This window comes from Copadichromis virginalis, linkage group LG3 (genome assembly GCF_057382275.1).
Source record: "Copadichromis virginalis isolate Kocher_CV1m ecotype Utaka linkage group LG3, C_Virginalis_male_GT1.1, whole genome shotgun sequence".
In the NCBI taxonomy this organism is placed as follows: Eukaryota; Metazoa; Chordata; class Actinopteri; order Cichliformes; family Cichlidae; genus Copadichromis; species Copadichromis virginalis.
This window is the reverse complement of record NC_140620.1, coordinates 43,652,142-43,793,456: the sequence shown is the minus strand read 5'-3', so window position 1 is coordinate 43,793,456 and position 141,315 is coordinate 43,652,142. Positions and strand designations below refer to the sequence as shown.

At 42.3% G+C, this 141,315-nt stretch overlaps 12 protein-coding genes, 1 long non-coding RNA gene and 1 pseudogene across 17 annotated transcripts; 8 read left to right on the top strand and 6 right to left on the bottom strand.

The window, feature by feature from the left end:
- Window positions 1-1,049: 1,049 nt before the first annotated feature.
- On the bottom strand, window positions 1,050-6,889 carry LOC146714907 (cornifelin homolog B-like). The gene is made up of 4 exons (XM_085451251.1): window positions 6,753-6,889; window positions 4,559-4,672; window positions 4,221-4,366; window positions 1,050-1,625 (listed from the first exon to the last, which is right to left on the bottom strand). The coding sequence occupies exons 2-4, from the start codon at window positions 4,668-4,670 to the stop codon at window positions 1,485-1,487; spliced, it is 399 nt and encodes a 132-aa protein (XP_085307377.1). The 5' UTR covers window positions 4,671-4,672; window positions 6,753-6,889; the 3' UTR covers window positions 1,050-1,484.
- Window positions 6,890-8,228: 1,339 nt separating this feature from the next.
- LOC146714906 (cornifelin homolog B-like) lies at window positions 8,229-12,435 on the bottom strand. Its single transcript, XM_085451254.1, has 4 exons — window positions 12,352-12,435; window positions 11,415-11,522; window positions 10,764-10,909; window positions 8,229-9,219 (listed from the first exon to the last, which is right to left on the bottom strand). The coding sequence occupies exons 2-4, from the start codon at window positions 11,518-11,520 to the stop codon at window positions 9,082-9,084; spliced, it is 390 nt and encodes a 129-aa protein (XP_085307380.1). The 5' UTR covers window positions 11,521-11,522; window positions 12,352-12,435; the 3' UTR covers window positions 8,229-9,081.
- A 967-nt stretch (window positions 12,436-13,402) lies between these two features.
- Window positions 13,403-18,141, top strand: LOC146714905 (placenta-specific gene 8 protein-like). The gene is made up of 4 exons (XM_085452766.1): window positions 13,403-13,466; window positions 14,826-14,885; window positions 15,005-15,150; window positions 17,652-18,141. Exons 2-4 carry the CDS (start codon window positions 14,828-14,830, stop codon window positions 17,790-17,792), a joined length of 345 nt encoding a protein of 114 aa, XP_085308892.1. The 5' UTR covers window positions 13,403-13,466; window positions 14,826-14,827; the 3' UTR covers window positions 17,793-18,141.
- A 954-nt stretch (window positions 18,142-19,095) lies between these two features.
- Window positions 19,096-23,055, bottom strand: LOC146714904 (cornifelin homolog B-like). 2 transcript variants are annotated; one of them, XM_085451252.1, is made up of 4 exons: window positions 22,483-23,055; window positions 20,313-20,455; window positions 20,009-20,154; window positions 19,096-19,788 (listed from the first exon to the last, which is right to left on the bottom strand). In XM_085451252.1, exons 2-4 carry the CDS (start codon window positions 20,422-20,424, stop codon window positions 19,648-19,650), a joined length of 399 nt encoding a protein of 132 aa, XP_085307378.1. In that variant the 5' UTR covers window positions 20,425-20,455; window positions 22,483-23,055; the 3' UTR covers window positions 19,096-19,647. The 2 variants fall into 2 exon arrangements, with proteins under 2 accessions (XP_085307378.1, XP_085307379.1); XM_085451253.1 differs by having other exon boundaries at window positions 20,313-20,426.
- A 20,265-nt stretch (window positions 23,056-43,320) lies between these two features.
- On the top strand, window positions 43,321-51,241 carry LOC146714903 (uncharacterized). Of its 2 annotated transcripts, XR_014918884.1 has the most exons (4): window positions 43,323-43,554; window positions 43,629-44,168; window positions 44,632-44,778; window positions 50,818-51,241. It is a non-coding gene; the product is annotated as an uncharacterized LOC146714903 (long non-coding RNA). The 2 variants fall into 2 exon arrangements; XR_014918883.1 differs by having other exon boundaries at window positions 43,321-44,168.
- A 2,677-nt stretch (window positions 51,242-53,918) lies between these two features.
- LOC146714902 (uncharacterized) lies at window positions 53,919-54,944 on the top strand (annotated as a pseudogene).
- Window positions 54,945-63,644: 8,700 nt separating this feature from the next.
- On the top strand, window positions 63,645-67,306 carry LOC146714901 (olfactory receptor 51E1). Its single transcript, XM_085451246.1, has 2 exons — window positions 63,645-64,690; window positions 66,746-67,306. The coding sequence occupies exons 1-2, from the start codon at window positions 63,762-63,764 to the stop codon at window positions 66,888-66,890; spliced, it is 1,074 nt and encodes a 357-aa protein (XP_085307372.1). The 5' UTR covers window positions 63,645-63,761; the 3' UTR covers window positions 66,891-67,306.
- A 1,938-nt stretch (window positions 67,307-69,244) lies between these two features.
- acadvl (acyl-CoA dehydrogenase very long chain) lies at window positions 69,245-95,765 on the bottom strand. 2 transcript variants are annotated; one of them, XM_085451244.1, is made up of 21 exons: window positions 95,666-95,765; window positions 95,334-95,421; window positions 95,175-95,244; window positions 92,708-92,782; window positions 85,168-85,240; window positions 84,974-85,038; window positions 84,737-84,871; window positions 84,510-84,654; window positions 84,132-84,261; window positions 83,253-83,378; window positions 82,935-83,133; window positions 78,224-78,328; window positions 77,831-77,917; window positions 77,502-77,564; window positions 73,629-73,730; window positions 73,190-73,287; window positions 71,850-71,922; window positions 71,555-71,627; window positions 71,310-71,382; window positions 71,005-71,080; window positions 69,245-70,233 (listed from the first exon to the last, which is right to left on the bottom strand). In XM_085451244.1, exons 2-21 carry the CDS (start codon window positions 95,405-95,407, stop codon window positions 70,096-70,098), a joined length of 1,980 nt encoding a protein of 659 aa, XP_085307370.1. In that variant the 5' UTR covers window positions 95,408-95,421; window positions 95,666-95,765; the 3' UTR covers window positions 69,245-70,095. The 2 variants fall into 2 exon arrangements, with proteins under 2 accessions (XP_085307370.1, XP_085307371.1); XM_085451245.1 differs by lacking the exon at window positions 95,666-95,765 and adding an exon at window positions 95,549-95,645.
- Window positions 85,340-87,905, top strand: LOC146714900 (uncharacterized). Its single transcript, XM_085451247.1, has 4 exons — window positions 85,340-85,846; window positions 85,988-86,239; window positions 86,808-86,897; window positions 87,071-87,905. Exons 1-4 carry the CDS (start codon window positions 85,717-85,719, stop codon window positions 87,328-87,330), a joined length of 732 nt encoding a protein of 243 aa, XP_085307373.1. The 5' UTR covers window positions 85,340-85,716; the 3' UTR covers window positions 87,331-87,905.
- LOC146714899 (uncharacterized) lies at window positions 88,902-91,214 on the top strand. The gene is made up of 2 exons (XM_085451249.1): window positions 88,902-89,355; window positions 90,241-91,214. Exons 1-2 carry the CDS (start codon window positions 89,096-89,098, stop codon window positions 90,509-90,511), a joined length of 531 nt encoding a protein of 176 aa, XP_085307375.1. The 5' UTR covers window positions 88,902-89,095; the 3' UTR covers window positions 90,512-91,214.
- A 1,691-nt stretch (window positions 95,766-97,456) lies between the features above and the next one.
- On the bottom strand, window positions 97,457-120,651 carry dvl2 (dishevelled segment polarity protein 2). Its single transcript, XM_085451243.1, has 15 exons — window positions 120,082-120,651; window positions 114,706-114,775; window positions 111,357-111,511; window positions 106,411-106,520; window positions 106,057-106,186; window positions 105,806-105,896; window positions 105,646-105,715; window positions 105,394-105,533; window positions 104,835-104,911; window positions 104,025-104,092; window positions 103,805-103,939; window positions 103,233-103,364; window positions 101,097-101,273; window positions 100,467-100,691; window positions 97,457-99,098 (listed from the first exon to the last, which is right to left on the bottom strand). The coding sequence occupies exons 1-15, from the start codon at window positions 120,240-120,242 to the stop codon at window positions 98,536-98,538; spliced, it is 2,304 nt and encodes a 767-aa protein (XP_085307369.1). The 5' UTR covers window positions 120,243-120,651; the 3' UTR covers window positions 97,457-98,535.
- Window positions 120,652-121,675: 1,024 nt separating this feature from the next.
- Window positions 121,676-133,489, bottom strand: LOC146714895 (E3 ubiquitin-protein ligase RNF182). The gene is made up of 2 exons (XM_085451239.1): window positions 133,135-133,489; window positions 121,676-123,438 (listed from the first exon to the last, which is right to left on the bottom strand). Exon 2 carries the CDS (start codon window positions 123,359-123,361, stop codon window positions 122,714-122,716), a length of 648 nt encoding a protein of 215 aa, XP_085307365.1. The 5' UTR covers window positions 123,362-123,438; window positions 133,135-133,489; the 3' UTR covers window positions 121,676-122,713.
- Window positions 127,671-128,912, top strand: LOC146714896 (RING finger protein 227). Of its 2 annotated transcripts, none has more exons than XM_085451242.1 (2): window positions 127,671-128,173; window positions 128,585-128,912. In XM_085451242.1, exons 1-2 carry the CDS (start codon window positions 127,723-127,725, stop codon window positions 128,641-128,643), a joined length of 510 nt encoding a protein of 169 aa, XP_085307368.1. In that variant the 5' UTR covers window positions 127,671-127,722; the 3' UTR covers window positions 128,644-128,912. The 2 variants fall into 2 exon arrangements, with proteins under 2 accessions (XP_085307368.1, XP_085307367.1); XM_085451241.1 differs by having other exon boundaries at window positions 128,582-128,912.
- LOC146714894 (uncharacterized) lies at window positions 131,473-133,860 on the top strand. The gene has a single exon (XM_085451238.1). It carries the CDS (start codon window positions 131,535-131,537, stop codon window positions 133,701-133,703), a length of 2,169 nt encoding a protein of 722 aa, XP_085307364.1. The 5' UTR covers window positions 131,473-131,534; the 3' UTR covers window positions 133,704-133,860.
- Window positions 133,861-141,315: the final 7,455 nt, after the last annotated feature.

Below are 141,315 nucleotides of genomic sequence, written 5' to 3'. Positions count from 1 at the left end.
CTCACAAATTGTCTTCATAAATACACATTCGTTAACCGTTTATTAATAGGATCTTTGAGCTCAACGGTAATTAATTAGTAGTGGAAATAATTTCTGGTAGCATCACAGAAATGTAGCAGTGACAATAATACTGTATGTTGTAATCGCACTGGGCAATTAGTGATACAAAAAACCTGTTTTATCCTGTGAATAAAAGTATATGTTTTTGTCAATGTACCATAATAACAGAAGCGAAACACAATATTGTGTCAGGACAATTCACTATTTATGCACAATAAATAAAGGAGCATAGCGCGACAATTTCTGTTCAGCGCCAGACTTGCTTGTAACCTATATCACTAATTATGTTATGAAAATGACGTATTAACTACTAAAAAACACTGACCTTCGTGTAAATGCTTGGAGCAGACTAACCTGTGAGCTGGAGGGTTCTGGGACGTTATATTTGGTCTTTGAATGGCTGCAATCCAGGCCATCCGTTGCCTCTTTGTTACTTCGGAAACATGGCTTGAACAATTTCTTTTCAACAACGTAATCCGATAACAACCGATCTCTTTACCCGTCGGCTTCCCGTGGCTGTCATGCGACTGGCTATTGCAGTTAATAATACAACAGCTTCTTGACATTTTTGTGTTTCTTTTTATCGCTGTGTGACTGATTTCAATTGAAAGCCTGCGTGCGCTAGTACCTCTTGCCACGAGTTCCCAGAATCCTTTGCGGTTTTACCCCTGAGTGACGTCACATTTTCAATCTCTATACCTATATGAAACATCATATGTTAATGAACCTATGCATATTCATATAACCACAATAAAAGGAGTGCTATGGGGAACCTGGCTGAGAGTCTGACGGAGGTCAAGTGGGTGGAACGACACTTGGCTCCAGGCAGGTCTTAGACCCCCTCATGCAGGAGTAACACAAAGAACTTCGCCTACTTGTGTCTTGCTTTCTGCTGTGTAGTAAATTGTCTTGAACGTTCCAGCGAATAGGTTTATGCTACAAACTTATCACGTCTCCACAGTTGAAAAAAGTACAACAGTGCCTTGTGTAGTAGGTGAATGTGAATACTTTTTATTTTAGCACAGGTGAAACTCAACTTGGACAAAGTTATTATAAGTGTGAGTATGTTAAATGATACAGATTTTATCGACCTGGGTAAAATCTTTCCTGATGATATATGCAGTATGCTGACAAAACTCAAAACATCTGATTTAAACATATAATCTAAAGCTATAAAAACTTGCTTAGATTATATGAAACAACTATCTATTGCAGAGCAGTGAACCAAACGAGCATCAGCACTGAGCTATGAAATGCTATAAAAAAGAATGCAGATCACATGCCAGGCTACATTTTCAGATTTCACTTCATGCTGCAGAAACAGAAGTAATATTTTCATATGTGTTTCATCGCTGTAAAACATATACATTTTTTTAAATTATCTTTGTCAGTTTCACTCAACCCACATCAAAAATGGTTGCATCTTATCCACGGATGACCTGGGTTGTGACCACCGTCGAGGCAGCAGGGTATTGGTTTTCCCTGATCTTCAGCTCACGATGCATCTGGCACCAGACACAGTGATAACACCAAAATATTTTGCAGCAGTCATCACAGCACGAGCCCTGCAGGACAGGAAAATTGAAGAGGAAGACGAGAACTTTGTGATATATTTTGAATTTCTAACAATATCCTGTTTAGTCAGCTGACGTCTGAATGTCATGCTTAGGAATGAGAATTGAGAAATGGTGTTCAGTCATTTCAGCATACAAATCAGAGTAACATACAGCATATAGTTCAGTATACAGATGAAATTAAATGATGTTTATTTTCCATCTCTCCATTTTCTTATCCAGGGCTAAGTTGTGGGGGAGCAGCCTAACAAGAGAAGCCCAGACCTCCCTCCCCCCAGCCACTTCTTCAAGCTTGTCTGGGGGAACGCCAAGGCGTTCCCAAGCCAGCCGAAAGATATTATCTCCCCAGCATGTCCTGAGTCTGCCCTCGGTCCTCCTCCCTGTGGGATGTACCCGGAACACCTCACCCAGGAGACGCCCAGGAGGCACCCTTGTGCGATGCCTGAACCACCTCAAATGCTCCTTTCAGTGTGGAGGAGCAGCAATTCTACTTTGAGCTCTTCCCAGATGACCGAACTCCTCAACCTATCTCAAAAGGAGAGGCCAGTCACCCTCCAAAGAAAATTCTTTTGCTCACTACCCACAGCTCGAAAATAACAGGCAGGTTTACAGCATGAATTTGGACATTACTTTTATTTTTATTGCATAAAAAGACGAGAGCATGATGGTAAAGTGGCATCCAGGACAGAAATAACTGTATTATGCTGCTAATACAACTTCAGCTCTTTGCAAGCACCTGCACAGACAGCATGCTAACGCTAAGCTAGCCAAGAACCCAGAGTGATGCTGAAGCTGAATGAATGCTGAGCCCAGTCCAGCACCGTGGTCAAGTGAGTTGTCTTTTGTGAGCTGTGGTGAAGCAAGCTGCTGCTGAACTTCATCAGGTAACAAACAGATGAGCGGTCGGGCTGCACCCCAAGTTTCTATTTAGATTGGCTTTTAATTAGATTCATGCTGTATGTTTGATTTTTGATGTATTTTATGTATTTCTGTCTTTATATTACTGTGAAGCACTTTGTGGTTTTTATCCTGTGAAGAGTGCTAGATAAATAAATTGAATTGAAATTGAATTCTATCTGGGGGGGGGGTTCTTTGTTGTTTTTTTGCTATATCACAACAACAGTTGCCTCAAGGCACTTGTAATGTAAAGACCCTACAACAATACAATCCTGTTCGTGTTTCTAATGTGGAATCACCATGGTGATCGCTTTAAAGTCTCTTTGTGCTGATTTTCATTTTTGATTTGTGTTGTCGGCTTTGTGTTCATACTTAAATACTAAGAGTAAGATCAGGGAATAAGTGAAGGAAGAAGGAATGAGGACATTTTACATCGAATAGAAATCCTAAACTATGAGGAGGAAACGTATTAGACTTAGTAGGAAAATCTTATAAAATAGGATTTAATTCATCTTATAAGTGAATTAAATTAAAGATCTGATGGAGGAGTGAATACTGTCATAATCCAAATAATACAATGTAAGCAAAGGGTTTTTTGATATCAAGGATAGCTCCTCTGATAGAAATTGCAGGGACTGTTTGAGGTCCTGAGGACTGAGACTTAGGTGGAGTGCAGGAATTATCCAGAGGAGAGCTTGTTTGATGTTGTTGTTTTAATGGCAGCTTTTTAATGAGGTGATTTTTTTCATTGGTTGTTCTCATTGTTGAGCTGCACTGAAGCAATATTGCATTGCACTCCATCTTTAAGACAATGTAGTTCAAACCTGGCAGACATCCACCAAAAAGTGGTGGATGTCAGTATGTCTTTGGCAAAAAAAAAAAAAAAATGCTATTCCTCAAATCACCACTCGAGAATGACTCTAAAAGTGAATCAGTCACTGCAGACCTTCGTGCCTTTGGCTCATCTCATCTCATCTCATCTCATCATTGCTCATTTGCAATAGGAGTGGGTTTTTTGTTTGCTGTCTCATTTTATGACTTGTTAATGTCAGGGGTGTGCCGGGCTCGTTCTGCCATTTTGCACCATTTGTACTTTCTGGAGAATTCAATAAACAGTACAATAATATGACAAACGATGAGGCTTGTTATACTTTCTAACAGCCCACCCAATAAGTCTGTGCAGTAGTTAGGGTGAGTGAAGGTGTAGTATTTTGTTCATGTGTTACTTCAGTTGCACTAATTTACAAATATAACCATGTGTGCTTTGCGCCAATTAAAAGCTGCACTCAGCACTCCCTATTTTCATTTATGTGGTTACTTGTGGTTTGATGTTTCATCCACTTATGTTAACTTTATTTTTATTGATTTTGACGTTAATGCAACTACAGTCATCCTGAGTATCAATAAAATATTCATCAAACCTCATCAGCAAGTGTTGACTAATACTGAAGACATTTCTTCTGTATTTTTTTAAGCTTTGTACATACATAGTATTGCTTGAAGTTTGCATTTTTCTCTCTCTTAAAGTTTAGGGATGGGGGCATTGTTCATTGTTCAGGGGGCAGTTCAGTTAGCTTAATGTAAGCTAACTACTAAGCTAACTGCTAATTACTACTAAGCTTAATACAATACAACGGTAGCATAATTTAAGCTAAATACAATAACCTTATCCTCCACTCTCACACTTACAGGGATGTTGTAGCGCTCTCTGACAGAATTGCGAAGTAAGCAGGACACCACACAGCAAAAGTCCAGGAGTGGCATTGCGCAGCACCATCCATGTTTACTGGCTGTGTCACACTGCATGCAGGGGAAACACCAATATCCGAAGCAACCTTGAAGAAAAATGTGCAGAGATGCCATATCTGTATGAATTTACCCCAGTTTTTAATAAATTCTACAAACTCTTGCGTAACCTCTGCATTATCCTGACTTCAGATACTCTGCAAAACGACTGCAAACAAAGTCTGAGGAGGTGGTTGATGCAGAAATCACTGCTGTTTGTAGGGTTTGCTGGGTTCACTTACAGGAGTTCATATCAGAGCAGCAGTCACAGATGTCAGTGCTCCATTGCCCAGACTGCTGACTCATTGCAGTGGTGGTGACTACCACCTGGGTGGTTGAATGCTGGAAGGCCATTCCTGGAGCAAACGAAGTAGAAAATTAGACACAGATTGAAGAGAGTTTTTGTTGTCATTGTTGTTGCTTTTTCTTATGCCTTATTTCATTGTATTTATTCTTCTATGGTTTTCTCTTGTTCATTCACTAACTTAAGAGTTTTGGTCAGCTGTTGCTTTTAAATGAGATGTAGAGATGAAACCGACGTTAACGGGCTATAGTGGTTATAAACATGTAACATGCACAGCAGGGTGTTTTCTAGTGCATGTAAACCCCTAACAGGATCTTTGGCACTTGTCTGCCAATGGATCAATATAATTATACAGGCTATGGCTGGCTTGTAGGGCTGCCACACAGCCACACACTAAAAGCACTGAAAGCAGCCCGTGTTTCACTACCAACACTGGAGTCAAATCTCGTAATGTATCCGACCCCTCCCATACTTTCCCTGTGCACTCGGGCACCTTGCAGAACAGAGTTTAGTGTGGTTGATATAGATGGACCAAAAAGAGCAAAAAGAAATTAATCGACATTTTAGCTGTCGGGACTGCTGCTGCAGCTGCACTGCAGCAACAACAACTAGTATTAAGTCCTCACAGTCCAGATGCTGAGACTGCTAGCACCAGCTGTGGAGAAGTGCAGGAGAAAGGACAGCAGTCGTCACTCTGTTTCCCATTCCCTTGTTAGCCTGTGTTTGTATATATTATCAGTCTTCCCTTGCTCTTTGTTATGTTCTCCCTCGTGCTGTGTTTTCTTCTTTCTCTGCTCTCCAGTAAGATTCCTTTTCATGAGATTATTTTTCCCTAACCTGCATTATGTTTACAAGCCTTTTCCAATCTTACTGATCAAAGGTCTTCAACTGCACACACAGTGATTTTAATGGTACTGTCCAGAAAATACTACGTCTAGATGAGCAGATTCAACTCTCTAGGGCTATTATGCAGAGCTTTGTTGCAATAGATGCTCAGGCAGTTGCTTTATATATGACAGGTGTGTAGTTTTCTGCCTGTATTTTATATTGAACCTTTTTGTGCTTTTCAAATGTCATAGTTTCCTTGTGTTTGTAAAATCCACTGATAGATCCTGTTGAGCTGTCCATGTTTGGGACAGCTCAACTGTCACATGTTTCCAATACCATCTTGTTCACGTTAGCACCCTTTGCTACAAGACTGATAAACTGCATATGAATTTATCAAGTTGATAACCAGCTTTGTGTGCTCACATAGCCTGACTGGAGATGTTGTGAGAAGTGAAGCTGTACATGAAAGATATTTCAGTTGCCCTTGCTTCATGGCACACAGCCTTCGCAAGATAAGATAAGTTACCGTGGAGGTAATAATTTCCATTTCCACGTGTTTTACCAAAAGTTGCACTGTAGTTGTATCATAATAACTTAAAACAGGGACTTTAGAGATTAATGGAGGTGCCTGGGGGATAACAAATTTATCTACACCAGTTCTGCAATGTAAGATGCACACTACACTGTACAGAGATCCATAAACTACAATTTGCTGTAATACACACACAGTGAAGTGACTCTTTTAAATTAACTGGTTGAGGTCAAACCCAACACACTTGTCCCAATCAGGATATCAGTCAACCACCTCCCTGAGCTCCACCTTCACCCCTATACTGAAACATAACACACCAAAAATAGAATAAAGAAATGTTGAACTTGTGTGAACACAAGACAATACATGGAAATTCCATGTACCTGATACCAGGCCGATTACACCCTTGGTCATGGGGCATATTATAAACTTACTTCAGATATCTTAGAAATAATATCTTAATTAATATACTAAAAAATTCCTAGCTAACATTAATCTACTTATAGTCTATTGCCAACTAGTCTAACAGTCCTATAAGATTCATTAATTTATGAGTATAAACTGCAAAACTATGCTTATAATAATTAGATGTCCAGTTTTTTGTGCTATTTTTCTTGAGGCAGTATGAAGTGCGTGTAAACCCGTGTGCTGCAAGTATTCCTCTGACTGGCTCACAACACCACACTGGGAAAATGATAGCAAACTGTACTATTAGGTCGCAAAGACTGCTAACTGCTTTAAGATGTTTGCCAGTATAGAAAGTTGTCCTTACCTTTTCTCTGCTTCTCTGAGTTATGAGTAAAATGAGAGCAAGTCCAACCTATGACTGTAAATTGTGACGGGAGTGGTCAAGTGTGGGTTGAAGGCTCTGCTCACTTTCAATTTTCAAAGAAACCACCTCTCTGACAGAGAAAGACGAACAGTTACACACGCTTTCATTCCAGGATAGATAAGAATAGATGAAACACTCAAGGCCAAAAAAGTTCAGTTCCAATAAAACGAGAGTTAAGCGTGAGAGTTACTGACCGTGTCGAGTTTTATGCAGTTTATAGTGCATCATTTATTATTACTTTATGAAAATCACCTTGCTGTGAACTTTTTGACTTGTGCTCTAGTGGTGCCTGTCTGTATTTCTGACTTCATAACATCACACTACAAAGAAAAGATCAGGCAAAAGTGCTATGGACTGTAACAGAGGGTTTATGGTCATGCACCTCTATAAAAGCAGTAGCGGAGCATTCAGATGTCTGTTAACAAAACAATTCACCCCAAGGACAGACTGTGCAATGCTCAGAGAAACACAAGAGATAAAAGTTGCAAAGTTCCATGTAAACAAACCACAAGCAAAATGTCCTTTCGACATGAAGCTTTGCTGTAGATTAAAGAATTAAAATGTTTTAAAACAGCTCAGCCAGAAAGTTCAGCAACATTTTGATTTACTCAAATCCCTCAGTCGTCATTGGTCTCTTCGGGCCCATGGCTTGTTTGGTCGGTAAACACTGCAAACCAAGCTGAGTAAGCTGTGTGGTGTCAAGTGCTGAAGTAAAATCCCCTCATTCAAATTTATTTTACTAACACGTTAAATGTAAATGAATGACTGCAGTAGAGCAGAATTTAGGGATGTCTCAATGAAACCAGGTCTGAATACAACAGCTGGATATAGTTTGATTTAGATCATCTAAGTGGGTGCCAAATATTTCTTCTTTGGTCTTGATCCTGAAGACAATGGATTCATCAGAACCAGAATATAAAAGACATTTGAGCCCTTTTAGGAGCGTTTAGGAGTTATTGTTATGCTTAAAATATTAATGAAGGGTCTGTGTAATGTCTGTACGACGGCCTGTCGGCTCAGTAGATCGAAAAGCATAATACGATTAGCTATGAAAGGTGGTCACGGTGTGTACTAGCATTGTTAATTGATGAGCGGTTTCCAACACAGAGGTGAGAGGAGTAAGGAGTTTGTGTAAGTGGGTGTCTCACGTTGCTTATAAACTCTTCCCTCATTTCACTGCCAATGAAGTTCCTTCAAAATTATTGGCTGGTGTAAAAAGTTGAATTTAATGGTATCTGGTCAAATGAAATTTATTTGATTGCTATACATTCAGCTATAACTAAGCACAGTTTCCATAAGTTTAAGCATGTGAATGAATAAACCTTTAATTTGGCATTTTTCAGTTGCATTTGTGTCATCATGTTTACAGAGGGTGAAAAATCTGTTCTTGTAAAAGTGTAAAGGGACAGACTCACGTTTGCCAAAAGACTTTTTATTTATTTTAAAGAGTACAAGAGAGCCATTAAATGAATACTAATATTTGGGTGCTGGGTGTTTAAATAAGATGTTTCTTTTTCTTATACACCAAATCCTGTCTTAGTATAAGAAAAAGGGTCAGTTTAAACACTAACTCTCAGTTCAACATATGCGCATAAAGGTTTACATACTACAAGGATTTATAGATTGTTTCCACTGTCTCCATAATTAAAAGTAAAATAACAGGTTTAATGCAGCCTGGACAGTGAACATAACAAGAGTTGCATAAATGTGGAGGCTGTGCTAACATCTGTACTGATGCAGAGGGCAGTGTTGGGCTGTATGTTTTTTAAATGTGAACCATTATAAATGAAGGATATAACTCACATCTATTAAACTATTAAACACAGGAAAAGGTTCCCCTTGTTTTGGTCACAGTAGTGGTTTTCAGGTCATCGAGGTGAGGTTATACAGGTCCCTGGGTGTGTTTCGGAGATTCCCAGGATGAGATGTAAAGTGATAAATGTGGTGATGTCTGGTGAGATTAGGTCAAACTCGTCACTTCAAAATAAGCTTCTCACAAAAATACAGTGAGCTAGCACTGTTATTTGGATCCCTGCATAACCATTCTTATTACTTGTTACATGAAATTAGCTCTGCAAACAATGAATGACAGTGAGCTAGGCTAATAACACACTACAGGTTAATTTACATTAAAGGTTAGTTTACAGCTCTCAAAATTCAACTGAGGTCAAAATGCTTTGAGATGACTGTTACATGCAGATAAAACAGAAGTGGATTGAAACATGTGGCTTTGAATGGGACACATGCCTTTGATCCAGAGCAAAACTGTTTACAGCATGGCTTGTGTGGTGATCACAGTCGAGGTGGCGGGCTGCTGGCTTTCTCTGATCTTCAGCTCGCGATGCATCTGGCACCAGACGCACGAGTAACACCAACATACCTTGCAGCAGTCATCGATGTACGAGCCCTACAGGATGGAGGAGAGGAAGCAGCAAGAGTTATCGGGATTGAATTTGTAGCTGTCGTGATTGTACCTGTTTAAATGTCCCTGTTCACGCTGCTTTGTACTGAACTGAACTGAAACTAACACGACTAGAAAGAGAAACAGGGAGGAGCGATTTTTTTCAAATCTTTATGCAACTCAAAACAACCTCTCTATTTCCTCAAAACTTTATCTGTCTGTAGCCAGTTTCCTTGCTGTTAACTGTCAGGATGTCAGTGAAGGACCACACACAAGCAGGATTTAGAGAGGTTTCCTTTCCTTCAGTGAGACAGAGGAAAATAACAGATGGAGTCTGATTTGCAGTAATTTCAATGAGCTCTGCATTGGTCTTTTTCTACCTGCTCAAAGATCCTCTATATTCACTTACTGTCAACTGTTAAATATTGGCAAACAGGGCTAATAAAAGCAGTGAGAGTAACATGAACAGTAAAAAATACTGAGTGGCAAAACATCTATGAGAGTTAGAGATTAGAATAGCTTTCCATTTCCTCTTCCTCTAATTTGGTCAGCAGGCACTTCTCTATGCTTCTCTCTCTCTCTCTGTGTTTATGAATAAAAATTAGTTTATGCCAGATGCCCTTCCTGATGCAACTCTAATGGGACTTTTGTCTCCTTCCAGGATTGAGCTAGTGCTTGTTAGCTGAATGTGTTACCCACAACCAGAGATGGGCAGTAACGCGTTACGCGTTACTTGTAAAGATTAAAACTGATAAAACAAGTTTAAAAAAGGACTTTTCCATTTGATTACATTTTGTATGATGGATTATGCAGAAAAAGTAGAATTGGGCTGAAAGATCTATCGCTTTATCACCTATTCAGGTTGTAAATCGTGTTTTTAAAAAGTAACTAAGTAACTAAGTAATTAATTACTTTTGAAAATAAGTAATCAGTAAAGTAATGGGATTACTTTTTTTTCAAGTAACTTGACCAACACTGCCCACAACTATAGTTTGTTAATGTTAGCTTTTATCTCTACTCTACCCTATCATCAACATACTGTCATTTCGGACTCCAAATAGCCAACATGGTGAGGAACCTAAAGTTAAAGCTTTCCTCAAACCAATGAGTGACATCATAGTGATGTCACAGTGGCCACAGCCACAGGGTGAGTCATTAACCCTGGTTCCAGAAACAGAAAACATAAATCAACAGGAAGTCATGTGACTGTGAAGCCAGTCTATAGTTAATCATTTGCTTTTTATCCAGTGTGATGTTTGTTGAATAGTCGGTTGAGTAAGTTGAGAAATAACACGTATTAAAGATCTAATAATCACATCAAAAATGAGAGAGCTGGATGGAGGGCAGCCGACAGATGAGACACCAAAAGACGATGAAAGGTGAGGAAGAGGTGATATGGCACAATAAAAGAAAAAGTTATGAGAATTCAGCCATTAGGTACTGCACAATGTTTGACATTTTATATTAATTTCACTATAAAACATATGCCCTCAAATGTTTCAAAATCCTAGCAACACGCCCGCTGCCCTTCATCTCTAACCCAGCCTTACAGGGATGTTGTGGCGCTCTCTGATGGACTGACGGAGTAAGCAGGAAACCTCCCCGCAAACATCCAGGAGTGGCATTGCCCAGCACCATCCATGTTTACTGGCTGTCTGACACTGCATGCAGGGGAAACACCAGAAGCCGCAGCAACCTTGAAACAAAACAGAAAAAGAGAAAATGGGGAAAAAAAGAAGGGAATAGGGAATAATCTTGCCAGTATGTAATCCTCATTTCACTAGGTTTCAGGTAGTTTTCTGGGTTTTTAAACACTTCCCCTTCTGCTCATTGTCACTTCTGTCTTCTTGTTTCCTGAGCGTGTGCCTCTGTTCTTCTTCTTATGATCTGGTGATGTTTGGTTTGGTCATTTCATTGCAAGGGTCATTCGTTACCCTGGAATATTCAGCTGCCGTTGGTTCAAATAATAACTTGCCAGTGGATTTCTGGGAGGAAGCCAGAGTAACAACAGGAAACCAGGCAGGAGAACATGCAACAGTGCTAAGCACTCCAACAGAGTGCTGCATTTAAGTTCCTGTGCCAATTAGAGAATCTCAGATTTCTGGAGAAGAGCATAATATAATCAAAAGCTCCATAATGCAACTGATTGGACAATCTGAGGAGATGGTTGATGCAGAAATGACTGCTGAGTGTTCACTTACAGCTGTTCATATCAACACAGCATTCACAGAGGTCGGTGCTCCACTGCCCAGGGTTCTGATTGGTGGTGATTGTCACCACCTGGTTGGTCTGCTGGTGGCCAGCCATGCCTGGAGGAGACAGCGTGAAGTGTGACAGAAGTTATTGCTGCTACGCATGGAGAAATCCAAGGGTAGAATTTGAGAAAGGTAACAGGCTGGTTTGTTACATATATAACAGGATGTTTCCTGATTCATTTAAATCACTACAAATAGCTGGAGTGAGATGTGCAAAGAATTTGCGTGCAGTGCACTCTTCTGTCCTCTGGACCCCATGCCACCAACCATCCTCAAATCATGCCTGTGCACTTTGTGTACCATCATGGTGGACATCATCTGAAACCAGCGGCGCCCTGTACTATGAAGTACAGTTCGGCATATCCAGAGTATCTTTCTGTTATCTGCATTCCTTTACCCTGAAACAGGCGATTAGGATCAGGTGAGCTTTGTCGCACAAAGCTGGTTATCAACTTGCTATCCAACTGACGCAAGTGAGAAACTTTACACCATCCCAGGCTCCCAACAGAGGTCCATGGGATTTTTCAGGAAAGGTGACACCATTTTCTGGAGAATTCATTGGTCGGTAGGCAGTGATGTCATACCTGCTCATCTCTATATTACAATGACAAATTGAGCTTCAACACCTGACAGGTTAAAAGCATTATGTGTACACTAGCTTCTGACCCAGCTTGGACAGGAATCCCCAAAAACCAAACATCAATAATTAGTGTCAAGCAAGACAAATTACTAGATTTGACAGAATAGATAGACTATATGGCAAACTATGGTTAAACCAGGCTGGAAAAAAAAACATTGAATGTCTTGTCCCCCCACAAGCTTTACATGTTAATCACTACACAGAAATACTAAGCTGTTCATCAATATGAAAAGTTAGTCTTACCGTTTCTCTGATTCTCTGAGCGTTGAAAAAAAATTAGATGAAGTTGAGAAATCCCAGCACTAAACTGGAAATGAGAGAGGGGGGTGTGGACACACTAGCTTCTAGGGGTGGGGCCAGAAGCAGGACGTGGAGATGGGGGGGTGAGGGTACTAGCTCCTGCCATGAAATATGATTATCCTCCTATTGTCCCCTGACTGAAGCCATTGGACTGTCCATTCATTTTCTTCCACTTATCTATTTTGCAGCCATGACTGGAGTGTATCTCAGCTGCTATAGCACCAGAGGCAGGGTACAGCCCATGGACAGGCTAACACAGAGAGCCCTGTGATAGACTGTGATACAGTACACAGAGAACCCCCTCCACAGTCATGAGGAAAGATGTAAACTGCACTCAGAAAGGCCCCAAAGGGCCAGAGTAATTGAAACCAGGAACTTCTTGCTTTGAGTTAATGGTACTAGCCACACAGCACTGTGCATGAGTACTATTAGTCTCACGGTCCCTAACGCCATTAGATGAGCGCATAGACAGGAGCAGCATGGATCTGAGTACATTTCCTCAAGCACTTTACTTTGTTGTAATGTACTATTTAAGTTTGTCCATGTTATGTTGCTTTCTACTTTTACTGCGCTGTATTCTGGATGCAATTACTGTACTACTGCACCATGCTATTTCTTTTAAAGCTTTAGTTTGCTAATGTGCTGATAGATGGTTCAGTGGCTGTTCACGACCATTTAATGACCAAAATAGTGTCAGTCAAATATTTTGTTTGTTTTTTTAAAACAACAACAACAGTCACTGGGTTTTTCCTTCCTCTGTAAGAGACGGTCTGACCAAGTATCTAGTCACTGTGGTGTTTTTTGCCTGGGGACATTTACCCGGGGACAAATTTATCTTTTTCATCCATATTTCAAATACTTTTGCTACAATGTTTCTGTGTTACCACATGCAAACTAGTTATTTTACATTTACACTAGCTGAATGACTGTGTATCGTGAATTCTGTGTTTCCCTGTGTGAACAGGTGGGGTGTGTCTATGTGTGTGTGTATTAGTTAAATGTTGGGTTTTCTACCCTTCATCTCATTTTTCTTCAAAGTTCACCAAACCAGAAACCAGGTAAGAAAGACTTTCTATAAAAATGAACAGCTTGAAACATTCAACAATGTTTCTGAAGCTTACTGCACTGTTGTATCGTTTTTCTCAGTCATTTTCAAGTGAGCTGATGAACCAGTGTACTCAAGTGATGCTGAGTAAAACAAGGGGGATTTTTAAAGGTTTTCATATCTTCACAGAATTAGAAAGAAAATTCTGGAGTCTACTTATCATAATTACTCATGGGTCAGTAAAAGAGAGGATGAACATTAAGTAACAAATGTTGTTATAACCATCCTTCAATTTTATCGCAAGATATTTAAAAGAATGAGACTGATGACAGGTTGTACTGAAAGATATGCAAACAAGTTCAAATAGCTTCTGAAGTCACTCCAATCCAATATCTGATAAAGAAACCCTAAAATGAAGATGTAAAACTGACCTCTTCAGTCTATAAAGTTTCTCTTTGAAAATAATGATTTATCTTCTTCTCCTGTCCTCTCTTTGTTACACCTTTATTTTTCTGTGTGCCACATTAGTGGGTTTTATTTATACAGCAGCTGTTCACTTAGCTCACAGACACATTTTGTGACACACTACACAGAGACCTTTTGAGAGTCGGGTGATATTAAAGTAGAGTGAGTTTCCAGTTTAAGAAGGTTCATGCTGCGTCCTATTGTGTGGCTGTCTAGCCAGACGCTGAAGTACTGAAACTAGTACTGAAAACTTCAACTATACAGCTGCACCATGGACACGTCACAGGAATGACAAGAAAAGGTGTGAGCAGGCTGTGGAATATTTTCTTATTACTGAACATGTATCTCCACGATGTCACTGAAAGCAGGGCTGCAGCACATGGTTCGGTCTAGCAACGTGCATTAACCTGCCTGTTAGATATAAGAGTGCAGCTGAACAGCAGATACTGCACCTGCAGTTATAGTACAACAACACATTTTTCAGGTTATTGCAAAACTTTGTTTTTAATCATTTCATTTGCTTGTTTTTTTTAAGTTATTCAAAAAGGGTTTGAAGACACAGCCACACAACATCCATTAAAGCACACAGACTATTACCAGACAATTACATTAAAAGATATATATGAACAATAATGTTTGCCATGTACATGTGTGTACGTACATCTGTGTGTAAATTCCTTGCCACTTGTTGGCAAACTTTTTTGTCTGTATTGCACGCAGATCATTTCTACATCTGCTTCCAGGTTTTTGTAGTGATTTACGTGGACCAGTTCCAGCTGTAACACAAGCAGCATGTTGAGAGCAATAGTTTTAACCAGTCTGTACCTTTCTCATATTCTAGAAGTGATAATCTTTATGACGGCATTAACCCTTCACTCTGTGTCTGTTTCTGCCTTGTTTCTTCCAGGGATGAGTGCAATGAATTGGAGCACCGGCATCTGTGACTGTTGCTCTGATATGAGCTCCTGTAAGTTAATCATTCAAATCCTACAAACAGCAGTTTCTCTGACTGTTTTTGCAATAAGGTAGCAGAGTGCAATGTAATAACTAGTAATGAAACACAAATGTCTCTGTGTATTTTTCTAGGTTGCTACGGATATTGGTGTTTCCCCTGCATGCAGTGTCAGACAGCCAGTAAAAATGGATGGTGTTGCGCAATGCCACTCCTGGACATTTGCTGTGTGGTGTCCTGCTTACTCCGTCAGTCCATCAGAAAGCGCTACAACATTGTTGTAAGTCTGGGTTAGGGATGGAGGGGCGTATGTTAAACAGTGTGTAACAGATTGATGACCCCACTGGGACGTCTAGCCTTAGTTTGTGAACCATTTTAAAGTTTTCACTATTGTTTGTTTTGCTTTGTGGATCCAGAAATGCCTGTTTTTGGGGTGGAGAAACAGTTCGATGTTAAAACTTCACATTAGCAAAACTGCATCCCTTAATGCAGCCGTCCCCAACCCTCGGACCATGGACCAGTACCGGTCCGTGAGTCGTTTGGTACCGAGCCGCGAGAGTTGATGCTCAGGTGTGAAATTTATGGTTTTCATGGTTTTTATCATTTTTATCGTTAACTCTGTTTCCCTGAGTCTTTTCCCGTGTGTTATAAATAAATGTTCTTTTTTGGTACCGGTGCTGGTTTTATTTTGTTGTATTTATCTGTGACACCTTAAAGGCCGTAAAAATATTGTCGGACATAAACTGGTCCATTGCGCAACAAAGGTTGGAGACCGCTGCCTTAATTTATAGGGATTTCTGTAGGGTTTAATTAGTAAAATGTGCACATTTGCATATTCAAGTTACTGAATCAAGAGACGATGAAGGATGATGAATGTAGGGTAGTAGGGTATTATACTTTATATTTGTATTCTTTCATGTCCTCTTTAAGTACTCAACCATCCAAAGCAACAGACACAGGTGAAAACAAGAGTGCAGCCAGGGTGGGGTGGGTGGAGATGAGTGTTGACAGAAGGATTTCTGCAAGAGTGAAAATGAAGATTTACAAGATGATGGTTAGGCCTGCTGTGGTGGATGGGTTGCAAAACTACTGACAGAAAAACAGAAGGCCGAGCTGAAGATAAGTTAGGTTAAGTCACCTTATCATTCAGTGGCATCAGTAAACTGAGTGGGATGGCATTTTTTAGGGACTAGCTTGCATCCAAATTAGAAAAAGAGGAAATGGAAAGTTATCCAAATTTGAACTCTCTTATTTGTCTGCATACGGAAGAAATCTGCACCTGTGGCTGCTTGTTTTAAAAAACTCTCAGATATTTGGTTATCCAGGTGGGGACAATGCAAAGCAAACATGGCCTACCTTTTACTTGATGGTGTACACTGTTGCTGTTGAGGGGTGGCTGCTGCTTCTGCTGCTGATAACAAGTGTTATCAGATAAAAATAAAATGCAAAGATTGGTGACAGCAATGGAATCATAAGACAACAGATGAAAATAAACTAGGCTTTGTCTGTGAATCACTCTTTGCCTCTCTCCCTCCTTCCATCTCCTCATCTGAGCTATCGAGCTCCACTCGCTGTCCATCTGAGAACAAGGCACAATTTGCTATTGCTTTAAACTATTATTTAATTATCCAAACTGAATAACTTTTGCACCTAATCCGTAATAAAGTAATAATAGAAAAATGTTATTGAACCAAATCATTGCAGCTGTGTTTGTACCAGCAATGCAACAACTGGTACGTGTGTTATTGTTACCTACTCTTTTTAATCCAGCTGGTGAAGGATCCACTGCCTTTAGCAGCCTCACACAGCTCCTTTTGACACTGTTTTCTCCTCATATCCTTACAGGGCATGTCTGGACAATGTTATAACATGAATAATAATTTTTAAAAAATCTATACACATAAAACATGCACACGTAGACACACACACATACAGTGACATTTTATACCTTCTCCAGTCCAATATGGCCACAAGTTTTCTTCCAGAATCCTTCTCCTATTATTTATTCCTAGTGCTCTGATATTAAAGTAATAAAAATAAAATAATGTATTTATGATGATTCAGTGATTGTTTAACTGTCCACTCTGTGCAGGCAGAAAGCTTATTAAATGTTTAAACTGTAGAGATACAATAATTTTGCTGCTGTAAATTCAGCATTTTGTCATATTTGAAATATAAATCTAATATCATCTGTTTCTTAATGTATTTTTGAAAATACAGTGGGGGGGTTTCATAATATTGTAATTATAATAATCCATAATTATGTGGATATGTATATTAGTTAGTTTTTATTGAAATATAAGCCCTGTAGAAATGCTCATTTATTTCAATTCATCAGTTGCCACAGAAGAACAACTGACCACTACATAATAAACTAATATGCTATAGACTATAGTGTGAGCTGTACACCTAGTTTCCTTTGCATCAATCTGCGTCTGCATCTCCCAATTAAGTTGTGTTTCTCCTACAACTCCACAACGCTCAGGAGGCAAAAGCAATCCACGTTTTCTTTGTGAGTTGATTCCCGGCTCATAACCAGCGCGTTCTACCTTCAAGGGCAATCATTGGTTAAATGGTAGTGATGTGACTGATGCAAGCCAGATCCTTTTATTTAGCAAAATTGTGATTAATAGTTAAATATTATTGTTGAGGGGCCCAGGCAGGACTCCACACCGCACATGCCTGCATGACAGCTTCATTAAATTAAATTACAGTAACTCCTTCTGCTTCATTGCTTCATCCTCTCCCTCACTCTCTTCTTCCTTTTTCTCCATCCTGCAGGGCTCGTTCGTTGATGATGCCAGCAATGTGATTTTCTGTCACCCATGCGCCTGGTGCCAGATGTATCGTGAGCTGAACATCAGGGAAAACCAGCAGCCTGCTAACTCATCAGTGGTCACCACTCAGGTGGTCCGTGGATAAGATACAACCACTTTTGATGTTCAGGACCTGTTGTGGTTTTGGGGTTTGTTTAGTTTTTTGCACGTAAGAAGGGATTAGTTCAGTTTGCCAAAGAGAATCAAGTAGCATAGCGTCCTATCTGCTTTCATTTTCAGAGCCCTGCACAGCTCATTACTACAGTGTAGTCATTAGCTCCGACCATCAAGTGTGGTTCCATGTTCCATGTTAGTTTTCTTTCATACAGTTTTAAACACTTGAGCTTTAAAATTAGATTTTTTTTAAAGGTTTCATTGACATATCAGGTGGTGGTTGTTATCTCAGGGAAGGTTTTAATCTGACTAATAAAATCTCTGTGCTTAATAAAACTTGATTGCTCTTGGTGTAATTTTTCTTGAGTTTAACCTGTGTTCATATAAAATCTCTTCAATTAAATGAAGGATCGGTTTCTGCTGAAACTTCAGCTTGGACTACATGAAACTGAAAAACTTAAGAATGAATGTGTTAACCAAGGCACGAATACTAAAATGAATAAAATAAACACACTATTAAGTAATTAATTAAATATCAGTTCATTTCATTGAAAACATCTGATACGTTATTAATTTATTTAGTTCCCATTTTAATTAATTAATTTGATTGATGTGGTTTATTCATTTTGACACTTGTAGGCCTCCATACTCAGAAAGCTGTTGTGAAATGCTCAACATAAATCTATTAAAAATGAAGAATTGCAGCTGGCTAGTTCTACAAAGCCTTTGATTTGATGGAGAAACACAAATAAAAACTGGTTTAATGAAACAGCTCGTACAAAGATTGTCAGCCTGTTGATATGACTATAAACACTTTAACCCATAAAATACTGCAGGAAATATTTATCTATCTATCACCTCATGGGGAGATATATTAACCATTCATTTTACCCGAAGCTACTGAATGTTAGAAACAAAATAATGGCGAAAGAAAGAAGGTGAGGCTGTGCTAACATCAACGTTACTGTAGAGGGCACTGTTGGGCTGCCCAAAGAAGGTCTTCAGTTATTTGTTTATCTTTTAATGCCACTAGTATATATGTTTTTATGTTGTTATACTTCTAAATGAAAAGGGTTGAGACAAACATATCTGATGCAGCATATTTAAACAGGCGATCCAGAAACAGATGCTGGATACAAACATCCACACATACATCAAGAAACTACAGTAACAGCAGACAATATGCTGAACAAGAACACACCAAGAACCATAAGAAAGAGAAGGAAGGCAATACGTGGGTGACTGTAAAAATTATTGCAGCACAGACAGAGTCTGTTTAATTATAAATGAGCTAAACGTTGCTAAGGCGACCATGATCTAAAACTACTGTGTGGTTTTGGCCACAGACAAACAGTTTTGATGCAGGTCATTTTGGCTTTTGTATTTAGGGTTTGAGAAAAGGGTGAAAGGTTTGAAGACATGTTTTCATACATTTGTGTAAAAAAGGTGAAAGAATGCATTAGACAGGTGTCTATGAATGCTTTATTTTAGCATAGCTTAAACCCAGTTGGGGAACGATTGGAAGAAAGTGATGATATTATACGCTATGTCATGATATATCCTCAATTTTAATGCACTAACAAAGCATTTATGAAAAGTTCAAACATCTTTGTAATAAAAATGTTCTAAAAGTAAAGCAACTAATGTGGCTGTCACGTATCACCTACACCATGCTAGCACTCGCAATGACCTCTGCAATGCTATGAAAAAGCAGATACAAAGGGGCTACATTTCTTTGCTTTCATTTCAAGCTGTACAAACAACTAAATGTTTTTTAATTGCAATATTATGACAAATAAGTTTAATTAAGAAAAAGTGACATGCACTTGACACACGAGGTTGATATTCTATCCATGGATGACCTGCGTGGTGACCACCGTCAAGATGGCAGGTGCCTGCCTGGCCCTGATTTTCAGCTCACGATGCATCTGGCACCAAGCACACTCGTAACACCAAAATATTTGACAGCAGTCGGCACAGGATGAACCCTGCAAATGAGGAGAGAAGAAGGAGAGAGGATCACGCAGCAGGAGTTAATGTAGTCTCTCTGAAGCTGTCGTGGTTGCAACAGTTTAAAATGTTGTTGTATACAACATTAAAAACAGGGCTGCGATATTATCTCACTTTGGGCTTGTTAAGTTTAACTTTAATTCTTATTTCCAATAAAAATAGGTTTCACTTTCAATTTTACTGGTCATCCAGCCTTACAGGGATGTTGTAGCGCTCCCTGATGGACTTGCGGAATAAGTAGGACACCACACAGCAACCGTCCAGGAGAGGCAAGACGCAGCACCATCCATGTCTACTGACTGTCTCACACTGCATGCAGGGGAAACACCAAAGACCATAGCAACCTTGAGGGAAGAAAAACTCACAGAGATGTAAGATATCCTTGAGTTTGTAACAGTTTTCATTAACGTCTCCTTTCATGACCTGCATCTTGTGTTTTCAAAATAGCACAGAGTTGATGCAGAAATCACTGCTGTTTGTAAAATTTGCTGGCTTCACTTACAGGTGTGCATATCAGAGCAGCAATTACAGAGGTTGGTGCTCCATCGTCCGGAGTTTTTATTAGTGGTGGCGACCGTCACTACCTGGATGGGTTGCTGGTAGACAGCAGCCATGGCTGGAAGATAGAAATGCCAAAGCTAGAATCTGAAAAAGTCAATAGACTGGTGTAAAACATTACTGTCTACAGCGCTGTTTCTGTAACGTGCACAGCACGGTGTTTCCTGGTGCAAGCAACCCTCTACAAGGATCTTTGCACGCTTTAGACGGCCATTGACTATCTAAAGTCTAGAACCTATGGATATCACCAAATACTGTTCAGAGTCCAGACCTCAACATAAGATCCACTATTTTGGAGTAATTTCTCCATCACACCTGTTTCCACTGATTTTCAGTGCAATTCTTGTGTAACTTGAAAGATCTCAGTCTTTTCTGTCTGTTTTGTTTCCTTAAGAACAGCTTCTTAACAGCCTCACTTCCACTCAGACCATTTCTGATGAGGCTTCAGTGAACCGTAGATGGATCAACTGAAGGGCCAGAGGTATCTCTGCATACTTGGGTTTGGATCTGACATGTTTTATTAGGCTGTGTAGACATAACACTGGTTCATCCTTTGGGTTAGGTGTATTTTTTATGCTTAAATGATTCATAGGTCAGTGTCAAGTGGCTTACAAACAAAAAGCATTCCTTTGAAAATGGTCAGGTACAAGAGATAGACTAAAGATGAGTGGAAAAGCAGACAAAGAGGACTTTACTCATATTTCCTCCATAATAAAACATCCTTTGTCTATGTAGTAACTCCAAAACACTATGTGATGCAGAACTTGGCCTTTTTAGTCTTAATGGGCTCACTGTGCCTGCTCAGCTTTCCTCTCAGAGTCCAAAGACACAGATTTGAGGTTCACTGTTGATTTTAAATTGACGGTATACAGCCAATAGCACACCTGCAGGTGTGCTTGCAAAGCAGACAAAGCTCCGTGTGATCGTGTTTGAAAGGTGAAGGTGGCCTTCGGTCCAGTTCCTTTGTTATACAGCACATTGTTCACAGTTTGAGAGTTTAGCTAACTTTGAGTTAATATTAGCATCGGCCCAAACATCAGCAAGAACAGGAGTAGCTTTGTATTTGTATCGAGCCTTAAATTTGACATGTTATTATTTTCTGACTTCCTAATTTAAATTACTTAATTAACCACAAAAAACACAAACTTTCACTAGCTCGTGGAATAACTAAGATGCTGGCATGTAAAGGTAATTTCAGTGTTATTGCTCTTTGGTCAAGAAGCTGTTTGAATTTTAAAGCTTTTTTGTTTGCATGTCTTTCATTACATACTTCTGCTTTTAAATATCCTAATACAAAATTTAGGGATTTGCATAAAATTGAAGTCATTAAAATACATTAGTTATATCCTAAATGCTTATAACCTTCCTGTGGTCACAGTAAAGATTGTTTCTTTTAATGTCTACTTTGTTCCTGTTTCGCTGAGGGAATAAAATGCTGTTGTTGCACATGTAAGCTCACAGCATCTTTATGTTTTGAGTTTCATTAACAGAAGTTCTACATGTCACCAGCTGAGAAAAATGACACCAAACAGCATCACAAATTCAGAAAGAATGCTGACTGCTTCAAGATGTTTTTCTTACCTGTTCTCTGGTTCTTTGAGCTTTGATAAAAATCAGAGGAAGTGCTACTTAAAACTAAAACTTGTGAGGGGAGGGGTGTTGTGAGGGAACAAGGCTCTGCACTCTTTCAGTCCTGCAAAGGGTCACACACTTTTTAATTTAACGACAGAGAAGATACAAAGTCACAGAATAAACAAGGAGAAATGTCACGGTTCTGGGTCATTTTGACCCAGCATTTTGAGTTTCTTATGTTTTGGTTTATTTTTGAATGATGGATTGTTTTCTGTTTCTCTGGTGCTTTATTGATTATTATGATAAATCTATGTTTCAGTTATTCTGGTATATGTATTATGATTGATGTTCTGGTTGTATTTTGTTATTATTGCAGGTTTAGTTCAGTGTCTAGTCTGTCTCTCCCTTTCTAGTCTGTGTCTTAGTAAAGTGTGTCTTGTTTCCTGTTTTACTTTGAAGGTTCATGTTCATGTGTGATGTCAGCGTGTTCAGTTTTACTTCTCCCCCTGTCTCGTTAGCCCTATTCCAGCTGTGTTCCCCACCTGTTTGTAATCTCCCCGTGTTCTTCTGTGTGTGTTTAAGTTGTGTCTTCTTATGTTGTAGTCGCTGGTCCGTCTGTGTATCCACCGTGCTTCATCCGTGTGTTCTCCCTGCTGTCCGTCATCTGCCTCTGCTCACCCGCCCTCATATTCGTGTTCTTGTTCATGTTTAGTTGTTCTCAGTTTAGATTATCTTCAGTCCCGTTTGCTGTTTTCTACTTGTATTTTATTTTTACAATAAACCTCCTTCGCACCTCCATGAGTGCCTGCAATTGGATCTTCTGTGATTTTTCTCCACACAGCTCATCCCACTCGCCGTAACAGGAAAGAAGTCAACTTCCTGAAGGGCAAGGCTTAAAATGGACCTCATCAAGTTTCATGCACATTACATGCACATTATTATTATTATTACATGCACATTATTATTATTATTACATGCACATTATTACATTACTCTTTCTCTTATGAAAATCTGACTGGTGCTCTGAGCGGTGTGCTAAGACGAGGTGTACATTCCTGTGAAAACCTAAGTGCACCCTTGCTGCTTCAACAGGAACCATGAGGGTGAGCAGCAGCCAGGTGTTATTAATCAGATGCACTCTGTAACTGACCTGTCGAAAAACTGACCTGTCGAAAAAAGCAAAAGTACAAAAACAGCTGCAGATTTTAAATCCTGCAGTGTTTGCTGTCTTCATCCTTCCAGAAGTCATCATGAAGCTGTAACAAATGACTGGTCTTCATTTTAGTCTAGACCATTTTTTTTTATTATGCTTAATTTTGTCAGAGATCACTATCTCACCCAAGACCCACTTAATATTTTTAGCTGCCCACCCAAACACAGCAGGCAACAAGCGAACCTGGCGTATGAGAAAATTGTCAGAGGTGACTGTTGTCTACTCGCCCTCGCTTGCTGTGCACTCTGAACTGGCTTACATCAGTTTCATTAAGTGTGAACAGTTCTGAGTTGTGTTTAGGAAATAATAATAATAATAATGGATTGGATTTATACAGCGCTTTTCAAGGCACCCAAAGCGCTTTACAATGCCACTATTTATTCACACGCACTGGTGGAGGAAAGCTACGGTTGTAGCCACAGCTGCCCTGGGACAGACTGACAGAAGCGAGGCTGCCATCGGTCCTTCTGGCCAACACCAGCAGGAGGTAGGGTAAAGTGTCTTGCCCAAGGACACAATGACCAGGACAGAGAGCCCAGGGATTGAACCGGCAACCTTCCGGTTACAGATACGCTTCCCAACCTCCTGAGCCACAGTCGCCCCGAAATGGAATCAGTTCTTTTTTTAAGGTCAACAAGTACCATTGTTGCTTAGCCAACTTTGGTACGCATTTTCCCCAAGTCTTAGCATGTTTGTTTTCCCCAAGACTTAGTATGTTTTTCTTTCCTCAAGTCTCAGCATGTTTTTGTGAGGACTACCACGAAAAGTTTAATGTTATTAAAATATTTTCTCATACATCTCCGGATAGAAGCAGTGGTGAAAAGTGACTTATTATCGGGGCGACCATGGTTCAGGAGGTTGGGAGGCATATCTGTAACCGGAAGTGTCGAGAAAAACCTGTTATTTTACTGTCACTTTGTTATCATTTACATGCACTGTCATTATTTTATCATTATTTCATTAGTCTGCATCACTGATCATCAGTTTATCATCAGTATTATCATTGATCACTTAGTAGATCTGCTATTCCAGAATAAAACACATTCTAGATATAATACTATACTCTGTCATGCAAATAGCACCAGAGGAGCTGGAGGTCCAGGCGCTCCACAGCGAGTCAGATAAGGACAGTGGACTTTTGTTGGCCTGAACCCACAAGTGCACAACATATCACACACTTGTTTGTCTCTAAAGTAGCAGCTGATGTCTATATAAGGAGAACTTTTTGAGTGTAGGGAACTGTGATCATTTCCAGTAAGATCTAACTGTGATGTCATCAGGGTTATATAAGGATGGGGAGCGGTCTGCTCGAAGAAGTCCGGCTCTTCCCACACTGTACTGTGTGTTATAATAAAAATAATCTGTGTTGACCCACTACTACCAGTCGTATGTCTCTTCCTCAAAATCCGAACCGCGACAGAAGGTTGTCAGTTTGATCCCTAGCTCTCTCTGTCCTGGTCGTTGTGTCCTTGGGCAAGACACTTTACCCTACCGCCTACTGGTGTTGGCCAGAAGCGCGATATTGGCAGCCTCGCTTCTCTCACTCTGCCCCAGGGCAGCTGTGGCTACAACTGTGGTTTGCCTGCACCACTGTGTGAATGTGAGAGTGAATGAATAGCAGAACTGTAAAGCACTTTGGGTGCCTAGAAAAGCGCTATATAAATGCAATCCATTATTATCTGTAGTATCGTGTAACAGGAAGCTTAGAATATTTCCGAGTACCTTTGCATCACGCTCTAAACTAGAGAATGGTGTTATTCACACCTTTATTATATCACATCTGGATTACTAGATTTTTGACTTTCTTTTTTGATTTCCTTAAAACATCTGTGGGTTGTTCTGATCGACGCTGCAAGGCTGCTGACTAATTCTCCTGGGAATTCAACTGTCATTGTTCCAGCTGCTACTTGCTCTTACTTTTTCAGTTCACATCACACTCTGTCAAACACAGAGGTATCTGTATGAATCCACACCTTCTTTGGCTTGAAAACCTTTTTTTTCTTCAAAACCTGTGTGACCCAAAGACAACAGAGAGTTACTATGAAAAAACACTGGAAATGACAAGATGTAAGATGTGTTAGTGAGTTTAATATGAAGCGAATGGAAAGCATATGTAAACTCCCTCAACACATCATCTTTTAGGCTGATATTATAAACATATTTGTGAAAGATGGCTTTATTTAAACACCCAACAAACATTATCATTCACTCAGTATCTCTTTTGGCAGTAACAAGACTAACATAAAGTTTTAATGGCAATATGTTCAGCATTTTAATTCAATAAGTCTTTGGATAAGATGAGTTTGTGCATTTCCTGTGTCATGTTTCCACGTGTCAGAACTTTAAGAGCTCTTCTGCTGAGTGCATCACTTTATTGAAACGGGATGGGAGGAGAGCATTGATTAGTTAATTCATTCTGATAGGTTCTCTCTGTCATGTTGGCCAAGTAGAGTTTCTGCATAAAAAGAGTTGCAATCTCTTAATGCCTAACTGTTTTGTTTGGTGTGATGAAGGGCAGGATTTACTGAAAGGAGACTTTCCACTCGTTAAAACATGCCCACCTCATTTCTCCAGTTCTGCAGAAATTACTTTGTGAGCCTCTCACTACCCACACCTACGGAAGCGTAGAGCTGCCACCCAGGCAAAAGAAAAATACAAGTGTATCACGGTATAACGTGAAAGGTTTATTGTTCTAACAAGATACTTTTCCTGTTTGTACAATATACTTTTCACGTTTGAACAACATAATATCACGTTATTACAATATACATAATTATCACGTTCGTACAATATAGGATCACGTTCGTACAATATAAATATTATATTGTATATAATATAGGATCACGTTCGTACAATATAAATATTATATTGTATATAATATAGGATCACGTTCGTACAATATATTGTACGAACGTGATAATTATGTATATTGTAATAACGTGATATTATGTTGTTCAAACGTGAAAAGTATATTGTACAAACATGATAGTATATTGTACAAACAGGAAAAGTATCTTGTTAGAACAATAAACCTTTCACGTTATAACGTGATACACTTGTATTTTTCTTTTGCCTGGGTGGCAGCTCTACGCTTCCGTACACACCAGACAGTAAAACTGCCTGCACAGTCTCATCAACCACTACACATTTATAACCTTCTGAGATCCAGAAAAAACAAGGCTTTTATGTTTAGATGGTTTTTTTTAGATAATTTAAGGACTGTGGATGAAAGAAACGTGTAACATCATTTTGTTAATAGTTATTTATTTTTTGAATTTGGCCAAAATGAAAACTTCAAAAAATACAAACTTCTTATAGATTATGTTTTTGATCGAAAACGAAGGGGAAAGGTCAGAGGAGGACATCCCAGGTTTCGAGAAGCTGTAAGCTGGGATAAAATGACAGGAGGTGAAGTTCCTTATAAGTGTTCATGATAAGTGTTGTGTGAGCTACCTGTCTGGTCATCTACGCGGGCCTGGTCTCTGCATGCTGATGCAGCCTTGTTACACTTTTTTTTTTAACTCATTGAACTGTCTGTAACTAGGATCTAGTATACGTGGTTGCCTGTTATACTCAAATGTTTGGGCTGCTTTAACAGATTCAACTCAATTCAGTTTTATTTATATAGCGCCAAATCATATCCACAGTTGCCTCGAGACACTTAGCAGGGAGGAAGGATTCAGGGTCACCTGATTCAGCCCTAACTATGAGCTTTATCAAAAGGAAAAGTTTTAAGCATAATCTTAAAAGTAGAGAGTGTCTGTCTCCTGAATCCAAACTGGGAGCTGGCTCCACAGAAGAGAGACCTGACAGCTGAAGGCTCTAGCTGGTTTAATTGATTGTTTCAGTATCAGTGCTCACAGTGCTCCTCCCCTTTTGTGAGTGTGGACGCTTCATCTCTTTGCTCTTAAATGCTTTGCTTCTTTTATTGATTTTTATTGATTTTTATGCTGATTTTTTCCCTTTTTTCCGTATGAGCTTACCTGCGATAGCTTCTGGACACTTATAGATCATTAGGACTAAAGTGTTCTTAACAGAAACAGCAACATTTTTATAGTTACCTTATCCTCAGCGCTCTGTGTGTCTGTGGCCTAGGCACAGCTGAAGCCTGATTACAGCGTCTGGGCACCGAACAGCCTCAATAGCCTGGAAAGGTGCTAACCGCTAGGCTAACTAGCAACAAGATGCCTTCCCTCTCCACAGATGACTACCACAGCCTCCTGCAGAAGATTGTAGTACTGGAGACAAAAATTCATCGCTTAGAAGTAAACGTGGAGGTAAATGGACTGTGTGGAAATGAAACAACCTTGCCTTTGATTCAAAACAATGGCGATGAGCAAGCTAGTACACTGCTAAGGAGCACAGATAACATGACCAAGAAAGTAGACTCTGTGCATTATTATAAATCCTCAAGTGATAATCCCCCCTTGGACTGTCTTGGTGCAAAACCAAGACATAAATCATGTCTCCTGGAAGGGGGAGGACGTATCACGGGCAGAGCACAGCGAGCTGAAATCTCTGAAACCGACTGGCCTTCACTTCCTACGAGACAGAGAAGCTCTTCTACCCCTGTATACGAGAGGAAACAGGACTGGACAACCGTGAATAGGAAGGTTAACAACAAACCTCCAAAACAACTGAATGTGAAACTGCAGAACAGATTCGCTCCACTATCAAAGGACCCTGGATCTATATCGGACAACCATCCATCTAAAAGCAGCGAAGTAAGGTCTGAAAATCTGTTGAAAAGTAAAAGACCACTGGGAAAGCTAAAGGCTCTGCCTGAAACTCTGATTGTGGGTGACTCTGCCGTAAAGGATGTACAAAGGATGTGCGGTAAGAACACTAAAGTCCTCTGCTTTCCTAAGGATATGGTCAACAACCTGACCTTCAAATGGCAGATGAATATCCAACTGTGACAAACATTGTTCTGCATACAGGGTCAAACGATGTGTCCAAACAACAGTCTGAGGTTCTGAAACGGGACTTTACTGGATTACTAAATACTGTAAACTCTCTGAATGCAGCTGTATTCATCAGTGGACCTGTACCGCCCGTCAGAGGAGGAGACGAGAGATTCAGCAGGTTGTTTGCACTGAATAAATGCCTTATATCAGCATGTGCTGACCACTCAGTGCATTTTATCAACAACTTTAATATTTTTTGGGAACGCAGGCATCTGTTTAAAGCAAATGGATTTAATTTTAACAAGTCAGGGGTGAAACTGTTCACCTCCAACTTGTTTTATTCCATACGTCATCCATCTGTGCTTGGTGCCAAGGCTGAGATAAACGAGGAGTTATTTAATAAAGAGGAACAAACAGTACTCCAAGAACAGACAAAGCCCAGCAGAAACCTTGAGGAGGAGCTCCATCTGCCCCCACCCGGGAAGAGCCTCAGAAAGGAGAGACATCTGAGGCAAGAAGAGGCAAGAAGAGGGGTCCCTATTTGCCTCCAACTCTCTCAACAACACCAACGACCAGGACCAGGACCAGGGACCACGATCTTCCCCAGTCCCCCAAACCCCTGACAGGCCATCACCCCCATCACCCTCCTCCCCCTCCCTTTCTCCCTCCTCCCCACACCTGAAATTCACTGAGGAGATGATGGAGCGGGTCAATGCTGGGCTCAGATCTACCCCCCGGCCCAATCCCTTTTTGTCCCCCATAAACCCCCCACCAGAGCGGCCAAAGGTTCGCCATCGAGCCCCACCCTCAACAGAGCAATCGAAGTCACATTGCGCAGCCTCGCCCCCCTTAGTTCCTCCTTACCACCTTCATGCTCTGTCTCCGCAGTCTGATGTGTGATGTGTGGAGGGTCCGGGCTGCGAGGATTATGGCAGTGGTGACTTTTCCCAGGAGAAGCTGGGACCCTGTTTACTAGAAATGAATGAAATTCCTGTACTTTTAGGTGACAGAAGGAGACATGTGGCCTGGTCAAAACACAGAGAGCTGCACTCTAAACGATCTTTAAACATAGTAAACATACCTTGTGTGCCACAGACTGCTCCCAAACACGAGGGGACAAATAATACCTCTAAAACACTTAAGTTGGCTTTATTAAACGTTAGATCTTTAGCTGGGAAAACATTTTTAATTAATGATTTAATCACTGAGCACAGCCTTGATTTTATGTTTTTAACTGAAACTTGGTTGGACCAAAGTAACAGTGGAGCTGTTCTCATCGAGACGACCCCTCCTAACTACAGTTTTATCAGTGAGGCCAGGGTGAGCAGGAGAGGAGGAGGGGTTGCTGTCTTATTTAATGAATCATTTCAATGTAAGCAGCTATCTCCTGGAAGTTTTCAGTCTTTTGAATATGTGGCTTTACAGCTGAAGGCCCCATCCAAAGTTGTGTTTCTTAATGTTTACAGGCCTCCCAAACACTGCACAGACTTTTTTTAATGATCTCAGTGAACTGCTGTCTGTGATCTGTGTTGATTTCGACTGTGTAATTATTGTTGGGGATTTTAACATCCATGTGGACAACCCTCAGGGCAAAGGGACTAAAGACCTGAGTAACACTCTGGGCAATTTTGAGCTGACTCAGCATGTAACAGAGGCCACACATAATAGAGGACACACTCTTGACCTACTGATTTCCAAGGGCCTGAGCATTTCAAAGGTTACTGTGTCTGATGTGGGCTTATCTGATCATTACTGTGTTTTCTTTGAAAGTAAAATCTCAGCCCACATAAATATATCCACAACAGTGATCACAAAACGGTGTATAACTGAACACAGTAGTGCAATTTTTAACCAGGTCTTCCCATTAACACCTGACCTGTCCAGAGGGTCAGTCAATGAGCTCGTCAATAGCTTCAATGCTAACATGTTAAATGTAATGGACACTATTGCTCCCATTAAGGTGAAGGTTATCTCTTGAAGGAAAAAGTCTCCATGGAGAAACTCCACACTGGTGAAAAATGAAAAAAGAGAGTGTAGGAAAGCTGAGCGCAGATGGAGAAAAACAAACCTCCAGGTTCATTATGACATCTATAAAGAGAAACTTCACAATTATAATTTACAACTGAGGAATGCAAGGAGGTCCTATTTCTCTGACATCATCACTAAAAACAGCCATAATGCTCGGGTCTTATTTTCTACAGTTGACAGGCTAACAAACCCTCCTGTGTCAGTGGCAGCTGAACTTCATTCGACCATGGCCTGCAATGCCTTGCCAAATTCTTCACAGAAAAAATCCCAAAAATTAGACAAGCAATTGGTACATCAACAGCAGATCCAGAATATGTACTGTGTCCACCAAAAAACTGTTTAAACACCATGAAACAGTTTCACCCGATTAACAGCAAAGACCTGGAGGACATCTTAGGTCAACTGAACTCCTCCTCTTGCTGTTTAGATGTCCTGCCAACAAGTTTTTTCAAAAAGGTCTCAAAGACTTTGGAGTCAGACCTGTTACAGATCGTCAACTTTTCCTTAATGTCAGGTGTGTTTCCAAAACCACTAAAAACTGCTGTAATCAAACCTATACTGAAAAAGGACAATCTTGACAAGACACAAATAAACAACTACAGGCCGATCTCAAATCTCCCATTTTTAAGTAAGATCATTGAAAAAGCAGTTTCTCAACAGCTCAGTTACTTCTTAACACAGAATAACTGCTATGATGCCTTCCAGTCAGGTTTTAGACAGAACCACAGCAGTGAAACCGCTCTGACCAAAGTGTTTAATGAAATATGTCTGAATACAGACAGTGGAAAAATGTCAGTCTTAGTTTTACTGGATCTCAGTGCAGCATTTGATACAGTTGACCACAACATATTACTCAAACGACTGGAGAACTGGACAGGTCTTTCAGGAACTGTACTAAACTGGTTCAAAACATACTTAGAAAACAGGAAATACTTTGTATCAATAGGTAACTTCACATCCGAGCAGACAAGTATCACATGTGGAGTTCCCCAAGGTTCCATCTTGGGACCCCTTCTGTTTAACATTTACATGCTCCCACTGGCACAGATTATAAAGAACAACAAAATAAACTACCACAGCTATGCAGATGACACACAAATATATATCACAATGTCACCAGGAGACCGAGGCCCTGTACAGGCTCTTGGTAAATGCATTGAGGAAATTAATGACTGCCTGTGCTACAATTTTCTCCAGCTAAACAAAAACAAAACTGAGGTAATAGTCTTTGGCGCCAAAGAAAAACGATTACAGGTCACCAGAGAACTTCAATCTATACACCTAAAAACCAAAAACCAGGCGAGAAATTTGGGTGTAGTGATGGATGCAGACCTAAACTTAGAAAAACACATTAAGACAATAACAAAGTCAGCTTACTATCACCTCAAGAATATTTCAAGGATAAGGCAAGGCAAGGCAAGGCAAGTTTATTTGTATAGCACAATTCAACAACAAGGTGATTCAAAGTGCTTTACAGAGACATTAGAAACAAGAACAAATAAAAAGCATGATTTAAAATTGAATAAAACAAGCAAATAAACTAACTAACTAATTAACAAACAAACAAACAAACAAACAAACAACAGTATATAAAATCAAAACAGATAAAATCAGAACAATAGATAAAATCAGTAGTTAAATGTAAGTTTTGAAATTTAAGCTTAAACGTGTGGATTTGGTGCTTTATTCAAATGCAGCTGAGAACAGGTGAGTCTTCAACCTGGATTTAAATAAACTGAGTGTTTCAGCTGATCTGAGGCTTTCTGGGAGTTTGTTCCAGATATAAGGAGCATAAAAGCTGAATGCAGCTTCTCCGTGTCTGGTTCTGACTCTGGGAACTGATAAAAGACCGGATCCAGATGACCTGAGGGATCTGGATGGTTCATACTGGGTCAGGAGGTCATTGATGTATTTTGGTCCTAAACCATTCAGAGCTTTATAGGCCAGCATCAGAACTTTAAAGTCTATCCTCTGACGGACAGGCAGCCAGTGTAAGGACCTCAGAGCTGGACTGATGTGGTCCACTTTTTTGGTCTTAGTGAGGACTCGAGCAGCAGAGTTCTGAATGAGCTGTAGTTGTCTGACTGATTTTTTAGGTAGACCTGTAAAGATGCTGTTACAGTAATCAAGCCTACTAAAGATGAATGCATGGACTAGTTTTTCCAGGTCCTGTTGAGACATCAGATCTTTTATCCTTGATATATTCTTGAGGTGATAGTAAGCTGACTTTGTTATTGTCTTAATGTGTTTTTCTAAGTTTAGGTCTGCATAAAAGATCTGATGTCTCAACAGGACCTGGAAAAACTAGTCCATGCATTCATCTTTAGTAGGCTTGATTACTGTAACAGCATCTTTACAGGTCTACCTAAAAAATCAGTCAGACAACTACAGCTCATTCAGAACTCTGCTGCTCGAGTCCTCACTAAGACCAAAAAATGGACCACATCAGTCCAGCTCTGAGGTCCTTACACTGGCTGCCTGTCCGTCAGAGGATAGACTTTAAAGTTCTGATGCTGGCCTATAAAGCTCTGAATGGTTTAGGACCAAAATACATCAGTGACCTCCTGACCCAGTATGAACCATCCAGATCCCTCAGGTCATCTGGATCCGGTCTTTTATCAGTTCCCAGAGTCAGAACCAGACACGGAGAAGCTGCATTCAGCTTTTATGCTCCTTATATCTGGAACAAACTCCCAGAAAGCCTCAGATCAGCTGAAACACTCAGTTTATTTAAATCCAGGTTGAAGACTCACCTATTCTCAGCTGCATTTGAATAAAGCACCAAATCCACACTTTTAAGCTTAAATTTCAAAACTTACATTTAACTACTGATTTTATCTATTGTTCTGATTTTATCTGTTTTGATTTTATATACTGTTTTGTTTGTTTGTTAATTAGTTTGTTTGTTTGCTTGTTTTAATCTATTTTAAATCATGCTTTTTATTTGTTTTTGTTTCTAATGTCTCTGTAAAGCACTTTGAATCACCTTGTTGTTGAATTGTGCTATACAAATAAACTTGCCTTGCCTATCCATTTAACATCAAATTTAACTGTTAAACTAAAAGGGCTGTGACACTGCTGAGCTAGAGGTGTGTTTGTGTATGTGTCCCCTCCCCTCCCTTAGTTGGAGTTAAATTCTGGGTTTCAGCCCTTTTTTTTCCCATTTTCTCTTCAAAGCTCAGAGAACCAGAGAAGAGGTAAGAGAAACTTTTTATACTGATGAGCTAAATACAGCAATCTATGTGAATCGATTTTACTATTTCAGTATAACCTGTAGTAATGAAACAGTTTATGCATGAGATGCTGGAACTAAAGGAAATGTTAAAGCCTTCCAGACCCACATGCACAAAAAAAGACAAAATTAGGAAGAAAAAAATATAAATCATGTAATTCGTTGCATATTGAATTGTTTTGTACTGCACACAAATTATTTGTACATGTCACTCCAGGTATTTGTAATGATTTGCATGAAATAGAAAACATCTTGTTACACGTGTAATAATGGCTCTCATAATGGCCACACTGTAGACAATAATGCTTTAAACCAGTCTGTTATCTCTATTGTATTCTAGCGCCAGTTTGTAACTGCTATAAAGTTTCACTCTGTGTCTCCATTCCTGGCTTGTTTCCTCCAGTTATGGCTGTCCGCCAGCAGCCCACCCAGGGGATGTTATCCCCCCGCTCTGGAGCATGGAGCACCGAGCTCTTAGATTGCACCTCTGATATGAAAACCTGTAAGTCTTCCCAGCAAACCAAAGCAAACAAACAGCAGTAATTTATGAATCTACCATGTCCTCAGGCTTTGTTTCAGACAATTCAAGAATGTTGACAAAATATCTAAATTTATCTAAATTATAAAACTGTCCACTTATACATACAGAAGATTAAGTTTCCCTGTTGCTATGGGAATTTAAAAGCATAGGCAGCACAGCTGTGGAGCGGTTACCACTGTTGTCTCATAGCGAGTAGTTTTTGGCCTCTGATGGCCTCGTTTCGTGACTGCATGGGTTTCTGAAAAGGAGTCTGGCTGCCTGAGGACCAACAGAATGATTTCCAGGCATTGCATTACATTAAATTGGCCTTTTAGAATTGCAACACAGCAGCTACACTGCAGCATTTAGGCCACAAAAACACGACTATCAGAGTGCAATTTGGCAAAGTCTTACTGATGATAAGTTAATCGAGCACATCTGACTAACAACACCTGGCTGCTTCTCACCCTATTGAAGGTTTTCACAGGAATGTGTACCTCGTCTTGGTACACCGCTCAGAGCACCAGTCAGATTTTCATATGAGAGCAAGAAATGTAATAATGTGCATGAAACACTTTGCATTAACACTGCATCAAACTCAACGAGGGCCAAACTACAACTTTTTTATTTTCATTGGTGGCATCAGAAAACTAAAATTCCTGGAAAAACAAAAATAAAGAAGCCAAAGAAAGTTCTAAAACAAATGACCTCTTTAGAAAACAATCCTTGCTCACGCTGACATTTGATATATAGTGATTATAAACTACAGTAAACACTGATACTCTAATGCTGTATTTCTGCACATTTTCCTCCCTCAAGGTTGCTACGGCCTTTGGTGTTTCCCCTGTATGCAGTGTCAGACAGCCAGTAAGCATGGATGGTGCTGCGCAATGCCACTGCTGGATGTTTGTGGTGTGGTGTCCTGCTTACTCCGACAGTCCATCAGAGAGCGCCACAACATCGAAGTAAGGCTGGGTTTGAGATGGAGCGGGACTATGCACTGCATAAAAGAGATGTATTTGGCCACTCTGCATTTTAAAGCTTTTCTTTTGAGCATTATAGCCAGAAATAACCATATTTGAAGGGTGACCAAGAGGGTGGAGTTAAAAATCACATTAGTCAGTTGCATCCACACACACCCCAAAAAATCCCCAAATTTATATTACTTACTACTGAAGACTGCCTTATTCACCTTTTGGTTGTAAAATGTAATGCCCAGCATCATGGAGCTCTTAGCAGAGCTCAAAGAAGAAATATCTAGTTCACAGTGAATGTGAGAGTGAATGAATAGTGGCATTGTGGCATTGTAAAGCGCTTTGGGTGCCTTGAAAAGCACTATATAAATCCAATCCATTATTATTATTCACAGAGCAGATACTCCAAACTAATTAAAAATCTGTCTGAACAGCTCTCTCTTTTTCCTCTTCTCCATCCTGTAGGGCTCTGCCACTGATGATGTCATCAATGTACTTTGCTGTTATTCGTGTGCCTGGTGCCAGATGTATCGTGAGGTGGTGATCAGGGAACGCCACTAGCCCTCAAACTTGATGCTGATCACGGTGCACGTTACCTGTGGATTAAGCTCATGGTTCAGGGCCCATGTCATGTAGTAATGTAGTAATAATAAAAGCTATAAGAACATGTAAGCTCATTTTAAAATAGCGTTATAGAGGTTTTAATCTGACCAAAAAAATCTTTCTATTTCATGTAACAGGATTCCTGTTGTTGTAATCTTTTGAGTAAAAAGAAAACTATTCTTATTCACTCATTAGGATTCATTGTCTTAAATAAATAAGATGTATTCAGAACTGATACAATTTAGTTATTTACTGGCACAAAACAATATCACAACAAATCACCCAGCACCATCGTGTGAAGGGTGGGGTGCCTCAGGGACACGTAGCAGGCACACTGCACATTTCTGTAACTTTTCAAACACACCTACAAATTAAAGTGAAAGGATTGTGTGTGATGGCGTAACCCACAAACATTATTTTGCTTAACACAGAAGAAACAAACGACAGACAGACTCAGGTTTGAGGGGATTGAGGAGCTGTTAACACGCCTCTTTATCAATGAGGAGTGTTCAGCATATCTTCATCCTACAGATGTGGGTGAGAGAGATACTGTATGTGAGGATTGGACACAGTTTAAACTATAATTGGATTACAGTACATCTATTTGAGCAAAAAGATCCTTAATAATCTTCAAGTGTTTTGAGAGAAAACCAAATGACAGCACCTCCTCCACTTGATGGGAAACTTTGGATAATCGCAGGTCTTATTATTTTGTTCAGATGTAATTTCATGTGAAGCAGAGCCAGAAAAAAATGCAAGTTGAAATTTGTGTATTACACCTATTTAACACCCGCTTTCGATTTTCAGTGGCAAGAGGAGAAAAAGAAAGAAAAAGAAAAGAAAACATACCTCCATAAGTTTTAGATTCTGAAAAACGAAATCTAAATGTCAGCAGGGCATGTGAAGAAAGACAATACGTTTCTACAGAAGTGAGGTTGGCATGCCTCAACAAGTGAGTATCTCACATTTCCTGTAATCTGTGTCCCGTATCCCACGAATACGGGTCCAGTGTTCCTTTCATGGAGAATCTTCTGCTTCAATGCTGCAATGAACGTGTCAGCGAGCACTCAGCTCTCATCACATGACAACAAAGTGCCAGAATCCACAGCTCAGCACACGAGTCCTGGTGTATGAAGACTATCTGAAGTTCTGCTGTGTGTAGATCTTCTGTAGATCACTTCAAATCATTAACTGATCTTAATTATATACTGCTGGGTAGCTTAAACTATAATAAGAAAATATTAGTAACTTTATATTTATAAATAATGAAATCCTAGTAGTGGGAATAATGTGGTTAAAAAACACGTGCCTGTGAGGCAAAACCAATTAATAACGGTGCTGTTATATACTGGCAACAAATTTTTAACCTGGAAGCAATAGAATGGTAACCCTAATGGAAATTGGGGTTTAATTAAAATTATCTTAAATGTTTACTGCCAGGTATAATAGAATAAGGGGTTAACAATTAAGTAATAAGTATCATGTAACTCTGAGGTGTTTTAGAGGAAAGGACAAACACACAATTGAAAGGTACAAATGTGTTGTGCATGAAACGAATTCAAACGTGGTGCAGATGTGTGTCACAAGTCGATCCGGCTGTAGGCTGTGGCACTTGGCCAGAGGTGGCGCTGGTTGATTCGAGTCCATGTTAGTGCACACAAAGTAAACTGCACACTTTAGTTGTGAAGCAAAAACGCTGAAATCGGAGTAATAAAACGTACGAGGGGAACGACTAGAGTCTCCCGATCGTTTACTCTTGCTGTCCTGTGAACAACACCGGCGTGGTGTTAATTGTTTGCTTTTTTTTTTTTTGTGATCGCGTCGCGCATGACAATATCACCAGGTAAACTCGCGACATTTTTAAATATTTTGTTGTTCAAAAGCATCAAGACTGACGGAGTGTGTTTGAGATAACCTCACAAGTGTCACAGATGACACATTTGGCGTTTTTTTGCTGGTTTGTCGGTAGCAGCTCCTGAAACGCAAGTCTGCCACACATCTGTTCCACCAAATCCAGTTAATCTGGAACACCGGTCCTCGCAGCGCGGGCTTGCCGCTGCTAAAACTAAACCGAGCTCTCTGAAAGGCACAGCCAATCATATTGGCCATATTTGTCACATGACGTAGGACTCCAGTAGAGAACGTAATTTAACGCTCTGTGCACCGCTAGGTGAATGAGACGTTGACAGATCGTTTTTCTTGCTATCGGTTTTGTTTTCCTTAACTGGAAGAGATTAAATTATTGGTGGGGACAATTCAATAATCGCTGGATATTGGTGGGGACGTGTCCCTTCCGTCCATGCCAAATACGCCCTTGGATCACGAGGATGGCTTTTAGAAAACTCTATAGCACTGCAAATAACTTTTCAAAAACCTTTGTTTGTTAGTTACTTTTTGGCATAATGAGCCTTTTATTTTGGTGCACTTCCTGCTGATTATGGATGTTGTACAGGGATCCAAGTGTTTGTTTGCTAACTGACTTTCTCTTGAAGCAAAGTTACCTACAATTTTACCCTGCAACTTAAAGCTTTGTGTTTTAAAAATCTGAAATGGGAACAAGGTGCTGTGTGTTTTGATTCTATCTGGGGGTGTATTATGAAGTAGTTCAAGTAGTTCCAGTACAAATTATTTTTAGTGTGCACTATGGACTTTTGACTGTACTATGATAGTGCATATAGAAATAAAATATAATGCTGTAGTAAGTATATCTGGATTAAACATAATAGCACAAAGAATATAAAAACGGTAAAAAGAGGGCAGATTTATCACCCTGTCCATTAAACATAAATTATTGAAGGGCTCCTTTATTCAGCCTAGCACTGCCCTCTACAGGAAAACCGAAGCTTGTGTCAATTGTGATACAATTTTGCTGTTAACACTCCGAGGTGATAAACACCACAGAGGCTCAAATTTCTTACTTATTAACTGGCCATCTAGAAATTATGAGAAAGTTTCATAGTGTGCTGAAATTTCAAGATACTAACCTGAAATTTTGATTTACGCACCGGATGGGTACACTTATTAAATATTATAGAGCTCACTAAAAATTAAATACAGGCTATTACTTTTGCATCGTTTATTGCATTGATGGAGGCAGTGATGTATGCAGCTGGGTAATGGCACAGCTAGCAACCGGGTGACTTTATTCACCCGCTTTGGACGTTATCAGTCGATACATTGGCCTTTATTAGCAGACGTCAGTACCATAGAAATGGGCCAGCATGGCCCATCTCCACCTGCTAGTTTGTTCAGAAGGTGGTTATCATCCATCCAGATGGAGGTTCATTAGGAGCGCGGGAAGACTCCAGAAGCCACTCTGGCTGGAATCAGTTGATTACAGCAGTGTTACCATTTGAACGGACAGCATTTATAGAATAACTATTAAAAGTCAGCGAGTGTCAATAATGTTAATGTGGTTATGTTAGTAATACAACGAGTGATAATATAACAGCTTTAAGATGCATTTGTAGATATTATTACGTGTTTTACCGTCTTTATGGTGCTAGCTTAAAGTTACGGTTTAAACGTTAGCTTATATTGTAGTAAAGCTGTTACTGTTTAAACGATGATAGGACAGAAATATTAGCTTCTGTTATGGACTAATGAAGTTACTAGTTAATAAAGTTTCCAGTAAAGTGATTAATCGCAGCCAGAGATTGACAGTAAATATCCCCTTTAGCTTCAATGCACCTGTAATAAATATGTGCAAGTAGGGATGGGTATTGATAAGATTTTCACGATTCCGATTCCATTTTCGATTCTGTTTAACGATTCAATTCTTTATCGATTCTCTTATCGATTTTTTTTTCAAAAAGGAGAACACTAAGGTCGATTATCTTAGAACTTTGTTTTATATCTTCTCTTTGAACAAGATAGAAACTTAGGAGTAACATGGCCTTACAAACCCAACAGTGAGATCTTAAGAGATACACAGCCTACGGCTCTTCAATGGGGTGTCACAGGGTCCCCAGGAAAAAAAATTGTAAATGTAAAATAATAACATAAATTTTCTTCTGTAGCAATAATTACAATTGCAGAAGAATATCCAGTAATGTCCCTGCCTACAATTAAACACATCTGCTGTGGCAAATGGGTGTAAGCCTTTGACCACAAACTTAGTCACTGCTCGGTGACATTCATCTATCCTGGCCTGAAAGGAGACGCTACCGGTAGACTGCAGCGAGAACTGCCAGCATCTGAGCCAGACTCTGTCTGTCTGTCTCATCATGGTCACCTAAATGCACAGTAATGGCAGGTTTTGTAAGAAGGCAGATCGCGTTAACATAATATGCACTGTTAGTTGATTATTTACCTGCTGCATTAACGGGAGAGGACGTACAAACGTTACCGCTGCTGCTGGGTTGAGATTAACGAGTCCGGAGCGGAATTAAAAACACGACATTCATTTAAGGTCATCGTGTGTTTTGTGAGCAAATGCTTTTGCATATTCGTAGTGTTTCCTCCCTGAAATGAAATATCTACTTTTCAAGTATTGCAAGTTACCCTGTTGTCATCCGTTCTCGTAAAGTATAACCAAACTTTTGAGCGTTTGAGCCGCCATGTTTCCTGCCAGGTACATGACGCTCCGCAACGTGGTGACGTAATTCGTGGCGACGGGAATCGATAAGGGAATCGTTTGCAAAAATGGCAAACAATTCCAAGGAATTGAAACATATATATATATATATATATATATATATATATATATATATATATATATATATATATTTAAATAAACAACCTATAAAAACACAAATAAACCAAAATAAACAAATAATCAAAAATAAACAAATGGGTGTACCATCTAGTGTGTATATACACACACACACACACACACACACACACACACACACACACACACACACACACACAAACATTTTTAATACATTATTCCTGAACACATACGTCTAAAAATCATTCATATTTCTCTACCGTCTGCTTTTACAATATATTTTCCACCTGTCTTTTTTCACGTCTGCTTTGGGACTGACCGGACACTGGAAACACTCATATCATCTTTTATCCTCATAAGTTCAACATTTCTGCCAACATTTAAACATTCATACAAAGGATAGCGTTTAGTTTAAGTCTTGTTTGGGAACATGAGCCGATGCCAAGCTTTTGTGTTGCTTCTTCTTCTTCTTCTGTTATTTAACCTGATGATTCCTTTTAGAAATAAATGACTCTGTAGCTGCTGAATATTGTGCTTTGTTGACCGGCTTCCTGATCACATCTGGTCAAAACTAAAATTAAAAAGAAACACAATCAACTACAACGCTTTGTATATCAAACGAAATCTTTATTGATGCAGTGTGCGTTAGGCATTCATTGTAATAATGTCCTGGTAAAACCCAAAACACTTTTGCAAATATACCAACTTCCTTTTAAACTGCACTGGGTTTAAAAGGAACGTGACCCCGCCCTGGTCCCCAAAGTCATACCCAGAAGCCAGTTTACAAGTTAAGGAGATTTTATTGCTACCAAACTGAAAGCGTGAACTCCAGGGTGAACAAAGGCCAAAATAACAGACAAAACAAGTTTCTTTCAAAAAGGGAAGTACTACCTAACCCCTGGGTGAGACAAAAACCCAAAAAAGACAAGTTCTGCCCCTAACTCCCTAACTGAATAAACAAGAGAAAAAAGTACAGGAAAAGTACAGAAAATAATAAGGCCGTTCACCGCTTCTCCGGACTATTTTAAACACAAAACATGAGTGATGCATTGATGTCCAACTCTGCGCATCTTTCCGTTCAGCCATCAAACAGGAGGCAGGTCATTGACGATTCTCTGAACCTGGCCATCTCTCTGTAACACGACGGCGAACCAAGGCAGCTGAATGGTCAGAGTCCAAACTTGTCCTTCTCTCAGTAACGCCACGGTGAACCAGGGAAGCTGAATGGTCAGAGTCCAAACTTGTCCTTCTCTCAGTAACGCCACGGTGAACCAGGGCAGCTGAATGGTCAGAGTCCAAACTTGTCCTTCTCTCAGTAACGCCACGGTGAACCAGGGAAGCTGAATGGTCAGAGTCCAAACTTGTCCTTCTCTCAGTAACGCCACAGTGAACCAGGGCAGCTGAATGGTCAGAGTCCAAACTTGTCCTTCTCTCAGTAACGCCACGGTGAACCAGGGAAGCTGAATGGTCAGAGTCAGAGGTGGAAGCCTATGTATGACTGAATGGAGAATTTTCCCACAGATGCAGAAGACTAAGCTGCTCAGCCTCAAGATGGATCTCATCATGTGTAAGAGAGCTGTTCTCCCCCAGTCACCGACTCGATTCAGCCACAGGTTCGGGTAAGGCATTGTTGGTTGAAGCCAATGAGTCTCTTCTGCCAGGAGTCTCTCTGAGGGTGTAATGCTTGTAAAAGGTGAGTAGACCTTTTCCAGATGGGTTAGAGACTTCGGCTGCACAGGTCTGCCACCTTGCGTAGCACGGAGGATGTTAATATGCCGGTCGGGAGGAACTATACGCCGGTCGGGAGAGTCATACGCCGGTCGGGAGGAACTATACGCCGGTCAGGAGGAACTATACGCTGGTCGGGAGGAATTATACGCCGGTCAGGAGGAACTATACGCTGGTCGGGAGGAATTATACGCCGGTCAGGAGGAACTATACGCTGGTCGGGAGGAATTATACGCCGGTCGGGAAAGTTATACGCCGGTCGGGAGGAACTATACGCCGGTCGGAAGAGTCATACGCCGGTCGGGAGGAACTATACGCCGGTCGGGAGAGTCATAAGCCAGTCGGAAGAGTCATACACCGGTCGGGAGAGTCATACGACGGTCGGGAGGAACTATAAGCCGGTCGAGAGAGTCATACGCCGGTCGGGAAGAACTATACACCAGTCGGGAGAGTCATACGCCGGTCTGGAGGAACTATACGCCGGTCGGGAGAGTCATACCCCGGTCGGGAGGAACTATACGCAGGTTGGGAGGAACTATATGCCGGTCGGGAGAGTCATACGCCGGTCGGGAGGAACTATACACCAGTCGGGAGGAACTATACGCCGGTCGGAAGAGTCATACTCCGGTCGGGAGGAACTATACGCAGGTCGGGAGGAACTATACGCAGGTCGGGAGAGTCATACGCCGGTCGGGAGGAACTATAAGCCAGTCGAGAGAGTCATACGCAGGTCGGGAGAGTCATACGCCGGTCAGAAGGAACTATAAGCCAGTCGAGAGAGTCATACGCCGGATGGGAGGAACTATACACATGTCGGAAGGAACTATACGCCGGTCGGGAGAGTCATACGCCGGTCGGGAGAGTCATACGCCGGTTGGGAGGAACTATACGCAGGTCGGGAGAGTCATACGCTGGTAGAGAGGAACTATACGTCGGTCGGGAGAGTCATACGCCGGTCAGGAGGAACTATACGCCGGTCGGGAGAGTCATACGCCGGTCGGGAGGAACTATACACCGGTCAGGAGAGTCATACGCTGGTCGGGAGGAATTATACGCCGGTCGGGAGAGTCATACGCTGGTTGGGAGGAACTATATGCCGGTCGGGAGAGTCATACGCCGGTTGGAAGGATCTATACGCCGGTCGGGAGGAACTATACGCCGGTCGGGAGAGTCATACGCCGGTCGGGAGAGTCATACGCCGGTCGGGAGGAACTATACGCCGGTCGGGAGAGTCATACGCCGGTCGGGAGGAACTATACAACGGTCGGGAGGAACTATACGCCGGTCGGGAGAGTCATACGCCGGTCGGGAGAGTCATACGCCGGTCGGGAGGAACTATACAACGGTCGGGAGGAACTATACGCCGGTCGGGAGAGTCATACGCCGGTCGGGAGAGTCATACGCCGGTCGGGAGGAACTATACGCCGGTCGGGAGAGTCATACGCCGGTCGGGAGGAACTATACAACGGTCGGGAGGAACTGAATGTGGCAGGATGAATGTTATCCTTCGGTCCAACCCACTTTCAGCCTGGCCCATTAGGGGGCGCTAGTATAAATAGTGGCCATTTGAGTGTCTCTGCATTGCTTGCCTGTGATCTCCTTTTTGGTCACCTGACTTCCTCGGTGTGGTGGAGATTGTTTGTGGGTTACTCCTCTAAAGTCTCCATCGCGGCTGGTCGTAGCTATAGAAGCCTCCTCTGAGCTATTCTGCTTACGTTCTGTGACACGGCTTACTTGGTACGTAATCAACTTTTGTTACGCTCTCTGCCTTCTATTGTTCTTTTATAGTAATTATTTATTATGTTTCGCAGGAAGTGTGGGCCTTAGTTTTGCGCCAAGCTACGTGAACTGAAGTGCTGCTGTTTTGCCTTGCTGTGCTTTTACCGTCTGTTCCCGTTGTGAGAATTCTTTCCCTGCTGCTGTCAGCTTTTACAGTGGACGTCGGCGTGGACAACGGCCATATGCATGCCGGTTATCGGAGTCAGCTGGCGTGCATATTGATTGACTGTTAACTTATCGTCGTGTGGACGGCAAGTTGGAGCAGTACGGCGATTCCGTTTGCTCCAGATTTTAGAGTTTTATTCAGATTGTATGTTGTTTTATTGCTTTTTGATTTGTAGTTTGGATTCTCTGTTACACCACTGGTGGGAGGCCCTTTTTCTAGCTGTGGATCACCAGTGTGGTCCTGCAGTTGGGTTATCCCCCGGTGCTACATATTAGTTTGTTGTAATATATTAAAATTTTCTTTGTTTCTTTTTATTCAGATGCGGAGTGCCGACGTGGAGGAGACTAGGGTGCCTTGGTGGTGGGATCCCTTGAGTGTACACACCTGCCTTGTTTAGTTTATTAGTGTGAGTGTGTGTGATAGTCTGTTGCACTTGTGTTTTGGGTGTGTTTTCTTTTTTTAGTTTGTGTGTGGCATCCCTGCCCCTCCACTGGTAAGCCTCAGCTCTGAATACCTTTTTAAGCATATTTGTATTTGAATATTTATGATTGTGCTTTTATATGGTGTTTTAAATAATTATTAATAAATTGTGAATTTGTTGATCATTGAACCTCGTCTCTGGACTGAGTATAGCGAACCTAAGTGCCTTTCTGGTGATTTAGTGTTACTTTCAGTATTCTCTGGGTGAAATTCCCAGGGTGGCGTTGTCTTTTTTAAAACTGCAAAGAGTATTTACTTTATACCCCATCCTCGTCTCGCCACAAACTTGGCGTTGTTGTCGACAGGATATACTCTTTAAAACAGAGACGTGTGTTCTTCTTTTTTTTGTTTGGTGTAACGTAAATTGTTTTTTATATTATTTTGTACAGAATAAAGGCAAAGCAGCAGCTACTTTGGTGTGGGATTTCACAGCTGTGTTACAGAGATGGAGGAAGAGTTACAGGAACTCAGGGACTTGATCGCGCAGCTGAAAGCAGACAATGAGAGGCTGCGTCAGGAGAGGGCTGTTGGGTCAGGTACTAGTGCTACACCTTCTACTTCAACTGCATCATCTGTTAACCCCCCAACAGCTGGTGTCTCTGTAGCAGAGAGACTAGTTTTTGTGCCCCGTGACAGAAAGTGCCCTATGTTTAGAGGAAAATCAGGTATAGGGTTGAATGAATGGTTGGAGGAAATAGAAGGTTGTGCTAGAGCACGTCATTTGTCTTTGGCTGATAAAGCATTTTTCCTGTTTGACCACCTAGAAGGGGAAGCACGTGAGGAGATCAAATATCGCTCTAGTGCAGAGAGGACTGATCCTGCTAAGATAATCACTATATTGCAAGAACTGTATGGCTGTTCAGACTCCTATGTAGCATTGCAGGAAGCTTTCTTCTCTAGAAAACAGCAGGAAAGTGAGACACTGCAAGAGTTTTCCCTCGCTCTCTTGGGTCTTATGGAAAAAGTTAAATCGAGTGCCCCCAATGGCATGCCCAATGCTGACGTTTTATTAAGAGATCAATTTGTTGAACAGGTCTTAGATAGTACCTTGCGGCGGGAGTTAAAGCAGCTAGTAAGGAGGCAGCCAACACTGACATTGCTGGAGATTAGAGGGGAAGCTATTAGGTGGGAACGTGAAGGGTTGCCTAGTGGCGTTAGGCATAGAAGCAGTTCTGTCCCTTCTGTTTATGGCATTCAGTATGGGGTCCATAGCGGTCCCTCAGGAATAGCTCAGTCTACCCATTTGTCTGAGATGAGCGAGATGAAGGAATTGTTAAAGCGCCAGCAGGAGCAACTTAATCAGCTCACTCAGAGCATTGCTCGATTGCAGGGCCCCTATCGAATGCCTCGCTCAGGACGGGGCGACTCCATTATATGCCGTCGTTGTCAGCAACCTGGACATTTTGCTCGGGAGTGTGATGGGGAACGCGTTCCTCATTCCCGGCCTCCTTCGCAGGCCCCTCTGCATAATCGCAGGCACTCTCCTTTAAATACGGCTTCGGAAAACTAGCACCCTCCGTATTGCCGAGCCACAGTTCGGGTGGGGTGTCTATTGGCTCAAGGGTTGTTTCTAATGGTCCAGAGGCAGTCTCCAAATTAATTTCATCCTGTCCTCATATAGATGTGGACATGGGCGGTATAAAAGTACCTTGTTTGGTTGATACGGGGTCCATGGTCTCCACCATTACTGAAAGTTTTTTCCGCCAGCATTTTGAGTCCTGGGGTCAAGAGCGTCTTCAAGCTTGTCATTGGTTGCAGCTTAAAGCGGCTAATGGGTTGTCCATTCCTTACCTTGGCTATATCGAGCTAAGTGTAGAGCTCTGTGACAAGTTTCTTCCACAGTGTGGCGTGTTGGTCGTTAAAGATCCTCCAGGTGCAGGACCTTCCACGGTTCCGGGTGTATTGGGGATGAATGTCATTCGGAAGTGTTACCACGAGCTTTTTGGGCAACACGGTGAAGCATTGTTTAGTTTGGGCTTTGTCACAGAGGCCCCTAAACCCCTTGTGCAGGCGCTGCAAAAGTGCCATGACGTTAGTATAAGAGCCCCACTGGATTTGTCTGGCCATGTGAGAGTGAGGGGTAAGCGAGCATGTTGCATTCCGGGTGGTGTAATGAAAGTAGTGGCCGCCACCTGTTCTGAGCAATATTCAGGTGCCACTGTGTTATTTGAACCTACTGATGTTAACTTGCCTGCTGGACTTTTAGCGTCCCCTGCATTGGTTCGAGTGGTTAGAGGTACTGCATACATACCAGTTGTTAATGTAGGGACTATGGCGGTCTTGCTTTACCCTAGGACCGTTATAGGGACCCTGGAAGATGTTCATGTGGTCAGTTTGCCCGCTGGTGTGACAGAAGTACTCCCTAACGTAGCCACAATGGCATCTCACACCGCCACTCCTACTGTGCAGGATCAGATGGAAGGGATTGATTTGTCTAAACTGTCAGCAGAGGAACAGGGACAGGTGAGGTCTCTCCTTAAGAAATACAGCTCGGTCTTTTCTGCTCATGACACTGATTTGGGTTGCACTAACTTGATCTCCCATGACATTCCAGTCTTAGACGATATCCCCGTGCGGCAGCGTTATAGGCGCATCCCCCCTTCAGAGTACGAGGTTGTGAAAGAGCATATTAACCAGTTGTTAGGGGCCGAGGTGATTAGAGAGAGTAGCAGCCCCTATGCTTCTCCCATTGTGCTCGTTAAGAAGAAGGATGGCAGCCCGCGCATGTGTGTTGATTATCGGCAACTGAACAACAAGACAAGGAAAGATGCATTCCCCCTGCCGCGCATTGAAGAATCCTTAGATGCGCTGACTGGTGCCCGTTGGTTTTCCACCATGGATTTAGCAAGTGGCTATAATCAGGTCCCAGTTACGGAAGAGGATAGGCCCAAGACTGCCTTCTGTACTCCTTTCGGCCTATTTGAATGGAACCGAATGCCATTTGGGCTCTGTAATGCCCCTAGCACCTTCCAGAGACTAATGCAACGCCTTTTCGGTGATCAACAGTGCCAGTCTCTGCTTCTCTATCTTGATGACATTGTAATCTTTTCATCAACAGTATCGCAACATCTTGAGCGGCTGGATGTGGTGCTAGGTCGGCTTCAGCAGGAAGGTTTAAAAGCCAAGCTTGCCAAATGTGCCTTTTTCCAGCGGGAGGTTCGCTACCTAGGCCATGTCATCTCCGATCAAGGTGTCTCTACGGACCCTAGCAAGGTGGAAGTGGTGGCTAACTGGCAGCCTCCTAAGACTGTTTCGGAACTACGCTCCTTCCTTGGGTTTGCCAGCTATTATCGCCGTTTTGTGGAGGGTTTTGCCAAGTTGGCGGCACCTCTGCATAGACTGGTGGCAGAGTGGGGAGGCAGAAAATCAAAGAAGAGGTCAGAGCATGGTGTCGTGGAGAACTGGACTGCAGAGTGTGCTCAAAGTTTTGAGGCATTAAAGACTAAACTGACAACAGCACCAGTGCTCGCTTATGCAGATTTCTCTTTGCCTTTTATTTTAGAAGTGGATGCCAGCCATGCCGGCCTAGGGGCAGTGCTTTCCCAGGAGCAGGGAGGTAAAGTGAGGCCAATAGCCTATGCCAGTCGGGGTTTGAGGCCCACTGAGCGCAATATGCTAAATTATAGCTCAATGAAGCTGGAGTTTTTGGCACTTAAGTGGGCCATGACTGAGAAATTTAGAGAGTACTTGTTGGGCCACAAGTGTATTGTTTACACCGACAACAATCCTCTTAGTCACTTGTCTTCTGCTAAACTTGGGGCTACTGAACAGCGCTGGGCAGCTCAGCTCGCTTCGTTTGACTTTGACTTAAAGTACAGGTCAGGAAGGAGTAATAAGAATGCAGACGCTTTATCTCGCCAGCATCCACCTGATCCTCAGGAGATTAAAGCCATGGTTCCTGGTACAGCCTTGCCTGGACCTCTTCAACAAGCCTTGCGGCTGGGACCAGCTGAGGTATCACAAGCTGCCATTACAGTTTTGCCCCATCTCACTACTCCTGATCTTCATACCCTCCAACAGGTCGACTCAGTGATAAAAGAGATCTTGGTGTTCTGGAGACGGAAGCAGCGACCCAGCTTTGAGGAGCGGCAGCAGCTTGCTCCACCTGCTCTGGTGCTGCTACGACAATGGGATCGTCTGATTGAAAGGGAAGGAGTTCTGTATCGTCAGGTTCATCGCCCTGACGGTGCCGAGGTGGTACTTCAGCTTTTGCTGCCTAGTGCACTGATTGAGCAGGTGTTGACTCATGTTCATCAGGACCATGGCCATCAAGGGGTGGAAAGGACCCTAGCGCTTCTCCGCTCACGGTGCTACTGGCCCGGTATGTCTGCTGAGGTAGCTCGTTGGTGTCAGAGATGCGAACGTTGCCAAGTTGCAAAAGACACCCAACCAGCAGCTCAAAGTTTCATGGGACATTTGTTGGCTTCTCGACCAAATGAAATCTTGGCCATTGATTACACCTTGCTCGAACCTTCCCGGAATGGGCTGGAGAACGTTTTGGTGATGACTGATGTTTTCAGCAAGTATACATTGGCTGTCCCCACTCGTGACCAATGTGCTGCTACAGTGGCCCAGGTTCTCGTGACTGAGTGGTTTTCGAAGTTTGGTGTACCAGCGCGTATCCATTCCGATCAGGGTCGTAACTTTGAAAGCTCCCTGATCCAGCAGCTCTGCAGGTTTTATGGTATCGAGAAGTCCCACACTACTCCTTATCATCCGGCTGGAAATGGTCAGTGTGAACGTTTTAATAGGACTTTGCACAATTTGTTGCGGACCCTGCCAGTATCCAGAAAAAGAGACTGGAATGTATGTTTGCCCCAGTTACTCTACTGTTATAATACCACTCCCCATCAGGCTACTGGGGAAACCCCATTCTTATTGATGTTTGGGCAAGAACCCAGGTTGCCAGTGGACTTTCTGTTGGGCAGAGTACCGGACCCCATCAGTGGAGATGTGCACGAGTGGATTCAGGAGCATCAAGCCCGGCTACAGGTTGTACATGAAGGAGCCAAGGAACGATTGCAATTGGCTGCCGACCGCAGAAAGAGGCACCATGATAAAAAGGTGAAAGAGGCACCATTGAACAATGGCCAGTTGGTGTTCCTGCGCGATCTGAGTGGAAGAGGGAGATGTAAAATCCAAGATCGATGGAAACCCGTGGTATATAGAATCCTGAAGGCACCTAAAGGAGGTGGGGCAGTATATACCATTGCACCTGCAGATGATCCCAGCAGTGTGAAGCATGTTCATCGTACCTTGTTGAAGGCTGTGGTAACGGCAGCTACACCATCAGAAGGGCCTGCTCCAAGCAGTAGCTCACATGGCCCAGAAATATCCTCCCCAGAACCAGGACATGACTCATCACGTGACAGTGACCTGTTATTCCTGAGCATAGGAGCTCCTCAAGTAAATGTTTCACCATCTTACAGCCCAGTGGCAGTGATTCCAAGTAGCCCTGAGTTGTTGCTTCCACCAGAAGACCGAACTTCCGATGTTCCAGCCACTTGTACAGTTACTCCGAGTGTAGCACCAGTTCCATCTAGCTCTCTTCCTGCTCCCTCTACGAGTTCTGATACAAGAAATGTGGTGGTGCGAAAAACAACCCGGTCCACAGCTGGCCAGCATTCAAACATCCATCATCTCCCAAGACCAACAGGGGAGGTGGCACAAAGGGCTGCTAACTCTATTTCTGAGCCTAGGGTACATGCTGTCTCTGCATTTTTTAGGCCTTGGGACTAATCTGGGTGTCTTTGTAATTCATCGTCGGGGCGACGATGCAAGAAGGAGGGGTAGAATGTGGCAGGATGAATGTTATCCCTCGGTCCAACCCACTTTCAGCCTGGCCCATTAGGGGGCGCTAGTATAAATAGTGGCCATTTGAGTGTCTCTGCATTGCTTGCCTGTGATCTCCTTTTTGGTCACCTGACTTCCTCGGTGTGGTGGAGATCGTTTGTGGGTTACTCCTCTAAAGTCTCCATCGCGGCTGGTCGTAGCTATAGAAGCCTCCTCTGAGCTATTCTGCTTACGTTCTGTGACCCGGCTTACTTGGTACGTAATCAACTTTTGTTACGCTCTCTGCCTTCTATTGTTCTTTTATAGTAATTATTTATTATGTTTCGCAGGAAGTGTGGGCCTTAGTTTTGCGCCAAGCTACGCGAACTGAAGTGCTGCTGTTTTGCCTTGCTGTGCTTTTACCGTCTGTTCCCGTTGTGAGAATTCTTTCCCTGCTGCTGTCAGCTTTTACAGTGGACGTCGGCGTGGACAACGGCCATATGCATGCCGGTTATCGGAGTCAGCTGGCGTGCATATTGATTGACTGTTAACTTATCGTCGTGTGGACGGCAAGTTGGAGCAGTACGGCGATTCCGTTTGCTCCAGATTTTAGAGTTTTATTCAGATTGTATGTTGTTTTATTGCTTTTTGATTTGTAGTTTGGATTCTCTGTTACACCACTGGTGGGAGGCCCTTTTTCTAGCTGTGGATCACCAGTGTGGTCCTGCAGTTGGGTTATCCCCCGGTGCTACACATTAGTTTGTTGTAATATATTAAAATTTTCTTTGTTTCTTTTTATTCAGATGCGGAGTGCCGACGTGGAGGAGACTAGGGTGCCTTGGTGGTGGGATCCCTTGAGTGTACACACCTGCCTTGTTTAGTTTATTAGTGTGAGTGTGTGTGATAGTCTGTTGCACTTGTGTTTTGGGTGTGTTTTCTTTTTTTAGTTTGTGTGTGGCATCCCTGCCCCTCCACTGGTAAGCCTCAGCTCTGAATACCTTTTTAAGCATATTTGTATTTGAATATTTATGATTGTGCTTTTATATGGTGTTTTAAATAATTATTAATAAATTGTGAATTTGTTGATCATTGAACCTCGTCTCTGGACTGAGTATAGCGAACCTAAGTGCCTTTCTGGTGATTTAGTGTTACTTTCAGTATTCTCTGGGTGAAATTCCCAGGGTGGCGTTGTCTTTTTTAAAACTGCAAAGAGTATTTACTTTATACCCCATCCTCGTCTCGCCACATATACACCGGTCGGGAGAGTCATACGCCGGTCGGGAGAGTCATACGCCGGTCGGGAGGAACTATACGCCGGTCGGGAGGAACTATACGCCGGTCGGGAGAGTCATACGCCGGTCAGGAGGAACTATACGCCGGTCGGGAGAGTCATACGCCGGTCGGGAGGAACTATACACCGGTCAGGAGAGTCATACGCTGGTCGGGAGGAATTATACGCCGGTCGGGAGAGTCATACGCCGGTTGGAAGGATCTATACGCCGGTCGGGAGGAACTATACGCCGGTCGGGAGAGTCATACGCCGGTCGGGAGAGTCATACGCCGGTCGGCAGAGTCATACGCCGGTCGGGAGGAACTATACAACGGTCGGGAGGAACTATACGCCGGTCGGGAGAGTCATACGCCGGTCGGGAGGAACTATACGCCGGTCGGGAGAGTCATACGCCGGTCGGGAGAGTCATACGCCGGTCGGGAGGAACTATACAACGGTCGGGAGGAACTATACGCCGGTCGGGAGAGTAATACACCGGTCGGGAGAGTCATACGCCGTTAGGGAGGAACTATACGCCGGTTGGGAGGAGCTATACGCCGGTCGGGAGAGTCATACGCCGGTCGGGAGGAACTATACGCCGGTCGGGAGAGTCATACGCCGGTCGGGAGGAAGTATAAGCCGGTCGAGAGAGTCATACGCCGGTCGGGAGAGTCATACGCTGGTCGGGAGAGTCATACGCCGGTCGGGAGGAACTATACACCGGTCGGGAGGAACTATACGCCGGTCGGGAGAGTCATACGCCGGTCGGGAGAGTCATACGCCGGTCGGCAGAGTCATACGCCGGTCGGGAGAGTCATACGCCGGTCGGGAGGAACTATACAACGGTCGGGAGGAACTATACGCCGGTCGGGAGGAACTATACGCCGGTCGGGAGGAACTATACGCCGGTCGGGAGAGTAATACACCGGTCGGGAGAGTCATACGCCGTTAGGGAGGAACTATACGCCGGTTGGGAGGAGCTATACGCCGGTCGGGAGAGTCATACGCCGGTCGGGAGGAACTATACGCCGGTCGGGAGAGTCATACGCCGGTCGGGAGGAAGTATAAGCCGGTCGAGAGAGTCATACGCCGGTCGGGAGGAACTATACGCCGGTCGGGAGAGTCATACGCCGGTCGGGAGGAAGTATAAGCCGGTCGAGAGAGTCATACGCCGGTCGGGAGAGTCATACGCTGGTCGGGAGAGTCATACGCCGGTCGGGAGGAACTATACACCGGTCGGGAGGAACTATACGCCGGTCGGGAGAGTCATACGCCGGTCGGGAGAGTCATACGCCGGTCGGGAGGAACTATACGCCGGTCGGGAGAGTCATACGCCGGTCGGGAGAGTCATACGCCGGTCGGGAGGAACTATACAACGGTCGGGAGGAACTATACGCCGGTCGGGAGGAACTATACGCCGGTCGGGAGAGTCATACGTCGGTCGGGAGAGTAATACACCGGTCGGGAGAGTCATACGCCGGTCGGAAGAGTAATACACCGGTCGGGAGAGTCATACGCCGGTCGGAAGAGTAATACACCGGTCGGGAGAGTCATACGCCATTAGGGAGGAACTATACGCCGGTTGGGAGGAGCTATACGCCGGTCGGGAGAGTCATACGCCGGTCGGGAGGAACTATACGCCGGTCGGGAGAGTCATACGCCGGTCGGGAGGAAGTATAAGCCGGTCGAGAGAGTCATACGCCGGTCGGGAGAGTCATACGCTGGTCGGGAGAGTCATACGCCGGTCGGGAGGAACTATACACCGGTCGGGAGGAACTATACGCCGGTCGGGAGAGTCATACGCCGGTCGGGAGAGTCATACGCCGGTCGGGAGGAACTATACGCCGGTCGGGAGAGTCATACGCCGGTCGGGAGAGTCATACGCCGGTCGGGAGGAACTATACAACGGTCGGGAGGAACTATACGCCGGTCGGGAGGAACTATACGCCGGTCGGGAGAGTCATACGTCGGTCGGGAGAGTAATACACCGGTCGGGAGAGTCATACGCCGGTCGGAAGAGTAATACACCGGTCGGGAGAGTCATACGCCGGTCGGAAGAGTAATACACCGGTCGGGAGAGTCATACGCCATTAGGGAGGAACTATACGCCGGTTGGGAGGAGCTATACGCCGGTCGGGAGAGTCATACGCCGGTCGGGAGGAACTATACGCCGGTCGGGAGAGTCATACGCCGGTCGGAAGAGTAATACACCGGTCGGGAGAGTCATACGCCGTTAGGGAGGAACTATACGCCGGTTGGGAGGAGCTATACGCCGGTCGGGAGAGTCATACGCCGGTCGGGAGGAACTATACGCCGGTCGGGAGAGTCATACGCTGGTCGGGAGAGTCATACGCCGGTCGGGAGGAACTATACACCGGTCGGGAGGAACTATACGCCGGTCGGGAGAGTCATACGCCGGTCGGAAGAGTAATACACCGGTCGGGAGAGTCATACGCCGGTCGGAAGAGTAATACACCGGTCGGGAGAGTCATACGCCGTTAGGGAGGAACTATACGCCGGTTGGGAGGAGCTATACGCCGGTCGGGAGAGTCATACGCCGGTCGGGAGGAACTATACGCCGGTCGGGAGAGTCATACGCCGGTCGGGAGGAAGTATAAGCCGGTCGAGAGAGTCATACGCCGGTCGGGAGAGTCATACGCTGGTCGGGAGAGTCATACGCCGGTCGGGAGGAACTATACGCTGGTCGGGAGGAACTATACGCCGGTTGGGAGGAACTATACGCCGGTCGGGAGAGTCATACGTCGGTCGGGAGAGTCATACGGCGGTCGGAAGAGTAATACACCGGTCGGGAGAGTCATACGCCGTTCGGGAGGAACTATACGCCGGTTGGGAGAGTCATACACCGGTCGAGAGGAAGTATATGCCGATCGGGAGAGTCATACGCCGGTCAGGAGGAACTATGCGCCGGTTGGGAGGAGCTATACGCAGGTTAGGAGGAATTATACGCCGGTCGGGAGAGTCATACGCCGGTCGGGAGGAACTATACGCCGGTCGGGAGCAACTATGCGGCGGTCGGGAGGAACTATACGCCAGTCGAGAGAGTCATACGCCGGTCGGGAGGAAGTATAAGCCGGTCGAGAGAGTCATACGCCGGTCGGGAGGAACTATACGCCGGTCGGGAGAGTCATACGCCGGTCGGGAGGAACTATACACCGGTCGGGAGGAACTATACGCCGGTCGGGAGGAACTATACGCCGGTCGGGAGAGTCATACGTCGGTCGGGAGAGTCATACGGCGGTCGGAAGAGTAATACACCGGTCGGGAGAGTCATACGCCGTTCGGGAGGAACTATACGCCGGTTGGGAGAGTCATACACCGGTCGAGAGGAAGTATATGCCGATCGGGAGAGTCATACGCCGGTCAGGAGGAACTATGCGCCGGTTGGGAGGAGCTATACGCAGGTTAGGAGGAATTATACGCCGGTCGGGAGAGTCATACGCCGGTCGGGAGGAACTATACGCCGGTCGGGAGCAACTATGCGGCGGTCGGGAGGAACTATACGCCAGTCGAGAGAGTCATGCGCCGGTCGGAAGGAACTATACGCAGGTTGGGAGGAACTATATGCCAGTCGGGAGGAATTATACGCCGGTCAGGACAGTCATACGCCGGTCGGGAGGAACTATAGGCCGGTCGGGATAGTCAAACGCCGGTCAGGAGGAACTATACGCAGGTCGGGAGAGTCATGCGCCGGTCGGGAGGAACTATACGCAGGTCGGGAGAGTCATGCGCCGGTCGGGAGGAACTATACACATGTCGGGAGGAATTATACGCCGGTCGGGAGAGTCATACGCCGGTCGGAAGGAACTATAAGCCAGTCGAGAGAGTCATACGCCGGTCGGGAGGAACTATACACATGTCGGGAGGAAGTATTCGCCTGTCGGTAGAGTCATACGCCGGTCGGGAGAGTCATACGCCGAGCGGGAGGAAGTATATGCCGGTCGGGAGAAATTATACGCCGGTCGGGAGAGTCATATGCCGGTCAGAGACTCATACGCCGGTCGGGAGAGTGATACGCCGAGCGGGAGGAAGTATATGCCGGTCGGGAGAAATTATATGCCGGTCGGGAGAGTCATATGCCGGTCAGAGACTCATACGCCGGTCGGGAGAGTCATACGCCAGTCGGGAGGAACTATAAGCCGGTCGAGAGAGTCATACGCCGGTCGGGAGGAATTATACGCAGGTCTGAACTGCACTGGGTTTAAAAGGAACGTGACCCCGCCCTGGTCCCCAAAGTCATACCCAGAAGCCAGTTTACAAGTTAAGGTGATTTTATTGCTACCAAATTGAAAGCGTTAACCCCAGTATTAACAAAGACCAAAATGACAAATAACACAAGTTTCTTTCAAAAAGGGAAGTGCTACCTAACCCCTGGTTGAGACAAAAACCAAAAATAGACAAGTGCTGCCCCTAACTCCCTAACTGAATAAACAAGAGAAAAAAGTACAGAAACTAATAAGGCCGTTCACCGCTTCTCCTTCAGTGTCTACTTACTATTGTGAATAACTTTTCTTTTAAACCCAAAACATGAATTATGCATTGATGTCCAACTCTCCGCATCTTTCCGTTCAGCCATCACACAGGGGCCAGGTCATTGCTGATCCTTTGTCCTGAGTCTTGTCTCTCACACCCTTTCTGATTCACTGCCTCTTTACAAGTGAAAGCCTATCCCACAGGAATCAGTACTACCCCACAAAACCAATCCACCGCTCATCCCTCACTACTGCCCACCCAGGGGCTGTCCATCCCTCTTTGGTGCACTAGGCGAACACTCCCTTATGTTACACCCTTTTTACACATGTTCTTTTCTACTCTGTAATATTCTTGTCAATTTTCTTGATATTTATTATCACCTCTGTTATTCCTTGATATTTATAATTGAGTGACCTGTATATATTAGTGCTATTTCCTAAATGTGTAAACTCTAACATAATGTATTGTTTACAGTTTAGTCTGTTACTGTTACTATTTTTACCATTTCTTCTTGGGCCAACTGCAACCCACATACTATCCTTAGGGATTAATAAAGAATTCTGATTATGATTCTGATTGTTTCAGAATGATCTGCCATTTTCCAATGACACATCTGCAGTTTTCTAAACTGAGCACCTGATGGCTTTGATCTTTTCTTGTCCATCTTCCATTGGTTTTAATTTTGCACTCCAGTATGAACACAAATCCCCCAACCAGAGGATCACCACAACATAACCTAATATACCTACACCTTAGTTCACAGATATGCTTTGTCTATGATTTATTTCAAATCATGAACACATAATGGGCTTGGATTTACAACATTATGAATGAAATGTGCTCTATTTGGAAGCAGCAGCCCCCCTCCCGTGTCGGTTGTGTGTGAGACTTAAATCATCAAACTTGAAATTATACCATTTAAATTGTTATTGATCCCTTTACCCCGAGCCCTAAAGTGAATGGCCTGTATTTGTATAGCGCTTTTACTAGTCCCCAAGGACCCCAAAGCGCTTTACACATCCAGTCATCCACCCATTCACACACACAAAGTGTATAAAGTGTATATTTATTTTCTTACTCTTCTTATATTTATTGTTCGTTTACTTGCACTGCTGTAACTGGAGCCTCGTCGTCTCGTCTCTATACTGGACTGTATGTAGCGCAGTGATTCCTGAGATTAGGCACAAAACAGGTTTTAATTTTCTAAAATATATTTTTTGATTTTTCAAAAACATATTTACATATAATGTTTACACAAAGTTTTGGCTGTCTCTCCATGTTTTGGTACAATCTCCCAGGTGTAACATTTTTTAATAATTTATGTTTTTGCTGGAGTAGTGCAAGGTTTTTGTCAACACCGTCAGACACAAAGAAATGCAACAATATATATTTTAAATTAAGTTGTTTCAGCTATTTTGACTATTAGCAGTTTCTCTATTCTATTGTTTATGCACATATGTTTTCAAAGTAATTATACCACATTTAAAAGTAAGATTGTTTTGGCTTTTTATTATTAGAGTTACAGTCATACATATTTTCAGAAGCTTGTATTTAATCTGTATAAGAAACAGTCATATCAAGCAGCATGCAAATTACACATTTATTGAGAAAATTACGTATTTTTATTGGAAGATCATGAGGGAGGAAACTATATGGTTCTCCAACTAGAAAAATAAACACCTTGTCAACTAAGGTGCTGACGGTGGTGACACACTAGTAGAAAACAAGATAGTGTTTCTTTCAAAATGACAATTAAACCTTAACAACCTTTGTAATATCACAAGACATCATAACAATTCTGTTTTTGCACATGTCAAGTTCTACATCTTAATAGTTCACCAGCAAGTAGCTGCCTACTACTCCTTGATTCCTAAAGTTCTCTGTGGTTGTGTGTTTAGACCCTGCTGGACTTTCTCTCCTTTTGTCTCTCTGTGCTTGTTTCCAAAACCTTCTCTTCTGACTTTTTTCTCTTCCTTTCAGATCACTGGTGTTCTTTATTTTCCCTCTTTCACTCTATTTCTCCATTTTTCCCTTTCCTTTATGAGAAACTCTTTCTTCAACTCAGGCTGGCTGTTAATTTTTTCTCTCCTTCTTTTTCGATTATCCCTGTTCCTTCTCTTTCGTTCCTCTACTAACAGGTTCCCCTTTGCTATAGCCTGAAATGTACCATTTTGTAATCACTATAATTCTTCTGAACCTTATGCTTTTTTACAGATTAAGGATGAATATTCACAACAAAATTATGCATTAAGCAATAGAAATGTTATCCAGCCATTAAGTTTGATGTTATTAGGCAGGAGGCTCCGGTCCATTCGCACCAGAACCTCTCGCCATAAGAACAGTTTCTTCCCCTCTGCTGTTGGACACATGAACAATAACCATATGACTGTTCCCACCACTAACACATGACCCTACGCTGTGTCACTGCATCATTCCATGTTTGGCACTGATCACCACCTGCACTCATGTATATATCTTTCTACGTAGCACTCTTAATTCTTATTCTCATGTATATATCTCATGTATAGCTCATGCACATATCTTTCCACGTAGCACTTTTAATTCTTATCCCTACTTTTATTTTTTCATGTCTATTTAAGTGCTATTTATGACACTATTTAAGTGCTATTTATGACACTATGTTTGCACTGAAGCGCCGCAGCAATTTCCTAATGTTGTAAACCTGCTCAACATTTGGCAATAAACCCCTTTCTGATTCTGATTCTGATTCTGATTAGCCATTTCCAGGTCCAAACTCCGCTGCAGATCCCAAAGTCAAAGGAACTCTGCGGCATCACCGAGAGTTACAAACTGTCTAAATTCTTTCATCTCTAATAAAATGATCAGTGTGGCTGCTCTACCAGGTGTAACATCCAGGCATCCATGAAAACAGAATATATGAAATTTAACAGAGTTAGAAGTTAGATTGCTTGTTTCTACCTGAACATGATATACCAGCTCTGCTACCACTTCCAACATAAATGGAGACAGTAAACTAAACAGCAGTGACTATTGTCAGGTTACTGAAGTTGGGCTAGCTGGTATATAGTGATGTGCTACGTGATTGCTAGCGACACAGCTGTGTTAGCATAACATAAACACAGTGAAGCTGGAGGATGAATGCTAACTTTTTTCCACTTGATAAAAGTTAACGTGAGGGTTCTCGATGGTTAGGCTGACAGTGATCACTGACTGTTTTTAGGCAGAGCGTTTTCACTCCCGAGGCGTAACATGTCGACGTTTTGTCACGTCCCGCGGCGTTCCTGGGGAACGCGAAAGGAGACCTTCGGCGTTCTTATGGTACGCGGCGGGTTATGGCTGGAATCCAGTGAATGACACTCCCGCGGTAATAGACGTTGCAGCCCTGTATTCCAGCCCTAAACCTAACCTTATCCCTAGCCCTAACCATAACCTTATTCCTGACCTTAACCAGGTCTTTAATGATGTTAAATAGCGTGTTTCTAAGCGATTTGAAGAAAAAGAGCGAACATGTGTAGATTCAGTCCAGACGGTTCTCATATGTCCTCTTTTTTCCGAGGTCGTCATTTAGGAACGTGGTGGGTAGCCGAAAACGTAATATGGTGACGATTTGTCACCTAGCGTAAAATGTTACGCTTTGGGAGTGAGAACGGGTTGTTTTAGGGGCTTGTTCAGATGTAATAGAACAAGATAAAAAGCATTAAAACATTTTAACAGCACAACAGGCTTAATAAACACAGAGTAGTTTGGGCCCGGAAGCAAGATTCATACATCATCACTTAAAGAACAGCTCTCGGGGCACAGCTAGCTCAGTGGATATCACATGATCGAAAGGTTGGGCGCTCAAATCCAACGAACAGAGGCTATCCTGGATTGGTAGCTGCCCACTGCATGACTGAGTGAATGGGTTAAATGCAGAGGACTAAGCATTTTCCTACAGGATTAATGATGTATACATAAACAATGAGATTCAAGATAAGGCAAATTTGATAATATTTGACACATCTGTGAAGCAGAAATATCAGTAAAATACACAGGAGGTAATATATCTGAAATATTAGTAAAAAATAACTTAATATAAATGGTGAATAGCACACTTTTGTGACATTTGTCAACACCATTAGAAAAAGGGTCAACACCGTCAGACAAAAATCCTGATGGTGTTGACAAAATACCCTACTTTCTCTCATAACACGTGTTTATCTGACAGAAGCCATCTTGTTTTTCATCATTTGCTTATGGCCTCTACAATCTACCTAAATGAGGCTGTTTTTACAAGAAAAAATAATTAAATCTTGGATTACATCGACTTTGGTGTTAACGCATTATGGTTGTGACACAGAGTTTTATCAGAAAGGTGTGCAATACATGAAATAAAAACAAAAGAATTATCACAGCAGTGACCTCATGGCATGTGTATCAAACAGGAAGTGGTAAAGGGGTCCTCAGAGTGTAAGCTACCCACAATAATTCCTGATTTTTTTGTACTTTTAAAAAAATCTGACGGTGTTGACAAAAACTCTGGACACGATTTTAATCACTTAAAAAATATTTAAAAATAAAATTTCAATTGCATATTTTGATATTATATAAGGTATTGACTTAAATACTTAGTGACGAGAGCCATGATGTTTAATTTTACATTACTTTTAATTTTTTTTCTGTATTTTAATATTATCACACCTGCTTCTGGACAATGGATTTTTAAGGTACTGGTAATGTATTGTACCATTTAAAATAAATATATATTTATAAAAAATGCAAAATCATAGTTTTGTTGTATAAACATTGCCTTGGTTTGTCTTTTAGGCAGTTGGGTTAACACTTGTATGCATATTTTTAACCACAAAATTGGGTTTTATCTGCCGGACATGTTTTGTCCCTTATCTCAAGAATCACTGAACGGAGATGACAATAAAGTTTACTTTAACTTCAGCAGCAAGCAGGCGCCCCGAGGCCTCTGGCGCTAACTTTTCGCGTATAGAATTTCGGGGGGAAGCTGCAAATTATAAGTCTGTATCATAATGGTGCTTGGTGCCATGCCCTCAGGGACTTTAATGTTATATAAAAACACTGACAGCTCGATCTCTACCTCAGTCACTCTCTCTGATCCAGCTGAGTCACCAATAGGAAAAATCTGCTTTTCACAGGAACTTGGTAACAGCAATAAGAGAATACGTAGTTTATTCCAAGAAGATATCGTCTCTCTCCCATATATAATATTTTATTGGAACCGATATGTTCCAGATAGCAAGTGGAAGACAGTCTGGATGGTCCCCCATAAATATTTGATTGTAAATAAGGTGAAAGAAGTCTCATTTAAAATTCTACATAAATGTTATCCAGCCAGTCAGTACATGGTAAAATTTAAAAGGGACATAAATACTAATTGTACTTTCTGTGGGGATCATCCAGAAACTGTGACACATCTTTTTTGGTACTGTTCTTTTACACAGAGATTCTGGAAGGAATTTAGCAGGTTTGTTATTGTCCATATTTTAAGGGATACCTCTGTAAGAACTCAGATAGAATTTGGGGCCTTTTATACTCACAAGAGGAAAATTCGTATAAAGCACCCGTGTAAGACAGTCGACATGATGAGATGAAGCCAGTGTGCTTGGAGCCCAGCAGGTGGCAGCCTGCTGTCAGACACCTCGTTGCAGTGCTTACATGACAAACTGCACAATTTCAGACACGAGGAAACTTTGTAGGGGAGACCGGGGATAGTTGTAACATTTTTGACATTTCTGTCTGTAAATTGGAGCTCTTTTAAGGTAGTGGGTTCAAAATGTAATGCAAAGTATTTACATGTCTCTGCTATTAAATAGTGCAGCTATTTTCTCTGCAGCACAATTACCCATTGCATGGTATGGTCTCAAACACAAAGAGTGAAATGTTACAATTAACCCCATAGTCTGGGTTAGTTGTAACATATCCTGGGGTGAAATGTAACACAATGAAATAAGGGTACTGACAAAAAATTAACGTGTAATCTTTGTTTATTCAACACATGAATGCACTTAGAGCCATGTATGTAGCTGTGTGTGTGTGTGTGTGTGTGTGTGTGTGTGTGTGTGTGTGTGTGTGTGTGTGTGTGTGTGTGTGTGTGTGACAGAATGCAGAAATCTAGCTTTTGAACATATTCCAACCCCCCAAAAAGACAAATTATGGAATTTTCTGCAACTGAATATTTCATTAATTTTGGTTGGTCTTCCTTGAGTTTGGCCTCATTGGCTCAGTGGGCATTATAACCTACAACTCTTGCACCAATTCTGAACATAACAATGAAGCTGAAAAAATGTAGTTGTTCACCAGCATCGCAATTCCATTACTTTTTATCATGGCTTACCTTGGTGTGGTTTGCAAAGTGCTTCAGAAAGATGAGGAAATCTGTTTCTTGCACCCATCCTGATTTATTTCCACTACCAGTACTTCCTACTGGTCCATCTCTGACACAGTGGTCTGCATAATGTATGTGTGGGAACACAAACAGTGGAGGAATTGTGTTGCCAATGGCATTAACCGCATATACAAAAGCGACCAGTGAACCTCTCTCTGCTGATGTCGTTGCCCCAACTTGTTTAATATAAGTTAAAGTAATAGTGTGGTAAGTTGTAACATCTGCATTATTGTTACAACTAACCCAGACTGTTGCTGTTACAACTGACCCAGACTCCTATAGCCATGAACTAGCTAACATTACAGCCAACGGCTAAAACATTAGCACTAAAGACCTACACAGAATATATCCCCATAGACATACAAATAACATAAGTTAAGTTTGATGAGTTTAACTGCAAAGCAGATAATGCTATTAAACATTGAAATAAAGTAGAAAAACGTACTTTTTGGCATACAAATTACTTTTTTTCATGTTAAATTATCTGTGTTTGACAAAATGTGCTGATTTTTCACATGTGATAGCAGAACTGAATTGGGCATGCACAGGATGAGTCACATCATTTGAAACTTAGCCCTGATTGGAGAAATTGGAAGTGTTACAACTGACCCACGTTACAACTATCCCCGGTCTCCCCTACGTGAAAGCAACTGTGTAACTCGCGTGTTAATTTTAATAATAATAATAATAATTAATATTAATATTATATTTAATAATAATATCAAAATGTTTCAAAAGCTCTTTTTAAAGTAATTTTGCAGATCCGTTTTAAACCTGAATTCTTCTGTCGTTTCAAAAGACAAAGAGGACTAATAGAATTTAACTTAATCACTGGTAATTAATACTGCGTGTGGTGTAAATGTGCAGCAATTGTGTTAGATTTGAACTTCTCCCAAAGGCCACGTGCAAACTGCGGGGGTGTTAAGAGTGGATGTCAAGGTTTGGCTGGGATTGGAGTTAGAAAGGAGGCCGGTGTGAGGATGGTTGATAAAGCCTGTTGTAAGAGCCAAAGTCAATGTTTATGTTTTTCCTTTTTGTTTTGGTGGCACAGGTGTATAGCTTTACCTGCGTCTCAGGTGATGGTATGTGGGTGTGGTCACAGTCTATTTACCTGATGTCGGTGTTCGCAGCAGGTGTTGGGTGAGTGGTTTTTGGGCAAACTTTTCTGTTGACCGTCATTTTTTGGCACACCAGTTAATCCATGCGCTATTTGTAAATTGATTGAAAGCGCAAATGTTTGTTTTTGTTTTGTTCTTAAAATAAATGTGCAAAGTACAAGTACGACCCATTATGGATTATTGGAGGCGCGTCACAGGGACACAACCAACTCAGCCGGCCGCGGCTTTATTTACAGATGAAAGTCGCAACACCTATAGAGAATTTATTGTTTACCAAAAGACCTCATACAGACACGTGACACAAGTAGGCCTGCCTATGACAGAGAGAGAGAGAGAGAGAGAGAGAGAGAGAGAGAGCGGATGTCTGGGTCTGCAGTGACAGAGCAGCAGACAGAGAGGAACATGCGGCGGACAAACTGTCTTCCCCATCAGCTCCACCGCTGCCTCCGTCATTATCTTATAAATCCACCCAAACCCCGATGAAGAATAATGTCACGGAACAACACCACGGAGGTCAGCGACTACACCTGCGTACGCTTTTACGTGTCCACGGTTTCTTTCTCCGTGCTGCTTTTCTTCAACCTCATCATCAACTGGACTATCTTGCGCGAGGAGCGGCTCCGGCGTCACGCCCGCTTCGTGCTCATTTTCCACCTGCTGGTGTCCGCGCTGGTTCACCTGGGCATGAGCAGTGTGTTCTACTACCAGATCCACCTGGACACGCGGCTGTCCCGCTCTGCGTGCATGGCAATGATTACCATTTTGATCAGCAGCGCGTCCAACATCCTCCTGACGCTCACCGCGATGGCTCTGGACCGCTTCTGCGCCGTGTGCCACCCGATGCGCTACAGCTCTGTGTGCAATAAGGGCCACTGGCCCTGGCTCCTTGGAGTGTTTACCTGGATGGTGGCGCTGGTGATCCCCCTCAGTTTGCTTTTTAAAGACAGTGGTGCGCCTGATCGGGGCGAGTGCGGCCGGGAGCAACTGAAGAAAGGCGAACTACAGAAGGTGCTCTTTATAGGGCTGTGCACGCTGATCATTCTCTACAGCTACGTGAGGATACTCATGGAGGGACGGCGGCTCGGGGTCCTCAATCGCAGAAATCGGGCAGGATGCAGAACGATCGCCCTTCACGGTTCCCAGCTCGCTGTCTACCTGCTCCCCAACTTTGTGAACTTCGTGCTTTCAATTCTCTACAAGCGGGCGTTTATTCAGCGGGAGACCAAGGAGCTGTCCGCCGTTGTCATTTTTGCTTTCTTCAGTCTGGCCCAGTGCGTTGCGCCAGTTGTTTACGGTTTGCGTAAAGAGGAACTTCTGGAGCAGTTGAGTCGCAGGTTCCCCTGCTGTTCCCGATATCTGAAGAGTGTCCTGGGCTGGACTGTGCGTGCTAACTGGTCTCATGTGCCCTACAGAACGAGGTATGTCCGGGCTCATCCATTCATTAAATGTATTTACAACCCCTTAATGGTCAAAATTGCAATATTCCATCAGTTTCTACTTTTCTGTCTGCGTCTATAGATGATATACAGACAAGTGACTAATTAAAGGGGAAAAGACCATCATAAAAACGGCTTCTAAAAAAGTTCTAAAAAATAATAATAATAACCCCTCATTTAATTTAAGTGTTTTGATAAAAGCGATAGAAAGAAATGTCCTTTAGGACAGACATAGAATAATGTTCAATAATGTGTGTTGTTTTCAAGTGACCCTCTCCACAAAGTGGACAGGTGCATGGATCCACTCATTCAGTTCAGGGTCGTTATCCCAGCTGCCGCAGGTCTAGATGCAGGGTTCACAGAGAGACATACTAACCGTGCACGCCCACAGTCACACTACAGCACGTTAAGCTAACATGGTAGGAATACCCAGAGAGAGCCCACGCAGCCACCGAGATAACATGCAAACTCCACACGGAACCTCCTGAACGCAGAACCGCCTGCAAAACCTCCACAATAGTCCAACAAAGTAATTAGACTGTTAGTCTAATGTCTAACTCTTGTGATCACTGCACCATTCCCTGGGTCACAGTGCACCACTGAACTTTCAAACGTGCCTTCATCTTTTAAGGTCGATGCTCTACAGTCCTGCTTTAATATCCCGATCATTGCGTCAGGCAGTGTGATCTTCTGACATTCACCTGGCAACAAGTTGCCCCTCTGTTTTCCTTTACGCAGTGATAAGGGTCACCACAAAATTACCAAAGGTGTGCTCAGTATTTTTCAAAGTCAGCTTCATCTAAAAGCAGGACCACAGATGTTAGATATTAATTGCTTAAAGATGTTGTGCAACAAGCAGTTGCATGACTCATGTTACTTCACCCTCCCTCTTTCTTAACCGTTTAACCACAGTGGGTGACTCGAGCCTATTGCTGCTGTCGCTGGCCCATCACAGGGTTGACACGGACACAGTAGGGCACAGTTCTAACCTGTAGGGCTAAATTAGAACCAACGGATAACCTAACGTGCACGTCTTTGGACTATGGATGGAGCACTCAGAAACCACATAGGCCACTGGGACAACATGCCAAGTGCACACACAAAGCCATTCTGGAGGCTAAAAACCCAGAACCTTGTTGCTGTGAGGCATCATCACACAAGTTCCTCCACTGGTTTAGTCTGATCTTTACCTTTAATTAATCACACAGCTATCTAATCCGCTAATCAGACTGTGATCTAGTTATAATATTTACAGCAGTAAAGGTACACTGGCAAATGGGTAAAGATTACTATTGCAGTCGCACAATTCACCTTCACTGAGCTCACAGCTTCTCAGTGTGAACAAATGGCGTTTGGACGGCTTTGAGCTCAGTTTACCAATCAATGAATGTAGAAATCCTTAACATGGAGCAACTAAGTAGAAAGGGGAAAAACATAAAGACAAAAACTTGTTGTCAGATTTTATGTGACAATAGTTTGATTTGAAAGTAGATGTCCAGAAGACGAGGGGGGCAATCCCGTCACAGCTCATCCCAGAATATACTTTACATTGTTTTTGCCTTTTAGTCAATAAATAGGACGCTGACTGTAAAATCCAGTAAACCGAGACAGGATTTCACTGAGTTTGTTTACGGCAGGAGTGTTTGCGTGATTCACCCTATCGTCTGGTAATGTCCATGCACTGCAGTTCTCTGTAAAACTGAGTGTGCCATGTATGTAAAACAATGCAAATTAATGTTCACATATTAGAAACAGTCAAAAAGGGAACTTTCTGTAGACGGGTGACTAATTTTGAGATAAACGTGTAAAACAAAGCTCATTTGCTTCAGGTTCTCCATCACTACAACTGCTATTACTACACCGTGACTCAATGAGGGATCGCTGTGGACAGTTGGTGTGTGATTTCAAGATGAAAGTGCGGCTTCGTGAATATTAATGACTTTCCTTTTCAGTGATTTGGAAATGCCAGCCACCACGACGCCTCAGAAAGGAGGCAAATGAGCTTATTTGTTCTCTTTGCTCTTTTTTGCCCTTCAGGGAGAGAACGATGACGGCTCAGACCATCATTTCCCTGGAAGTCTCGCAAGTCCCTGAAGTCCCGCAAGAGGAAACTCAGCCGGTAGCAGTCAGGAGTTTCTCACATGACCAGAGCTCATGTCAAGGCAACGCGGAGGACGCCTGAAGGGAAAAAGCCGGTCTTCATTGGGATTTTATTTGTAACAGGAACATGTTCTCAGCTAGGAAGGGCCCTTTACGCCATCACATCAGTCCGTGAGGCTTCATCCTGATATGGGAATGTTACAGTCATGCAGCAGCAGCAAGATGGAACATCAGCATGTTTATACTTGGGTCTATTTTTGACCTTTTCTGCCTTTTCCTGGTGAACCACATGCTGATTAACAGCAGAGCTGCGCAGTGGTCGGAGGGACCGTTCCCTGTCCTGGCTGGTCCCGACTTAAGCTCCCTGACCTCCAGGCTGATGGAGACATTTGGGATCTTAATGACTGGAATACGCGAGTTTCTTAAATATGTGGTCTGATGAATGTTGTTTATATATTATTAATATTGTTGACATTAAAAAAAGAAATGTGAGTTAAATGGTGTTGATGCGCTAATTCCAGCACTGTGAGGCCATAGACACTGCGCAATGATAATGCAAGCAATCATAGCCCATAAACGAGAAACATGACACAGACACTGTCTGTCTGTGGAAGGGCAGACGTGTGGCCGTGGATTTAGTTCACTGGTTTGCGTAGGTGACTCACAGGCCACAATGTCTTTCACTGGGGCCCGGTTTCAAATCTGCCTTTGACCATTTCCTGTTTGTTGGTCGTCCAATATCCTGCCTACTCTAAACACAATGCTACCAAAATATACATGTTATTAGTGTGCAAGCTAGTCTACATGTGGAAAAGACTTACCTCAGAGAATTCACACAAAGTTATTCACTATTAGAGTCTGTGTCATATCTAACTGAGCGCGTGTAATAATTAGTCTGCCGGTTACATGAACACATACCAGGTACACTAACTACGGCTGACAAGGAGGCGGACAGCTTTGCCTATAAACGTGATTAAATACAGAGCTAAATAACAAAAATACAACTTCGGGTTTCAGCATTAAAAATGTGCTTTTAACATAAGACACAGACTATATTTGATCTCAGACCGATTTCCATTTAAGGAGCCAGTTCATCCCCTCACTCACACGGGTTTTTGTTTTTACACACCTGTTTAAACTCGTGCACTGACCAGCACGGCTGTTACACACAAGGTCACACATGAGTGAAATCTGCAAACAGTGATCACCTGACCTCTGACCGTATTGGTACAAGTGCGAGCTGGGTTATAATTTATCTGTTGTCCAAGTATAAATATCACTTAGTTTTAAAAACATTGTCACCAGGTTAGATAATGTGGGTTGTTTTGAGCGTTTGACATAACGCCGCTGCTTGTTACTCCGCACAGCAAACCAGAGCTTTCTTACAGCCTAACATTATAAGATGCCATTAAATGATTGACAGGAAATCGTTTGTTAAAAAAGATGCTAAAAATCCGTTTCTCTGCACATAGTGAGGACCTAAAGCCACGTTCCCCTGCTCTGAATGAGGTGATGATGATGGTGGATGATGAGCCAAACACAACAGGGTGGGTAGGGGGGTTCACGCATGTCCATATATTGATTTAAAAACTGAGAAAGCTACAGGCCTCGGTCAAAAAAGCTGCAGTGATGAGATGCTAAACCACTTTACACTTGATTCTTCTGTTATTGGAGAAATATGACCAGTAAGTAAGCTTTAAAAAAAAGCTGGTGGTTTGAGCCCCCATTTCCTGAGCTAACCACATCTCGTAACACCTCTAAGAGTGACGTAATTCTCCTTACACTCATTGGTTAATGCTCGACACCAGTGCATTATTATTTTAGAAGATTCGATTTTTAAAGTGAGACTGGTGTTTTTTGCTTGTTTGTTTTTTAAAAACACCAAATCGAATTTTGTTTTGATCTTGGTTCGAATGTTTCCGCATAAAAAAAAGGAAATCATACAGGGATGCTGGGTTTGCTTCTCAGCTACTGCTGAGCTTGAGAAACGGTTTTCAACCAGGAGGACAGACACATGCCTGGGGAATTCTCAGCAACAACAACCGCAGGCCTTCTACAGCATCGGCACCTTTCGCATTAAGTTCTTTAGACTCTCACCCACATAAGTAACGCTTGTCATCTCGTGTGCGTATGCCTGTGTAAAGACAGGAAGGGGTTCATCTGTTTGCACTTCACTTGTATACACACCGGCAGACGACTCCTGACATAAAAGCAAATACTGGCTTTCCTGTAAGGCACCTGCCCTTGAAGAGCCGAACTGCAGAAGTGAAACTGAATTAGCAAAGTTTGTTATGAATACAACAGAAATAGGAAGCTCGTTTGGCGGCAAGATGGGTAAAAATATTGCAGTGATGGGATTTTTTTATTTCTTTTTAAGTGCCACTAAAAGTCAGTGTTGCTGTACGTGCTGAAAATCACAAAGAGGGCGAGACAGTCTGGAGAAAATGAACTTTATTGGCAGGAAAAAGCAGTATAGTTACAGCCTATACAGACTCCCACTTTGTTACACGTTCGCTACGGTAGAGAAATAAATAACAGAAAACTTAAACATGGTACACAGATGATGTTACATTCACTGCAGTTCCAGGTGGCTGATGACAGTAAAGAGCACACAGTGAAGTATTGTTAGGAAAGCTTTGTGTGTTCGAGCCGGTTTCTAAGGCAAAAAGGTTTTACAGTCTTGATATTTGTGTGTCTGTTGATCAACGAGCAAACTGAACATGCAGAAAGGCGTTAAGAACAAACATCACGCTGTTCTCTGCATTTAAACACCAAGTGTAAAAATCTGTCCTTTAAAGACACATCAGTTTCCTGTTAACTGGCTCCCTGACTTAAAGTTGCATTGATATCGTTGTATTTATGGTTAATTACCAAGAACCAAAAGAGCATAAATTAATGTATTAACAGATTAAACACTGAGGGTTTACATCATGAAGGCTTGGATACAAAGGAAAGGGTGCATTTCAAAGCCCCCTTCACACTTTAGACAAATGTAGAACTGTGACGTTTCCAACTCGCATGACATTTTTATTTCTCACAGAACAAAAGTGCAGCTCAAAATTTAGATGCCTTGAGTCACAATGTCATAAATAAATGACAGGAAAAAACAGTGGGATTAAAAAAGACACCAAAACCAAAACCAGTTTCTGAGGCTGTAAATGCATCTCATAAATTTAAAAAGGGCACCGATGTGTGTCAGAGGATTAATGGCAAAAAAGTCCGGGAGGACTTGGCATACGTGACGAGATGTTGAGAAGACTGACGAAACGCAGAAAGAGCGAGGGCGTTTAGAAACCCAGGGGGTGAGCAGCAACCACTCCTCCGTTCTCCACGACTGCTGCAGAGATGGCCCGCATGTTGCTGAAGAGCTTTCTGGACTCGCTGGAGTGGAGAGACTTGATCTCGTGCGTGACCCTGTCGTGAGCCTGGGGGACGGAGAGAGGAGGAGAGCGATGGTATCAAACTGATCGCGATGGCATCAGAACACCACAGAGGTAAAGTATGGACTTATTTCCTCAGCCAAAGAGAGCTTATGTTTTTATTCACAGTGCCATTCTGTCTGTAAACAAGACAGGTCAAAATATTTGACTGAATTCTGATTAAACTTTGTAGGAGTGTAGCGCAGGGTCGTGCTAATGCTCCTTTAGACCTTGGCTTACATCCACCAAGGTGTCCAAAGTCAACTCAATGACCTATTAGTCACAAACTGACAAAAAGCGTTACAACATAGAAACTATAATTATGACCAATGTGGTGTGTATTGTTAATATAACCCTGTATAAAGATTTAAAATTTCCTGTCAGATCTCACCTTGAAGGTCAACAGATTCCTCTGAAGGTCAAAGTGATAATAATGTTTTATAGAGCTTTATTTTTAGTCCAGTTACTTAACATTGAATACCTATAATGTTTATATACAAATACAGTATTACTCCCTTAAAGGGAAATATTGCTCAGAGAGTGAGCGCCTTGGTTTGCGCTCTCCCAGTGCTTCTGGTTTATATTTAAAACTTGTGTCTTCACTGCTGTGTAAAATGACGCCAGGCCAAACTAGCTCCTCTCTTTAATCATGTATCCCACTACTTACCACAGTGACACTACCTAAGAGTGCTAGCCACGGTTCAGGTCATTAAAAACACCGAACATCCTCCTTACATAGCAGCACGTGTTTGTGTCTGGCTCTGCGGAGGATCTTACCTCGGTACACCAGGTCTCACACAGCAACTTCTCATGCTGAGCTGATGTGTGGCCTTCACTCAGAGCTCGCGACGCCCTGCAGAAAGAGGCCGAGAAAAAAAAGACGTTCACAAGAAAGGTCGGTTTGGGCTGCGTAGGAGTTTGTTTGTGGAATAAAAGAAGACCTTAGTTTAGAAGGTGGGTGGGAGCGTGCAGAAAGAGCGCAACGGGGACAGATAGAAAGGATGGTGTGGTTAGTGGAAAAAAAAAAAAAAAAGAAAAAAAAAGAACGAAGACTTAAATCTGTTGTTTGCACTTTTGCATACCTTGACAGGACGACCACCATGGCGTAGATGTCAATGGCGCAGTCTGCGACTCTCTTGAGAATAAACTGTTCATCTGAAAAATGAAAGCACACAAGTTTAGATAAGTTAGAAAAAAATAACAATTGTTAATAAAATGCAAAGATGTCATTTCTAAACTGTCAGAAATAACTCATAATATAGTCAAGTTCAAATCTTCCAGGTGAGCTGAAACACCCGCAGTCACACACACACACACACTCGCTCACCGATGATCTTCTTGCCATGTTTGATCAGCAGCTCCTCGATAACTCCTCCAAACTGCTCAATGGCTTTGACTGTCTGGAAAGCAGAAACAACAAAAAGTGCAGAGCGTTAGGAAACACGCAGACTGTAGCAGAAAGCAGAAAATGAAGGCAACGCAGGAGGAAATGTTCCATTAGTAAACAAAGCGTCCTCTTAAAAGTGCCAGGCACCCATTCATCCAGCCTGGGCCAGCCCCTTAGATGGGTTTGTCTCATAAATAACAGTTGATCGATACAAATAATAAGAAAAATAACACACCAGTTCTCCGCTGTGTGCCAGCTCAGGATGCACCGTCCCCTGCAGCGTCAGACCTGTGCTCAAACCTGCCTTCCTGTAAAGAAGAGAGGACCGCGTTACACAACAAAAAGTCATTCTCAGCAACACCGACAGCATCGTTCAGCCGTCCGTCCGAGTCTACGATGGATCTGTTGATCCCAAAAAGCAACCTCGAGGCTCCAGATTTAAGCCAAAACTTGCTCAGTCTAAAGGCCAGCCCTCAAAGACTCCCATGATGCAGTGCACATGGATGTTTTTTTGAAAGCTAAAAATAAAAAGCTAGGTGTGTGACAGCACCTGTGCTGGCACGCTGACACTTTGGTCAACTCTGTCATTTTAAATCTGCTATAAAAATTAATTTGTCCAGTTAATAATAATAATAATAATAATATGCTGTCTGACATACAGCCTATCAAAGAAGTTTGTACTCCAGTTTTCGCGAGTAAAATGCAGTCATGCATTGTCAATGTCTGGTTGGAAAAGCCAGCGACAAAGTCCCAAAATTCCCAAATGGTGAAGTCACGATGGCTAAGACCATCTTTTATATACAGTGTGTGGGAAGCTGCACAGTTAACCATGTTTAAATTAAATACAGAACAAAAATAAGCCAAACAGCTGGTCAAACTGACTGAAACCTGCAGCTGAGGCTCTATACAGAGGTTATGACAAGTTTATGCTATAAATGCTATCATTGCGTCTAAAAGTCTCTCTATGATGCGTTCAGTGGTCGACTGTTTGTTTTTAGCCGTTCATTGTATTAATTGCACAACCAGCGCAATGCAGCACCACACAACACCTTTGTGTGCTACTGTTGCTATAAAAGCAAGACTACAGACCCTGACGTGCAAGCAGCTTTCAGTGTCTCCTAGAATTGGGCAGGCGGAGTAGAGAGGATAAATGATCTGCACCGCAGTTATATGAGCCTGTATGCCTGAGCTACAAAAGCACTCACACAGCCTCTGACAGCGGTAAGTAAACGGTTAAAAGGAAGTCTTAATCAAATTAACACAAAGAGAGGAGGAAGCCACACTCTTCTGCCTCCTGTGTGTATGTGTGCAGCACGTGATTTTCTTGCACTTGCGAGTACACAAGTGTAAGAAAATCATTTTCACATCACTGCTTTTCTCAGAAAGAGAAAGAGTGCATAAAAAATGCCTCCATTTCCATTAATCTGATGGCATAACTGCTGTCTCTGTCGACATCAGCCTGTATCACTTCTTCAGGTCACGTTCTATTTTTTGCAAGGGGCGACCCCTGATCGCACACCCACTGCCTTCCAGACATACAGAAAGGAAAAACAGTGTTGCAGAAGCTAAACCAACCTTTTGGCTCTCTTGGTGATTTCTCCTGCGAGCACGCCGGCGTTGCTGATGGGGCTCTTCAGGGCCTTCTGCAGGCTCTTCAGCTGGTTTCCAGCATTCTGCAGGGAAGCACATGCAAGCTGCTGAGCAAAGGGCTAAACGTAGTCAGGAGGAGTCAGGGTTTATCTGGATTGCTCAATCTGTAGTCATATGCAACATGTTAAGAATACTTCCTGATAGAGAGTGAGGAAAAGCGAAGTGCAGAAAACGTGGATGTGATACAGAACTCAAATGTGAAATGTGTAGAGGAAGTTGCTTCTTATCACAGAATTTCAGCATTTTATACAGCAAGCAGAATCCACTTCCTCTGTACTTTCACAAAGCACGCACACGCACACGCGCGCACACACACACACACACACACACACACACACACACACAGAGGAAATTTCTGTGTTACCTGGAAGCCATTCAGAGCCACAAAGAGCCTCAGGATGTCGTTTGTACCCTCAAAGATTCTGAAAATTCTCAAATCCCTCATCACTCTCTCTATTCCAGCGTCCTGCAGAAACAAACACAAATAAAGAACATGATGGGCTCCATTGCTTTTCAGCTCCACCTCAATAAAGCACCAAAAATAAAAAGTAACTAAGTGTAATTTGCCCAGATCACCTAAATTATGTCTACTAGGAGACAAAGGAGAGGTGCCACAATTAAATAAACACCAGTTTAGAGTGTTAAATACTGCACTGGTAACATGTGCCCGTATCATTTTGGAACCCTGGAAGGACTCCCATATGCCAACGCTTAAAATGTGGAAAGAAAGAATGATTGGGAACGCTGCTTGCGAAAAGATGTTGGGAAAGTTACATCATGTGGCGGAAGCTGCAGTTGAACAGTGGGACAACTTTTGCACCTACATGTTTACCTGACTTAATGCAACAGATGTTAAGACCTCACTGTTTTTGTTTTGTTTTTTTGTTTGTTTGCTTCTTGTTTTTGGTTGATGCATTTTTGCATTTGTTGTTCTAAAATGCAAAATCTACTAAATACTTGAATTATTAAAAAGTAATAATAAAAATAACTAAGTAACTAAAAGCCCTAATAAGACAGAAGGAATGCAAATATTGTACATTTTCCAAGGTTAGCACTTAATTCTTTCCCATCTCACGTCCATTTAACGCCCTGAAATAAGGTAATGAAAATGCACCGTTAAAGAGGAATAGAGGCTTTTGCACCGCTTCTGAATTCTGTATGTGGAAAGTGTGCATATTTTAAGTGGCACAGAAATGAAAATGTACACCAGCACACATTTGACTTGGTTTCCTTGCTGAAGTGAAACCCTGAGTCAAAACGCACAGAGCGAGCAGAACCGCTAAAAGCCTGCTGCATTCGTCCCCCCCGCTGCTGCGCAACTAATTCCACTATCAACTGGCACGTAACACAAAGGAAGTGGAATTATTTTAAGCAGCTTTACATCAGACCAATCCAATCGTAACTCAACAATACAAGTACTCAGAGTGTAAATCATTGTTTACAGTGGCTGAACTAAACTTTTTGTTTTTTAAAAGTCATAGTACATTGTCCTCCATGACTGAGCACACTTTCCACTGAACTAAAAATCAAACCAAAGCAGCAAGCTTTTTTTTTTCTCTCTTCTGCACTGTCTGGTTTATTTTAAGCAGCACAAAACTGTTTACACAGCTCCACCACGCCCCCGTATCTTCAGCTGGTTGTTTCCAGTCTATTCTAGTGAACTTCTTGCTTGATATCTTTTTTTTCACTCGAATGTGGTCTCAGTATTTTCTGTGTGTGTGTATGCCAACTCGCCTGTTGCAACTACATGACTCAATACCGCAACAGCAAGGCAAGCACCTGCCACTATACAGTGCAAAGGCTTCTGAGAAGTCTTAGCCACACCTGTGCATCTTTAATGGATAAGAACAAAGATCTGTTGCCCGATTACATCATTACTTCTGTTTAAAACTCTAAACAGATAGAGGCCATTAGCCCACCATCACCATCATCATCACAACAAAAACTGAAGCGTTCGTGGACAGAAACACACAGTAAACAGAGCGGGAAAACGATTTTATCTTCCAGCGCATAAAACAAGGAAATGCGGATCCTTTAGGCGCATCCTTGTTTGAGTGCTTGTCACACCTGTCAAAGGCTCGCCAACGTTTACTGACAGCCGTGTTTGAGATAAAACAAAAACCAAACAGAAGCGAAGCCAAAAGATGAGCGCAACTATCTGGAAACTGCGCACGTGACCACAGTCAGCATACATCCAAAAACAATCTACACACATTCCCAGTGCTGATGGTTACAGCTCCCCTACATGTTGTAGGAGCCTTTGTATTTGTGGCTGCACAAAACAAAACAAACAAACACAAAAAAAGCAATGTCTTTAGAAACATCTACTTTTTAGGGGTCATGTTAAAACTTGGCTTTCATCGTCAAAGAGTTTTAACGCGGAGCCGGTGTCTGTTTACACACCGCAAAGAGCGAAGAGGCGGAGCCATTACCGAAACAGTGATCTCAGATTGAACGAAAGAAAACAGTGCTGTTCCTGTAATCACCATTAAAACCTGGAGTCCTTAATCAAACCACCTGATCAACAAACTCTGACGTGAAGAAAAGTAAACTTTGTAGGTGCTCCATCCACCGCCGCTTTGTTTACAAAGAGAAAAATCTGCAGTAAGCCCCCAGAAGTAAGGCTGCATTAAAATCTGCAGATGAACTGTTCACTTGGTCAAACAGCACGTTTGAATTATGCAACTTACTGAAGGCTGACGGCAGCTGTACATTAATGCGATAACTGAAGCAAGCAGGGGTGAGTCTAAAGGGGGGTATGAGGTGTACTAGACCATATATATTTCATCCCCTTTGTAACACTTTTCAGATTAAAAATGAAATAATATAAAATATTGTCTCAAAAAAAAATCTGTTAATATTTAAAAATCTGAAAATTAAAGCTTTTTTTGACCTGATTGATTTTAGGTTTGGACAGTGAATTATTGTTAATATTAATTAACATCTACACCTTCATAACATGTTGTTTTTCAGCAGCAGAAAAACATTGCATCGCAGTACAAGGCAAACGTCCGAATGTTGATATTTTCAATTCCCTTTATTGCGGCCACCACATCCCTCTTTTAAATGCTTACAGCTGCCTAATTAGAAATACACTGAATAGTACAATATTATATAATAAGCTCAAGTTATTTCCAAATCAATGCCTATTATCCATTACCTACTGCCTAATGTTTGTGTAAACAATGTGAACATCCGTGTGAACAATGTGAACTAGTACAGCAGCAAATAGCTAAAGTCATCCAACAGCGTTGGCCTGACAATGAACTGTTCAGCTACTTGTAACCACTAACTGTGAATGGGATAAGAACAGCGATTACTCTTAAACGGACATACTTCTATTTCTGCAGGCTAATGAGCAATCACGTCTTCTGTGAAACCTTACACTGACACCACATCAAGCCCCATCATTAGGGTTTTTTAAAAAAATATTTATTTTTGCCCTTTTGGGATAAAATAATGAAAAACTGACAGGAAGGTCAGGAGACAGAGCAACAACAGTGGCAACAGATGGCCGCCCCTCCCTGAGCCGGCTTCTGCTGGAGCCTTCTTCCTGTTAAAAGGGAGTTTTTCTTTCCCACTGTTACCAACTGCTTGCTTATAGTGGGTTGGTTGTCTAAGCAGCTCGGAAAGAAAAGCGTCTGGACTTCTTTAAATTGATTGAAGATGTTTGACCTCTCATCCTTCTTCAGTTCTAGGGTCAAATGGTGGAGAGTCTCAAATTTAAGTGGGAGTGTCCACTCCAAGAGGGACAATGGACCCCGTAATGATCCTCTACCTAATCACACAAGCCAAGTTGTGAAAACGGGTGTAGGTCACAATCAGCCAAGGTTTTAGGTGAGCTCATTGTGAAACCTAGCCCCACCCTATCATGTGATTTCCCAAGGTCAAATGGCCCTGGATGTGAGTGGGTGTTAAGGCGTTAGGGGGTCCATGACTGAGAACCTTCACAGACCTATTGGGTTGGTTGATTGTTCAAGTTTGATTCCAATAATGTAGTGTTATTACTTTACAATTTAAAGTGAATGCTGTTGTGATTTGGTGCTATATAAAAAGAGACTATACAAAAGGTATAAATTCTGAGTATCGAGAAATTCCTGTTCTATCTACTGTTTCACCTGCTTTCATCAGGATGTTAAACTCTAGCTTTCAAAAACACAAACTTAAAATTTTGTCAAATAGATTTGTCCCCGTGTTACCTGGTTTGTAACTAACAGGATGTGGACTGAGGACTCACCTTCATGAAACCCATGCCGCCCATAACCTGAATGCTCTCGTCTGTCACAAACCATGCTGCTTCCTGTCTCAATTACACAAAGAAACACAGACATGTAAAAGCCGTTTAGCACTGCCAAACACACTATCATATTTCATCTCACATCAGTCAGGAGTCATATGCTTCCTCTATTTACCATCCTTCAGTCTTCCACAGAAAAAGGAACCTCATGAAGATTATGAAATAAGCGCCAGAAAAATTGAAGCCAAACATCCTTAAAGGCTTTCTGGTTACTGCAAAAGCTGAAATAAAAGGCTTGCAGTACAAACACTGAAGTGGAAATTTCTTACAGAGGCAAATATCTTGCTGATGGCAGCTTCGATCTGGAAGTCGGTTGCTCCGCTGTCCATGTTCCCACTGATCATGTAGGCCATGGACTGAGAAAACACACAGAAGTAATGGTACCATGAGTTTGACACCTTTCTCATAAAGACAATCAAAACTGAATTTAATTTGAATTCGTCACATTTAAAAAAAGGCATCTCAGCACATTCTCTGTGTTAAATAAAGCCCAGTGAGCTGACAAGCAGATTATGCTGACTGACAGTAAAACAGGAAATCAACCACGATGTCAAGATAACAGCAAACCATTAATCAGCAAGGTTCTTCTCAGAACCTGCACCACACGGCTCAGCGCGGCATCAGGTGAGGTAGCGTTACAGATTCGTGTTGTGTTGTCTGACCTCTGCGACGTACTGCAGCATAGTCATGCGAGCCACCTTCTCCTGGATGGCTCCGTAGTTGTGAATCTTGTTCCCAAACTGGGTTCTGTTGGCTGCATGGTCCACCTGACGAAAAGTGGAAAAGCACAGGCCGCTATAAGACCACAATTCATTATTTTAAGTCAAGAATTTGACTCAAGCCACAAGATATGAGGAAACAAGCTTTTGCAAGTGTTTTTTTTGGTGCCCTGAAATGCTGTTGCTATCTAGCAGGTTTTTTTTGTATGAGAAGAGGAAGTTTGGCAGAGCTGCCGGTCACCACAAAAAGAAGCATGATCAGTATTGTGGTGAGGTGCAAAACTGGTGGCAATGTGTCAAAATACCATGAGACGTGAAAACAAACAACAAAGCTGAAAAGAACCATGCTTTCTTTAATAAAAAGTTCACACGTTAAGATTAGTGTTGAATTAGGTCGCAAGCGCTCACTGAAGGCAGTTTATGGCTGCATGGCATTAAACAGTGAAAAAATGAACTTCTCTTTATCAACATGTGAGCAAGTCATTTCTCTAAGTGCATGAGAACCGGCTCCCTGTGCCTCCTCTGCATGAGATTCTCCCTCAGTAAAAACGCTGAGGGGGCAGGAATTCCCCCCACATGAACTTTTCACAGTTTTCTCTCCAGCCGACGCAACTGCTCAAACAAAACAACCACGTTTTTCCCCCCCGGGCGAGAAATCCCTTCAGTCACAGCAATAAAATATGCTTACTGTAGAGACCATTTAGCTGCAAAACTGATTTGTGAATCTCATTTACTATAAGCGCACTAACACTGACTTTGAAGTAAATTTCTCTTCATGTTCTCAGGAGGTACATGTGCACACTGGCTTAATATTAATGGATTTTTCTAGTAGTGAAACATTTGCAACTGAAGAAGAGGTCCACGGTCGCCTAATTATCAGTGCTGATATGTCAGTAAACAGTGGTTTTCTGTTGTGTCATATCAGTTTTGCACTTGTTAAAAGACAAGTGTTGTAAACTAGGGCTGCCACGATTAGTTGACTAGTCATGATTACGACTAATTTAATAGTCGACGCGTCGTTTGAAGCTTTGTAAGATCCCAAAAGACGCAGGAATAAGTAGTAGGATTTAAGAGTGTAATAACGGACTGAAACAGAAGATGGCAGCACTGCATGTACAAGGATGCCAGCTGCCGTTAAACTCCGAAGAAGAAGAAACTAGAATTTATAGCGCAGCCCAGCTCAGTTTCCAACAATGGCGGCAGCTAGTTAGTTTTAATATTACTCTTATTATTCTTTCTGGGTCACAAAATAAACGTTTAACATATTTTCAGGCGAGAATGCAGCTGTGGAAACTTCAAATATCTGCTCAGTTTATCAAGACACCACATATTTTCAAAAGTGCGCCGACGTTTTTGGAGACGTCTGTTACCCACTAGCTCGATAGCTAGCCGGGGGCAAGGCTCACTAGAGTCCGTGAGAGCACCGGACTCCCAGCAAATCGTTTTCAAACCCACCGCCGTCTTTTGCTACTCAGGTTAAACATATATAAGTCACTTAGATAACTTACAAATGTTATTGTTTGGCTTTTTTAGTATTTTATTTGTTCCTGAGTAAATCGGTTTGGCTGAGTTTAAAGTTATAGTTTTTACACAGCTGAATAAACGTCAAGCAGACAACTGATTATCAGAAGTGTGAGATGCTGGAGAATATACTCCGGTGTCCTGTTATATTTTAGATAGCAAGGAGTTTATTAAACTTCACCGAAACAATCTGCAAATTTCATTTAAATTTAATAAACTATCATCTTGTCTTTATTTTTAGTTAGCACAGACCTTAAACACTTAAAGCTGTAAGCTAATGATAGTTATATAAGAGCAGATGCTGCTGGTGCAATAAGCTGTAGTTTTATGTCCAATGGATGATGATCTGATTAGTCGACTAATCGCAAAATCGGTGACTAGTCGACTATCAAAATAATCATTTGTGGCAGCCCTATTGTAAACAAGTGAAAGAGTTATGTGCAGCTGTATGCTTTAGTCTACCTAGATCTAATAATAGTAATAATACCACATCAGCTACTGGCCAGATAAATGTGTTTTTTTATATCAGCATCTGCACAAAATTTTTTTCCATCAAAAAAATATGATCATGTACAGTGGGGCAAAAAAGTATTTAGTCAGCCACCGATTGTGCAAGTTCCCCCACTTAAAATGATGACAGAGGTCAGTAATTTGCACCAGAGGTACACTTCAACTGTGAGAGACAGAATGTGAAAAAAAAATCCATGAATTCACATGGTAGGATTTGTAAAGAATTTATTCGTAAATCAGGGTAGAAAATAAGTATTTGGTCACCTCAAACAAGGAAAATCTCTGGCTCTCACAGACCTGTAACGTCTTCTGTAAGAAGCTTTTCTGTCCCCCACTCGTTACCTGTATGAATGGCACCTGTTTGAACTCATCATCTGAATAAAAGACACCTGTCCACAGCCTCAAACAGTCAGACTCCAAACTCCGCCATGGCCAAGACCAAAGAGCTTTCGAAGGACACCAGGAAAAGTATTGTAGACCTGCACCAGACTGGGAAGAGTGAATCTACAATAGGCAAGCAGCTTGGTGTGAAAAAATCAACTGTGGGAGCAATCATCAGAAAATGGAAGACATACAAGACCACTGATAATCTCCCGCGATCTGGGGCTCCACGCAAGATCTCATCCCGTGGGGTCAAAATGATCATGAGAACGGTGAGCAAAGATCCCAGAACCACACGGGGGGACCTGGTGAATGACCTGCAGAGAGCTGGGACCAAAGTAACAAAGGTCACCATCAGTAACACACTACAACGGCAGGGAATCAAATCCCGCAGTGCCAGACGTGTTCCGCTGCTGAAGCCAGTGCATGTCCAGGCCCGTCTGAAGTTTGCCAGAGAGCACATGGATGATACAGCAGAGGATTGGGAGAATGTCATGTGGTCAGATGAAACCAAAGTAGAACCTTTTGGTATAAACTCAACTCGTCGTGTTTGGAGGAAGAAGAATACTGAGTTGCATCCCAAGAACACCATACCTACTGTGAAGCATGGGGGTGGAAACATCATGCTATGGGGCTGTTTTTCTGCCAAGGGGACAGGACGACTGATCCGTGTTAAGGACAGAATGAATGGGGCCATGTATCGTGAGATTTTGAGCCAAAACCTCCTTCCATCAGTGAGAACTTTGAAGATGAAACGAGGCTGGGTCTTCCAACATGACAATGATCCAAAACACACCGCCCGGGCAACAAAGGAGTGGCTCCGTAAGAAGCATTTGAAAGTCCTGGAGTGGCCTAGCCAGTCTCCAGACCTCAACCCCATAGAAAATCTGTGGCGGGAGTTGAAAGTCCGTGTTGCTCGGCGACAGCCCCAAAACATCACTGCTCTCGAGAAGATCTGCATGGAGGAATGGGCCAAAATACCAGCTACTGTGTGTGCAAACCTGGTAAAGACCTATAGTAAACGTTTGACCTCTGTTATTGCCAACAAAGGTTATGTTACAAAGTATTGAGTTGTATTTTTGTTATTGACCAAATACTTATTTTCCACCCTGATTTACGAATAAATTCTTTACAAATCCTACCATGTGGATTCATGGATTTTTTTCCCACATTCTGTCTCTCACAGTTGAAGTGTACCTCTGGTGCAAATTACTGACCTCTGTCATCATTTTAAGTCGGGGAACTTGCACACTCGGTGGCTGACTAAATACTTTTTTGCCCCACTGTATGTCTCCATTTACCTTATCTCCTCCCTAACAGGCGGGCCAATCTGAATGAAACTTTGCATCTCCACACACGATGTTTTTAAAAAATATTTATTCCAATTTGATTGATTTATGTGTTCAACATCCTTCTGCGAATGTGATGTTACGTTCTCCGTTTGTCTCATTAAATATTTATAGTTCAACTCTGCTTTTATCATCGTTCATGAGAAACTGCGCCTCATCTTCCTTGACCTATGGCCTCATTAAACGCTTTCAGTAAGCCATTATGTTCTCAGCTGTTCGTTTTGAGTCACAGCAGGATGTTCATTTAGTCAATTATGTTTGTATTTATATTAAAGCAGACAATAAAGCAGGACACGACTGCATGTGACTGTCAAGTTGCTACTGAATAAGTCTGCATTGTCTTGATTTCTCAGTCGCTCAAAGATTTAGTTTTTAAATGCCGAGACACCCAAAACAGTCAGCTCGAGGCTTCAAAAGAGGACTCCATTAACCAGTGTGTGTTGTCACTGTGTCTATGGTCCTCTAATCTTATGACCATCTACTGGTAGCAATTCAAACTGTTTTAATAAACATAACATTGATTTTAAGTAATTTAAGTTAAAAAAAAAAATTAATTACTTTACTAATCAAAAAAAGCTGAATCCTCTCAGTAGACAGAGCCGAACGGAGGCCTTCAGCACATTTAAGCGCAGCAAGAAGCAGAAAGAGGCCACAAAGAGAAGGGGAATTTCCCACTAACCCACAATGAAGAACAAAGCAAAGCGAAATGAGTTGCAACACAGACAATATTGGTTACAGATAAGAAACAATGCAGCAAGTGGGAAACCTGACAGCACATATAGAAACTAAACCATAAGTAAAAGCCATAGGCTTCGAGAGAAGAGCTCCACCGGTGCGCTTCACCCACTTCCCTTCCTTTCTACACTTAAGGAGCCTGGAGGGGATTCACTCACAGCTTTGGCGATGACATTCTTCATGGTGCCGGAGAGGGCGGCCGCCATGCCAAAGCGGCCGTTGTTCAGGATGTTCATTGCCACCTTGAATCCGCCTCCGATTTCGCCCAGCACGCACTCGGCCGGCACTCGCACGTTATCAAAGTAGACCTCGGCCGTGTTGGAAGCCTTGATGCCCATTTTCTTCTCCGGAGGGCCACTGCGAGACAGAAGTAAGGTTTACGATGATGGGAAGGAAGAAATAAAAAGTTTCATCCACAACAAAAATAAAGGGTTTAGTGGCAAACAGTCTGCTAAGTTAAGAAAAGGGGCGCTCACTGTGTCACTCCTCCAAAGCTCCTCTCCACAATGAACGCCGTGATCTTGTCCTTCATCTCCCCGGTTTTGGGGTCCTTCATGGGCGTCTTGGCGAATACAGTGAAGATCTCAGCCAAACCTCCGTTGCTGAGGAGAGAAGGTTATTTAGAATGGAGTGGCCATTACTGTGTGTCGCTGGATGCACTGTGTAATTCTGCCCCCTTGTGGTGAAAGCACGAAAAAGCTTCAGCTGTCAAACAGTCAAGCTTTACTTTAAGATTACTTTTCAAATACGTCAACTCTAAAAACAGGAGTTTTAAAAGGACTAAACACTGATTTAGACACTAATAAAATACAATTTTTTTTAAATGCTACAAGTAATAAAATCAAAGCTCCCTCACACACAGATATAAGACGGTTAAACTACTTATTCATATTTTATTCATGCGTGACGCCAGTCAGCTGTTGCTTCTAAGCAATCACACAGCATCTCACGATTAATGACAGACAGTAGCACGTACTCCCCAGTCTTCGTGTAACAGGAAGTTGCACTCAAGCGAGAGAAAGTGAGACGGGTGTCAGCTGCACTAACCACTGCGGTCGTGCATTGCTTTGATGAGAGAAAGCGAGTGGTTGTTCAGAGGGTACACAGTCTTATAACCACCAGAACTTGTGTGTAGTGCAAAGTGTCTCAGCTCAGCAACATTTTGAAAACCATTCAAGCATATACAGAAGAACGGGATCGAAAGCGCTTAAACATAGGCAATAACTATGGAGAGAACGTTGAACCCTCCTCAGCAGACTGTGCTGTGGTTTGTCCGATTTTCTATTTTAGGTTTGTCATCAAGTCGGATTATTTTTTAGCAAACTATTCACCAAGAACTTCCTTGGAGTCCTCACCTGATCCAGATCTTGCTTCCATTGAGGGTGAAATACTTTCCGCAGGGCGACTGGACGGCAACGGTTTTGATAGAGGCGGCATCAGAACCGCTGGCTGGTTCAGTCAGGCAGAAGGCGGCTATGTGCTCGCCTGGAGTAACACACACACACACACACACACACACACACACACACACACACACACATTGTCAAAGCAAAAATTTACAACAAAAATTACTAAGCTTTTCTTTCACATGAAGTTAGACTTTTCTAGCACAGTGTGTCCCTCCAACACTCTGGCTTTTTTAAGCTTTCAATAATAAACAGACAGAACGTCTCCAATCTTCTACAGAGCTACAGTTTACCTCGAAATCCAGATGCTGATGCTGGTATTCTTACCTGAGGCGAGTTTTGGCAGATATTTTTCCTTCTGAGCTTTATTCCCAAAAAGCAAAATTCCCTTGAAACCAATAGACTGGTGTGCACCCAAAGTAATACCGACCCCCAAATCATGACTGCCAACGATCTCGACCAGCCGGGCGTACTGTTGGATGGATAATTTCCGTTAAACTTTTTAAAACCATTGCCATGTTGTCAATATCATAATTAAGTCAAGCAAGCTGTACCTGAGTATTTGAGAGGCCAATGCCACCCAGGTCAGCTGGCACCTGCATACCAAAGGCACCCATCTCCTTCAGGCCCTCCATGGTGTGATCCTCCACTTTCTCCAAGGCATCGTTCTTGGCTGGATCATTTACCTCCTGTCCACAGGGAGCAGAAACATGGAGGGGGAATCGGTGAGGGGAGGGTTTGGGGGTGTTTAGGAGCAGTGAGCGTGAGGTCAGAATAAGATTTACAATTACCTCGAAAAATTTGCTGCATGGCCCCACGAGCTCTCGAAGGAACTGCTCCTGCTCCTCATTGAGGACTGCGGCACATACAAACCATTACACTGACAACAGCTTTCCAGTTTAACAAAGCCAACCAGCAAAAACTGGCTTTAATTTTTTTTTTTTTAAAAATCAGTTAAGAACATAAATACGTCTTATGGATTTACCTTGGGGAAAGGGAAAAACCTGGGAAGTTGTGATCTGCCCCTTGAAAATGTTGAAAGCAAATGATTTGGATTCCTGTGAAAAGATAAACCAAACAGTAACATTTAAGTTAACTCAAACACCACTGAAACGGCTCTATGGAGCTACAGGAGAGGTCAAGCTTAAAGCCCTTACGGTGTGTTCACACCGAACGCGATGGACGCGAATAGAGCGTCAGGTTTACATGTAAAGTCAATGGAAAGGCGCGATGACGCGCGATTGCGGGTCCCGCGAAAATTCGGAAGCAGATTTGCGTCGCGAAAACGCCAAAACGCGTGAAACGCGCGTCAGTGTAGCGCGTCAGGCGCGTTTGACGCGCGAATAAAACCACGCGCGTGAGTTTTTGTGTTGCACTTTGTGCATACGCGCGTTTCGCGTCTACCGCTCGAGTTGGAAAAATCTGAACTCCAGCGTCAAATCGCGCCGCGACAACCAATCAGGAGCCTGGTGACGTGGCTCTGACCTAGGTCAAAGGGGCAGATCCAGCCAAAGCCCTTCATTCTTCATTCAGTATGGAGGAAAAGCTGATCAGCGCCGTGGCTAACCACCCCGAGCTATATGATGCCAGCTCCTATTTCTACCGAGACAGGAATAAAAAGGACCTAGCTTGGAGACACATAAGTGAGGAGATCGGGCAACCTGGTAAGTTCATTCCTTATTCTTTTTAATTTTCAGACTGACCCGATGAAGCCGTGCAAAAGCTAGCAAGCGCGCCTACTGTCCCGCGATTTTCCCACTGTTGTACAAATACCTTTCCGCTAACCAGATAATGCGTTTATTCAGAGGACATCTGCAGGAGAAAGTGGAAGAGCCTCAGGGACACATATAATAAGGAGAAGAGGTCAGAGAAGGAGAAGAGGAGTGGGTCTGCAGCAGGATCGGGGAGGAGATGGAAGTTCTTCGCGGTCATGGGGTTTCTGGACCCCTTCCTCACCCCGCGGGAGACCAGCGGAAATATGGTGCGGACCGTGGAGAACTTCTCCCCCGAGGACCAGGGACAGCCCGAAGAGGCAGCAGGGGAGTGTCAGTCAGAAGGTATGTTTACAATTAATTAATGTAGGCAGTTAATTTATGCGTGTTGTCATACAGGAATATATTTTGTTTATTAATAAACAGTATAAAGTAGTCCCGCTGTTCATCCGTCACTGCCTCGCCTTTTCGCTGATTTTTTTTATTGCACCGTACAGCTTTCAACGATGCGCATTGCATTCTGCAGCCCAAATGACAAATCTCCTCCGTGTCGTGTCTCCTGCGCTTGCCAAACTTATCATGTTTGGTTTTGATAACCATCACTTCAAATAGAAAAAAACAGCACAAAAACACTCATAACTATGACCCTCATTCGGAAATAGACACCTGCACCAGGAGCAAAAAAGGCGCACAAAAGTGGCGCCGCAGACGGAGAAAAAGCGCGGCATAATACTTTTACGTTTTAAAATCGACAAAGGTTTGCACTTTGAGAATCAACTTGTGAGAACTGTGACTACTGTTCATGTGCTGCAATAAATGGGAGACCACTGTATATAATAATAAGTATATAATAATATAATATTCTCTATGACTATTGTCTTCAACCTGTTAACATTTAATATTGTCTTGATAGAGTCAAGTTATCATGCAGCAGAGTCCTCCCCTGTTGCTTCTCCTGACTCCCCAGTCCCTGGTCCCTCCACTCCTGCTGCTGCACCCACAGGTATGAACATCAAGCACTGATAGCTTTTTACTTGCTTGGATTCCCTTGTGATCACCTTTACTAAATATCTACAACCAATCTGTTCATATCCTGTTTTTTTTTTCAATTTTGAAAATGACAATCTAGTAGCAGCCTTCTCATTTCTTTGTGGTGTTTTGTTCTGTTTTTTACAGGCCCACAGAGGAGGAGAGCTCGAAGGCGGTCGAGGGAAGGGTCCCAGGATGGTCCATCGGCGGTGGAGCTGGCTATCCTGGAGTCCCTAAAGAGGCCACGCCCGTCTGCAACAGAGTATTTCCTCCTCGGCCTTGTTCCTGCTCTGGAGAGCATGCCGCCTCAGACACGAGAATTCGTGAAATTCCAAATTCATAAATTAGTTTTTGACAACAGCACAGCTGTGCTAAATTTGGAAACATTGGACCCTAATGATCAGTAGTTTTCTGATGAGGCAGCAGCTCTCCAGGGCAGAAACAATGTTCTTATTCTTCTCCTCCTTCTCCCCTGAGGCTCTTCCACTCCAAGCTGGGTCCTTTTTATTCCTGTCTCTCTGTAAATAGTTAAATTTTATATATTTATGTTGAATCTTTTTATTACTGAATTTATATATTTTATCAAATAAACATTTATAATGACAAATGTCTCTGTTCTACTACACAGCAAATATTGGCACCCGACTTGACACAAGTAGAATTTATTTCATATTATACTAATGACAAAATATACTGATACAGTGGGATGCAAAAGTTTGGGCAACCTTGTTAATAGCCATCATTGTCCTGTACAAATCGTTATTTGTCACAATTTAAATTGTCAGTTAAATACATCATATAGGAGACACACACAGTGATATTTGAGACGTGAAATGCAGTTCACTGGATTTACAGAAAGTGTGCAATAACTTTACACTAAATAAAGCAGGTGCATATATTGGCAACACATAAAAAGAGAAATAACATAAATATGTAGTGTATATCAATGTGTGTGTCTCCTATATGATATATGTAATTGACATTTTTTACTGTAACCGATTCATACAGGAAAATAATGACTATTAATAAGGTTGCTCAAACTTTTGCATCACACTGGTTATAGGAACATAGTGAAGACAAGTTACTTAAGAGAATAAAGAGAGGTTAGGTTATTTTGGAGTAGAGATCCATTTATTAAGAAAATTTTAAAAAGGAGAAAGTTCCCTTGTAGTTGTGGAACATGGATCCTGAGTTGGGGGGTGCCTTCGTCTGGACGTGCTTCCCATCCAGAGCTCCACAACAGAGGGGGAAGTTCCAGCGCTCCTGGAATCCCTCTGCGATGGACCGCCAGTCTTCAGTTGAAGGCACAGCCGTGAAATCGTCCACTAGACAGTCCCAGATGGCCGTCGCTACCTGGGGGATGATCTGGCTCACCATACCTATGACACCACAGCCATGCTATCATTCAACCACTGATAACAGCATAAATCGAATTAAATTAAATCGGGACTTGATGAGACCATCTGAGTATCACTAGAAATATTATAAACAGTACCAGTTTGCTATCGGTAAACACCGAGAGCATTCACTGTTAAAATATCATATTTTGACGCGCGATGGATTTTTCTTGGACACGCGTTGAGACGCGAATGTACACGCGTCAAATTAGGGGCGTTTGGGGCGTTTTATTCGCGTCCATCGCGTTCGGTGTGAACACACCGTAAGTGTGCATGCGCCATTAGGGTGCTGCCTGCTGTAACCCTAATTTCCTTCGGGATTAATAAAGTATTCTGATTTTGATTCTGATTCTGTAGGGCTTCTCGTGTGCGAGCCACCTTGAACTCATCTGTGAGACCACTGAAGGGTAACTGCAAGCTGTTGCTTGCACCATACAAGGCGGCGCTGGTGAGGCTGCAGGGAAGTCCCAGCTACTTACGAAGAAAGCCACTAATCTTCCTTTCAAGGGATTCCAAGGTAGTTATTGGAACTGTATAGACAAGCAGAGGCCTAACGGTGTGTTCAATAAAACGCCCCAAACGCCCCTAATTTGACGCGTGTACATTCGCGTCTCAACGCGTGTCCAAGAAAAATCCATCGCGCGTCAAAATATGATATTTTGACGCGCGTGAACCGGAAATGTGGGAGGAATGTGGGAGGGAGTTGTGCCAGACTGGTATCTTTGCAAGATGGCAGCTATCGAGCTAGCGCTTGAAGAGAGAGTCTCCCTTCTCTATGTACTGTGGAGAGCAGAGCAGCAGCGTAAAAGACGTCCTCGCCGTACCTGGGTCCATCAGGTCCTCCAGAGGCATGAGCAGTTTGGTGAGTTTCACCACTTGCTCCAGGAGCTGCGCCTGGATGACGGCCGATTCCAGCGCTATCACCGTCGGCCAGTTTGAGGACCTGCTGTCCCGCGTCGGTCCCAGCATTGCCCGCCTAGACACCAACTACAGACGCTCAATCCCACCTGCAGAGCGCCTGTCCGTCTGCCTGAGGTTAGTAAAACTATTTAATACGGTAGTCCTTTATTGATATCTGTGCTAATATGCTAATCCATCCAGTTATACACTGCTAACATGGATGTGCTATGCTAACAGTGAATGCTGTCGGTGTTTACTGAAAGCAAACTGTGGTACAGAGACGACTCTTTATAATATTTCTAGTGATACTCAGAAGGTCTCATCAAGTCCCGATTTAATTCGATTTATGCTGTTATCAGTGTTTGCATGATAGCATGGCTGTGGTGTCACATCAATGTATGCGCTCGGTGTTTGCTGATATCAAACTGTAGCATTAGGACCACTGAGTTAACCTTTTAGTGATACTCACTCCTTTTTATTTAGACCTGGTTTAATTCTGGGATAGTTGAATATTTGTATATAATCCCTGCAGCTGTCAGACTCTATAGCAGGGGTCACAGCCTTTATTAAAACAGAGTTAGATAAAACTGAACAGTTTGGTTCATCTCTAGTTACATGGTTCTATCTTGATAAGCTGTCTTATCACAGATTAATTTTTCAAAAATATTAATGATTTAAGCAAGGAAAGGGCTACATGTCAACATACAACTCTTTATTTCTATTAATGTCTTACTTCATTCCTACCTGATTGACATGTTTAGGAATTATGAGTGATTGGCTCACTGTAGTTGTGAAAGTTGCTACCAATCAAATTATGATATGTTAAAGTTAAAACAAAACACAACTGTTTTAGATATTATCTAATATACATTTTGTAATTATCCTTATAATTACAAAAGGTTTTATGTAAGATTCATGTTTTGTGATTTAAATCTGACATCACAAAAGTATTTTGGAATTTGAATAATGTATTTTGTAACTGCAGTACACATAATACTGATTTTGAACAATTTTGTCCAGGTTCCTTGTCACCGGGGACTCCTTCAGGACCATCGCGTTCAGTTTCAGAGTCGGTGTGTCCACGGTGAGCCAGATCACCCCCAAGGCAGCGACGTCCATCTGGGACTGTCTAGTGGACGACTTCATGGCTGTGCCTTCACCTGGAGACTGGCGGTCCATCACAGAGGGATTCCAGGAGCGCTGGAACTTTCCTCTGTGCTGTGCAGCTCTGGATGGGAAGCACATCCAGACAAAGGCACCCCATATATCATATAGGAGACACACACATTGATATACACTAAATATTCATTTCATTTCTTTTTTGTGGTGCCCAAATTGATGCACCTGCTTGATTTTGTTTAAACAATTATTGCACACTTTCTGTAAATCCAGTAAACTTCTTTTCACTTCTCAAATATCACTGTGTGTGTCTCCTGTATGATATTTAACTGACATTTTTTATTGTAACAACCAACAATTTATACAGGAAAATAATGTCTATTAACAAGGTTGCCCAAACTTCTGCATCCCACTGTATCAGTATATTTTGTCATTAGTATAATATGAAATAAATTCTACATGTGTCAAGTCGTGTGCCAACATTTGCTGTGTAGTAGAACTGAGACATTAGTCATTATAAACATTTATTTGAAATAATATTAAAAGTCTCAAACAGAAAAACATTAAACATAAATATATAAAATATAAGAATTTACAGAGAGACAGGAATAAAAAGGACCAGCTGCTCTCCAGAGCAGGAACAAGGCTGAGGAGGAAATGCTCCATTGGAGACTGGTGTGGCCTCTTCAGGGACTCCAGGATGGCCAGCTCCACCGCCGATGGACCGTCCTGGGACCCGTCCCTCATCTGCCTCGGAGCCGTCCTCCTCTGTGGGCCTGTAAAACAGCACAAAACACAAAGAAATGAGAAGGCTGCTACTAGATTTTAATTTCAACATTGAAAAAAAAAAAAAACAATAACAGGATATAATCAGATTGGTTGTAGATATTTAGTAAAGGTGATCACAAGGGAATCCCACCGACTAAAAAGGTATCAGTGCTTGCTGTACATATCTGTGGGTGCAGCAGCAGGAGCTCAGGGACTGGGGATGCTCTGCTGCAGAATCAGTTGGTTCTATCAATACAGTATTAAATGTTAACAGGTTGGATATAATAATCGTAGAGTAGACAGTGGTCCCTCATTTATTGCAGGGGTTCTCAGAATAACTAGCCCCTGGTCACAGTTCTCACAATTGATTCTCAAAGTGCAAACCTTTGTAGATTGCAAAACGTAAAAGTATTATTATGCCGCGGTTTGTCTTCATCTGCCCGCCACTTTCGTGCGCCTTTTTCCGTCACGGTGCAGGTGTCTATTTCCGAATGAGGCTCATAGTTATGGGTGTTTTTGTGCTGTTTTTTCTATTGGACGCGATGGTTATCAAAACCAAACGTGATAAATTTGGCAAGCGCAGGAGATTTGTCAATCAGGCTGTAGAATGCAATGCTGTACTGTGCAATAAAAAATCAGCGAAAAAGCAAAGCAGTGACGGATGAACAGCGACCACTGTGTGCTGTTTATTAATAAACAATAAAATATATTCCTAAATGACAACATGCATAAAAGCAGAACGGTATTTGTACGTCAGTGGGAAAATAGCGGTGGCTTGCTAGCTTTTGTGCGGCTTCCCCGGGTCAGTGAAAACTTTCAAAAGAGAAATGAATGAACTTACCAGGTTGCCCGATCTCTTCACATATCTTCCTCCAAGCTCGGTCCTTTTTATTCCTGTCTCGGTACTGAAAGCAGCTGGTGTTGTACAGCTCCGAGTTGTTTGCTACCGCATTGATTAGCCTTCCCCTCCATTGAAGTATGAAAGGCTTTGGCTGGATCTGCCCCTTTGACCTAGGTAACAGCCACGTCACCAGGCTCCTGATTGGTTGTCGCGGCGCGATTTGACGCTGGAGTTCAGATTTTTCCAACTCGAGCGGTAGACGCGAAACGCACGTATGCACAAAATGCAACACAAAAACTCACGCGCGTGGTTTTATTCGCGAGTCAAACGCGCCAGACGCGCTACACTGACGCGCGTTTCACGCGTTTTGGCGTTTTCGCGACGCAAATCTGCTTCCGAATTTTCGCGGGACCCGCAATCGCGCGTCATCGCGCCTTTCCATTGACTTTACATGTAAACCTGACGCTCTATTCGCGTCCATCGCGTTCGGTGTGAACACACCGTAACAAACATGCATTGCTGTGATTTATGCTGCCACCTGCTGGTGAATTGAGAACACTGAAAGCCTCTGTGTGTTGTGTTTAAACAGCAAAGAAATCAGCTTTAAAGAGGGACCCATTCTTAAAGAAACATGTGCCCTATTGCTCCTAGGATTCAAACCTTTTACTTTGAAAATAAACTAAGTAGACTGACTGATTTTAACCAGATTTTGGCCATTATAAACGTAAGACTTGCTTATAAAGCAAATAGTAAACATACAGCAGCAGCAGCTGTCTTCTTTTCCACTTTGGTGGCAGCGTCACTGCCGACTGCTGCAGGCTTCTCCAGCACTGCCTGAAACCACAAACAGAGCAGAGGACAAACTCTCTGTGCAACAAAGCTTACAAAACATACAAAATCACTGCTTAACCATACGCAGTGTCTGGTTGACTCATGTAAAAGGAATAACACATCTGAAGGTTTACCACCATGTAGCCAACAGGATGAAGGTACACAGAGGGAGACAGTTTGCTGTCAAGTGCTGTTTGGTGATTAAATGTTAAGAGCACACAGGCTACAGTTTTTCCAGTTTCAATCGGGACACCAGCTCCGATCTCAACTAGGTGAGAGGTGAAGCCAAGGGTACAGCCACTCAGCTGAGTGCTGAGTATGTGGTTCATGTTTTTAAATCTGCCTTTTGTACCCGATTCATAATTAACTCCAGTAAAACTTCCAGTGAATTGCATTTTAATTTCATAAAGACAACATTTATTACGCCTCACAATAAAAGTATTTATCACAGGGCTGTCATAAAGTTCTGCTTTTAACTATACAGACAACACCCTGTGAGCTCGTGTTTATTAACTCATTCACTGCCATTGACGTCTATAGCCGTCAATTGCAGTGCATGAGTCAATGGGTTTAACTCATTCACTGCCAATGGCTGGCAGTGAATGAGTTAAAAGCACGACCTTGGAGCAGGATTTACATATGTTTATTTTATTAAAGCAACAAAATAGGTATGAACTTTGTTCCCAGCTAATAATTACTGTGTTGACCAGGACTCACTGCCAATTTCAAGTTAATAACCGTGTTAATAAACACAGCTGTTCCACTGATGCGGGGCCAGTGTGGAGTCAGGTCTGGCTTGGTACCAGATCACCTTCTGACTGTTTTATTTGAAGCAGCATCATTGGCAGAGGTTAAGTGTTTTCAATAAGAAGAAAATCCAGATGGACACAACCGGCACCTCCACATTGTCCTCCGTATCCACTAACACCAGTACTTCCAAGTCTGGCCAAGATATTTAATGGTGGTCTGCTGGTGTAGCTTTGTGGCCACTTATTTTTTTTATAGTGATGATCTCCATAAGTCACTAGTAACATCTCTGTGTAACAGCACCACTAGAGGCAATATCATTATTATAATTATAGGTATTGTCATAAGGAATTAGCTACAACATCCCCAGACTTTATATGTGCTGGTCAAAAGGACCAAACACTGTAAGAGGGACCTGGGTTCACACTAAGGTTGGGCGATATGTAAAAATTTTCCAGCTGACAATCGTCAGTCCAGTAATTGACAATAGGCGATATATTCAGGCATGCAAACTTACTCATAAGCAAATAAATAAATTAATCGCCCTTGTAAAAATGAATGACGGTAGCCTCAACCTATCGTCGATATATTCGTCCAATTGCCCAACCTTAGTTCACACCATCAATAATGATTAAAACATAAGCCCTGAAGACTCAGCAAACTGATTTTCTATTGATGAAGACCTCCACATCTCCATTTCTATTACACCAGAGGAATTAAGTAGTAGATAAACAATCAAAGGATAGAAAAGCCCCTGTTTTCCCCCAGAATCTACTTTAGAAATATTTGTTTTAATGTAATGCTTATGGATCCAGCACTATATGAGACCTCTCAGCAAATACAAAAACACAGAGTTTATCCCAGATCAAAGTTGACCTCTTGGGAGGATAAACTGGACTGGTTGGATAAATTTGTGGCAATGACTCTGGGGTATCTTACTGTCCATTTTCCTGACACTTCTGACAATATGATAAACCAAACCTTTATTTTGAAATACATTTTAGGCTAAAAAAATTTTTTTTATCTCAGTGGTGGTGATTTTCTGTTGATAGCTCTTTTGTTTTCAAAGCAGGAAAAACTCTGATTTGCAGATAACAGTGGAAAATATTTCCTTGTTACTTCATAGCAATTTTGCTAAGCCAAAAGTTCACAGTCAATCTGAGGAAGACCTGCAAGACTTTAAAACTGCTTAGACATATTTATCATTACGACTTGTTTTACTATACACAAAGAAATAATATCATTATTAACAATTATAATAACAAAAGTAACAACACACACGATCACTGACTTTACAACTGCTGATAAATTTATGAATTTTTGTTAAAAACATTGTGGTAATGTCGGGTGTGCAAGCATCATGGCGAAACTCCACGTATGACATCATCGGCCTATTGTTTTTATTGTGAACGCTTGCCTGAGCAACTGCAGTGTCACCTTTAATACCTGGATCACGTGAACAGTGAACTTTCCCCCAGTTTGAGCGGGAGGGGGTGCTGGAGTTCTATCAGCCGCAAGCTGCGATTACCCAAACAAGGACACAGTCTCGATCAAATGTTGTGGAGCCACAGCGTGAAGCTGCCGTGTTAAACAGAGTAATGTGTACTTAATGCATTATAATGAAATACGATATAATAACGTAACGCACCTCGGCTGCCTGGCTTGCGTAGAGACGGCCGTTTTGCCCAACAAACACCACCGCGGCCTGACGCTGACCTCTGCAGATCAGACATGACACGATATGTTTGTAAAACATAAACATCTCATTCTAAAGTCTCTATAGCAATAATTACTGATGATTACTCACCCGGTTAGCACGGCAGGAAGCCGGAGAACGGTGCTGCACAGGGCGGAAGACTGGCTCACTTTGCGAAGCAGCATGGTTTTATTTTGTTCTTTAAAATAATAAGAAGAAGACGTTATACACAATCATTTGCCGCAACTAGTATTAATAACGAAGTAGGGACAGATGTCATGCAAGTCAGCTTAGCTGTTGACGGCGTCTAGCTAACACAATTGTACCAAACGTCGGTCTGTTCTGTACGCTGGGCTCGGTGCTTAAGCCCGCGCACAAAAAGCCTGAGGAAATGCTTCATATCCTTCTACGAAAGGCCAAAAAGATCAGCGTACGCAACACACCTGTCTATGTAAGAACAACGCGTCCCTTCCGTCAAAGATGCTGCCAACAGTCCGGTAAAAATTAACCGTCCACAGTGTTGCCAACTCCTCAGTAAGGGAAATCGCTATTGGCTGTCATAAAAGTCAGCGGATGACGTCATCGCCTAATTTACATAATTGGTCGTGTTTATGTAATTGTAACCAGCGCTGGGAGAGACAAAGTGAGTAAAAAAACACCCCTAATGCATTTAGAATATTTTTAAAACTACAAATTAAATTTCTTTTAGCGATTATTGCTTTTTTAATGTCACAATTCCAATCTTCCTCCTTTATCAGGGCTTGGGACCGGCAAAACTGACCCGAAATAGGCACTCTTTATATATATGTGTGTGTGTGTGTGTGTGTGTGTTTAAGCAGTTGCAAACCTTGTGGTCCACAAAAAGTAACAGAAAAACATATGTAACCATAACGTTTGTAACAAACTACATTAACAATCGAAATGGACAAAAAAAGAGACACACTAGAAGAAACAGTGGCAATGTGAAAAATGATGGGAACTAGTCTGGTTCTAATGCAGGCTAATTGTTTTTTGTTTTTTGTTTTTTTCAGACACCCCTCCACACGCACAGGCCGTGCTGGCTCACAGAAGGAGTGGGTCATCCTCGTTTTGGTTGAGAGCTTTTATGGCAGGATCAGCATCTGTAGCATTTGACTTAATGGAAGTTAGCATGCAGCTGATGTGCAGCTGCAAAACCTTATCAAGCAGCTGGTGTTCATAGGAAGCCCCACCAGACAGCTTCAGTCTATATATGAGATGTACAAGATGGAGTTAAGGCTCTCCAAGGACATCCGATTTCTAAGTTTGCAATGATGTGTTTTAGTGCATTGATTTATTTTAGACGGCGAGGTGCCCACGGCAGCACCCGCTGCTGTAAGAGCGATACGTGCTTTCACGTCAAAAAGTCGTCATAAGTCTCCAATAACACCAGGAAAAGTCGCCAGATTTGTCACTGGTCGCTTTTCAGAAAAAAAAAAGTTGGCAACACTGACCGTGCACAACAGCGGTCTCCTGTGGACGTAAGAGGCAGAGCCTGCCTCAAACTAGGAGAAAATTTGACGTGGGCGGAGCGTCCGGGAGGGAAACGGAGGTGCTCTTGGGGACGGGGGGCATACCATTACTGACATGCGTAGTGTAGTGCGTTTTTAAAACGCCCCCCCTGCGGCTGTATTTTTTATTACAATCAACAGACGTTCTTCTTCTACTACTTTTCGACAGTGTTGGAACATCGCATGAACGCCCCCTGCTGTCCGGTATGCATGGACAAACGTGTACGATGTGATCCATCAGCGTAAAGTAAGATTTACAAATGGTTATAGCAGTTTGTGTGTAATTCCAGCCCACACACACACACACACAAGTACAAATCGGTCTGAACATTATTCTAGAAAAGTGTGTGGTCAACGTGTAGTAACCAGCTAACATGTGTTAATGCACAATTGTATTTGATTTGTTGCTAAAATGTGCTACTTGATTGCTTTCTGTTAGTTGATTTGGATCTAACTGTATTATTAAAATAAATTCTAAAGACTTCTACCATAAAGCTTTCCCGTATCAACACCGGTTCTCTCGTATGATAATTTCTGTTTCTATTATCACATCTATTAAAAACATGATGCTAAGCTAAATTCAAATCCCACATACCTTAGAGTTTTTGCAGCATCTGTACTGCAGTCTGTCAATGTGATAAAGTTCACGGTCACAAGCTTCATTCAAATCTTCACGTGTCTAGTTAAAATAAACAACTCTGAACCATAAGTATGTATCAAATTTATTCTCAAATACACAAGCAAAGGTGGCAATATGAAATCAAGCAATGTGACACTATAAATGTCAGCTTTCTGAAATGTTGACTCTTCATTTAGCACCTTAATAGTTAGTTGGGTTACACATGATTTATATAGTCACACATAGAAAAAGGAACGGGTGAATAATGCGAGTCAGTAACATAAAAATAAGCATGGAGAGCTGGGGCATTTGGATCACAGTTACTGAGGATATACACTGCATGTAGGTAAAAGTACCGCTGTGGACGTCTAGTGCCACGAGTACCATCGAGCCTCTACAGCCTGACACAAAAAAAAAAAAAAAAAAAAAAAAACACCCCCACCCCGCATTCCTCACAACAAGAGTTATCTCATGACTAGGCCTAGACAGTGATTACTAAAAACAAGTTCTTCTGACATTTTTGGACCTTTCTTTCTTTTCACATTACAGTTTGCTGGTCTGTAGAGTTGCATATACACAGGAGTAATAGATATATACAGAGGGGCTCACTGTCAAACAATGCTGAAACAAAAGATGCTTGCTGTACCTGGAGTGTGAAAACGTAAATAATAATGGAAAGGCACTTGATTTGCTCCTGTGCAGCCAATGAATCTGGCCTGAGTGCCTGGCGCCCTCTAGTGCCAAACTGTGGTCTCAGTTGTTTCTGGATGGGCAGCTCAAGGGCAAGTGGCTGAACTGGAAGGGTCTTCCCATGATAAAATATTAAGTGAGTGTTTGAAGGAGTGTAATGATCAAATGCTAAATATTGTACAGTTTTCTGTAGGAGGGAAACAATAACCTCCTGGGTTAAGGCCTGAAAAATAAAAACAGGCTGCGCTCTGTAGTGGATTTGAAGAAGAGAAGCTAAACTTTCTACATAGATCAATTGAGATTTGTCCTATCGTCGTTCTTACTTTAAAACCCTGTTCGACCAAATTTAGTGTCAAGCGCCCCGACTCCAACAGGCACACACGAGTTCAATAAGCTACCATCAGATCCTCGTCCACACAAGTGGGAACACTAACTTCACATGAACGGACACCAAACACAAGGAAGAGAAAAAAAACTACATGACGTCCACGAAGAACTCGCTGGGGTTTCCCATGGCCAGGTGGAACGACTGCCGTGACGCAGTGAGCTCTGGGGGTACGGAACCCAGGTCACGAGTGGGCGGAGCACCAGGCGGTCCTCCAGGAGTGGAGGAAGGAGGTGGAGGTAACGCGGGGTGCATGGGAGCTGCCGCCATCGGCTGCGTGTGCTGAAGGCCGTGGGCGGTTGCCATGGCCGGGTGTGGATGCTGGGGTACCATCATCACCATCATGGGGTTGTACGGCAGGATTCCCGGCGGGTAGGGGGACATGTGGGGCGGTTGGGGTATGCGGTGATGATGCGAGCGTTGGGAGGAGGCGTGGCTGTGCTCGCTGGGGGCGGCTGAACCGTGGCCGCGCCTCAGACTGCTGCGCGTCGAGTACTCAGACTCGCTGCCGCTGCCGGAGCGCGAGTCGGCCCCGCCACCTTCTCCACCACCGCCGGACGGGGATTTCTCCCCTCCGCCCACAGTGCTACCAGGGCCTTTACTGCTGCGACGCCGCTCACCCTCGCTTCTCGTCGAGCCGCTGCTCCGGCTCCCTGCAGCAACACGGGAGAGAAAATACTGTTTGATAACAAGTCAAACAAATCTGAGCTCTGATGACACTGCTTAGCTGATTTACCAGTTTTACTAAAATTATTTACACTTTTCTGTGAAGTCTTTCTTGTGTAATTTCTTAGCATTTTCCACACAGCTGACTGCTGCCCCCCGGTGGAGGTGGGTTAGACCAACTTAGTTGCATGGATTGTGTGATGGCTCAGACAGAACAGTAAAGATGCACCTCAGGACACACATGGGACGAAGACACATTAGCAAACTTAAGCTGCCTTTGTCTACAGTTTTATTTATAGAAAAACTGAATTAAAAGTGTTCATAGGAGGTGGTTCATTTATGATATTACTTATTACTGTGATCTAAATTTACTACTCTTGCATTGAAGTTGTGTCCTAGCAGCAGGCGATGGAACCATTGGCCCTAACACTTTGCATATGACTGGGTACAGCCACCAGACTGTGCTGTTTATGCTTTTAAACAAAGATTTCAAGAAAATGCATCATTTTCTTTTGTATTTGATTAAAGTGAAGATTAACGATTGAGTGGGCTGAAGCATTCTAGTCTTTGGCAATGGCTGGTTGCAAACTCCTGTGTGCAGATGTCTTCAACCTTTAACTCTACATATGCAACTATCCTCTCTCCTTTGCACAACAGGAATTGCTGCTCATTTTGATTTTTCACTTTTTAATAGCCGAATTTTGAATCACAGATGCTACAGACGCTCTCCTGAGTCTCTGGTGTAGTGGTGAACACATTCATCTTACACGTGAAAGATAAAATGTGTCGTCTGAGACCAGGAGGAGGCAGAATCCCAGTCTAAGAGGTAGTGTACTTTAATTTGTGGAAATGCAGTGTTCTCATGCATGAAGGCACTTTTGGCTCACACAAAGGAGGTTTAGGCCAAAAGCAGTAAAATGTTTTATTAAAAGCCCGTCATTTACTCAGCTTCAGACATTTTTATTCATTAAATGGGCAGAAAATAATATAATGCAGACTTATTGCAGTTAGTGGACATGGATCAGGGATGTGCTGTCATCTTCAAATGACCCATCTGAGCCAAGGAAAATCCTGAAATGTTAGAAATTGAGCAATAGGCTCATATGTCCTGTTTTATTGTATTTTCTAATATTATATCCATGATTAATAGCCCTGTGTACAGTCATCAAGAGCCACAGGATATATTATACACAATGTCAGAGCACACTATGTAGCTCTGTCATGAAAAGCTAAACTTCTTGAGTAATATTTTGGAGTGGCCCTTCAAACAGGAATAGTTTGCTCACAGCGGCCTCACCTACAGCATCTCACTCTAAAAATAAATACTGGATAAAAGAACATTTCTCTCCGCTTACCTTCGCTGTGTTGGCTGCCAGTGCTGCCCGGGGCGTAGCTGTAACTGGTAAGCTCGTGGTACGGAGGCGGCTGGCTGGAGAAGGGATGTGTTGGGTATGGCTGATAGGGGAAGGTGTGCATCATGGGCCACGGGGAAGCCCCAGGGAGCGGCAAGGGGGCCAGGGTGTCCTGGTCCGAGGCGCCGCTGGAACCGTCGTTGTCATTCAGAGACAGATTGGCCATATCTGTGTGGGAGACACGAGGGAGAGGGTGAATAATGGTGCAAAAATGTTCCTTCAAGATTTACAGCTAACAGAGAATAATTTTTAGGTTTGCATGATGAATGGCTTCAAATATCAACATCTGACGTGAAAAGATCTTTTCTTGCACCAAACCCGAAAAAAAGATGACTACATCTGAACCGTTGATATGGTGCAGCTGGTGGACAATGATTGGTCTTCTTTCCTGAGATTTCATTTTAGCGATGGCAGGACATTAAAGAATCCTTTGATAACTATGACGTCAAATGTCTAACCCCTTCTACAACCGGTGCGTCCACCAGTGCCCATGTGCAAAATGTGATTAAGGATAAAACTCAGCAGTCGGATGTGTTGCTCAGTGTTTGATGTCAGGGTTTTGCAGCCACTCACAGTTCTCACAGTCGCTCAAGTCTCCGAATACATAGTAGCACTGTTCAGAGAATGTGATCTTATTGACCGTGTGACGAATGAAGCCGGCCTTCAGCAGGTTGCTGGCGTACTTCCTGGCTTCACGGCGGTCCTGAAATCCCTCGATGTGGTGAAACAACCACTCAACTACGTCTGAACCTGATGAGGGGTGCAGAGAAATCATTCTAATCATCATTAAGAAACATTTTGTCCCATAGATGCCAGGTTTTCGTAATAAAATTCAATCATGAAATAAAGAGTTTTGACTGATCTTTTAAAAACAAACTAGCAAAACAAAAACACACACTAGGCTCAGTGCGTGCTCACATAAAAAGATTTGTTTCACACATGACTCTTTTTCTAAACATAATCCCAGTGAGAGCCCCTACTACAACCAGAAAACGTACTAAATGAAAATGATAATTAAAGAACATCTTATTATAATGAACATACCATACATATATCTGCATGGACCTTTTTCCCTCTCGTGCAAAACTTTGCACGAGCATACCTCAGTTATTAACATATGTTTTTTAAATAATCATAAATCCCAGTTCATGTTTCATGTTCATCCCCTGTGAATGCTTTTGTTTTAAGCGTCACGTTCGTCATGTGGCTTAACAGTCACTAAAATTTGCACCCATGATGGAATTTTGTTCAAATCACCAGTAAACACAGAAGGAAAAATTTGAAAAAGAGCGCCGCAGGCCGGTAAATATAACAGTAAAACCCAACATTGTTACAAAAAAAGGGGACCTGAGATTAATGGTTCAGTGCGACGATTTATCGAGTCATGTAAACGGGAGCATTTCACCCACATTTGTGACTAAAAACAGACTCGCAATAGAAACATATTTAGGTGCAGAGTGTGAATAAAAAGTTTAACATTAGGTCACTGCTGCAGGGATGATGATGCTGGCACACTTTAATGTGGAGCCGGAGTCTGTTTACACACCGCGAGGAGCAAAGAGGCGGCGCCGTTATTAAACAGTAATTAAACAAGAAGGAGCAGTTGATCCATAATAAGACAAAAACGTTTCTTATCTTATTACTCCATTAATCGATTGACTTGATAGATTACTTGATGTGTAAAATAATCAATAGGTAAATACAAATTTGAATTTTTCAGTTCAACTTGTCAATATGTGCGGAGGATTTTAGAATTCAGGTTATGTGTTAAGCCGTAGTTACCACACTGATTGAACTAGATAAAGACACTAACTCATTAATGTTGTTTGTCTCCCTCTGGAGGCCACATCAATATGAAAACAACAGATGTTTTCATATCTGATGTTATGCCTGTAGACAGTTTGAGAAACAGCAGATTGAGTTTGAGAAAAAACATTGAACTTTAAATGCAGCACCATAACAGCTGCAGTGAAGAGCAACAAAAGCAACACCGCCATCAAATGTACCACACCACACAGCTGGCTGGGTGTGGTTACACATTTTATTCCTAATACACTTCCTTATATTTAACTTCCCCATGTCTGTAACCTCACTGCTTGCATTCTGTTTGAGAGTTTGTTTTAAAGTGAAGGGTTCCCAGTGCTGGATGCAGACCACTGAGTCATGTATTTATGTGGAGAAACTGAAACATCAACACCGCCGGGCTTACTTCTGGCTTACATCTAAAGTAGCCGAGTGGAAATCTAACCAGCGGATTATTTATAAATCAAATATCTTTAAGAGGAATTTAGCAGGAAAACGACAAGCTCAAAAACTAGCCAGGTGAAATGAACACCTCTGACTGAAAAAAAACCTGCCTGACGCCTGAGGTGTGCCTGTAAGCTGCTGTGTTAGAGTGCATTAAGAAGTTAGGGGGGAAAGTAATAAAATCAGAGACTGAATATAACACCAAATTTTCATTTCAAAAAGCACAAAGTAGACAAACACGTAGTAATTATCCCTTGTGATTCAGCTGCATGCGATTCCAATTTAACACATGTTTTCATTCAAAACAGGCATTCACGTTTGTACTTGAGGGGTTTTTCCTCCCACAAGTCACACGGTTTTAATTCTGTGAACATAATGCCTGCCCTGTAAAGTCCTGTGAGCCGCAAAAAGTTCATGGAACGAGTGTAGTCTCTCTTGCCTCGTTTCCACTTTTTGTCTTACCTAGGAAAGCGTTGGGAATGGTGATTTTAAGCCACATGCGGTCCCGGACTTCCAGACCCGACTCTGGTGAGGCCATGGCTTTGGCGACAGATGCCATGTCAGAGTGCAGTGATAAGTTAAAGTCATCAAAACCTGGAGAAGGATGAAGAATGGTTAAGGAAAAACCTCAGGAGGGAAAAACATGCAAGAAAGCATGACAGATGAAAACAGAACGGGGCCAAAAACAAGAAAGCAAGGAGTGGAACTTCAAAGAGATCAAAAGCAGGAAAGCAGCAGACGTCATTTATCACACAACAGCCGCGACAAAAGCAGAAAGACAGATGTGAAAGACGACTCCTGTGCCAGTGTCGGTGGGAGACAAAGACGGACACAGACTGAAGAAGGGGAAAGAGATACTTTAGAATAATGACCTGAATTCAGACTGAATATCACGAGTCTGGATATGAAACTAGACAACTAGACACGAAGGACAGTTTTATGAAAATAATACACAGCCATGAAAAGGCTGGTATTACTAAAGGGGATATTATAAAGGAGCAAATATAGAGTAGGGTGAACGCAAAGACGCTTACGTTCAGTCTCGGTGACGGAGGACGAGGACGTGATGGTGCTGAGGGAGGAACTGCCTGGGTAGGGAGGGTAAGCCCCGGTCATGGCCACGGAGTGACTGACCCATGCTGCAGGGTCAATGGGTCGGACCGGCTCATCTGCAGGGTGAGGAAAACAATTAGGAAACAGTTACTGACACAAACATGGATCCGTGTGTTGTGTCTCAGGCAGAGCTGTACGTACTGCGAGGCAGAGTGAAGTAGCCCTGAGGAGACGGGTCCCAGCACTTTGCCACTGTGAGGATGATGGGCCTGGAAAAGAGTACGCAAACATCACGACTACGGTCAGATCACATCGTCCACGCTAATACTGGGGTGAAGATTTACCCGATACAAAAACGTCACATGGCAACAAGACAAGGCAGGGCATGTCTGAGAGTGAGAGCTGTGTGTCAGCCTCCAATGATCATTTATTAATAAAACAAAACAAAAAAAGACAGATACTTCTACAACCTCCCAAAGCACAGTACTTTGCAAAATATGCAAGAAAACTGAAGGTGGAGAGAACGAACACCTTTCACCACTTGAGGAAAAAACACAAGGCTACGAAGAAGGAGATACTAGCAGCGACGTGCGATTTAAACAAATCTCCACACAGCGTCACTGGAGCGCTCACTAGCTACACATCATAAGACAAGAAGAGCAAATGATGGATCAAAGTTACTGAAACAGGACTTTAAGAAGCTGGATTAAAGCCCAACCCAAGATATAACATCACAGAAGGACAAGAAGGAAAATCCCCTTTATTTACTTACACTTCTAAATGCTGCTGCCTTAATAAAACTGCAAGCATCAATAAAATGCTGTTCAGTAAACTTTTCCTATATTCTCAGAAATATCATTATTGCTTCTCTAAATATCATGATATAATTTTGAGACTATACCACCCATCCCTGATAACAACAAAAGCTTACTACCTGTTGACAAGACAAAACCTGAAAACATTTGATATATCATCTAAAAAGTCAGATGGAAAAAAAAAAAAACAACATACCCTGGCTTGTGTACAATCTCCCTCAGGACCCGCACTGCATCGTCGTTACTCATATTTTCAAAATTGATGTCATTCACCTAGGAGGAGAGGGGATAATGAGGCATAAGAAAAAGGTTTATTTAGACTCATAAGTGGAGATGAATTATTTATTGATGCTGATGATGAAGAATAACAACCAACTGTTTTGGTAGCTGATTAATCAAAGTCTTTTCAACAGAAAAATGTCAGTAATTTCCCAGTTCTAGCTTCTTGAGCGGAACAAAAAAATAAAATAAAAACCAGTTGCATTCATACGCATAAATACTTCCTTTGTTTATGTTTAGAGAGAAACAGATGTGTTCATGTAGACAAGGAATGAATTACAACTGAAGTGAACAAGCACTGATCTGGACTGGATCACCCACTAGAAAAGCTCCTGAAATGAGACCCAGCAGATCTCAAAACCAAACAACCACACTGGTATTTCCTGGATAAACCAGCTGTCCGAGCAGCAATTTAAAAAACTAAATAAATCAAGACATCGTCATTTATATAGGAAAAAGCCATCATTCCTCCTCACCTGCAGCAGCATGTCACCAGGTTCAATGCGTCCATCAGCAGCCACAGCTCCTCCCTTCATGATGGAGCCAATGTAGATGCCTCCATCCCCCCTTTCGTTGCTCTGACCCACTATGCTGATACCCAGGAAGTTGTACTTTTCTGTACGGTTGAGAAATCACAATAATGTTAAGACGAGGTGAACATTAGGTAAGAAAAATGAATCTGAGATACAAGTTTAAAGGTTCATGAGGTGCATGAGGAGAGTACAGACCCATGTTTAGAGTGACGGTGATGATGTTCAGAGACATCGTGGAATCTGTAACACTGCTGAAGGAGGAGGCCTGGAGCAGGAAATGACAACATTACACTACAGACACTGACGTGACCAAAATATTTTATCTGTTTGCACAAAGTAAATCGTGCGCACACACCCTCTCCAGACGTGGGGGACGCTGTTTCCTCCGTCGACGATGTCGCTTAAGAAGCCTCGAAGCTGTGCTCTGCTCTGTGGCACTGCTGAACCTGTTCAACAAAAGGTGAAAGGTCAAGAGAGAGAAATATCTCATAAACCTTTAACAGGCTTGGTTCTTAAGGAGGTCAACACAAATTTAAGGGACAGCTTCTCTCGCATTAGCCTGTTCCATCACCTACTGGATACATACGACATTTATCGCTTTCTCACCTGCTCATCGTGTCATCGTCCTCAGAGTCGCAGAAGCTGGTCGTTTCTAACTCGCTGCTCATCACCGTGCTAGAGCTCTCGTATCCTGCCAGGTGGCGCTCCAGACGACTCTGGCCGTTCATACGAGGGCCTGAGATGCCGCACGAGAGTCCCCAAAGACAACAGGAAAATAATCAACATGATTTTTCATGTTTGTGCAAGTCAGGGTTTCCCTATAGATCCCAAACATTCCTCACTCCTCAGCAACTCTCTGATTATATCAACTTGTATTGAGTGTCTGGGAGATATAGACGTGCCAAATCTTGATAGGAGGCAGTATTAAAAGGATTGTTTTCGTGTGCACGAGTGTCTCACCGTGTTGTTCCATGCTCTCTCTGTGCCGAGGCCTCTCTCTCCTGAAAGAAACTACAGACTCCGTTTCAGTCTGGTCGTCCAAAGTCTCCACGCTGCCTGTTGCATTGGGACTGTAAAAACAAGCACAATTACAGATGGAATTAGAGCACGACTGGATTTCAACACTGGATTTGCACTAATCAGTGTTTACAACATAAAAGGCATTTCTAACTACATACGTTTTTTATGTTATGCATTTTTGCAATTATAGTAGGCTAGAAAGTACATGCCCTTCCTTAATTTACCTGTTCTTTTAAAGCAGTATTGCCTGCTGCTGTATACGAATATCTATGCTTTATTTTTTCGTCCTAATTTCTAACAGCTTCCTCTGAATGAAAATGGGCTTAACTGAATCTGACACATAATACAAGTATTTATATTATTTATTAATTATCATACAAATAAATAAAGAAAATAAGTGCCAATTTGCTATTTAGAGAACTGTAATATTTTCAGGAGGACATTTGAACAGCCTGTCAGTGTTTCTGCTGGACAAACTTCAAAAGAGGCCTTTTTTCTAAATGATCTCATTGCCATCTTTGCAGACATTTTGCTGTTATCTCCCAAGAGACATCCTTATCAGTAATAAACTAGAATCAGCTGATATCAGTCCATTTCTTTAGTCAAACTCTAGACTATTCTTCAGTTAAACAGAACTACTCACTCTTTTCCTTATTTTCTGTCACATTTACAGAACATTTACATATTTATATCACGCTATTTAAAAACAACTTGGTAATTGTCCAAATAAGTGTCCTGAGAAGGACCAAGGCCCAGTATAGGCTCCTTAGATGCTGTCAGACTACTCTGTGAGTCTAAGAATACAAATATAGAGCTGAACACACGTACAACTGTTCCCTTTTAAACACCAAATCAACATTTTAATACATACTTTTAGCATTATGTGCTTAATGTTGCTTACATTAAAGTTGTCGGTCAGGTACGTGTCACTTTAATCAGGCCTTGGACATGACATCTGCTATGTATTACATTGTCTCTTATTGCAGTGAAGGCTATAGAACAGCACAATCTCTTTGCTGGTCCAATATTAGCACATTTTCCTACAATGATCAAAAAGTTTAAGACACATGAAGACACAAAGCACGGCATGGTCACTGTGCATTAGAGCTACTGTAATTTTATTGACATCACACAGTAAGCTTTTCATTTTTTTCTACCACTCACATGGATTTCTTCATTTTTGTAAGCTGTGTGTACATCAACACAACCACAATCAGACTGAATGATAATTAGTTTGCTTTTAAGATTCAGACCCACTGTCCACACTATAAAAACTTAAAAGCACAACTAACACTGGATTCATGAGACCCACAATTAAATGGCTGGTTGATTGTTTTTTAACATACAAAAAAAACAAAGAACTTTCCCCCAAAATCAGTTTCTCATAGCTTGGTGTTATATCTACACTGATAATACATCAGCATCCAGTACCCCGGACACCACCCAGTCATAAAAACAGCTGGTTAAACTGAACCTTTTCTTTGGTACCAGAGACCCTTTCATTTGAAGATTGTCACGTATGAGCAGTAAGGTGTCGGTCTAGCTCCAAACATATTATGGAAACAAATAACTAATTTACTTTTTCTTCTTTACTTCCTTACTAATGACTCGTGAAAAAGCAGTGTGCAGATATACTTGGTTTTTTATAAAGATAAAGGATGGACTATGGTTATAACTATAGTTTTCAGTAATGTTGGATTGGTCATATCAATATCAATATTAGATTACATGAAAGGCAGCAAACATCGATGTATATCTAAGCTGGTGACGCTGATTAGATTCACTCACTGAATTCTACCTTTTTGATTAGCTTTATACTGCCCAGGTGTTAGAAATCATCCCTACAGCTATTGAATCATCTGTTTATATCCTGTTGAGTTCAATTGGCTCGATCCACAAAGAGCAGTGAATATCAGAGTAGCAGTTCATCACAGCTGACCTATGATTTATGTACAATAATGCAAAGATCTACTGGATATCCCAATACAAAACAGTGTGCAACCACTTCTGATTTTTTGGCCCACACTGATACACATTTTTGCTACACCTGATCTTACAGCTTGCCCACCTGTGAAGTCCCACTTTAACCTTCTTCGTACATGTATGTACAAGCTGTACAATATGACATAATATAATACAAATAAATAATAAATAGTTATTTTGAAATTTATACTGGTTTTTTGCTTTTTTAAAAGCTGTCCTAATCACACACGTGTGTGCGCATGGATGTTTTTGTTTGTTTGTTTTAAAAAATGAAATGACTATATGTAAGATGAGATCTCATTCTTGCTCTAAAGACTTGTATTAGCTTGACAGTTTTTAAGCTTCATTCACTTCTTCGTTTTGCTTTTTCAGCTCAAAACTAATGTTTTTGGTAGCCTCTGTCTCAATGCAGGTTCTGGTAAACCCAGCGTTGAATACCTGCCCAGGAACTGACAGCAAACAAAGTGAGAAACCAGTTGGTTCAGTGCGATTAGCAGATCTTTCCAAAACAGTGTTAAACAAGAATAATCACTAGGAAACTGTTTGTTGACACATTTGTCATATCAACTTAATGTGATGTTACAGTTTTCTGCAGTAACCCCAACTATCCAAACCAACTAGACCACATTTCACAACATTTCAAAGCACACTGGAAGTTCTTGAATATGGCAAAAAACATACTCAAACTGTGTGAGGGAACACTTCAATCAGATCTGTCTACTCAGGGATTTAAAGCTTTTCCTTGTGTCAATAACAAGGGCGGTCCCAGCTAAGATCAGTTTCAAATGAGCTCACATATTCGTGCGTAAACCTGATACTCTGAGAGTGTGAGATATTCAGGTAAATATACAGTTTCTAATTAAAACTATAGGAGGAGCACAGGTGTGTGTTGCAAGTCTTCAAGTACAATGGGTGAAAAGTGGTGGATCATCCCAAAACTACATGAGATCAGCTTGTTAATGACCTGAAGACAGTTGGGATCACAGTCGCTAAGAACAACACTGGTAACACACTTGAGCACAATGCAATGAAATCCTGCAGCGCACACAACATCCATACATGCCACCCTTCCTGATTTTTCTGTGAGAATCCCGAATTTCAGTGCCATCCATCCATCCATTCGCTACTGCTTATCCTTTTCAGGGTCGCGGGGGGTGCTGGAGCCAATCCCAGCTGTCATAGGGCGAGAGGCGGAGTACTCCCTGGACAGGTCGCCAGTCTGTCGCAGGGCCAACACACAAGGACAGACTACCATTCATACTCACATTCACTCACACATTCACACCTAGTGGCAATTTGGATTATCCAATTAACCTATCCCCACAAACTGCATGTCTTTCAGAATTTCAGTGCCCCTGCCGAAAATCTCCCGATTTTCCACCCGGACAACAAAATTTAAAAACCATACCCCAGATAGGCCCAGGCAATTCCAGTTTCCAACAATGGCTACTACTACTGCAGTTACTTAGTTTTAATACTACTCTAATTATTCTTTCTGGGTCACAAAATAAACTTTCAACATATTTTCAGGCGAGAATGTAGCTGTGTAAACTTGAGCTGACGAGAACAGCAAACTCCCGGCACATCGTTTATAAACCCCCGCGGTCTTTCACTACTCAGGATAAACATGATATATAAGTCACTTAAATAACTTAAACATGTTATTGTTTGGCTTTTTCAGTGTTTTATTTGTTCGTGAGTAAATCGGTTTGGCTGAGATTAAAATTATTAGATTAGATTAAACAAAACTTTATTAATCTCTCGGGAGGGTTCCTCCGGCGGTTTTCACACAGCTGAATAAACGTCAGACAGAAAACTGATTAAACTGAAGTGTGAGATGGTCGAAAATGTACGCCAGCGTCCGGTTATATTTTAGATAGCAAGGAGCAGACGGCAGAGTTTCACTCCACCGAGAGAGCTCGTGACGTAGTTCTGAAGGCTAGACCGTCCAATTTCACGGTCGCTCATTTCCGGTCTACCCGACCCACTTAGACCACGAAGGCCGGGTCCTCAGGTGGACCCAGCCTCTGAATTTGGACACCTCCGCTGTTTCCAGCCGGACAATAATAACGGTGACATTTAACTTATTTTATCCGATAAATAAACACTGTAAAATTCAAATCTAGCTCTTTGACATCATCTCAACCAACTGTGTTTGAAAGGAGGAAAATGCTGAGCACATCCCTGCAGTTCAGGAGTTGGAACCATTATTGGGGCTGTTTTTCTGCTAAGGGGACAGGATGACTTCACTGCATCGAGGATGTCAATGAACAAGACATGTAATATACAATCACGGACGAGAACCTCCTTCTCTCAGCCAGAACGCCGAAAACGGGTCATGGATGGATGTTCTAGCATGACCAAAAAATCACCAAGGCAACAAAGGAGCAGCTACAGATGAAGCAGGAAATCATGAAGTGGCCTAGCCAGTCTTCAAACCTCAGACTTATACAAACTCTGTGGAGGAAGCTGAAGTTTTGAGCTGCCATGGGGCAGCTAAGAAAGGATTTAAAGATTTGTGCAAACCTGGTGACCAACTACAAGAAACATCTTACAGTTGTGCTTGCTAACAAGAGTTTCTCCACCAAGTACTAAGTTTTACTTGTTGATCAAATACTAATTTCATGACAGTGACATGCAAATCAGTTTAAAACTTTTATGCAGTGTTTTTTTCAGGATTGTTCGCTGATGTTACCTTAAACTACCTTAAAATTTGAAACTGTTCATTTCCTGATAAGTGAGCAAGCTTGCAAACTTCAGCAGGGGATCAAATAATCATTTCCCTCACTTTAAATACACAGTAAATGATTCATGATTCACGTGTGTGTGTGTGTGTGTGTGTGTGTGTGTGTGTGTGTGTGTGTGTGTGTGTGTGTGTGTGTGTGTGTGTGTGTGTTGCTTACTGGAAAGATGGTGGTCTGGAGTCCCCGATGCCCCCGGTCCTCTCTGCAGGTGGGGGAGGAAGGGGTGGCGGAGGGGGCAAAGGCTGGGCAGTTGTTTCCACAGGGGGGACCACTGCCACTGGAGGCTCTGCTGCTGGAGTGTCTGAAGATACCAACTGATATATAAAAGGAAGCAAAATAAAAGATTTAGAGACAACACAAAAAAATAATAAAGAGAGGAAAGAATCTGAGGTAAAGGTCGAGGGAAGCAGGATGGAAAGTATTAGGAAAAAAGTAGGCAAGTATGTGGAGTGGTGAGAAACTGGCACAAAGTAAGAGAGGGCAGAGAGACGAGAGGGTGAAAAAAAAGAAGAGGAATGAAAGGACGAGAAGGAAGGAGGTGGAGGGCAGAGGGAGGAAAAACGGGTACTATGTCAATTACTTTCACATACAAACACTGTACTCTTTTCAGACGAAGGTCTCAAGGGCAAACTGAAACGCTATCCTACACTTAACCTGTCTCTCTTCATTATACAACAAAAGTGTCCACACACACACATACAAGGGGAGAGAGAGGTATCACACATCAACAATTAGGATGAATGGCATATAGCTTCCAATTACATGGACCATAGAAACACAGAGAGCGGAGTCCAGGCCTTCTTACATCACTGCAGAGCCCACACATAACGTTTCTTATTATAAACTTCATATGAGCTCCAGAGTTTGGGAAGTTTGGTGCATTCAGTGACTTCATATAAACATGCTTTGTATTTCCTGTCAAAATAACTCAACCAAATGTCCACAAGCATGTGCACAGAGACGTTCGCCCACTTTATCCAGTCACTCCCTGCTTTTTGCTCTCCATTAATGGCTACGTAACTGTGAAACACTCATCTTCTGGGATCCCTTCATCCATCTCTCTGTGCAGATCGCATATCAGTCCCTCTGGTGTCTGAGCTTTGTTCTCCCTCTCTTTGAGTTCTTATGCACTTAACAGATGCTCCAGCCCCTGTCCTTCTTATCTGGGCCAAGTCTCAGTGTTTTGTCTCCTTTTAAATGCAACCCGCAGGGTGGAGTACAACAACTGGGTCTTCTACAAGAGAAATGGAAAGTATGAAAGCTGTACCTGGCAACTCGCTGTGCTATAACTGCTAACAAGCCACGCTGCGTGCAGCTCGGCTCGAGTATCAGTTAACACAATCAGAGAAACATTTGCTTCCTTTGTGAATTTGTTTGGCAAACTTAAAAATGCCTTTTCTATCTCGATATGCTCATTTAAATGTTTGCATATGTTAAATTCCGTGCGGCTACAGAATTTCAACTTGACTTTCTCGCCTAATACTATTCTATGTGTTTGCACATGGCCAAGTCATGCATTGCTGCATGTAAACAACTGTGATGCATGCTTTCCTGCTAATATCGCCTTCTAAATCGGGGGTCCAGTTGTTCCAAAATAGCTCAGCTTGACAATGCAGTCACATTGTAGGATATCAATGTGTAGACAGAGTGAAAATTTTAATGTTGCTGGTCAACATTTTAGCTGCGAGTTGACTAAAAAAAAAATTTAAGACACATTTAAAATGAATTTAAGACCATTTAAAACTTTTAAGGTTGTTTATTAGCAAATACGTATTTAAGATAAAAGCTTTATAAGGACTTGCAGCCACCCCGGCCAGATTTGACAATTACCTGGCAAAGAAAATAATGAACTATCTTTTTAATGAGAGCCAGTTTAATATAGCATCTTGTTTATAGTATTGAGTTTTTGCTGACATTGATGTAAATGCGTAAATTTAATAATAGGCATTTAGTTTGTGCTTTGACAATAAGGACCTCCAAGTCTGAGGTCACAGTTCTCAGCTGGAAAGGGGTGGGATGCCCCAAGTGGGGTAATTTAAAGGGTCACTGAGGTGTGAGTGGAGCATGAGACTGGTATACTGGTGTGGTGTCAGCAGTGATGCTATATCAGTCTGTTGTGGTGAAGTAAGAGTTAGCTTGAAAGCAAAGCCGCTGCTCTACCAGTCGATCTACGTTCCTACTCTGACCTACGGCCCTAAGCTGTGGGTATCCACTGAAACTACGAGATGGCAGATACAAGGAGAAGGAAGTGAGCTTCCTCCAAAGGGTAGCTTGGCCCAGCCTTAAAGATAGACTGTGGAGTTGGTAGTTAAGGAGGCGCTCAAACTGCAGCTGCTAATGCTCCACACAAAAAGGACCCAGTTGAGATTGTTCAGGCATCTGACTAGGATGCCTCCTGGATGCTTCTTGGTGAAGTGTTTTGGGCATGTGTTAGTGGGAGCAGGCCCCGGATTAGACCCAGGCCTGAAACTGCCTGCGTTGTCCCCCTTGAAAGAGCTAGAATAAACGTCAGGGAGACAGGGAAGTCTAGACATTTCAGCTTAGACTACTGTCCCACAACCTGGACCCAGATAAGAGGCAGAAGGTGGATGGATGGAAATTTTGTAAACTTTCAATTTACACAAATAGCAGAGGAAACAACACAAAAACACCTATGAATATAAAGCAGATAAGAGCTTTATCTCTACTGCCCTCGGTGTTAAAACACATAACGGGGTAAAACAAATGGTACAAAAAGGACCCCTCTCAAGCTGAATGGAAGCATAACTATGATATGGAAAATATTTGTAGGGACCCTCTCTCAGAAAAATGGAAAAAGTGCATCAGCCTTACTGCAAACATGGACATCATGTCTGTCTCCAGGTTAAAATGTGCACGCTTTCATTTGACAAATCTCTTTTAAATGTTTAAAAGGGAAATGTCATGCAAAGAAACAGTCGGTTCAAGGCGCTCAGTGTAAGAAAATTCTCAAGTGACAAAAGATTTATTGAAGTCTGAGAGTAACAGTCTAGCAAAACTACCAGTGACTCAGACTGTTGATAAAGCTCCAAGAACAATTTTCCCATACTTCTGCTGAATCTGCTCCCTCCTGTTTTACCTGGGTGGACAGTTACTCTGGTTCAGTTTTTTTCCTGTTCCAAGTTTCCAAACGTTTCACCAAAGAGCAAGCCAGGACCAGATGTGCAAACTCTCTGATGACATATAATTGTGCAAAGTTAATGGCTAAAAATCTGAAATCTAATTACTTCATTTTACTGCTGCTGGTTAGACAAGACTGTTGGTCTGAGGGAGGTCTGAAGGAAGACACAGGAAAAAGAAGAGGTGGTTTTTGCAAACACCCTCTGGCTAAACATGATGTAGGCTTATTCTTGAGATTAAAGTTAAGTCTTGACATTTTCAGACAAGCCTCAAGAGGAAATGATGGAAAAAGAAAGGTTAGCAGGGAAATGTGTATAGCTTCCACTCCTGCTTTAAAAAGAAAATAAACAGCAAGTTTATCATCTCTTACCCATGACACCACTCTGCCGTTGAAACATGGCAACTTGGCACTGTCGTCTGAAATCTCTTCCTTCACCACCCTGAAGAACAGAGACACACAGGGAGGTTCAGTAGGTTTGAACGGTTCTGGTTTTCTGACATCATGATAAGTGTGATCTGTATGGTACACTGCAGTGGAGAAAAGAGGGCTGAAAACGACATTAAGTCATAGATGGAAAAAGTGAAAGTGCGGAGGGGAATTAAACAGTTTACATTACCGACACATTACATGAAATATATGAGCCCGTGACAACAACACAGCTGCACCAAATCAAAGTGCCAGGGTTAACTCAAAACCCATCTGGGTAAATCATCAGCTTACAGCCACATCAATGCAGCTGCAGTCGATCACACTCATATTAAAACTGATTTCACTGAAAAACTGGACGGCTGGGAGGAGGATCGCATTCGGCCAAACCTGAGGAACATTTTCTAATGAAACAAGTCAGATTACTTGCTATGAAGAGTAAAGGCAATAGAGATAAGAAGGGGTTCAACTCATGGTTGAACAGAACCTCTCTGGGAGGTACAAAAAATTCCTTTATATAAGAAAAACTTGGTTTAAGGATAAAATAATTTGCATGTTTTTGATTATAATAGGGAATTGATTGTATAACACATCCAAGTATCTCACCAACACTACCAAACTAGGGGCTGGCAAAAAACACCCCTGAAGTGTGACGACAGCAGAAGAAAGAAACTAGTGTGACCCAGTCGAGAGTCTCAAAAATATCTCTGAAATGAAATGAAACGAAACAAGGGCACAGAAATTGTATTAAAAATGTTTTGGATTCAGTCAGCAGAGGTAGAGGAAACCTTGCCTAGGACTGGCTTTTTTAGCATTTGTAGTCACACACCAGGGCTTATCTAATTGTTGGGGTTCTCTCTGTAACAATGTACCATCTTAATCCTGCAATAACCCTGCAAGTATCTTTGAGCGACTGCTGTTGTGAACTGGGACTATATAACTAAACCTGAACTGAATTATACTGGCTCCTTACTGAATAGGCTATTAGGGGAGGATGATCTTTACAGTAAAGCTGATGAGCCTCTGTTACTTCCTCTGGCACAAATCCATCACCTTTCTTGTTCTTTCGGACTATTGTATTAACAAAATTGCACTTATTCTTCAAGTGCGAATGCGACTTCCACAGTGTTGGCGTGGTGTCATTTTGCTAATATCTTAGTTGTACACAAAGGAGAGCCAAAACAGTCAGTCTCCTTCCTGCCCTCAGATTCCTTGAATGTAGATAAAGTTGATCTAAATGTAATGTAGCAGTATTGTAAGAGGTTTAAATGAATATTAAAGCAACATTTAACTAATTTAGCTTCAGTTAGCCCCCATTAAAAGTAAACTCCACACCAGTATAAGTACAAGCTTATCACTGGGATCCTGCTTCTAATCTTATTTCCAAAATACCACCCAAGTCATGGAGCCATGAATCAGCACACTAACAACAAACATCACAAAACTGCTTCACAGACACTGTGGAATTTCTTCTTTTACCACAATGAGCTAAAACACATTGAGCCTACTTGTGAATTACACAACCCGGTCAACTAAATCTGCATGCAAAGCCATTACAGATAACAGCAGCTACTTAACATTAATAGCCAACATGGTCTAAATTCTTTAAAGACAACACATCCGTCTGGCAGTTTTCCCCTCCTCCATCTAAGACTTCCATGTTTACAGAGAGGCAAACATTTGGCTTCAGCTACAGTAGTTCCAAGAGACCGAGCTGGGCGTAAGTGCTACATAGAGGACACTTGGCTGTTCAAGCGTCTCCAAAAGTCTCCTTTTTCCAGCTTCACATGCCAGCGTACCTCCTCTTAAGTGTGTGAGACTTGGTCAGGTTCCACTGGGCTTTTGTAAGCAGCTGTTGAGAGCTGGTTTTGTGGGTGCATGCTAGCATACAGCCGGATTGTAGTGGGCACTATTGAGGATCTGCTGCAGGTTTTGAGAGCCCTGTCTATGTGGCTACTGATGTAGCTAACAATATTTTTTCTTCCTATCCATTACGCTTTTTCAGCACAAATCTGCACCTAGACGGCAGATGGACAGATGCACAAATTGTCTGCAGAGCGTAAGATTGTCGTCATTCCTCTGTCCCCCAAACAAACAAGAGACCACAGTCGAAAGTCATTTCACTCACATACTGAAATGCCTCGAATACAATGCATAAACAACTCTGAAATATGCAGAGTCCTGTTGGATTAACTTAAACTTTTCCCTGCCGACTACCATTCTTCAAGTCCCTTGCTACCCTTAAATTCCTCACTCTCAACACGGCATTGCTGTTCTAACAATTAATCTTACTCAAACAGCTCCCTGATCCCTTCTCAGCGCACATGTATACAGCAGAATATCCAGTGACTCTAAGTGAACACCACCCTGTTCCTTCTCTCCCTTTCTTCTCCCCATAGACACCCAGCAAATGGCCCCTGTCCAGGTCCAGGTTCCTAGCACCAGCCCTGGCCTGCTCTGCCACACACACAGATCTCCTCGACAGCTGGCCTCAACCCAGGACAAATGAAAACACACACTATTACACACTCCTCTCCTGGTTAAGAGAGAGCAGGGGGAAGAGAGGGGGAGAAAAAGTCCCTGCTTTGATTGGACAGCTGACTCAGAGCTATGTTTGAAATTTTTCATCTGAACTCAGTTGGAGATATTCAAATGAGAGAGCATGATGCCAGACAGTGCAATTTAACTTAAAGACAGGCCATACAGTCTTTGAGAGTTTCCAGAGGGTGGCTTGTTTGAGACGTTTAACATTTAGTACTCACACACAAGCACACGGGGTCTAAACATAATCATGTGTTACCCAGTTACACAGGGACAAGCTCTTAATCTGACAGTTAACTTACAAAGTCTAGTAAAGGTAACATAATAAACCGACACGCTGATTGAAAAGCTCGCCAATTATCTTACTGTGCACATGACAGCTGCACACACACACACACACACGCACTCTTTGGGACATTAGACTAAAACTAATACAACAGACCTCCAAAAAGTCTGGAAAGTTTCCTTTTTGTTAAAGTTTCAAACTTCATGTTGGTAGCGTCAGTTTGTGGTGCTTTTGAAAAGAAATTCAATAGAAAATAAACAGTCAGTGAGCAGAGTATCAAGTAACATGTTTTCTTCATGTTACATGTAATAAACAGTAAGTGATTATATTAGTATATATATATGGAAGATATTTGAAAGCATCACCTTAATGGTGAAGTCTCTTTTTCTTGTTGTTATTTGACCTATTTAATTGATTTTTAGTTCAATCTTGTGTATTTTTATCATTTAGTTCCAATGTACACCACTTTGTGTTCGTTTTAGTTCTTTTAAACTGTTTTATAAAAAAAAAAAGAAAGATGCTATAGTATGGTATGCTTAGGTGATGGATCCCAAATCCTAAATATGGGTTTCAAATACGTAGGCCAAACATGGCCATCATTGTGTTCATACTAGTCTAAAAACCTATGCCATAACCTGCCACACATCTCCCTAGAAATGTAAGTACACATCGTCGTCTGTGCAGCTCCTACGGGTATAAATGCAGACGACAGTGTTTGGCACTTGCTTGGGCTCTACATTACTAGATTTGCTGCAGAAGCAGAATTCAAACTTTTAAATCTGAGCTCACTCATACAACAGCAGGTTGCCAAACACAAGAAAGCCCCACCATAATGCTGTGTTAGAGATTTGTATGAAAGTCCAGATATCCGAGTTCTCAGCTGGAATGTTTAACTGGAACGTACCCCTCAACTTGAATTTCCTACTTAGAAAAACGAAGCAGTCCCATAAACCCTGAGGTTACTATCCAAAATGGTACTGGTAATGGTAAAGAGTATAAAAACTACAACTTCTGTGCATTTGTGATTCACTGAATAAGCCATACGCAGAGCACAGGCCAGGCTCCAGCCACGAATGTGCTGCAGCGTTGTTTTTAAGTGCAGAAAAACAAACACTATACTGCATTACTAGTGCTACACCACTGGCTCTACCTTAATCAAAAGCAAAACAAATCCTGTTTTTCCTCACTTTTACAACGTTCCCACTAAACACTCTAATTCTGGAGTGACATCACTTTGTTCACTTCTATGCAAGCAGACTTATTTTCACAACCAGAAGAGTCGCCCCCTACTGTTTATTACAAGGTACTTCCACATTAGCTTCACTTTTCAGAATTGAAAATCATGCCCATCCATCCCAAAACTATCCATCTTTTATATACTGTCCAGGCTCAACGCTATGATGTAAACAGCTCGACTACATTAGGTAAACTGCAACTTCCAATCTTTATTTATTTATTTATTTATTTATTTTTTTTTGGGGGGGGGGGGGGGGGTTACAGGCACTGGTTAGACCAGATGTACAGTATTTTTAAACAGATCTGATATTGATGTTGCTTCTGTTGACAGCTAATAGTGGCCCACCAGCTTTGTCAAAGCCCAGTGAAAAGCCAAAAAATCCACCTCATCTCCGGGTTGATATTAGGGCTGGCTTGGCACAGGCTCCCTGGTGCCATCCAAACGGAGTAAAAGAGGCAAATAGCCCAGACCAAATCTTCATCCAAGACTACAATGTATTTAACAGAAACCCTAAGGGTCTCTCGCTGTGTGAATAAACCACAAACATGCATTCCTCTGCGCGAAAACACACAGCAAGATTGAATTGATAGAGGCGAGGAGACGGCTCTTTCTAAGGAAGTTTAGGTTTTGTGTGTGTGTGGAATTGGGGGAATGAACGGATGGCTGGGAGGCCATAGTGTTAAAGAGGGGAGACAAAACCCGAAAGAAAGAAAAGGCGAGGATTTCAGCAGATGATGGACTGAAGGAGGGAGGGAGGCATGAGGATTAGGGCAAAGAAAAGCAGCAGGGGCAGGGAATGCCTCCCATTGTAATGATGATGTTTTCTGAGAAAAGTCCCAGCCGACACAGCTACCTCTGGTATTTGAATATTCATCACCACTCATTACAACTTTCTGATTAAGGCCGGGCTTGGGGGACTGGGGTCCAGACAGGCTGGCTTCATGCATGTTCACCCTCCCTCGAACCATAAGTTACCCCCAGCGACAAATATACCACAACTGCTCACAAGATGGGATAGAGTGGTTTTAGAGATACAAACAGCATTTTCTCCCACAACTATGTACGCACGTTAGCTCTGGGAAGTCACTCCTCCGATCAGAAAATCCAAGCACAACAAAAGGGGGGCTGCTTTCCAAAATTTCTGTGCCTACATTCACGTTTGCATGATGGATCTCCTTATTTTGCATGCAAAGCTCACAGCTCTCCTTCTACTAGAGACAGAGAGAGGGGAAGGAAAGAAATCACTGGAGCTCACCCGAAGTCTTGGTCCATAGACTTGAAGAAGAACTTGTAGTTTGGCTTGTTCAGGACCTGTTTAAAATCCAGCAAAGTGATATTTTCGGCAGCGATGGGAATCTTCACCAAATACGGCGTCTCCTCCTCGTCGATATGATAAATTATTTTGGTTTCCGCCATCTCTACGTTTGCGGTTTCTTTTTTCTTCTTCTTTTCCTGCCGACCTGGAAGTTTCCGAAAGAAATACACACACCGTGAGGCGAGGTAGCGATAACTTTGTGGGGCAGTTAGCTGGCGGCGGAGCTAGCTTAGGTGGCTAACGAGACGGCAGAGGTGAAACGATGAGGGCCACCGAGATTTTCGGTCCGAGCCGGAGGACGTAGGGAGGAAAAACCCTGCTCGAAGCTCGACTTCCCTGGAGTAAAAACTCGCATTCCCACTGTTACCGAGAGGCGAGGGAAAAAATACGGGGAAGCTACATTCACACGACCTAACTCCCAACAACTTTTCCCCCAACAAAAACATACAGGGGAGGGGGGGTCTGAAAACTTTTCACCACTTGTTGCGAGCCAACGCGGCGTGTGACGTAAAGACGTACCCCCTTCTTTTCTTTTTTTTACGTACCCTTCCGAACCAGACACCCCCCCCCCCCCCGACCTTGTAGTATTAGTATTCTTACATACATAAATAAAGCGTCTCTAATGGTATTTTATACTATATATTCACAGCCTGTTCACGTTCATATATTTTTCTGAATATTTCTTTTAATACTTTTTTTGTTTTTTAGTCTAACATTTTAATAATGAGCTTTTATTTCCATCAGTTGGTTAAATAGTATGGAGCATTAAACTTCAAGACTGTAAATGATAAATGGACTGGTGCTTAAATAGCGCCTATCTACTCAGGTTAAACACTCAAAAGGCTTTCTTACTGCGAGCCTTTATTCACCCAGTCACACACATTCATAAAGTGCTTTTATATGTCCATAAGCACCATTTTCTCTAACATTAACACCACTGCGATGGATGCAAAAGGCTAACGAAGGTTTCAGTACCTTTATATATAAAATAAAGAAATTACCTATTTTGCAAGTGTCTTCATGAATCTGCGTTATTGTGTCTACATTATAATGAATCCAGACCTTTTTGGCCACAAGAACTATCTTTATAGAATTGTGATCTTGAAAATGACATTTTTAATGTCAATGAGACTTTGCATCCGGATAAATAAAAGCTATATAACAGTAACTCTGCCAAAAACTGACTGCAGCTTATTTTAGCCTTTTAGTGACAGGAATGTTCTTTCTGAGTCAAAATGCCATGACATCATTCATGAGAGACATCTTTGACATTTTTTTTGGGGGGGGGGGGGGAATTATAGGCCAATAAGTCATTTATAATAGTTTAAAATTTAAAATAACTTTTTGGAAAATATCTAAAATCACTTATTGGTAATTGCTCTGTTTTTTGACCCTCTGATTCGTTGCTGACCCACACCTGAGCCACAGGTACCCTTGAAATGAACTGAAACCTGGACACTGGGTGACAAAAGGCACTAATGGGACAAACTGCATGTTTAATTGGGTGGCAATGTCAAACAGAAGAATACAGTGCTTAGGGTGAGCTTTTTATTAACACAGTGCATATTTCATGTTTCAAATGACCTAAAACTAGAAATTAATAATTAATATCAGCACAATGTTTGTCTAGCCACAGGTTAAAAAGAAACTCATGTGTACTCATGTTTTTATTCATTGCTAATCATCTTCTTGCAGCTATCTCCTCCTCTGTCCCACCAACCCTCTACATGCCCTCCTTCAATACTTCATTTTCCTTCCTTTAATAATTACAACTTCACAAAACATAATACCAACATATTAAGCACAGAGAAATCATATCACTTACCATGAAAGTTATTCTCCATAATGGGGCAGATGTGTTCATCCAAGAAAAACAGTTATAACTGTGTACTGAAGTTTCTGTGTGAGGTACGGTTCAAACTTTTGTATGCTCAATTACGTTTGCTGTAGTTTACATCACAGGTGAGAGAAATGAGTGCACACTGATGAAATAAATACATGTGCGTTCTCAAGTAGATTATTAAAGTTAGGCCACTTTCACTGATTTCCAAACATGTGCACACCCTGCACAAAGTAAAGGACTGATGTAAGGACTGAGGACCTCATTTAATTTATTCTTTGGCAGCAGAGTCAGCCGCTGCAAAATGATATTATCAAACATAATAAGCATGATGAGAACGATTAAAGAAACCTTAGGGTTTGGTTGTTTCCCTATTAACCACTAGGGGGCACGCTTTATCAAGCTATCACTGATTAAAAATCTGTACTTAAGGCATTCAGTAAGGACACATTTAAGGATTGGACTCTAGTGTAGTAGTTTGAATGTGAACGGTCACCAGTTCAAGATCAGGAGGAGACACAAACTCCTTTGGAGTTGTGTCAGGAAGGGTATCCACTGTAACACAAAAAAATTCTACCAAATCCCATATGCAGAGCTGTCTTCTGGAGCAACCCCTTTTGAATAAAGGAGCAGCTCTAATAAGTAAAAACTTAATTTGATTACAGGGTGAATGCTAAGTACACTTAAAAAAGCATGTTAATAGAAAAAGACTGGCAAACAATTTCTGTAACTCTAAAATTTCCTGTTCAGGAAATGTGGCCCAAACACCACCCCGAACACACAAGTGATCACAAACAGCACCCAGAAGATGACAGCCAGGATCTGTACACAAAACAGCGTCTTCCTGCTCTGCTGTATGATCTCCTCTTCGCCCACCAGGCCAGGCGCTGTGCCATAAGGGGTTTCGGGGTGCATCTGCTGCACCCGCAGGCTGACGGTGGGTAAGATGATGAAGCGGGTGTCCCTGTTGCTGTTGCCCTCCATGGAGAGCACCACTCTCTGGGTGACTGTAGCCATCCGCGAGGTCACAGTCATGGGCAGGTGGAAGGCCCCGGGGGGCAGCCTGGACAGGATGCGGGAGTTGCAGGGTAAGGTGAGGGCATCCCCGGTTTCCAGTGGGGTCAGATGGCGGCAGAGAGGGCAAGGAATGGCTTGTGGGCTGTGGGCGTCAGGGGGGCAGAGCTGGATCCTCTGGAGGCACTCAGTGCAAAAAACGTGGAGACACTCCAACATCCGGGGGCATTTGTTGTAGCAGTTGTACTCCTGGTAGCAGATGGGGCATTCCACATCCATAGGTTCCCCTGGACCGGAGCCACGGCTGGGCACGGAAGCAGCAGCGGGATCCCCCTTCTGCGGCACTGGGGCAACATGCCCTGACATGGTGTGGGAGTGGGTGGATGTAGAAGAACTGGCGAGAGGCAAGTCGGGGATGAGTTTTTAGCTAAAGATGTTAAACTCTGTAGAGAGAAAACATGATCAACATAAACTTCATGTCGACTTTCCGTGAGACAGAAACATCAGGATCTGCTCCCCCAAAGATCCTTTGTTTCTTTAACTTTCATGAACAGATTCCACGGCCCATGAGTCATAGCATTCATCCGTTTAACCGCTCACACATCCACCATCCACCACCCCCCTCACTTACTCACAATCACCTTTGCCCTTGAGTGCGTGCTAGATAGCACAGACACACACACACAGTCAGAGAAAAATATACAAAATAGTCGGGAAAGGAAGTAATCAGTCACTCTAAGATTTCTCCATTTGTGGGTGTGTGTGTTTGTCAGAGCACGTCGTCTTTTCCCAGCTCAGGCTTGTTCCACTTCAGTCATTCAAAGCAGCTGGGTTTTTTTTTTAAATTAAGAAAACATAAGAAATGTTGGTATCAAAATTACTGTATTTGGAGGCACTTAGGGGAAGCGGTTTGTGTTGCAAACAGATTGCGTGTACCGAGCCAGAAGTCATTATTTATTTACTGAGTGATGTCATACTGAACTCAGGGTGATGTAAGACCCAGCGTTTTTGTTGGGCTGGCTTTTACCGGCTTTCTTCTACTTCATGGAAGTGTAATTTTAAATCAACTAAGTGGATCTCTAACACAAAGACTCTTTTCAAAAGGTGTGTTGAATTGACACAGCAGCCCAGCATTTTAACACCGTGGCTGTGTTAGAGTCAAATAAAATCTTTATGGGAAGAAGACTTTTTGGGAAATGCCCTGCTTTGCTTTCCTGTCATTAGATGTGAAGATTGATAAGGTTGTCTGCAATGAGAAGCTGCTGCCAGAAGTCAAATTCAGGGAAACTGTTATGCTCATTTCCACAGTTTCTGATTCTTGGATTCTACTACAGTAGCTTTGCATAATTTATATTTTAAATAATGCTTTTTTTCTTATACTTAAGTGCAGCCCCGCTGTTCATGCTGTGACAAAAACAACCCATTTTTAGTGCCTCTCTCTTTAAGGCAACTTTCTTGTAATTGGTTGTTTGTAATACACAGAAGGTTTGAACAGCATCTGCTGTAGATAGTTTTTTTTAGACCTGCTGCTTCTTCTTTTGCCCAGTTTCCTCAGATTTTTTGAGGACACACTGCACACCATGCTGAAATATGCAAAGCTTTGGGCTGATAGGTCTTTGAGACTCACTCACAAAAACACGCCATTTTATGTTTTAAGTTTTCTGTTATGTGTAGACACAAAAACCGTTCATCCCTCGAGTTAGATACGTTTTAGACTTGAGTGGTTCACAGGTGAGTGTTAAGAGGTTAATACAAAACCACTCCTCTGGAAATGGTCAGGTATAAGGACTGGACTGAACATGACCTTTGGAAATTGTGGAGAAATACTGCTCAAGTCAACTTTAAAAATTACAAGAACTCTGGCTCCTTGGTATCAAAATGTAAAGCAATCATGGCACAGTCAAGACTTTCCCACGGCACTGTATATACCATAAAAACGATACAAGGAAATACACAATACTTTACTTTAAGGCGTAAAACCTTTTGGTCAGACACACTGACAGTCTGTAACATTTGTTGATGTCATTTGATCTGTGATTTATGAAAGGAATCAGTAGAATTGTGTAGCTTTACTGGCGCTTTGCTTTTCTATATTTGTGTCTCGCACGGGACAATGACGAGGTAAGCCACACACACTCAGTGGGGGACTGTTGCTTAGCACACCGGGTCCCCTTTGAATCGGTCCATGGCAACCTGAAAGCCTTTCTTCAATAAGTCATCAGCACATTCATGCAATGAGAACAGAAAGTCGACTTTTAGAGCCAAACTAAGCATTTTAGTGAATGAAAGCGACCTGTGGAAGACAGCTATGCATACTTAAGTGAACTCTTTTCTAGGCGAGCGGGCCTGCTGGGACTGTACACAGAGTAACACACAGCGCTCCATCATCACAAACGTAAAAGAGATCAGAGAGTCACTTACCCACTGCGCTCCGCTTCCCACTCATCCAAGGAACCTTTGTTTCCCACCTACAACACCGGCGCCTTCTTCTTCACAGGCACACGCAGTTTCTCTCATGTCGGTACAGATCTGTTCTCGTTACGGTGCACATTAATCAGGCGAGTTTATAATGTCTGAGCTCAGCTGACTGGCAACCTTTTGTTTTCGCTCAGTCTCACCTGATTTTATCCGTCTGGTCCCCAGTGAGGCACCTGTGTGGCTCGCTGAGCAGTAATTAAACCCTCAGTGATGTAAAGGTAACCAGGACACAAAAGACAGAAAATGACAGATTGGTGTCTCTCGATCATGACTTGCACTACTCCGCTTGCGTATCATGTTATTATGCTTCCACACAGTCAGCATGTTGGGATTTTAAAATAGAAAGTAGGGCTTAGGCTGAAATTATTAAACATCCTTGCAGTTTATACATAGCATACATGCTCAGATTCCTTGACTCATTCAGTGGCCACCTCTCATGCTCTTCAAATGGAGAAACTGATCATCATAGAGGTTTCCTCACATACAGAGAAACTTTGGTATCGGTTTGGAAGGTGTATAGTTTTTACACCTTTGTACAGCGATATAAACACGTGAGATGCAGGCTCCATGCAAAGACCATCACTGGTTTTTAATTGACGGCTGGTTCCTTTCTCTTTAGCATTACTGAGATCCTGCTGACCAGCTCAGAAACCTGAAACAGCTCAGGTGGAGAATTTTCACAGTAGACAGTTTAACTTGTGACTTAAGATTTTTCGATATGATTTTCCTAAACTGTTGATCTTAAAGTGTTTTTTCACTCATTTTACACACCCATGTTGATCTAAGTGATCTGACCTACTATTTAGTTTATTGTTATATTACTTGGAAGGTACCTGTTCACTTAGCTTTGCTTACCGGGAATAAAGTGTGTGCTGCTGTTTCCTGCATATGACAAATAAAACTGTAAACTTGTACTGAAGCGTAAACAGCAAGTGAAACCGACATGTAACCCACCTGAGGTCTGTCCCTTGTGTTCGTTGGCGTTGGCGTAGTTTGTTTGTATCACACATGCTGTGTTTAAAGGTTGGTTGTGCAAGATTCAGAAAGCCCTTAAAATTATTGACACACGCCCTACTTCTCAAGTAGGCATGAGCAAACCAGTTAGAGCCCATTTTGCCTTTATATCTGTCTGGTTGTAGATCAGGAGGTAGACCAGGCCTACTATTCAGAAGGCAGGTGGTTCGATCCCTGGCAGCTCCAGTTTACATGGCAGGCGTATGCCTAAATATATCGAGTTGCTGCGATGTGACTGACTAATTGGATATTTGCATCAGTGAGCATCACTCCTGGTTAGGTTTGTTGACTTGAAACATTAGTCGTAACATTTCAGTATAAGTTCTGTGTGTCTGTAGTTAAACAGGTGAAAAGTGGTTCATGTATATACCCATTACAAAAAACCCAAACACCCCTTTTCTAAAAAAAACAAAAACGAAATACTTCACAGGATATGATCCCATTTTCCTTTGAGTATTAAGAAAGAGACCTGGTGCTTTACATAATTATACCCTGTACAGTAAGATCAATGCAGGGGGGAAAAGTGGGAAGGCGTAAAAAGAACAGAGAGAACAAAAGACTCTACAACTCACACAGGAAACACACAAACGGAGAGAACAGGAGAGGTTCTGGCTTTGTGATTTTTGGCCGAGACTGTGGCACAGCGGAAATCACCATGAAAGGAGTTAGGGCTGGATTATCTGATAGGAGGAGTTTTATTTGGGGGATTACTGTGGAGAGGGAAGAGCCGACGTCACCCACGCATATACACACATACACAACTAGATAAGAAGCCTAGTCTGATATGTGAAAGACATTTCTCTGATCTCCGAAGATAACTTCCTGGGACTATTAGAAATGTCTACACAGCTTGACTTGTTGTATCTTGCCCTCCTGCCTGTCATGTACTGCACAGTGATAGAGGAGTGTGTGAGAGACAAGGAGGAATGAAAACAAACTCTGTATGTTTAATGTGGATATTCTGTGTAGATACACACTTGTTACTGTGTTACTGTAGCTGGGTGTGGGTGTCTGTGTGTTTTGGAACCACTTCTCATGGCGTCATTGTCAGCAGTATCGTTACATCACGTGGGGCTTGTGACTCATCGGCCGTGTTTAGTTGGGTCTGAAAGGTTAGGTTTCCGACAGGACGTCCACGCCCCGCCTCTCTCGGTGCAGTTTGAATAAAGCTGAGAGCGACTCGCCTTCTGGTTCATTCAAACTTTAAGGACGAAACGCCAGCATCAGAAAACGACATGTGCGCAGAGGAACTCGAGTGCGGGGTTTGTTACCAGACCTACAACGCGGGTCGGCGGTGTCCCCGGGAGCTCCAGTGCAAGCACAGCTTCTGCGAGAGCTGCCTCTTGGCCCTGTCCAGGCCCCTGGGACCCGGAGATGCGCATCTGGGGGCTGGCAGGTTGATCGTATGCCCGCTGTGCCGACACATCACATCCATCTCCGATCATGGGAAGATCCGAGCCGAGCTGAGGGTGGACGAGAGCGCACTGGAGCGGCTGACGGCTGCGGGACTCCTCAACGAGCCCGACGTGGACGATCAGGTTCAAGGGGACGAGGAGGAAGCGACAGCTCCCGAGACTCCAGCCGAGGAGAGCGAGTCTTCCGCGGGCACAGGAGGCGGGAGACTCCGGCGGTCTTTGAAGAAAGTTTGGCAGGCGATAAACGGCAAGGGCCAGCAGAGAAGAGAAGGTAAGAGAGACCCTGATTGTGGTTTATGATACTTTCACTGGCAGATTTATCCTCGATTAAGTATCAGCGAAACCAGACTGTCAAAATATCATCTAAAAATCTCAAGTTTGTGTCCATTTAGTGATTTTATTCTGAAATCTTAAGGAAAAAAACTTCACATGAATAATCCAACTGCTATAGGAACTAAAAGGAAAATAATAGCCAACTTTTTATTTTAAGTAAATGATTAGTGCTGTAAAGAGATGCAAACTTAGTCACACTATAGTTTGGTTTGATCACACTTTCTTCGGTACCTTTTGTAAGAACTGGCATGTGTATCCATTCAATAACAACATTCTTTAACTTTAGGGAGGTTTCCATTGAATTAAGTTGTTCATTGTTTTCTAATGTGCTCTCTCTTTCTTTCAGAAGACTGTATGACCAGTGAAGACCTGAGGGCCCTCGCCATGATGTCCTGCCACATGTTTTGAGCAGCCCATATGGCCCCAGAGTAATGCAGTATGAGTGACGAATCATCTTAAAATGGACTTGATGGCGATGATGATAAAGCCATGAGGACACTGTGAATGTTTTGATTCCTTGTTTGGCCGCTGTGTAGCCAAATGTGATGCCAAAGCAGCCTTTTCAGCCCCACTTATGTACAGATGCAACTGTTTTGATATTTATTGTTTTTTTTTTTATTTGTTTTTATGAAAGTATTTAATATTTAAAAAAATAAACACATTTTTTTAAAAACACAGTTTGAAGCTTTCTGTGGATTTTTAGTGATTTGCCTTTTGATAAAAAACAACAAAGTTTGAATTTATTATTGTCATAATTAAAAGCTGATAAGTAAATTGAAGGGGAAATGTACGGCCTTTCAAAGGAAAGAGGAGTGTAAACAAAAAAGGAAAGTTAATGTTTTACATAAAATTCACTGAAGTCAGAAAAACAACAAATAGCCCTTTGCTCATAGCTCCAGGAAGTTGGTCACCTGAGGCCAGGTGAACTGTATTGCCTCCAATCAGACTGACAAGCACCAGCAGAGCTGCAAGATCCCCTACATGGTTCAAGTAAAAGATACCGACTAACGGCGCTGCTGCAGCTTTTACTAGTCGTATAAACCTGGAAAAAAGTTGCTGATCATGTTCAGCAACTTTGCTCCTCACCTGAGGTAAACGGTACACAGTATTTTGTGGGGGTTTTTTTGCACATGCAGATAAAACATCTGAAAAGCACTAGCAATTATTTGTGACGACAGTTCAGTTCTATCTATCTACATTTGGGTGTAATTTTTATCTCTCCAGAGTCCTTGTGTTTGTGCCGATCTGTGCAGCCATCGTGCTGTTTATTGTGTGCCCAGATTCTGCGAGAGGTGAGCCCAAGCATGCTCATCCTAATGGCTGTTGTGGGGTTTTGCTGTGCATGTGTTAGCTGGAGAGTCATAGTATTTATTTCAACAAAGCTGATGGTGTTAATGATGGCAGAACGCACTTTTATCAGGGATGTCACAAACAGTTTCCAGGTCATTTAGATAAGGATCTTATTTTAATAAGATCAATTTGATTCCATTTTTTAAATTTATAAAGTATCAACAACAACTGTCCCCTCAAGTCACTTTAAATTGCAAAAGTAAAAATCCTGCAATAGTAGAGAGAAGATTGTTGGGGTTTTCAGACAGGGGTGGGGGGGCAGCCATCTGGCGTGAGGGAAGAAAATAAACATTTCATCTTCAGTAACAGTAATCTTACATCATATAAGGGAAGATTATGAAATACAAGTGTTACAGTCAGGAATCAGTTTTTAACCTAAGATGCCAGAGAATTTTGCATGACTCACAAGTCACAGGACCATGGTGCAGACTGCCAAGTTCATCCACTTTCTGAAGCTGAGCGCCCTCTAAAGACTAACTTTCTTCTGACTTGATTCCTCTTGCAAACAGAAGGGTTGAATAGCAGATGATAGCATAGCAGCAGATGATCTCACCGGCACAAACTCTATAAACGCCAAACAATTTAATTTGAATCGGTGGATTTAGCTAATGTTTATTTATTAAATATAGTGGCGCAAACATGATTCATTTAATAATTATGAAAAAACATTTGCAGTAACAAGACTGCTTAGCTTCCCATCTTTAATTCTGCGGTGTTGTGTTCAGTGTTTCAGTTCTGTTGTGTTTAGATTGTTCTTCCTGTGGATGTTTGACTGTTTCCAGAGCAAAGATTTTAACAGGTCACCGTGACTTAGACTCCTCTAGAAAATAATAACTTGCTGTAAGTGTCGTAGTTAAGATGTCAGTTAAATCAAATTGGTTCTATATAAAACTAAGGTTATATAAAATGTATTCAGTTTAATATCCTGTGAAGCTCTCATTTTTGGTACATGGGGTGAAAAGTTTGCATAACACTGTTCTTTTTATTACATTTTTAAATATAAGTAAACAAACGAAAGCAAAAAAAGAAACTATGTCAAAGAGATGAGATGCTGCTTTTCCAGATTCACAACCTCTGAGATTTCCACATAGAAATGTAGTGATGATCCTTGCCAATCCACTTCACCATGGCTTTCCTTGCTAGCATTAAAAGAGAGGGTAGGATATCATCAGCATACAATAAAACTTTGTTGTTTCGTACCAGTTGTAATTCCTTGAATATCTGGGTGTTTGCCTGAAATTTTAACAGTGTAATGAGGGGGGAAAGCTTGAAACTGAGAATCGACAGCAGCCTGAAACCAGAGCTTCCAAAGGGATTACTTGTAGATACAATGTCGTCATTATGTGAAACTTTGGCAATCATGTAGGTCATCAGACCTCTTTCAAGAAGACATAACACTGGCTTTAAACCTGCTAGAGTTGTCAGTCATCCAATTGCCAGGCTATATGATATGTAAAATATTTTAGTTTATAATTTTCTATCTGTTTTCACTTTCAGCCAGTTACACAGCAACTCAGAAGCACAATGGAGCGACGTACAACGCCTGGAGACAACTTTACACTCCGTATAGGCAACATCGTCCCGCCTCTACTGGTCTGCTGTCAACAGAAACTGGACTTCACACTGGAACTGATGACGAAACTAAGACGCGTGGAAATTATAGAGGGACTCCGTCAATCATTGATCAGCAATCAAAACCTTTACAGGTTACACAAGGTATTTACAGTGACGGTCAAAACAGCCCAGCAAGCAGGCAGTCTCGAGTGAGAATAATAAAAGTGCAGAGAGGCCATAGAACAGATGGAGCGAGGCCGGCAAGCAGCTTTTTAACTAGCAGATCCTCTCCCCAGCACGGAGGGCAAAGCGCAGAGAGATGGAGGTCCAAAGGGAATGACCCCACGCTCACTCAGAAAGAAGCCCTAATTGGAAATTTTCATGATTCCCAGTCAATGATTATTAGAAAACCACCTACAGAAAAAGCTGGCAGTCACCAAAGCTTGAGTTTTTCAAAAATTTGGGACCTGAAATATATTCCAAAACCTTACAGCAGAGGACAAGTTGCAAAGACTGATTCTTCAAGGACGGATGAAGATAAATCTCCTGGAAACCCATTTTCTTTTTCTCTTTCTTCATCCCAGACGAGTGGTTATTGGGAAACACCAAGGGGGCGTTACAGTGACTATAAAGAGACAAATGAATCTCCAGCAGTTGGGGCACAGAGTACATGGAGAGGGAGTCAATCAAGCAATTTTCTCAGCTCTACAAGTCATCTGGCTCCTCACGCAACATCAATCAGCAATGGCGCAAACACCCCCATTATTAACACAAACCCAAGCGCAGAAAAACTGACATCATCCATCACAGATTCCCCCCATGGGCGAGACTCAATGAGCAACGGTCAGACACAAAGACACAAAAAGATGCAAGCGTATCTTTTCAAGGGCCCTGAGACCTCAGTTAATAGAGTTGTGGGAGATGGACGAGAGGCTTTAAGTGGACAAAGCAATGCTTTCATTACATCAGATAATCAAAGGCCCTCTGATGTACCTGCTGCCAGCAGATTTGGATCCAGGTATTATAACACAAAAGATACAACCAAGCAAATTACTTCCAATCTGCCATATCATCATACTAGTGCGGCTCAGAATGATGAACAGATGCACAAAGATTTAAAAAGACCCATCTCCAGCTTAGTTCTTCCTCCTCACATCACAGAACAATCTTCCGATCTCCATCTTGCTCCAGTAAAAACGAAGAATATGGCAAGTTTTTCCCCTTCACCTCACATTTATTCCACACACGGGTATGCCACCAGAAGTGAGGAACCTCTTTCAGTCAGCAAAGTCAATGCAACTACAAGAGATTTGGTGCCAATCCAAAAACCAGGAGGGGGCACACAAAGTATCTTTGGCTTCAAAGAGTTTAAAAATCCTGTGTGGCAAGCTGTAAAGAAGCCACGCGCTCTCACCTTTAAAGAACAGCCAAACTCCAAACAGCACAGCTTTGAGAACATGAAACATTATAAGTTTAAAATGTCAAATTTTTACCCTGCTCTGCTCCAAAGGTACAGTTTTGGCCAAAGAGGAGGATCTGCTATTACTACAACACCACCGGTAATGTTGGAGAAAAACCCTGTAGTTTATTCTTCACCTTCACCCAGCACCTTAATCCCAGTCACAACACCCACGCTGTTTGTATCAGGGTTTATGCAAGTAATGACACCTAAAAGTGACCCTGGTGTGGACAGAAACCTCAACTACAGACAATTCAGAACCTACAAAATAACAAAAGCTCCAAAAAGATCCGACTCTCGACCACTCGAGGGAGCCAAACCTTCAGTTCAAGGACCGGACAAATCTGCCAGACTCCAGCAGGATCTTGATGGTATTAAAGTCGGACGTCGACAGACCTCAGAACCGAGAAGCTTCAAAATGTCCAATCAAACTGAGCCAGGCAGCAGCAATACATCAACATGGACTCCAAAGGAGTTGAGCAGTGTTGACCTTAAACCATATTTAAAGACAGCAGAGGATTCTGTATTAGTCTTACCTGGTAAAAACAGCAGCAGACCCTACACTTTCCGGAGATTCAAGTCCTTAAAAAACACGACAGCACAGGCTCGCAACAAAATATGGTGGCAACACCCGATGCAAGATCCAGCATCAGCATCTTACATAGTCTCCTCTGCTCATTTGAGGTCAGCGGGGCGCCTCACTTTTGCATCAAAGCAAAAATCAGAGCTAAGGACACCCAACCAAAGCAAACCTGCTGAGATGAAGGCAACCCTGCTCCACACCTCCACCAGCCGCTCCGTGAGAGCCAAACACGCGAAGGCAAGACACAGAAACAGCAAAAAGCTCGGCGATTCTACATTCACCAATCACACTGTGGCCATAGTCAGGCTGCCCAAGCGCCCCGCCGAAGTTAAAGCCGTCACTTACACCGATGTTCTTCGAAGTGCTTCGTTCAGTGGTGTCATGGAAACAACAGAATCTCCTGACAGGCCAACTGATATGGATCATTTTCCAAACGTGACAGCTACGACCGAGCAAAAGAAAGCGATGAACCGTTCGAATTTAAACTCTGATGATGATGATGAGTACAGTGGAAAAACATGACCAAGAACTCTGAGGAAAATACTGATAATGAGATGGGAGATTTCAGCGGCACAGAGAAAAACAAGGCGGATAAAAGCGAAAAAGCCAATTATGAATGGAAAAAAACAGATTTTTTTTCCAGATAATGAGGAAAGCGGTGGCTCTGAAGTTTTATCAAGTGTAGTAGGAAGTCAGGCATTTACAAAAGATTTGCTAGAGATGGAGTACCTACGAACTTCTACTGAAAATGTTTCCTTTAAGTCAGTGAACCTGCCTCACCCAGATAAAAAAACAATAAAAATGCTGGAACAGTTCCAATAAAAGCTGGAAAAGTACACATGACAGTGTTTTTGTGCCAACAAACATTTCTAAACAACATGACTGAGCTGATGGATATACTATTACAAGGGCTGAGCTATAAATGGCTGATTAAACCGTGTTTACATTCAAGGGTACTTTTGTTAGTGAAGTTTATAGCTCCTGATACCAGCTTTAAACAGTGACAGTCTGTTTCCTTTTGTTTACATTCTTCGCGCCTGCTGAAGATTTAAACTGGATTTATGCGTGCAACGGGCTGATCGGTCTTCTCACCTTGGAAATGGAGCATAAAGAGCCAATTGACTAAAATGTGCAGATGTTTAAATGCTAGATTTGTGATGAGCAGCTGTGCAAATCTTTGTCTGCTGGCAGAAAGAGCATCGTTGAGATGAGCAGTTCTGTTTCTTGTCTGTATATCTGCTGTGATGCTCCTCTGTATGTGCTGCACCATACAAATTAAAAGGCTCATAATTTACTTTTGTTGTTTGTTTTGTTATAATTTATTGTTTTAGGTTATAAGTACCCAGCAACAAAGAGGACTAACTGGACAGTGATCTGCAGAGTTTTAAGGATAAACACTATAAAGACCCTTAATAGTAATGTAACTGTAATAGTAGATGTAATATTAGGACGATAACAGAAAATACCCTTAATTTAGCTTCAAAAATGTGAAATATGCACCGTCATTGCAACCAGAAACTGTCTTCCCTCTGAAAACACCTCAGTGTCTAATTACATAAAAGGTCTCTGTAGTTTGGTGAAATTATGAGATCTCATGAGAATATTTCAAACATCTGTCCTCACCTTTTCATGTAGTGAGGAGGTGGTATTGAGCATCCTGGTAATTTTTATAATTAGGCTAGCATTTCCAATACTTTAAAAGCCTGGGACTTTACTAAAGTTGCAAAAAGCAAGGCCTAGGAAACGTGAAAGATTAAGTAGCCTTCATAGTTGAAGCTAACAAAGTATTCTTTGTTTCTAAATATAACCAATTAGCTTTTCTTCCTAGGCTAAGTAAGCCCAGTGCCAGCTAACAAAGTAGGTTTTGTGGCTAAACCTGACTTGTAGGCTCAAAGACTAATGTGTAAGATGTTCCCATACACACCCACTTTGTTAGCTTTAGGAACAAGAACCGCTTAGCCAAAGAACAAAAGCTAATGGGTCAGGTTTAGCTAACAAAAGCACAATTTGACCAATTAGTCTTAAACCTAAAACCAGTTAGCTTTGATACTTAATGCTAACAAAGCAGGTTTAAGTATAAAGCTAGAAATACCTTTTGGCTTAAAATGTTCTAAATAGTATTTTAGCTCCTCCAGCAAAGGATGGATGAGCTGCAAATAATGATCACGTAATGTATCAAGCTCACATTTGTCTTTTACAAGAACTTTTGTTTTTTCCACTGCATAACCTCCATGCACACTACTTACAACTTCACCATAGTTCTTGCTCCTGATGTACTGAAAAACATTCAGTTCAAACCATTCAGCAAAGTCTAACAAAAGACTCTTCATGATGATACATTTTACACAAAATGATGAAGAAATACCAAATGATGAGGTAGTTTGAAATATTGCATTGCTATCCATGTTACCACTTGGATCCTGCAGTGGTTGGCACAATTTTCCCAAGGGGGCCACATGGGGGACTGTTGTGGATGACCCAACCAATAAGCTAAACTTCTGCTCAATATGAATTTAATCTCTGTATTATAAACAGTTACTGATCATAGTAATTGCTACAATCAGGCCCTAATGGTGGCTCTTTGGGAAAATGTTTTGCCTACCCCTGTTAAATGTTCATGATCATAGATGGAGTGATCCTATTGGTTGACCCCCACATCAGGAAGCTGTGGTTTTGGCCTTCCTATTACTGTTACGCTAACATCAGTAACATGATCAGTGAAATTACATATTTTCATGCTTTTTATGGCCATGATTACCACTGACCATGCACTCATAATCCTCCGGAACTCAAACACATTCATTTAGACTTGAATGAGATTCATTTGTCCTGAATATGAATGTTCGTGAACCTCCCTGACTTCTCAGTGGATTGCAATTTTCACTAGCTTGTCCAATACAGTCAGCCAAGAAAAGACAAGAAAACTAATCACTTTCTTTGTGCACTTCACACATTACCAATAACCTGTGAATTGTGACGGCATGTGACCCATTACATTTCTCCCTGGTTACTAAAGCTAATAAAGCCATCTTTGTGCCTACAGTTAAACTGATAGGTGTAGTGCATGAGGTGCAGGAGTTTAGCACTCACCCAGATCCCACTGGATTGCAGTATGCTGATGTTGCAATATTTATTATCCACATTATGAATGATGCCAAAAGCATGTTGCTCTAGTTTAAATAATAAAGAAAAAAATAGTCTGTTCAGAAAAGCTCTGTAGTCTGTTCCTGGTATTACTGATGTATAATTTCCTGTCTAGATATTTAAATGAACTGAATGGCTTTAACATATTTTCCTAATGCTGCATCAGCTCTCCTGCGTTTCTGTTCTTTGTTTCAGTATTGTTTAAACCAGTAATTTGTGATGACTAGCAGAGTGCTTTACTGGAATTCTGGATGATGTGGAAAACTCAGCGTGCTGGGAATGTATGATAACGCAGCCTTTTCACTGAATTACTCCAGCTCTGACCGAGAAGACGTGAAATGTGGCTTTTTGAGCGTTGGTTTTGAGTCGTTTGGCAAATGATTTGCGTTCTATAATGTCAAATAGAAAGAGGGAAAACAGAGCAAGGTCATTGTTGAGGCTTTTTATAAATGGATTGTATTCCTTGTGTCCTCATTTCCATGCAGGCAGTGGCTGTTCAGCGTGCTGACACAGATTTTCCATCTCCTGTTTTTGAGCTTACATTCACGCTTTCAGCATGCCGGTCTCTGAGATGGAAAACTTGATCCTCCTTTGCCCAAGTGGGGCTTCTTTGAACTCCATCAACCGATCTCATAAGTTTACACAGAGTAATTCATTAAAACGCTCCATTATTTACCCTATTTGTCTCGAATTAAACCGTAAAGGGAATGCAGATGTAGTACACATTTAGTTAGTTTCAATCACAAGGATGTAGTCATCACTCTGTTGCTACTCTTCTGTGTCTTGTCAGTTTTAGCTGAATTTACGGATAGCACACATTGAGTGACCTGATCTGGTTTTGCAGCAAGAGCACAGATGTTCCACTAGATGGCGTGGCTCATCCACTGTATTATCTAATGTGATAAAGTCAAGAGGCTTTGCACTTCTCATCCTGGGGGTCTGCTGTTGGCCCACTACATGACTTTTAAGTAAAATGAATTCACAAAGATCAATTTTCTATCATCATTGCAACAGATAGTAATCATTTTAAATCCATTCCTTTCCTTTATCGATCAGACAATCAAGCGTTCAGTTTTCGGGGATGCTGTGCCGACACTAAACCCAGATCACAGCTCCTCACAAGTCCATTCACACCTGACCCTTCACCTTCTCTCAGTACTCCACTTAAATTCCAGTTCTACACTTGTCCTCCATCTACACCCTGGAAGAGGCCCCAAAGCCATGAGAAAGTGGGAGGGTTTTTTTTATTTGGAGGGGACCTGCCAGTCAAAGTTAAACACATTGTATATTGGATTAACACCCCCCTCCAACTCTCTACCAATACCCGTGGAAAGTGGGACTGTCCACTTTCCCATAGAGCTGAGAGGTATTAAGGTGATATGATGTTTGATGTTATGAGGTTTCCATGTGCTGGCATGTAAAGGCGTGGGCCTGCCGGCTCCTTCAAAGTCACCCTCTTTCTGTGCTGCCTTTTGTGTTAGCTGAGTGTTGTGTGTCGAGTTCACACAATTCCAAGTTTCTATGCTCGCCTAAAATATTCTCTATCAGTGTGTGTGTGTGTGTGTGTGTGTGTGTGTGTGTGTGTGTGTGTGTGTGTGTGTGTGGTGTTTTCTTGCAAAGGCTGGCCCTCCCTCCCACTTCTACTGTGAGGGGAATTCTGTACCATGTGTCTGTGGTTTTCAGGGAGCTTTCAAAGAAAATAAAGCACTGAGGCCTCGCAGCCCCTCCTTACTTCCCTCCTCCTTTCTTCTTCTTCCCCTCGTTTCCCCTCACTCACTCCCTCCATGTGGCACTTATTGTTTTTTACAGTTTCCACCTCCCCATTTTTAGTCCAGCCAGCCAGCTCCTGAGTGACAGAGCTAATTTCATACGCATCCTATAACCCAGACAAATCCATAATCACAGCAAACAGTCTCTCACAAGTCGGCTGAGAGGGAGAGTGAGAGCTGGGTGGTGTCGGGAGTAGGAAGGGGAGGGAGGGAAAGACAGAGAAAGGCTTTTTGTTTGGCTATGTACACTATGTGAAAGAGGGGGCGGTGAGGAAAAGGAACTGGAAATACATTAGAAAATGGTTGCGTCGGCTGTGGTGTTTGTGGCTCAGATGGCTTCAGATGTCATGTAGTGGATGGACCCACACACATGGATACCATGACTGTGTGTAAACTTACTTTACTGAGTCTGCAGTGATTAACTTTGCCCTAAGGCTCATATATACATGGAGACAAATACAGGAACGTTGTAGGATTAAGAGAAGCATCTTGCATCTGGCTGTAGTCAAAGGTTTTATTGGCTTATTTATGGTTTAATGTGGCTAACTGTAAGGGGGAATAAGGAAAAAAGAGCATAGCTGTTTCTAACCTCTCATGAAAAGTCCTTTCTTAGTCAAGCTTTCTTGACATATCCTTAAGTAGTGTTCAGGAATAGTTAGAAAGGCTTCTTGAAGGACATTCAAAGCTCTTCTTTGGATGTTTCTGCCTTTTGTTCTGTTCTCTATCGTGCTGATCCCACACTGCTTCAATAATCTTGAGGTCCAGACCAATCCATGACTGATAGTTTTCCACTGTGTGTTTTTGCTACCCAGGTATTGGCATCGTGTGCACTGGGATATTTTGGGATCACCGTCGTGCTGAAAAATTAGGCTGAACCCAAAATTTCAAACTTGGACTCATCACTTCCTGTTGCCACTTATTGTCAGTCCAGTTCCTGTGTAATCTGGCATACCTTCACCGTTTCTCTGTTTCCTTTCTGCAAGAATGAGAGCCTGAACAGATCAACAGAGGTGCAAGACGAATATCTCAGGTCCCGCGTCAGGTCATGCTGTTTTTCTTTTTTTCCTATTTCTTAAGGAAGCGCTCCCCCCCCCCCCCCTTCTGATACGTTTGGACAGATTCAATAAAATAAATTGGAGCAAATTGGATGGAAAATGAGTGAAAAAGCAGCCAATGTCCAAAGAAAAACAACATTGGAAAGGATTTCAGAAAAGCCTTCAGATGTTTTGCTTGAGAGCACTTTAAAAAACCACATGAAAATCTACCTCCTTGGAAGCAGAATATAAAGAAACGAGGGATGGCTCAAGACTTTTGCACAGTACTGCAATAGAATAAGTGTGAATAATGTTGAGGAATCACTCTTGAAGCATGGAGTAGTGCCCACATCACCGTTCCCACATGTGCTTCTGGAACAAAAGCTTCATCCATGCCCTACATTCATCGAGCTTCCTGTGGACCGCACCATGGAGGAAGTCATAAAGACCGGAAGACTTCCTGTATTGTTGCCAGCATTTAGTGGTACAAAGTGTACATGATGTGCAAGGCCAGAGACTAGTGATGTAAACCTATAAAAATAGATCGCTTAGCCTCATCAAAGGGCCCAAGACGTACATCTGACGGGAGATTTATGCATCTGTTTTCTTTCTGCAGCTTTAAGACCTGTTTTTACTGCGCTCAGCAGATGTGTTGATGCTTTAAAGCAGACTGGAAATCAAACTATTTTAGGAAATGATTTTCACACACACACTCGACGGAGCTTTTAGCATTCTTTCATATATTGAACATCAGATTTCATACCATTCCTTGATTCGTTATAACACTAACTACAACAGCCTTGATTTTACAGAAGCAGACTGTAGTCTAGTACATCATGCAAGCACTCTTTGCTTGCATGCTTAGTGCATGGGATCATTAATGTGCAGTTACATCATTTTTGAGGACTTAAACTGAAGGAATTGTTAACCTGCAACAAACTGAAGTTTCCAAATCCTAGCTTCAATCAAACTGAGCATACACTATATTGCCAAAAGTATTTGCTTGTCCCTCACCCCTTCACGCTTCCTGTTTTTAGTCCATAGGGTTTAATATTATGTTGACCTGGAGGAATGTTTATGGAAATTTTTGATCGTTCTCCCAGAAACGCATTTGTGAGGTCAGATACTGATGTTGGATGAGAAGGTCTGGCTCACAGTTTCTGCTCTAATTCAAACCAAAGGTGTTCTGTCAGGATGAGGTCAGGACTCTGTGCAGGCCAGTCAATGTCTTCCACACCAAACTTGCTGGTCCATGCCATTATGGTCCTTTCTTTGGTGCATTGATGTGCATCCATTCTGGAACAAGAAGAGTCCATCCCCAATCTGCTGGATTACCAAATAGAGAAGCGTGATTCGTCACTGTAAACAACACGTCTCCACTGCTGTAGAGTCCAGTGGTGGCGTACTTTACGCCACTGCATCCGACACTTTGCGTTGCACTTGGTGATGTAATGCTTGGATGCAGCTGCTCGGCCATGGAAACCCATATAAAATAATATAAATATAGTGCATATTGAGGTTCAAAATAGACTCTTGCACTCAAAAATTGCACCATTAAGTAGCTTTTTTTCCCCTCTGTGGTGTCGATCATATCTGCTATCACTGTGGAAGCTCACCGTAGCATTTTTCTCGAGCACTTTAAAGGATTTATGTACTCTGTGAAAAATCTGACACCGCTGGGAACTCCAGACATAAAGCTCATGTGATGTTCCACATAGGGACTCCTGTGGTTATTTAACTGAATTTGTTCACACGATACTCTGCAGGTATTCCTAATGTTTATACAAGCAGGGTTATAGAGTGTATTTGTGCCACTGTGTATGTATTTGTGCATGTAGGTGTGTTTGTGTAACTGCAACACAGATACAGTATGATGAACACATATACAATAACGAGATTATTGGCAGTCAGACACATCAGGTCCACCCGCTGGCTCATGGCCAGCGCACCTCCCTATGACTGAACTTTGTGTCCTCTTGCTTTGGCTCCCATCCACCATCCGTCTTCTGCTCTCTTTCAGTCGTTTGTCTTCGCCAGGGATGCTGTCACCGTAGCCGAGCCTGGCATCATCGCTGGCTGTCGCCACTACTACCAGATGGCCGCTGTGTCCATTCTCTCCTTATGATGCTCTGCATTTCCGCCTTGTCTTATTTAACTGTAATGAGATTAATTTGAATGAGTTTATCT

Coding starts and splice junctions, on each gene's coding strand:
- LOC146714901 (XM_085451246.1), top strand. CDS start 63,762: ATGTCACGGAACAACACCACGGAGGTCAGCGACTACACCTGCGTACGC. Junction 64,691..66,745: donor CATGTGCCCTACAGAACGAG/GTATGTCCGGGC, acceptor TTTGCCCTTCAG/GGAGAGAACGATGACGGCTC.
- LOC146714904 (XM_085451252.1), bottom strand. CDS start 20,424: ATGGCTGCTGTCTACCAGCAACCCATCCAGGTAGTGACGGTCGCCACC. Junction 20,155..20,312: donor CTGCTCTGATATGCACACCT/GTAAGTGAAGCC, acceptor TCTTCCCTCAAG/GTTGCTATGGTCTTTGGTGT. Junction 19,789..20,008: donor GGGAGCGCTACAACATCCCT/GTAAGGCTGGAT, acceptor CCTCATTTGCAG/GGTTCATCCTGTGCCGACTG.
- LOC146714906 (XM_085451254.1), bottom strand. CDS start 11,520: ATGGCTGGCCACCAGCAGACCAACCAGGTGGTGACAATCACCACCAAT. Junction 10,910..11,414: donor CTGTGTTGATATGAACAGCT/GTAAGTGAACAC, acceptor TTTTGTTTCAAG/GTTGCTGCGGCTTCTGGTGT. Junction 9,220..10,763: donor GAGAGCGCCACAACATCCCT/GTAAGGCTGGGT, acceptor TCCATCCTGTAG/GGCTCGTACATCGATGACTG.
- LOC146714896 (XM_085451241.1), top strand. CDS start 127,723: ATGTGCGCAGAGGAACTCGAGTGCGGGGTTTGTTACCAGACCTACAAC. Junction 128,174..128,581: donor GGGCCAGCAGAGAAGAGAAG/GTAAGAGAGACC, acceptor TCTTTCTTTCAG/AAGACTGTATGACCAGTGAA.
- acadvl (XM_085451244.1), bottom strand. CDS start 95,407: ATGCTGCTTCGCAAAGTGAGCCAGTCTTCCGCCCTGTGCAGCACCGTT. Junction 73,731..77,501: donor GCGGCATGGGTTTCATGAAG/GTGAGTCCTCAG, acceptor TTGTTTCTGCAG/GACGCTGGAATAGAGAGAGT. Junction 70,234..71,004: donor GTGAGACCTGGTGTACCGAG/GTAAGATCCTCC, acceptor TCCGTCCCCCAG/GCTCACGACAGGGTCACGCA.
- LOC146714907 (XM_085451251.1), bottom strand. CDS start 4,670: ATGGCCTTCCAGCATTCAACCACCCAGGTGGTAGTCACCACCACTGCA. Junction 4,367..4,558: donor CTGCTCTGATATGAACTCCT/GTAAGTGAACCC, acceptor TTTTTCTTCAAG/GTTGCTTCGGATATTGGTGT. Junction 1,626..4,220: donor GAGAGCGCTACAACATCCCT/GTAAGTGTGAGA, acceptor CCTGTCCTGCAG/GGCTCGTGCTGTGATGACTG.
- LOC146714894 (XM_085451238.1), top strand. CDS start 131,535: ATGATTATTAGAAAACCACCTACAGAAAAAGCTGGCAGTCACCAAAGC.
- LOC146714895 (XM_085451239.1), bottom strand. CDS start 123,361: ATGTCAGGGCATGTTGCCCCAGTGCCGCAGAAGGGGGATCCCGCTGCT.
- LOC146714899 (XM_085451249.1), top strand. CDS start 89,096: ATGTACTGTGGAGAGCAGAGCAGCAGCGTAAAAGACGTCCTCGCCGTA. Junction 89,356..90,240: donor CGCCTGTCCGTCTGCCTGAG/GTTAGTAAAACT, acceptor AATTTTGTCCAG/GTTCCTTGTCACCGGGGACT.
- LOC146714905 (XM_085452766.1), top strand. CDS start 14,828: ATGAGTGCAATGAATTGGAGCACCGGCATCTGTGACTGTTGCTCTGAT. Junction 14,886..15,004: donor TTGCTCTGATATGAGCTCCT/GTAAGTTAATCA, acceptor GTATTTTTCTAG/GTTGCTACGGATATTGGTGT. Junction 15,151..17,651: donor GAAAGCGCTACAACATTGTT/GTAAGTCTGGGT, acceptor TCCATCCTGCAG/GGCTCGTTCGTTGATGATGC.
- LOC146714900 (XM_085451247.1), top strand. CDS start 85,717: ATGGAGGAAAAGCTGATCAGCGCCGTGGCTAACCACCCCGAGCTATAT. Junction 85,847..85,987: donor TGAGGAGATCGGGCAACCTG/GTAAGTTCATTC, acceptor GCGTTTATTCAG/AGGACATCTGCAGGAGAAAG. Junction 86,898..87,070: donor TCCTGCTGCTGCACCCACAG/GTATGAACATCA, acceptor TGTTTTTTACAG/GCCCACAGAGGAGGAGAGCT.
- dvl2 (XM_085451243.1), bottom strand. CDS start 120,242: ATGGCGGAAACCAAAATAATTTATCATATCGACGAGGAGGAGACGCCG. Junction 105,534..105,645: donor CACCGTCACTCTAAACATGG/GTCTGTACTCTC, acceptor TCAACCGTACAG/AAAAGTACAACTTCCTGGGT. Junction 99,099..100,466: donor TGGCAGCCAACACAGCGAAG/GTAAGCGGAGAG, acceptor GTGTTGCTGCAG/GGAGCCGGAGCAGCGGCTCG.